The 144179-nt window shown below is 45.1% G+C and overlaps 2 protein-coding genes across 2 annotated transcripts; one reads left to right on the top strand and one right to left on the bottom strand.

Annotated features, from left to right (window-relative positions):
- Positions 1 to 26530: 26530 nt before the first annotated feature.
- LOC137562001 (olfactory receptor 10A4-like) lies at positions 26531 to 27692 on the bottom strand. Its single transcript, XM_068273344.1, has 2 exons — positions 27598 to 27692; positions 26531 to 27504 (listed from the first exon to the last, which is right to left on the bottom strand). The coding sequence occupies exons 1-2, from the start codon at positions 27605 to 27607 to the stop codon at positions 26531 to 26533; spliced, it is 984 nt and encodes a 327-aa protein (XP_068129445.1). The 5' UTR covers positions 27608 to 27692.
- Positions 27693 to 83085: 55393 nt separating this feature from the next.
- On the top strand, positions 83086 to 126667 carry LOC137562000 (olfactory receptor 10R2-like). Its single transcript, XM_068273343.1, has 4 exons — positions 83086 to 83471; positions 120988 to 121034; positions 125222 to 125308; positions 125708 to 126667. Exon 4 carries the CDS (start codon positions 125744 to 125746, stop codon positions 126665 to 126667), a length of 924 nt encoding a protein of 307 aa, XP_068129444.1. The 5' UTR covers positions 83086 to 83471; positions 120988 to 121034; positions 125222 to 125308; positions 125708 to 125743.
- Positions 126668 to 144179: the final 17512 nt, after the last annotated feature.

Below are 144179 nucleotides of genomic sequence, written 5' to 3'. Positions count from 1 at the left end.
CCACCCACCCGGCTACCTACCTAACCACCCACCCGGCTACCTACCGGGCTAGTTACCAACCCACCCACCAGGCTACCTACCCACCCACCAGGCTACCTACCTACCCACCCACCCACCAGGCTACCTACCCACCCACCAGGCTTCCTACCTACCCACCCGGCTACCTACCTAACCACCCACCCGGCTACCTACCTACCCACCCACCCGGCTACCCACCCACCAGGCTTCCTACCTACCTACCCACCCGGCTACCTACCTAACCACCCACCCGGCTACCTACCGGGCTAGTTACCAACCCACCCACCAGGCTACCTACCCACCCACCAGGCTACCCACCCACCCACCAGGCTACCTACCTAACCACCCACCCGGCTACCTACCTAACCACCCACCCGGCTACCTACCTAACCACCCACCCGGCTACCTACCGGGCTAGTTACCAACCCACCCACCAGGCTACCTACCTAACCACCCACCCGGCTACCTACCGGGCTAGTTACCAACCCACCCACCAGGCTACCTACCCACCCACCAGGCTACCCACCCACCCACCCACCAGGCTACCTACCTAACCACCCACCCACCAGGCTACCTACCTAACCACCCACCCGGCTACCTACCTAACCACCCACCCGGCTACCTACCGGGCTAGTTACCAACCCACCCACCAGGCTACCTACCTACCCACCCACCAGGCTACCTACCTAACCACCCACCCGGCTACCTACCGGGCTAGTTACCAACCCACCCACCAGGCTACCTACCTACCCACCCACCGGGCTACCTACCTACCTACCTAGTTACCCACCCACCCACCAGGCTACCTACCTACCTACCCACCCACCCACCCACTCACCCACCCACTAACCCACCCACTAGGCTACCTATCCACCCAACCACCCATGGGAGCTGCGCGCCGGATGGAGGCTGGGACAGGAGGTCTGCTGCTGCAGGTGAGTAAATGTTTTTGTTTTATTTATATTAGCAGGTGTATGTTCTGGGCAGGTCTGCCACATGATTGCATGTATTTTCTGGGCATATCTGCCGACATGATTGCACGTATTTTCTGGGCATATCTGCCGACTTGTTTGCACGTATTTTCTGGGCATATCTGCCGACTTGATTGCATGTATTTTCTGGGCATATCTGCCGACTTGTTTGCACGTATTTTCTGGGCATATCTGCCGACTTGATTGCATGTATTTTCTGGGCATATCTGCCGACTTGATTGCATGTATTTTCTGGGCATATCTGCCGACTTGTTTGCACGTATTTTCTGGGCATATCTGCCGACTTGATTGCATGTATTTTCTGGGCATATCTGCCGACTTGATTGCACGTATTTTCTGGGCATATCTGCCGACATGATTGCACGTATTTTCTGGGCATATCTGCCGACATGATTGCACGTATTTTCTGGGCATATATGTGTATTTTCTTGAGAAAACCTGCACAATTATGTGAATTTTCTGGGGAAAGGGTCACCAAAACTTGGGCCCACTGTCTTTGCGTTGCACTTTTCAAGGGAACCTGAGGTGAGAATAATATTGAGGCTGACATATTTCTCTCCTTTTAAGCAATCCCAGTTGCCTGGCTGCCGTGCTGGTCCTCTGCCTCTTATTCTTTCAACCATAGACCCTGAACGAGCATGCAGCAGGTCAGGGGTTTCTGACAATATTGTCAGAACTGAGAAGATTAGCTGCATGCTTGTTGCTGGTGTAATTCAGTTTATTACTGCAGCCAAATAGATAAGCAGGGCCGCCAGGCAACTAGTATTGTTTAAAAGGAAATAAACCCTCACCCCGGGTTCGCTTTAAGTTACAGTTAGCTCCGCCCTCATCCGGTCATTGCCACGCCCATTTTTTGCCGCGGCGCTACGCGCCGCAGGTTCTATCCACTATTTTTTGCTTTGTAGCCACGCCCATATTACGCGCGCCGCAGGTCATAGGGGGCCCACAATTACAATTTTGCACAGGGGACCACTGCTGGCTGTGTCCGCCACTGAGGACCACGGTCATGACATATCACTGTGGGAGGGGTTTCACCACAAAATCAACCACACAGACCCCGCTGATGATCTATTTGAGAAAAAGCAAAGATTTCTCATGGGAAAGGGGGTGTCGGCTACTGATTATGTTGAAATTCAATCCCGGGTTGAAGTTCTTCTTTATATGTTGAAGATTGTTTAGATGGTCCCAGCACAGCACAGAAGAATCAGAATAATTTACATCGCCAAGTACAATGGGAGTTGTACCTGGGATTATTCTTTGCACATACAGGGTCGAAGATGGTACGGTACAGTATCAGACATGCAGTGGATATACACTTGAGTGGCATACCACATACAGCGTAGTATACAAAAAGAGTAGGCATATACAGAGTAACAAAAACTAGAGGAGTCCTAGTGCTGTGTGAGCGGAGCTGCCACCCTCATTGGCGGTGCTCAACTACTCTGCAGCAACTCGGATGCCCGCGTAATGTCCGACAGTACATAGAGAAGGAGAGAGAAGAGAGAAGAAAGGGAGAAAGAAAGGAAGAGAGAGAGAGAATGAGAAGAAAGGGAGTTAAGCCAGAGAGAGACAGAGAGTTCAGAGAGTCCTGCTGTTGTCTAGCTGGTTGGTGGTTTGGCTGGTGGATCACCCTGGCTTGCGGCCTAGTTCAGCAAAGAATCTGGAGACTTGGAACCCCCTGGACCACGCAGCAGCTTCCCCCTACTTAGGTAAGGGTTTTTTTGTTTCTGCTTAAGGTTCCAGGTACATTTTAAGAAAGCAAATTCCATAACACATTTGACTATACTTTATTTTTAATGCACTCCCTTTTAGTGGAGATTTCTCAGCAGTGGCGGAACCACAATCACGGTCCCCTCAGCAAAACTTTGATAGGGGCCCCCAATAGTCATACGCCTTGCCTTGTCTCTCCTTGGTGTCTAGCACACACCATGCAATTTTCTGTTACATTTTCTGTAATTTTCTGCAATTAGATTATTTTCGGTAAAGCACTGGTAGACACTGGTCATTGTCTCTGGTGCATTGTCTTCTGGTGATCTCCTGCTGAGTAGAAGAATGCCTAATTGCTATGCAGATAGATGGTAAGATAGATACATTTCCAACATGTTGGAAATTATCTATCTGGCAGGTGAATCTAATGCTGGGAATGTACGTTACGTTTTTCACGTTCGATTCTCCACGCGATCTATTAGCCATTCGATTCTCTGCTCCATTCTCTTATCTTATCTTAGTTTTTCTTATCTTTTTTCCATTCATTTTTATGAGAAATCGAGCAGAACAGAATCGAGCGGAGAATTGGACATGCCGGAATTTTATCATCGAAGGTTTGTACCGGAATGATTCTTCGCGAAAAACGTAACGTGTATTTCCAGCATTACAGAAAATCTTAAAGAAAATTGTATGGTGTGTAGAGATGGCCCGAACTGTTTCCCGGCAAACGGTTCCCGGCGAACTTCTGTGGTTCGCAATCGTAGAGAACCACAAACTTTTGCTCATAGTGCATCATTAGGGTCAACTTTGACCCTCTACATCACAGTCAGTAGGCACATTGTAGCCAATCAGGCTACGCTCCCTCCTGGAGGCCCTCCCCCCTTATAAAAGGCAGGCAGCGTCAGGCATTGGACTCACTCGTGTGCCTGCATTAATTAGTGAAGGGATAGCTGCTGGCAGACTCTCATAGGGAAAGCTTAGTTAGGCTCTTGTAGGCTTGTTAGCTTGCTCCTTGCTGATTCTTATTGCTAACAAAGCACCCCTCAACAGCTCTTTTGAGAGCTAATCTTGTTCTTGTGATCTATTTTTTTTTTTGTGTGGCCCACTTGCATTATATACAGCCCAGTCAGTCAGTCGCAGCTGGCCTTTGGCACCTTAATTCCTACTGTGCCACTGCCAGGCCCAGCACATTTAGTGACTACCTGTGTGTGTGACAGGCAGCTGCACATTTGTAATCCCAATCACTGCACCTGTTCACTGTTCAGTGCACCTACCTACCTATACCTACATGAGTGCAGGCATTGTTAATACCACCAGTCATTGCACCTGTCATTGCAGTCCGTGCGTGTGTGTGACAGGCAGCTGCACATTTGTAATCCCAATCACTGCATCTGTTCACTGTTCAGTGCACATACTTACCTATACCTACGTGAGTGCAGGCATTGTTAATACCACCAGTCATTGCACCTGTTCAGGGTACCTGTGTGTGTGTGTGTGTGTGTGTGTGTGTGTGTGTGTGTGTGTGTGTGTGTGTGTGTGTGTGTGTGTGTGTGTGTGTGTGTGTGTGTGTGTGTGTGACAGGCAGCTGCACATTTGTAATACCAGTCACTGCAACCTGTTAACTGCACCTGTGTAACTGCACATTGTTGTACCAGCAGTCACTGCATACCTGTTCACTGCAACAGTGTAAACGTACATTGTATTAGTCAAGTCAGTCATACCTTTCACTTCCCCGCCAATATGGATAAAACAAAAGGCAGAGCCAGAGGCAGGCCACCTGGCAGGTCTGTTTGAGGTCACTCTGTCGTGATTTTGTGTGGCCCTCAGCCAAAGTACAGTGTTCAGAAGAAGGCACGTGCCATCAACCCCCAATATTTTCAGGACGTAGTTGACTATTTAACACAGAACACCTCATCTTTCTCAGCTTCCGCACGGAAGCGTGACATATCTTCCTCCTCCTGCTCTGATTCTGGCACCCCACTTAAAACTCAGTCGGCCGCTACCACCAAAGTGCCATCACCCGAGGGCTCAGCTGGGTGGAAATTTTTTGTGTGTCTGCCTCAGATGAGAGCAATGCCATCTGTACTCTCTGCCACCAAAAATTGAGCCGTGGAAAGACCAAGACCCGCGTAGGGACAACTTCCTTACGAAGGCACGATTACAAAGCACAAACTGCAATGGGCTGAGGAAAAGCAGCACGCAAAAGCAAAACCACACACCGCAGTGGAAGATACCAGGCTGCAATTTTTTCTCAAAAAAGGCTATACCTAAACTATACCGTGGTGTTGAAAGGCAAGTGGTGACATCTCTGGCACACAGCATTGGGTCAAGGGTCCATCTGATCACTGATGCCTGGTCTGCAAAGCACGCTCAGGCCTGCCTGAAGACTAAGTCAGTCCCCACACAGCATCTCTGCCTGCAAACCGTGTGACTGCCTGCCCCAAGACTAAGTCGGTCCCCACACATCATCTCTGCCTGCAGGCCGATTGACTGTCTTCTCCGCCACCACCAACAGGGTCCACCAGGATTACAGGCGGATTCCTGAATTTTTATTTCCTTTTCGTGATCATTACCTTGCCGCGGTGAAGGTGCTTGCGTATCACAATGAAGCAATGACCGCCGGCTATATGAGTGTCTCGGGAGGGGCATACCCAATATAATAAGGTCATTGCTTCATTGTGGACAGACCAAATTCGATCAGCTGGACAATCACTGTTGTTCTGTTATTGAGCTACCACAGCCCGGCAACCATATGGGCTTGAAAAACGCCACGGCCTGCACTCTGGCCACGGTGTGCACCAGTCCAGCACGGCCGTCACTACGCAAACAGCTGCTTGTGGTGCAGTGAGTTTGGTGTGTCAGTTTGAAGCAGTACACTAATTACACTACCTGATCGATGTATACACATGCAAGTTGTTTTAAAGCACTTTAGGCCTCCAATTTAGCATGCAATGTGATTTCTGCCCATAAAACGCTGCTTTTCGTCAAATCCAGATTTTCCCCGGGACTTTTGGCGTCTATCCCACTCCTCCATGCAAAAACTCAGATGTTAGACCCCTTGAAACATCTTTCCCATCACTTTTGTGGCCAGCATAAATGTTTCTAGTTTTCAAAGTTCGCCTCCCCAATTGAAGTCTATTGCGGTTCGTGAATGTACGCAAACGTTTGCGGAGGTTCGCGAAGGTCCGGGCCATCTCTAATGGTGTGTACTAGGCATAAGAATCAGGTGAAGACAATTAGGTTACATAAGTTGAGACTGGGAAGGATGGAGGCAAGGGTTAAAGAGCGATGAGCTTGGTTTGTAGGAGTTCAGATGAAAATAATGGAGTAAATAAGAAACCTGCAATAAAGAACTGATTAAAGTAATAGGGACTGGGAATCTCTGGAGGAGAGGAACCAGGAATGAAGACCATAAGGTTTATAGGAACGAGTGGCCAGTAGAGAGGAATGACTGATAGTTGAGGAAGCAGGAGTGTAGAAGGTCAGTTTCTGGGAGTTACTACTGGGGTGGGATGAGGCAGAGGTACCAGAAGTGAAGAAGAACAGAATCTAGAAGAACAGAATCTAGAAGTTAGCACTGGGGCAAGCTGGGGTAGAGGAACTTGAAGTGAAAAAGATCACGTTGTAGGTGTTAGCACTGGAGCAGATTAAAGTAGGGTAAGAGCAACCAGGAGTGAAGAAGGCCAGCTTGAAGATGTTAGCAGTGGAGCTGGAGCAGACTGAGGCACAGGAGCCAGGCGTAAAGAAGATCAAACTTTAACGGTCAGGGACTGGACAGGGAATGTTGCAGAATAAGTGCTAGGCTAGTAGGATTAAGCTACATACTCACGGGGGACAATTGTCCCCCGTAGCATGCGCGCATGCGAACAGGGAGCGACAGCTCCCTGCTGGCGACAGCTGTCCACACGTCTCGCCAGAAAGGCAGAGACACGGCGGAAGCTGTTTGCGAATAGAGCATTCGCTGGCCGGATGATCCATTCACTCGCGTAGGTCTCCTGTCGCCAGCCCGCGTACTCACGCGGGACTAGCGACAGTTCCGGCGACAGCTGTAGCCGGCGATTGAACATGTTCAATCGCCTGGCGACAGCTCCGACGGGCGACGGTTCGGGGTGCGTGCGTTATACACACGGGCGACCTGTCGCCGCAGCACGCGCGTGCCACGTGTTGCGGCGACGGCTGTACCCGGTGTGTATGGGTCTTTAGGCCTGGTACCAACTGAGATTGCAAACAGAGGTGAGGCAGTCATTAAATGACAACTATTGTTGTCTTTTTTTACTATTCAAAATTGTCAATTTTAAAATGCATACACATAAATGCACATTACTCTCAGAGTAAAACGCAGTGTAAATAGCATTTTTCCAATGTTGCTGTCACTCACAGTAGGTAGTGAAAATCTGACAGGTCTGCCAGGTTTTGGACAAGTCCATCTCCTCATGGGGGATTCTTAGTTATTCCCTTTATTTACTAAAGCTCTCACTGAACTGTAGTCCAACTACCAAAATCATGTGCATGCTAGTAGGAAGACTGGTCACCTGTATAGATCGCTTCCAGGGAGAGCTTTTGTAAGGAATACAGGCAATATTATGAATTCAAGAGATGGACTAGTCCAAAACCCATCAGAACTGTCAGCTTTTTACTACCTACCGTATGTGAAAGCAACACAGAAAAAAAATGGATTTATAGTACATTTTTCTCAGAAAGAAATGCATATAGTATATGTAAGTATTTTAATGTTTTTAACTTTTCATGATAGTGGTCCTTAAAGGACTTCCGAGGCCAAAATCCGGGCCCAAAACATAAAAAAAGTTAGCTACCTTCATGGCTTTGTAAGGCACGGAGGACGCCGTCCGCGCCCTCCGTGCCGTTCCGCCTGGTCCCCTCTGGTGAATAGCCCCCCGAAAGGCTGCGACCCCACGGTCCGGGTCGGCATCTTCTGCCCCTATAAAGATGGCCGCCGGAGCTGGCCACGGCTGCGCAGTCCGCATAGCCGCTACTGCGGCTGCGCAGCTCTAGGGCCAACCCTCCGATCCACGCTGCCTGTTACGTGGATCGGGGGGTTGGCCCTAGAGCTGCGCAGCCGCAGTAGCGGCTATGCGGACTGCGCAGCCGTGGCCAGCTCCGGCGGCCATCTTTATAGGGGCAGAAGATGCCGACCCGGACCGTGGGGTCGCAGCCTTTCGGGGGGCTATTCACCAGAGGGGACCAGGCGGAACGGCACGGAGGGCGCGGACGGCGTCCTCCGTGCCTTACAAAGCCATGAAGGTAGCTAACTTTTTTTATGTTTTGGGCCTGGATTTTGGCCTCGGAAGTCCTTTAAAATAATAATAGTAATAGTAATAGTTTCCTGTGCTTCATTGTAAAAATCACAGCATTGCTTTACAGTGTCAAATATTTTACAAAAATGTCATATGTGAGTCAGTGAAGGCTTCTTACAAGTTACCCAACAAACATGATAATAATCCATTTAGAAATAAAATAAAGATTGCCAAAAAAATAACAAAGAATGGGAAGGATTTTCTGTAACAAGGTGTGTTCACTGGTAACGCTGATTTCTTTCATAACAGAGACGTCAGGTAAATTTTTAAAGAACAATAAATGTTAGCATTGCCAGTAAAGCCGGTATATATTCAGCTTGTGTGACCAGGGGGATAAATTCCCTAGCTAGCTGCCTAGACTGGTTAATGATTGTCTATTATCAGTGGACTGATCACTGAAAACTGTTTTGTTTTTAAACTAGAATCTTAAAAAAATATGTTATTTTAGAAGTTTCAGAATTCGTGCTGTTGTATGTGAGTTCATGCTAAGTGCACCGGAGCTGATCTCATGCGCACCTTTCCAACTCTTCACATTTCCTTAAAATTTGATGATGATAATTTAATAAATATGATCTACTTTTTTCATAAACTGCCAGTCCAAAGGTCATCACTTGGATTTAAAGTGAACCTCCGGACTAAAAAATCTACTCAGCAGCACTGAAAAGGCTTTGTGTTTCTCTAACAGTTTCACAGCATCAGAACTTTGTTTCTCTTATCCAAGCCTCATTTTTAGCTGCACAGAAGAAAACTGCCCGGGCTTTTTTCCCCTGATGCTGTGCAAAGCATGATGGGATTTCTGATGTTGTTGCTCTCGTTCTGCTGTTTTGGTGCAATTTTTTTTTTTTTTACATTTTGAATTTGACATTTGAAGTCTAGAGCGTGCAGCTGGGAGGGGTGATCAGCACACAGGACAGTTGAACTGTGTCTCCTGCTCCTTGTCACCTCCTTTCAACCAAAAAGATGGCTGCCCCCATGACAAAGATGGCAGCCCCCATTAAAAGATGGCAGCCCCCATGAAATCACAAACATTTGCCTGTTCTTTTAAAACAGGGTGGGTAAGAGATTATATTACCTATCTATTCTTAACGTAACTAATGTAACTTAATGACAGTATGTTTGTTTAGGCTGTAGTTCCCCTTTAACAAAGCATACCTAGAGATACAGACTTAAAGTGACACTGAAGCGAAAAACAACTTATGCTATAATGAATTGTATGTGTAGTACGGATAATTAATAGAACATTAGTAGCAAAGAAATAGTCTCATATTTTTATTTTCAGTTATATAAAAACAAAAAAACACCTATATCCAGGCACATCGCCTCTAGTTAGGACATTAAATAAATTATTAAGGAAAAGGGAGGTGCTGAAGGGGGTGTGGCCAGATAACAGGAAAAATCTATTAACCCTTCGCACTCTCGCATGCAAATGTTCAAACAAATGCATTCACAGATTCACTCATCCAGGCACAACTGTTATCCCTACAGCTAAGTTAAAAGCCGGGGTCTTAGTTCACAGAAGAATGCATTCTTATGCTTAGTCACCTATACTGCGCAGAAGTACCCAGGTAAACATAGGTGTCCTAACTCTGGCCCTGTAACATGCATAGTGCAGACATGCAAACACATTCATTGCATCAAACCTATCAATGGATTAGGAGCACACACATCCTGACGTCCTCTCCTGGGACAGATAGTGCATCTTACCAATCGCACAAGGGAGCTAATGTAATGTATTATTATTATTATTATTATTTATTGTATTTATAAAGCGCCAACATATTACGCAGTGCTGCACAATAGATAAATGGGTTAACATACAGGTAGAACATACAGGAAACTCACAACAAAACAAGATCATGCAAATGATTTGATAACAATACAATGTCATAGGTCAAAATAGAGATTGTCCTAGTCCACAAGAGGGGTGGTTGTGAGTAAGATTGCATAATCAAGCTGGAAACACTAGGGAGGAGAGCCCTGTCAGAGGCTTACAATCTAAAGGGTGGGGGTGGAGACAATAGGTGTATCTGTTGAGAGGGTGTCTAACAGAACATATTAAGGTGCTGGTGTAGGGGGGTATGCGAGCATGAAAGGGTGAGTCTTGAGAGCTTGTGTGAAGGTATTAAAGGTGGGGGCGAGTCTGGTGGCTGGAGGGAGCGAGTTCCAGAGAGCAGCTTATTGTGGGTGGACCTGGCATTCCAGAGGCCACAGGAAACAGGGAGCGAATACCTAGGGGTAGGATGGATAGGAATAAGGTTATGCCGAGGGGGTGTGTGGGTAGAGTGTGTGTGGGGGGGGGAAGGGAGGTGCATGGGGGTTGAAGGCTAAAAGGGAGCCTATGGACAGAAGGGGAGAGGGTGCAGGGAAACAGAAGGGGGGCAAGGTGTAGAAGGAGGTGGAGGTACAGCATGGGGTGATGGGGGAGAGTGAGATGGGGAGGGAGATAGCTGGGAAATGGTGGAGGGGTCAGGGAGTGAATAGGAGGGAAGAGGTACATTTTTTACTGAAGGGATAAGGTAGGATGGGGTGTGGAGAGTGGAAGCATAAACAGGGGACAGCAGTTAGACCAAGATGAGATAAATGTCACCAATGATGTGGCTGAAGGGGTTCAGCAAAGTTGCATCAATAATCAATTTGGTAAGGAGCAGTCCACAGGAGATCAGCAGTGAAGTTGGCAGAACATCAATGATGGCAAAAAATCCAGCTGTGTGTGATTGGTAGATGGGGTGTCTGGTTGGTAATGACGTAACTTGTCTGGAAGTCGGCGATGGATCAGTTGGTGGGGAGTTCAGCAGTGGAGCAGCCAGCGAAGATCAGCAGTGGTGTGGTTGGTGAGGCACGGTGAAACCATCATCCATGTGAGGCACGGTGAAACCATGTATCCATGTGCACCATGCACATACACTAGCATAATTTGGGTACTTCTGCGCAGTATAGGTGACTAACCATAAGAATGCATTCTTCTGTGAACTAAAACCCCGGCTTTTAACTTAGCTGTAGGGATAACAGTTGTGCCTGGATGAGTGAATCTGTGAATGCATTTGTTGGAACATTTGCATGCGAGAGTGCGAAGGGTTATTATTTATTATTATTATTTAGTATTTATATAGCGCCGACATATTACGCAGCGCTGTACAGTGTATATATATATATATATCTTGTCACTAACTGTCCCTCAAAGGAGCTCACAATCTAATCCCTACCATTGCCATATGTGTATATTATGTAGTGTAAGTACTGTAGTCTAGGGCCAATTTTTTTAGAGGGAGTCAATTAACTTATCCGTATGTTTTTGGAATGTGGGAGGAAACCGGAGTGCCCGGAGGAAACCCACGCAGACACGGAGAGAACATACAAACTCTTTGCAGATAGTGCCCTGGCTGGGATTCGAACCAGGGACCCAGCGCTGCAAGGCGAGAGAGCTAACCACTATGCCACCGTGCTAGATTTTTGCAATCTGACATGATGTCTCACAATTGTACCCCCTTTTGAAATGTAAAAAAGACTCCCTCAGTCCAATGAACCCTGGCAGGATTTGTCACTACAGATAAACACACACAATAATCAACTTATCTCTCAGCCAGTTAGCTTGCAATAAACCATGTACAGTTAGTCATTAAAGGTATCACCGGAATCAACGTTTGTTGGGTGGATGTCTGCATTTCTGCTCCTCGACTAACACCGGACCACACTTCACTTGGGATCCACTGACTGATAGACTTGTTTTGAGTGTATGAGGACAACTATAAATACACTAGAAAACCATTCAAGCTACATGCTAATGGTATCTTTGGAAGCAATCTAGAACTTCAGTGCTGTTGAGCACTGCACCTAAATGCTCAGGTGAGAAGACAATTGCACAAAATGTGGATGTATTTAATGAGGGAACTTTTAATGTCTTGGTTCCTCAAGCTGTAGACTAGAGGGTTACATAACGGGGTTACCAAGATATATAACAAAGATAGGTACTTGTTAGTATCACCACCAGAACTATTCTTTGGAGAGAAAATGTAGATAGTCGCCAAGCTTCCAAAATAAAGGCAAACTACGGTGAGGTGGGAACTGCAGGTGGAGAAGGCCTTCTGTCGTCTGATGGTGGACGTCATCTTCAGGATGGTGTTGAAGATGGTAATGTAGGTGCTGGTGATGAACACAAAAGGACAGACAACGAGAGGGGTAGTCAGCATGGAACTAACCAATTTAGCAGAAGCAATATTGGAGCATGAGAGTTGTAAAACAGGATCAATGTCACAGTAGAAATGGTTGATAATATTTGGACCACAAAATTCCAGCCTACTGAAGAAAAAATACAGCACAAGTGATAGGGTAAATCCTGCTGTCCAACACAAGATGATAATTTGGAAATTGAGCTTGATTGTCATAATGAGAGCATAATGAAATGGTTTACAAATGGCTATATAACGATCAAAGGACATAGCGATTAACAGAAGACACTGAGCAACTGTGCTCACTGCTAGTAGATAGAACTGAGAGAAACATCGATTGATAGATATTTTCCCACCATCCAACAGGACCAGCCATAACATATTGGGCATAATATTGCTAGTAAACAGAATTTCCGACAGGGACATCTGGCTGAGAAAGAAGTACATTGGAGAATGAAGACTTGAGCTGACCACAACCAATACCGCCACAAGGCTATTTCCCATTAAAGCCATGATAAAAATGATCAGGAGGAGGACAAAAAGTAGAATTTTTAGATCACCAACCTCTCCAAATCCAACAAGAAGAAATTCTGTGATCAATGTGAGGTTTCCCCCAAACATCACTGTGAGATCTCAATAGAACAGATACATTTTAAGGTGACAAACACTGTGGCCACATTCAGACTTTTCTCCAACATCACCTTAAAAGCACAAGAGATCAGATGAAAAGTTACCAAAATGCATGTCAGGAGAACTACTTGCCTATTGCAAGTACACATCCACACTTTAGGCAAATAGGCTATGTGTAAGGGCTGGGTTAAAGAGAATCTGTATTGTTAAAATCGCACAAAAGTAAACATACCAGTGTGTTAGGGGCCATCTCCTATTACCCTCTGTCACAATTTCGCCGCTCCTCGCCGCATTAAAAGTGGTTAAAAACAGTTTTAAAAAGTTTGTTTATAAACAAACAAAATGGCCACCAAAACAGGAAGTAGGTTGATGTACAGTATGTCCACACATAGAAAATACATTCATACACAAGCAGGCTGTATACAGCCTTCCTTTTGAATCTCAAGAGATCATTTGTGTGTTTCTTTCCCCCTGCAGCTATCTTCCACTGAAGTGTCAGGCTGTTTCTTCCTGCAGAGTGCAGACAGCTCTGCCTGTATGTAATTCCTCAGTATGTGAAAGCCCAGCCAGCTCAGAGGAGGATTTATCCAGCTTGTAAAAGATGAGAGAAGAGAGAAGCTGCCCTAATCTAAATAATACACAGGCAGTGTGCAGAGAGGAGCCTGGAGGGGGGAGATGCATCACAGAACCACAACACTGAAGAAATTGGCAGCCTTCCAGACACAGGCTGACAAGTCTGACAAGAGAGAGATAAGTTGATTTATTACAGAGATGGTGATAGTATAAAGTGCTGCAGTAAGCCAGAACACATTAGAATAGCTCTTGGAACTTGTAGGATGATAAAAAACAGGATGCAATTTTTGTTACGGAGTCTCTTTAAGCCTGAGACGTGAAAGCCTGTATCCTCTTTTTGGTATTTGCATCAGAATCAGCTTTATCTGTCAAATATGACCAGTGGTGCACCTGGAATCATTTTTGGTAAACACAGCTTAGTATTGGACGTAGGGTCAGTAGTGCAAGATACACAACATAAATATCAATACACAATAATACAGATATGAGGTTGGGAAGGGGGCCAGGGAATCAGGCTGGGGGAGAGGTCCTGAGTTCAGGAGAAGGACAGCTTGGGGAAAGCAGCTCTTCCTATGGCTGGGAGTTTTGGAAGGGTTGGCTCTGTACTAGCTGCCTGGCTGGAGAAGGGAGAAGGTTGGGGTAACGATTTTGTTCATTATTTTGTGGGCCCTGGGTTTCAGCCTAATGTACTTGGAGAATTGGAGGAGCTTGTTTGCTGTGGATTCTTCACTAATTACTTTATTTTTTGGACTATAAGACTCACTTTTTATCCACCAAAAGTGGGGGGAAAAAAGCACTGCATCTTATAGTCCAAATGCAGGGAGTTCCTGACTTGTGACCGCCTTCCAATACAAACTTCCAACACGCTGCAATGTCGGGGATTCCCTATACTGTGTCCATGCACACAGGGGACAAACGGGGGACACGGACATAAAGGGGCATAGAGGAGGACACAAGGAGGACAGGCGGACACATGGGGGGCACAGGAGGACACAGGGACACAAGAGGTACATGGGGCATGAGGTACAAAGGGGGCATAATCCACAAGATGCCCTTTCACCATGGACGCACCAGGTTTAGTATAAATTTTTCCCCTGGTTTTTGCCCTCTAAACCTAGGTGTGTCTTATGATCAGGAGCGTCTTATAGTCCGAAAAATACGGTATGGTTACTAGCCAGGGACATAACTAGGGTGCATGGGCCCCCCTGCAAAAGCTTTGAGGGGCCCCATGTTTAGAAAAACTTGCCCTCCATAATTGTGGCCTGCCTCTGTGACCCCTGCCCCTCTTAACGAGAGTAGCACACATACTGTAGTCACCGCAGCACTACTACTCCCTCCTCCTCAATCTGCAGCACGGCAGCGTGAATCAGCGTTCTTCTGTAAGGCCCAGATGTCGCCTGGCACGCATTGGGGCCTTACAGAGGAACGCTTGTGCACGCCGACATAATGTAGAGTGAAGAGGAGAAATACATGCACACTGCACTGCTCTGCATAAAGGAGAGTGATGGACCCCCTTAGCGTGGACATTTTAAAAAGGTGCCTGTATAAAGGGGCACAGAATAGCAGTAGTAGAATACCTGTAAATTTCCACACATTCAACTTCATCTACAGTATATAGTAAAATTTCAGTAATATTTACTGATATTTTGCTATGACCTAACGTCTCCCTACTCTCATACCCAACCCTCCGCTGGGGTTGCTTAACCTTTAACCTCCCGCCTGATGGTGCCTATCTAACCCTTAATCCCACCCCCGGTGCCTAACCCTTAAATCCCCTGCTGGTTGGCTCCTAACCCTAAACTGATGAGATAAACAATTGTATGTATGCTCCTACTCCTAAAAATGAATTTTTTAGATATCCCACAGTTGTATTTAATATTTGAAAATGTACAAAGTAGATTGAATGTTTTGTTGTCTCTGCTCAATGGTAGCCTATTAAGTGTCCCAGAGTTAGAGAAAGGTCAGTAGTTCATGTATTTTCACTCCCTGCTTTCAGATGTTGTATTCTGCCAGGAAAACTTTCATGTTTACTACATTCTCAACAAGCTACTGACAAGACAGAGGCTGTCATTTCCATGCCTAGAAATGAACTATTTCAGGCAGCAAAATAAAACAAGTGAAACAGCCTGGTTATTAATATGTTTTGCACTGTACATACATATGTTTATTTCATTATGTCACCTCGGGTACACGTTAACCCCTTTAACCCCCAGCACCAAACCATAACACCTCCCTCCCCAACCTTAACCCTGACGTCTGCTCCAGCTATAACAGTGGGTGCCGGGGCCGCCTGCTGTGCGGATCGCGGCTACCAATAGCAGGCGCATGATCAGTCATAGGACATTAATTGTGATTACGGGGAATATTAAAAATAACTTTTTTGATGGATATACTTCAAACATCCTCAGATGAGTAGCGTACAAACTATGAACTATGAAACAAACCGTCACTTAAAGTGGCCTGAAACTCCGACATAACATTCAATACAAATGTGTTTTCCTACTTTTTATTACTCATAAAGTTGTCATATTTGGTTTTGTGTATAAATAATATTGTCTATTTACAAAATACAAGTTTCCAAAGTGTTGTTTATCGTACCCTGAAAGCTGGCATTGCATTTTATTCAAACTGCTTTTTATTATATAGTAACATCTTCTAATGAGCTTTTCTGAAGTGTGTGTGTGTGTGTGTGTGTGTGTGTGTGTGTGTGTCTGAAGCACAGAGAGCTCCTTATCACTTGTAAGGCTGTGTTTACATACATTGTAACAACATTGGAATGTAAACAAAGATACTGTTATCTACAGTTTGGATGCAGATTGAAGCTGAATAGCAGGACAACGTGCTTTTGTTTAACCATTTCATTGATGTTCTGCTAAAAGATTCTGGGATAGTAGCTTTCAAGCTGTGAGCTTTTAGAGCAAAGTAGAAATGCTGACTTTCAGACCACTTTAAGATATGCTTAGGATCCATGTAACATTACAGGCATCTTGAAGTTACTGCCAAGCAGCCTTACCACAGTTTTTTTTCCATTTTTATTTCACTATCATGGCTGTTTCCTGCTTTTCTTCTTGTCTGCACAGAAGCTATTATCTTACTGGTGATGTCAGCAATTTGCATAGTAAAGGGATAATTCGCTCAACTGTCGTCGCCCACTGCGTCACCTCAACCTGTCATGTGAAACAATTTCCAGTCAGGCAGAAGCAATTTCTTAATATTTATTTATCTGGGCAATGGAGGGATTTGTCTGTCCTATATTTGTCTTTTATTGAGGACAATCCAATGGTGACTTTAAAATAACTTTTCAGCAATTGAAAAAGTTCCAAAAAGTAGGTGAATAAGCAATCTCAAAATTATTCTGAGTATGTTCTTGCCTGCTGGTGGTTTAAAAGGCATTTTATTGGCAAGTTATGAAAATATCACCTGGGAGAAAACTCAGTAAAAGTGGAAGTAAATACTACTTACAAAATGGTGGTTCAAGGAGTGAACCATTATTTGACTCCTATGATTCCCACTAATAGGCCTTTCTTTCGGATGCCACTACATGGCAGAGCAAGCAACAGGTATGGAGGTGGAGCTTGGATGGCAGCTACTATCTGATAACTGATATGGGGGGGGGGGAGTCGTCTCGCCTTACTCTACAAATTGGCCTTAATTCACTAAGCAGTTTAGACTAGTCTACAGATGGTTCTTAGTCTACTGATGGTTTGGGCAGTTGCATCAAAGGGGAATTCACTATTACCAAATGTTTTAGACCTGTTTTTAGACCTGGTCTAAACCATTTGGTAATTAGGTGGGTAAAGCAGGGGAAATGATCAAAAGATGCAATTCACAAACGAGTAGCTATGACTGACATCCTTCTCCTTTGATGAGCTCTCCTCTGCATACAATTAAACTCCTGCATAATTAATTCAAAAGGTTCCATCCTCACATCTAAAATACCTCACAGAATTACTTTACCGTCAGAAATCATGATGTTAGACCAATCTGAATGTTAGACCAGGTCTAAAACATTACACCAAACCATCAGTAGACTAAAAACCATCTGTAGACTAGTCTAAACTGCTTAGTGAATTAAGGCCTTTGTGAATTGAGGCCTTTGTGGGGAAACACGAGACTGTTATTTTTTCTAATATAGCATTACAACAAAATAATGTTTCCTGAACGTAAAACTTTTTGGACAGAACAGCAGCTAAAGCTCCAGTGAGTGGAGAATTTGTGTAAAATATATTTTATTTTCTGCGTCCCACTTGGTGTTCCGGATTGTCTAAAGCTGTTGTCTAAAGCTGCGCACTCACCGCTCGATGGGTCCAGCGACATCCCCTTGACGATGGTCGCTAGCAATGCCTCTTCCTGTCGGCGGGTTAGGTGCAAGGTCATGCGATGTTCACGGCGGTGCGAGCGTGACTTCCACAGATCCCAGTACTTTGCGAGGTGTTGTCAGGGATCTTAAAGATCCGATCTGCAGTGTTGGTCTTTTGTCATTGCGCGATGCTAAGCGATGTTTGCAATCGTGCGCCTGTACCCACCTCGTGACGTTGTGTAAAATTCACTGGTCGTTGGGAAAATTGTTGGGAAAATCGCCAGGTGGGTACATAGCTTTAGATTGCTATGATTTATGTGTAATGTTGCAGGGCCTGGTTGACATCTCCTTGACCAATATCTTTCTATGGTTTCTCCACTTTCTTCTACTACTTTTCTTTTTCTCTTTTTCTTCTCTCTCTCTCGTCTATTTTCTCAGTCCGTTGAGAATGTAGAGTAATGATTGTTCCTGGATGTTTTTACTAGGGAGTTCGGGTGCATGAACCCAGTTGGGCCCCGACCTCTCTGTCCTGTTTTCGTGAATCTTGCCAGGATCAGTATGTATACATAACTATGGCTATCTTTAAAGGACCACTATTGCTAAAAAGTGTAAAATGTAAAGTACATGTAAACATATACAAATAAGAAGTACATTTTTCCCAGAGTAAACAGAGACATACTTTTCTCTTATGTTGCTGTCACTCACTTACAGTAGGTAGTAGAAATCTGACAGAACCAACAGGTTTTGGACCAGCTCATTTACTCATGGGGGATTCTCAGAATGGCTTTTATTCTTTATAAAGACACCCCCTGAAAAGGATTTATACAAATATGCTGGCTAGCCTCCCTGCTCGCTGCACACTTTTTTGGCAGTTAAATGGAGCAACTGCTATTTACTAAGTGCTTTTGAAAATAAAGAAAATCTTGAGAACCCCCATGAGGAGATAAGCTGGGCTAAAACTTGTCAGTTCCGTCAGATTTCTATTACCTACTGTAAGTGACAGCAACATAGTAGAAAAGTAATTTATGCCTCATTTTACTTTGGGAAAAATGTATGTCTAATTTGTATATGTTTACATGTATTTTAAATGTTACAATTTTCACGATAGTGCTCCTTTAAGCAGGATCTCCTGGACGCAGTTCTTACCTAACGATTCTTGGCGATTGTATAAACATAGAGGCAGTGCTGGCTTACTACTCCAAAGCTATAATGTAACACTTTTTGTATTTTCACCTTTTCTTACTGTAAACTGTTATTGAAAATACTCTTTGAAAATAAATCTGCAAAAATATATATATATTTTGTATTTTCCAGATCAATAGTCAATTAACCACCCTGGCGTTCTGATTAAATCGCCAGGCAGGCTGCGGGAGGGTTTTTTTTAAATAAAAAAAAAACTATTTCATGCAGCCAACTGAAAGTTGGCTGCATGAAAGCCCACTAGAGGGCGCTCCGGAGGCGTTCTTCCGATCGCCTCCGGCGCCCAGAATAAACAAGGAAGGCCGCAATGAGCGGCCTTCCTTGTTTTGCTTATATCGTCGCCATAGCGACGAGCGGAGTGACGTCATCGACGTCAGCCGACGTCCTGACGTCAGCCGCCTCCGATCCAGCCCTTAGCGCTGGCCGGAACTTTTTGTTCCGGCTGCGCAGGGCTCAGGCGGCTAGGGGGGCCCTCTTTCGCCGCTGCTCGCGGCGAATCGCCGCAGAGCGGCGGCGATCAGGCAGCACACGCGGCTGGCAAAGTGCCGGCTGCGTGTGCTGCTTTTTATTTCATTAAAATCGGCCCAGCAGGGCCTGAGCGGCAGCCGCTGGCGGTGTTGGACGAGCTGAGCTCGTCCAGACCGCTCAGCTGGTTAAAATACAAAATCTATGTTTGGCAGAAAGAATAAAGTAAATGTGAAAAAAACACAAAAAACAAAAACAAAACAAACAACTAAAGAACAAAAAAATACACTGGAGATTTGATGGACTTTTTTGTTAGATTTTTTTTATTTCAAGAAAAGATTTTAAAGCAGTTCTCGCCTTGTTAATAATATTTGCATGCAAAGGTGTGGTTCTCATTATTTTTCAGATATAATGAGATTTATCAGACTTTTTTTACACTCAAGTAAGTAGAAGGATGCAGAGAGGCACACTTTTCCACACTTATTTCGGGTGCATAACCTTGGACGCTAAGCAACATCCCCATAGAATCCAAGTAGTAGAGAAGATCGGGGAGCACACCAGCTTCTCAATGAGCATAGTTTATTCTCAAATCATACGTCAACACTATGGTTAACAATTGTGTCGGGGCCACTCAGGGGGGGACAAAAGTCTGCACTGTTCTGAAGAAGGGGACCCTGAGTGGCCCCGAAACAATTGTTAACTGTAGTGTTGACATATGATTTGAGAATAAACTACGCTCATTGAAAAGCTGGTGTGCTAGCCGATCTTTTCTATTTTTTTTTACACCCACCCTGACTGGAGTGGAATTGGTGCAGAATGAGGATGAATCGCTCCCGCCACAGGATGCGAGTGGAGATGATGTCCTGGATGATCCACCGAACACGGAGATGACATCTCTGGAAGATGACCTACAGCTGCTAGGAATCGGCTGATCCCGAACTGCGCCTAAAGCTGATCCTGGAACATCGGCAAGCAGAGAGGGAAATACAACAAGCCAAGAGGGAACAAGCTGAACGGCGACACCAGGCCGAGAGGGAAAGACATCAGGCCGAGAGGGAAAAGCACCAGGCCGAGAGGGAACAAGCCGCACAGCGACACCAGGCCGAGAGGGAAAGTGCTGAGCATCAACACCAGCTGGAGCTGGCTAAACTTCAGCAGCAGAACCGGTCTGCTGGACCCGCAGAGCGTGAAGGTGAGCGAGTCCACAGAATCCCCCTGGATAAGTTCCCCGCTATGGACAAGGACTCTGACATAGACACTTTCTTACAGGGGTTTGAAAGGACTTGTCCTCAGTATGGGGTGCCCCGAGAGCAGTGGGCAAGGTATCTCACACCAGGGCTGAGAGGCAAGGCCCTGGAGGCGTTTGTGAGTCTCCCCCAGGAGGAAGAAGCGGACTTTGAGACAATTAAGCAAGCCATCATTACGCGATACCACCTCACGCTAGAGGTGTAGCGCAAACGTTTCAGGACAGTGCAGCGAGGTCCTAATGACAGTTACCTGGATCATGTTTGCAACCTGCGCACTGCCTTCCAGCAGTGATTAAACGGACTGGCAGTCAAAACCTTTGATGCCCTGCAGGAGCTGATGAGCAAGCACCAGTTCCTACACACTTGTCCTGTTCTTTGTACTGGACCGAGAGCCAAAGACTGGGGATGAGGCCGCGAAAGTCGCTGATTCCTATACAGCCCATCGAGCATCCCAATCCCGGAGGACTACGGCATCCAGTTGGAGGGGAGAACAGATAGCTAAACCTGCTTCACCCGTCACCCAGAGGAAGCAAGCACCACCGTCTCCTGGATTCAAGCCACCAAACACTGACACCCGGAAATGCTTTGTATGTGACAAGGTGGGTCATATCAGTGTGACTTGCCCAGAGAGGAAGAGGGAGGCCCCAAAATCCAGTGAGGCCCCAAACCCCAGTGAAGTCCAAACTGTTTTGTGTGCTACCAGGAATGCCACTAGCTATGCAGAGAATCTGCAGCTTGTCACAGTTGGGGGTACAGTTGCCACTGGGCTGAGAGACACTGGAGCAGAAGTGACTCTCAAACATCCCTAGCTTGTGAACCCGGAGCAGTACATACCTGGGAAAATGATTGCTGTCAAAGGAGTTGGGGGTGCCACCCCAGCCATACCCACAGCATTGGTCCACCTGGATTGGGGGGCCGGCAGCGGAATGAAAGAAGTTGGGGTAACTGACAAAATCCCCACCAACGTTTTGCTGGGTACTGACCTGGGACGGTTAGTAGCCCGGTATGAGCCTAGTCCAACCGTTGTGGAGCCTGCCTCCCTACCAGAAGTCCAAGACTCATGCAAGGTACTGTTTGATAACTCTGTGCAAGTGGGGGGTGCTGGTGAGTCTCCAGGGGATAAGGACTGTGTACTAGGAGCCAGCCCTAGTAAATCTCCAGTGCCTAGGCCTGGAATGGGACATGCTGATACAGAGAAGGCAGCCTCTGATGATGTCATTTATGTCGCACGGACTATCGATATGATCGATGCAGGAACTGTTGATGTCACTTGTGCGGTGCTGAATAGCGAAGTGTGTAATACAGATAATGTTAATGTTGTATGTGATGTACCAGATGACAATATGTGTAAGGCAGATAATGCTGATGCCATATGTGATGTACTACACAATGCTATGTGTCATGTGGACACTCCATCAGCTGCAGGAGTAACCAGCAGTGTTCGCTGGTCTGCAGCAGATGAACTGCCCGCTGAAGGGGCAGATGGCACCAGGCCAGATCCTTCCCCTTCAGATGTTTTTGAGATCAAATGTATGAGCAATGATATATGCGATGCGGACACTCTTTCCACTGCAGTGGTAACCAGCAGAGCTAGCGGGTCTATGGCAGAGGGACTGTCCACCGAAGGGGCAGATGTTGCCAGGTCTGCAGCATCCGCTTCAGAACCTGGCCTTGAGGTTCCCAGGAGCCTCTCCGTCTGCAGCCTCCCTGGCGTGTGTGACAGGCAGCACTGAGCTCTCTGGGGCTGTTTGATTTGACAGCAGCCTGGAAGATCCCAGGGGTCTGGCCAGCAGGTCACCTGCTGGGAGGGGCAGGCAGAGAGAGTTCTGGGAAGTTATTCCCTCAAAGCCATCTGAAGTGGAGGAGGCGGACCGGCAGATAATGGTTCCACAAAGGGACAGAGATATAGCTCCTGCCCCTATAGAGAAAGTGCGTGTATTGACAGTCGGAACCATTCCCCAGCTGCAGCACTGTCTCTATGGTCACGAATTCACGGTCGTCATGGATCACCATCATCCCCCTGGTTGGTTCCGTCAGGTTGCCGGGGGCAACGACACATTGCAGCAGCCTGGCCTAGTTTTCCAGCCGTGTAGCTTGGAGCTAACTGCCAGGTGGGGAATCCTCATGAAGATGCTAAGGAGTTACCCCACCAGGCCAGACCAGCAGTGTCGGCGCTGGCAGGATGATCTGGGAAGATCATCTGCCCTGCGTCAATTTGAAGGGGGAGGTGTAAGGTTGTGTATAACATAGCAGCCATATTGTATCTCGTGGAAGCCATATTTTCCAATTTTCTGTCTGTTTTTTGTGTATTATGTCAGATGTCTATGTATGTTAAGAGCAGGGCTGCTCAAATCCGACCCGGGAGACATCCGGATAGTTGCTATCCACATATCTCCCAGGAAAGCTGTGCGGGGGGGGGGGGGGGTCAATCTTGCCACAATGATGTCTTCTTTGGCTCCGTACGCGTTGCCTCCCACCATGCATTCCAAGCGCCGCATTCGCCGGTCACGTGACACAAACACTTCCTCCTTCAACCCGGAAGGAGGAAGTGTTTGTAGTTACGTGACCGGCGCATGCGGCGCTTGGAACGCATGGTGGGAGGCGACACGTACAGAGCCGAAGAAGACCTCATTGTGGTAAGATTGTTCCCCCCCCCCCCCCCCCGCGCACAGCTTTCCTGGGAGATATCTGGATAGCAACTATCCGGATGTCTCCCGGGTTGGATTTGAGCAGCCCTTGTTAAGAGGCCAGGCTGGCAGCTGGCTTCAGGGTAATTGGTCACCTGGACGGAGGAAGCTGAATGCTAATGTGATTGTCTGTATGGCAGGGTGAAGTACATTAGCATTCAGGTCCTCTGGAAGCAGGGAGCTGCTAATTAGCAGCCATTTGGCGAAGGATAGGCTGTGTCTGCTTGGCTTTTGAACTCTGTGTATATGTAGCCCCATTGTCCCAATATACAAATCAGGACCAACTGAGTCTGGGAACTTCAAAGGCTAACAGGAAACCCTTAATCAGAAGTTTTTTGATGTGTGTGTTACCCTACAATTTTACCTGTGGAAATTAGATCTATGGGGAGATGGGCAATATCTGCAAAGATCAAAAGCGGGACAGGAAAGCTTTGAAGTTGCCTATCACAGCCAGAAAGGATATGACAAACGTTCTGTGCAAACAATCTGGGAAAATTCATTAGTTTTGGGACTGAACATTAAATGCCCCAGGCCACAAATCTGGCTATAAAACCTCAGCTAGGAGGGTTTAGAGTCGTAGTTCTCTGGAGATAGCAAAGACGCTTGGACTATCCTGGTTCCTGACCAGAACTGCGTTCTCCTGCAAACTATGTTTAGACCTCGTATTGGTAACCTTTATCCCCATTTATTTTTATGCAAACTGTCTTGTGTGTCTTTGTAACTTTTACTTTGTTTTTGTAAATCTTTTGTATATATTCTTGTCTGCCCTGTTCCACTTTTTTTCTGCTGTACTAAGCCAACGCTCATAGTCTAGAGAGAGTCTGCAGTGTAACTTGCGTTACAAGTTCAGTGCCTGATTGTTCCTTGCTACTGTGTGTGTGTGCATGGCGTTCCCGTATTTGGCCTAAAGCACAAAGCTGACTCAGATTCGGAAACGTGGACTGCATGCAGGTCACTCAACAGCAGAGTGGAAGTGTCTAGCAACAGCTAGTGGTGGCATTGAGAAGTGTTCTGAGGGGTCAAAGCCTTGTGTTAGCTCAAACTGGTCAAACCTGCAGTCGGGAACCGTATCTGCAGGCATGCCGTGGGGCTGGTTCCTGACAGTGGTCCTTTAGGAAGATTTTTGCTCATCACATATTAACTTAACAGTACATAGACTAGTTGGAACAGCAGTGAGATAGGTACTGGTCTGCTTCATGTGAGTATTTTATTGCTATTTCTGCTGGTTGTTGTTGTTGATTTTTCTTTGCTTTCCTGTGAAAAGAAGTTAAAGTACACTCCTAAGATTGAGATTGTTGGCGTTTTAAGATCAAAGTCAAATAAATAAACATACCAATTCAACCATCGCTGGTTTCTTGGTAAAAAAAAAAAGCAGCATTATTTTAATAAATAATAATTGCCTGGAAAAAAATAAAACAATAAATAAATGAAAATGACAAGCATAAATATTTCCTCAAACTGAATTCATACCTTATATGTTAATGTCACTGTGTGTATCATAGTAAATATTTACAATATCCATCACCGCTGTTTGTATTCCTACCTTATATGTTTATTCATGATTCTCACAATGGATTTGTACTCTCTATGGAAAGTGCTAATTAAGAGTTGTGAATTGTCAGTGGACTCTCAGAAACAATCACACGTTGAAAATAGGACATTAATGATCGTAATGTAGAAAAACAAAACAAAATGATGATTTAGCACCTAGGTAGGAAGCAATGGCACATATGAAAATAAGGATTTGTTTTTTTTTACTTTTTTGGGGGGGGGGAATCATTTCTGCACTTCGTCCAGTATAACCATTTTAGAGAATTCTTAGACCAAATATAAATAATTCAGGCATGCATCTACAGCTTAATGCACACGCTACACTTCTGTCACCCTAGAAGCCATCAGTCAATAGAAAAGGTTGCGTTTATAGAAAAGATCACCTAGAAGACATGGAGATGATCTACGCCTGAGCTGCATGCAAGGGAGTAACTAGAGGGGAGCAGTCCTGCAGGGAGGCCCAGAGCTGCCAACTACTAACCAGGCCCGGCGCTTCCATTCCCGGCCCGCGGTTTGTTAGCCAGGGAATCAGTGAATCAGGACATGGTGCCCGATCACTGATCCCTTTCCCCGGCAGAAAAGTGACGGCTTCTCTCGGAAGCCTTGCTCTTTCTGCCTCCTACGTCCCCCCTACATCCCTCTAAGCGTACATGTTACACTTAGAGTTACGTAATGTAAACAAACTCATGGCTGACATCTTTTGGCCAAATAGTAAAACTACATCTACATTTATAAAAAAAAAAAAAAAAACACATATTTACATTAAAAAATTACTATTTACTTCCCATCCTCCCAAAAATACCCCAAAAAATGTTTAACCACTTTACCCCCCACAGTATGGATTTCTCCGTCCCTTTCTCCATCCTTATAAAACCAAGGGACGGAGAAATCCCATTCATGCGCGCGCTCCTGCCGCTCGTGCATGCCGCTACCTGCTCGCCCGGAGATCAATGAGCGGGAAAATCCATTCCTGTTCATTGATCTAAGCCCCCGCAATGATTTGCTGCTTCTATGAGAAACAGCACGATCATTATGATTTTCCCAGCCTCATAGTGCTTCCTGTAAGCGTCCTTCTGAAGGGGTCTGATCGCCACCGGCTGCCTGTGATTTGCGGGGGGAGCTCCTCAAAGCCCCCCTCCACAGCGATTTCTGCCCTCTCTGCCCATACCTGATCTCCCGCAGGCTATGGGCTGCGCAGGACGGATATCCGTCCTGCGCCGGATAGGATAGGCTTCAGCCTATCAGATGGCAGCAATCCCCGGCCAATCAGAGGTCGGGGATCGCCGATCTCCTTTACGGAGCTGCTGCTGGATTTCTTCCCCGCGTGTTTACATTACGCGTGCGAGCTGCGATCGGCGGTTTGCAGTCTGTTCACTGAGACACCCTCCGTGAACTGACATGGAAAGTTTCCATGTAATACCACTTACGACCTACCGACGCCTATCGGCGTTAGGCGGTCGTTAAGTGGTTAATTGTTTTTACATTTCCTAGAACCAGTTTGTAATGCATGAATTTTCTGAATGATGCAGCAGATTTGTAAATAATTTTTTTTATTATATGACAGGGGTACTTTTTCTTTTTGGTATATTTTAGGGACACACACCGGCACCCAGCACGCCTCCTATAGCACACCATTAGCTACATGCTAATGGTATCTTCGGAAGCAATCCAGAACTTCATTATTGTTGTTCAATGCACGTGAGAAAACAATTGCATAAAATGTGGACATATTTAATGAGGGAACTTTTAATGTCTTTGTTCCTCAAGCTGTAGACTAGAGGGTTACATACCGGGGTTACCAAGATATATAACAAAGACAGGTACTTGTTAGTATCACCACCAGAACTGGTCTTTGGAGAGAAAATGTAGATAGTTGCCAAGCTTCCAAAATAAAGGCAAACTACCATGAGGTGGGAACTGCAGGTGGAGAAGGCCTTCTGTCGTCTGACGGTGGAAGTCATCTTCTGGATGGTGTGGATGATGGAAATATAGGTGCTGGTGATGAATAGAAATGGCCAGACAACAGCAGAGATAGACATAATGTAAGTGACCAGCTGCATGGAGGAGGTGTCAGAACATGAGAGTTGTAAAACAGGATCAATGTCACAGAAAAAATGATTTATGATATTTGGACCACAGAATTCCAGCTTGCTCAAGAACATGTACGGTAAAAGCGATAGGGTAAACCCTGCTGACCAACTCAAAACTACAATTTGAAGTTGGAGAGTGGCTGTCATAATCATGTTATAATGAAATGGTTTACAAATGGCTACATAACGATCAAAGGACATAACGATTAATAACTGACACTGGGCAACTGTGCTCACTGATAGTAGATAGAACTGTAAAAAGCATTGGTTGGTAGATACTTTCCCACCACCCACCAGGACCAGCCATAACATATGTGGCACAATATTACTAGTAAACAGAATTTCCGACAGTGACATCTGGCTGATAAAAAAGTACATAGGAGAATGAAGACTTGAGCTGACCACAACCAATACCGTGACAAGGCTATTCCCCATTAAAGCCATGATAAAAATGATCAGAAGGAAGACAAAAAGCAGAAATTTCAGATCCCCGACCTCTCCAAATCCAACAAGAAGAAATTCTGTGATCAATGTAAGGTTTCTTGCAAACATCACTGGGAGATCTAAAGAGAACAGATAAATCTCAAGATGACATATGGTATGAAAATGTTCAGATTTTCTTGATCATCAAAAGACATCAGATGAAAAGCAATTACCAGTAGGCATGTTTGGAAGATTGTTTCTCCATTGCAAGTGAACAAATTGGCCACAGCCAGGATTCAGACCCTAGTCCAAGGTTCGATTCCTACTCCAAAGGAAACACCTTTAACCAGTACACCATCCAACTGCCAGTTTAGGGCCTGAAACAGCCTATTTTTAGTACTTGCTTTAATAAAGTATTTGGAAGATTGGAGGAACATATTTGTTGGGGATTCTTCACTAAAGGTCCGTACACATGCTCCATGAGATTCATTGTGTGTACGGTAGCCCACAACCCCTCTCAAATGCTCGGCCAGCAATCCATCCTGGTGGATCATTTCAGCTGAGTGACGACCGAGATCATTGTTCTCCTCACTTACCCCACCTGCTGCATGATGTCACTGCCGTGCCGCTCTGTCCCCCAAATAGAACAGAACACTTCTCCACAGGCTTGGCCCTGCAATGTTGCCCGAGGGATCCGATCCCAATCACCATTAGGCGACATTGAACATGTGTATGGCCTGTAGTTTGCTCACTAGAAAAATAGCAAGTTTGTGTTTTTCCACACCACCAATTTTCCAGTATGGCGATGAGCAAAATTTTACACCAAAATTAATTTTCACATTGAAATTTGTGTTTTCAACTGGCTCATAAATTTTGCAAAAATGTGATGACATTTTTGAAAGATATCTATTTTTGTGAAAATTAGAACTTTCTTAAAAATGTGTTCTCTCATCCTCTTTGACTTGTGAAAATGTGTTTTGTGTCAATTCTCACAAATCTATTCTTATAAAAATACTTGCTGAAATCTGATTAAGTGGTTGCCCTTGGTAACCACCGTTCGGCACCAGCGATCCAATGACTGCAATTTGGTTTTCACCAACCATGGTTCAGCAGCTTGATACACGGATCTATAAGATTTATTGCATAAGTCCACAATACACAGTATTCAGCCTTGGTTACAACAGCGGCGTGGCAGAAAACACAGATAAGTAGAACGTACATCAGCTCTAAATAGCTAAGTCAAGCAAATACCATTTCCCTTCCTATAAACTATAGCTACATCTTATATACAGAAAATTCTCCAGCTTAAAGAGAACCTAAACTGAAAATTAAAATTCAAAATAATCATAAACACGTCATACTTACCTCCCGTGTAGTCTAATCATCAATCTCTTTCTCCTCTCCTGCATCCTGTTTGTCCACTGTGATCAATGGAATTCTCTGTCCTTCATTTTGAAAATGGCCATTACCTCATAACAGCTTCCTGGTCAACACACAACTGTTAAACTGTAATATCGCCCACTTGAGCCATAGGGAAACATGGACATTACCTTGCACATTCAGTTGTAACTGACAGCAGCTGATATATAACTGACAGCGACTGGTATATTTCAGTTCTGACAAAATATTGTCAGAACTGGATGGGATCACTGTAAGAAGAAAATGGTGAGCTTTTGAGAGGAACTGAGGTAAGTATGTAAAATTCATTTGCAGCTACATCATGTGTTTATTTTGATTAATTTTACTCACTTCAGGTTCCCTTTAACCAGTGTTAAGTAGGCCCACCCTACTATAGGTGGGCTGTGTGTGTGGCCCACCTGTCCATCACATTAGGAGCTTTCTATTGGCTTCCATGAGAAGGTGATGGACAACATACCCACTACGCAGGTCCAGGAACTCCAGGCCATATTTGGGTTCTTCCGGATTTCCGAATCAACTTATGTTGCTTTTCATGCTGTGATTGTTTAACCTTCTAGTCCAGTGATGGCTAACCTTGGCACTCCAGCTGTGACAAAACTACTAATCCCATCATGCCTCTGCCTCCCCAAGTTATACTTAGAGCTGTCAAGAGTATTGCAATGCCTCATGGGACTTGTAGTTCCACCACAGCTGGAGTGCCAAGGTTAGCCATCACTGTTCTAGTCCCTGTCAATGCCGGGCTGTCTGTATATTTGAACAGATAAAGCTCAATGGCATTCCACAAAGCATGATGTACCACTAAAAATGATCAGAATTATGTTTCTCTAGAATATGTCTTAAGGGAGAACTCTGAATATAGTCTTCTGTAAAAACAGTGGCTCTTTAAGTAAATGAAGGCTTTATATTGCAAATACCTAGCAGATTCTTACAATGCTCATCTGTATAAAATGGCTCGTACAGTTCCCTGGTGTTAGTGGTCACACGGATCGACAGGGACTCCCTGGCAGTGATGAGGGAATATTGTTATTTTTATTTCTTCATCATTTTCATGAACATGTTTCATTTTGTACAGTTGAGAATATTCACAAAAATATACAGACATAATATATAAGAAAACACATTTTCATGAGTATAAGCATGAAAATATAAAGTCTATGGGCACGAGAAAAAACACTTTCAAGAAGATTCTAATTTTCCCAAAAATATTTAACTAGCAAAAATGCATTAAAATCCAATGAAAATGCAAATTTTGATGTCTTAAAGAAAACCTGTAACAAAAAAAAGTTCCCCTGGGGGGTACTCACCTCGGTAGGGGGAAGCCTCAGGGTCCTAATGAGGCTTCCCCCTCTCCTGTAGCTGCAGGCAGTCCAGCGCTGGCTCCCCCGAAGTGTCCCGGAATCCTCCCTCGACAAGCCTGACAAGCGCTGATAAGCGCTGATTTATTTAACTTGCCTGGCTCCAGCGGGGGCACTGTTGCATCTCTGAGCATGGAGATAGGCGGAAATAGCCGATCTCCGTCGGGTCTGCTCTACTGCGCAGGAGACTTGCATCTGTGCAGTAACGCGGACCGACAGCGATCGGCTATATCCGCCTATCTCCGAGGCGTAGAGCCAATACTGCGCCTGCGCTGGACCCTGGAAGGTAAATATTTACATTCCCGCCATTCGGGGAGCTTTATCGCCACCGCCATTGGGAAAGAGGAGGATGGGGGAAGCCTCAATAGGATCCGGAGGCTTCCCCCGCCCAAGGTGAGTACCCCCCAGGGGAGGTTTTTTTTCGTCACAGGTTTTCTTTAAAGTGAACCTAAAGTCAAGTAAAAAAAATGAGATGAACTCACCTGGGGCTTCCCTCAGCCCCCTGCAGCCGATGGGTGCCCTCGCAGCCCCGCTCCAATGGCTGCAAAGGCACCGGTGCCCCATGCCTTGAGAAAGGCCGTGATAGGCTGAAACATGTGAGGACCTTCTTTGATTATTATTTACCAACAAAAAAACCTACAGCTTTTACATAGGAAAAACTTTGGGGGGGGGGGGGGGGGGAGGGGGTGTCAGGATTAGTGATGGTCATGTCTAGAAGTATTCATGAAGGAGCATGTGATTTGTTAACGGGATTTAGGACGAAGGCTGCACAGCTGAAAGCCTACTCTTATTCTTTTAAGTTTGCCAATAAATGGTATCATCCTGACTCAAAACCTCATGTTTGATTAGCTGATAGATTTGCAAAGCTCCGATTTGCTGACTGTGATCACACCCTGCTTCAGCACATGATCCTGGCTAGCAAATCAGGAACACAGGAGGCTATTTGATTTGTAACTTTGTCCAAGAATCTTTCTGTGATTTCTCCTATAGGACAAAGTGAATAGGACTAATCCAATGGCAGCATGTATGACTATGAATTATTATTTTTGTTGTTTGCTTTGATACTAGAGAGAGAAGTATCACTATATCGCTTGTACAGCAACTGGCTATACACTCATAGATTGCCACCCAATGTGGCAAAACAATCGATTACTCTCTTATTGGAATCAATTCAGAAAGGAATTAATTCCTACTTCACACAACACAATCATTATTAGTAGATTCCCAGTGTTTTCATTTACTGAACATTTTTGTAAAACTGTCATGTATTTTACTTTAAAATCTGCATTTAACATTTTTACGAATTAATTGGCAGATTTGGGGGCTAAATTGCAGTGAAGTCAATGGCGCCAACGTAAGCGGGTAATTGCAAAGCCCCCACACATGCTATCATCTCCACATTTTCTAGGTATAATTTTGCGGTATGGCATAGGCAAACGCAGGTGGGGATTGCAGCTGCCCAGAATCCCCCCTCACACCAAGGCCGTTGTGTCTTGGAACAAGCACAAGTTGGGACACCAGGCATCCTGCAGCTCACAGCACTGACCCTTCTTTCGCACCTCCAGTTGACTTTGGATGTAGCAGCAGCGTGTGAACAGAGCATGGAGCAGCAGCGTGTGTACAGAGCATGGAGCAGCAGCGTGTGTACAGAGCATGGAACAGCAGCGTGTGTACAGAGCATGGAACAGCAGCGTGTGTGTGTACAGAGCATGGAACAGCAGCGTGTGTACAGAGCATGGAGCAGCAGCGTGTGTACAGAGCATGGAGCAGCAGTGTGTGTACAGAGCATGGAGCAGCAGTGTGTGTACAGAGCATGGAGCAGCAGTGTGTGTACAGAGCATGGAGCAGCAGTGTGTGTTCAAAGCATGGAGCAGCAGTGTGTGTTCAGAGTATGGAGCAGCAGCGTGTGTACAGAGCATGGAGCAGCAGTGTGTGTGTACAGAGCATGGAGCAGCATTAGCGTGTGAACAGAGCATGGAGCAGCAGTGTGTGTACAGAGAATGGAGCAGCAGCGTGTGTACAGAGCATGGAGCAGCAGCCTGTGTACAGAGCATGGAGCAGCTCTGGTGTGTGATGCTTCACTTTCCCCTTCATTACCAATGTCGGTTGTCCTCATTATTATCTGTATCCAAACTGCTCTTGATCGATCCCATTGTCGATCAGTCGGATGAGAAATTGCATTGTGTGTACCCAGCATGACGTCCTACCATATTATTATATTGTATTGTGTGTGGTTGAGGGAGACCTTTCAGGAATCCTCCCCTTGAAAATCCTGGGTTTGCCCCTGGATGGTATAGCTCAGTGTGCAGAGCCGTACATGATCTGGGTCCTAAATTTTGGCTATACCAGACTGCATCCGTCTCAAGGGGTTAAAAAGGCTTTGGGGGGGTGGACCCCATGCTATTTTGTTTTTTTATCTATTTTTTTAATGCAAATAATAGGTATATTTACCAGGGATCCTTATCTATCCTGTATACTGTATACAATGTGCGGCGGCTGTACATTGATCCCCAGCAAAAGCATTGCAATTTGCCCTGGGGTTATCTTTTGGGCATTAGACTGAGCAACAGGAAACTCTGCATGAAACTTACAGCTTTTCCAGCTTATTTTATTTATTTATTTATATAGCGCTGACATATTACGCAGCGCTGTACAGATTGTATTGTCTTGTCACTAACTGTCCCTCAGAGGGGCTCACAATCTAGTCCCTACTATAGTTACATGTGTATGTATGTATAGTGTAGTGTATGTATCATTGTCTAAGGCCAATTTAGAGGGAAGCCAATTCACTTATCTGTTTGTTTTTTGGATGTGGGAGGAAACTGAAGTGCCCAGAGGAAACCCACACAGACACGGGGAGAATATACAAACTCCTCCTTGCAGATGTTGACCTGGCTGGGATTTAAACCGGGGACCCAGCACTGCAAGGCGAGAGCGCTATCCACTACGGCACCATGCTGCTGTTCCTAGGGAATAAGTACATTTTCAATACCCAAAGATAGATACATTATCTGTCATTTAACTGTATTTGAAAATCATTTTTCATATTATAAATTTAAAATGTATTTCTTTGAAAGTTACCAGGTCTATTTAAAAAATGCTGCTTCACCTTTTTTTCACTGTCCTTCTTAACATACATAGCAAATTTGGTGATTATAGCAGGGATGAGGGCTTTGCTATTTAAAGGGAAGATCTGCTCTGCACATAAAAAAAAAACTGCACTTACCTGGGGCTTCTTCCAGCTCCTGGCAGTCGATCGGTGCCCTCGGCGCAGCTCCTCTCCCTCCTGGTGTCCAGCGGTGAAGAAGTCGACCTCGCCAGGTCGGCTTCCAGGTCGGCTTCTGTGCGCTCCACGGCGGGGGGGTCACGTGATGTAGGGACGTCGTCAGGTCTCTACTGCGCAGTACACCACGTGACCCACGCTGTGGAGCGCACATGAAGCCGACCCGGAAGCCGAACTGGCGAGGTCGACTTCTTCACTGCTGGACGCCGGGAGGGAGAGGAGCTGCGGCAAGGGCACCGATCGACTGCCAGGAGCTGGAAGAAGCCACCGGTGAGTGCAGTTTTTTTTTATGTGCAGAGCAGATCTTCCCTTTAACTGCTAAAGTGTACGCCATTGACTTCAATGCAATTCACAAAAATGCTTCGGCAAAAATTTGTGGAAACACCTGAAGCTTGAGGAAATTCTCCCAAGACTGCCAGAGGTGTTCTTGTTCATCCCTCGTCAGTGGTAATATTGAGTTTTTCCTCATCACTACATACCGAGCAGTATGTAGAGCAGTTGGAACAGAGGTAGACACTGGTCTGCTAAAATCAACTGTGCATTTTAAATTTAATACCATTGCTGGGAGTTGCTTTTCGGTGAAAAATACACTTTTAATATTGTTGATTTCTTCAGATCAAAGGCAAATAATTAAGAAGCATATCAATTCAGCTTTAAAGGCTTTCGTGGTAAAATATATTATATAAATGAATACAATAAATAGATATAATTGTTGAAACATCAAACAAGCAGAAGTAATTATAATAATAATAATAATTGTCTGGAAAAATAAAAATAAATGAAAAATAAATATATTTCTTTGAAGTTCATTTATGCCTTATATTTTAATCTCACACTTTGTATCGTAGTAAATATTAACATTATCCAGCACAGCAGTTTATATTCCTACCTTATATATTCATTCATTATTCTCTTAAGGAATGAATACTCTCTATGGAAAGTGCTAGAATCTAATTAAGCAATGTGTATTGTCAATGGACTCTCCCACCTTGAGAATAGGACATTAATGAACAAAATCTACAAAAACAAGACAAAATAATGCTTTAGCTCCTAGGAAGCAATGGCACATATGACAATAAGGCCACTTTCACACATAACAGAATTCACATGCGATTTGCGTTGTTATGAATTTAAGCTTGATGCACATGTAACGCAAGTCAGTGTGCAATATTTCAAATGTGATTTTTCAGCCCAAAAATTATTTATTTTTTATTTATTTATTTTTTTTTGCAACGGACATGTGATTTGCTTATAATGTAAGTTGATGGAAATGTATAAAAATCTTATTTGTTTCAAGAAAACTGCATTCTGAAAAGTAACATAAAAAAAAAAACTTGAAAAACCACAAAAAGCAGAATCGCAAAAATAGAGAAACATAGAAAACACATCCAGAAATTGCACAGTTAAGTGTGAAAGCTGCCTTACTTGATTGTTCTCATTTGGGAATAATATCTGCACTTTATCTCTTAAAGGGAAGGTCCAAGCAAAATAAAAAAATGAGTTTCACTTACCTGGGGCTTCTACCAGCCCCATGCAGCCATCCTGTGCCCTCGTAGTCACTCACTGCTGCTCCAGTCCCCCGCTGGCAGCTTGCCGACCTCGGAGGTCGGCTGGCCGCATTGCGTACATTTTTACGCATTCCCGCTAGTGCAGGAACATTGACACATACATTTTTACGCATTAAACTAGTAATGCGTAAACATGTATGTGTCAATGTTCCTGCACTAGCGAGAATGCGTAAAAATGTGCACAATGCGGCCAGCCGACCTCCGAGGTCGGCAAGCTGCCAGCGGGGGACTGGAGCAGCAGTGAGTGACTACGAGGGCACAGGATGGCTGCATGGGGCTGGTAGAAGCCCCAGGTAAGTGAAACTCATTTTTTTTATCTTGCTTGAACCTTCCCTTTAAGTATAACCAATCACCCATTTAAAAAAATTGTTTGGCCCAGTATGAGTAAATTAGGCAAGAATTTAAAGCTTTATACACGCACTCAATTTAGAATTTTAAAGGAGAATACATGGCTGGGGTTTCCTGTTGATCAGTACTCTAGCGGTATAATGATCACTCAAGAAAAATGACCCCGCTCAGAGGTCGTATGAAAAAAAGGAGAAAAGTTACACATCACCAATTAGGCATATTTCAGACGGTTCCAAGTCAAGGGAAAGGTATTGATGAGATCCGATGTGAGGACCAATCTCTTTGTTCCAACCAACACGTCACATATGAAAAAAATAGAAAAAGGCACATAGCGTAATCAACTCCAATGTAGTTGCTCGTCACCACTCCAGTGCGAACCAAACACCTCCGCTATCACCTCTGTGTGTTTGACCCACACTCACTCTCAGAGGCCTCCACAAATCCATAGGTCGAGTTCAAAGACGTAGGGGGTAGACAGACCACTGTGTTTGTAAACCGCTTGCCTGTATGATCCTCCAGTATAACAGTGGTTGCAGTCAAGCAGTTTACCAGTGTACCCACACACAGAGGTGATAGCGGAGGTTTATGGTTCGCACTGGAGTGGTGACGGGCAACTATATAGGAGTTGATTATGCTATGTGCCCTTTTCTATTTTTTCATATGTGACGTGTTGGTTGGAACAAAGAGATTGGTCCTGACATCGGATCTCATGAATGCCTTTCCCTTGACTTGGAAACGTCTGGAATATGCCTAATTGGTGATGTGTAACTTTTCTCTTTTTTTCATACGACCTCTGAGCTATTGCTAGCTAAGAGGAAACAGAATCGATTGGATAGGCTGGGCAGGGAAATTGATACCATTAAGGGAAAGTTGGAACCATTTAAGGAAGATGAGGAATTTAAAACCAGTGCTTAGTAAGGTTGTGCAGAAATGTGAAAAAGAGGTGTGTGGCATTAGAGCAAATAGATTTCAAAATGACTGGCAAGAATACAAGAAAAAGACAGCATATAAATGGCAGTTAGAGCAGAGTAAGAGGAAAAAGAAAGAAGAAGAGACCCAGAGAGCTATTGAAACCCAGGTAGAAGACAGGGGTATGGAGTATAGAGATGGAGTTCAGACCCCCATACATGAGAGAGAGGATGCATATGGTGGATATGTCCCTCAATGGGAGAGGGGGGCAGTATCAAAAAGACCGATGAGAGGGGGTACACTGGCGAACTCAGGGGGCTGTTCCGGGTGTCTGGAACCTCCCCCCTGCACTGAGCTGTGTATTCAGCCAGGGAAGCCCGCATAATATAAACAGCCTCATTCTCCCTCCCTTCTTACTTCTGGTGCTTCCCTCCAGCTAATAGAATGAGAGAGGCAGCTGAGCTTCCCTCACAACCCTCACAAGAAGATGCAGCCTACAGTGAGAGAATGTTGATTATGGAGTCCTGGACTCTCCACAGCACAGAAGTGTCAGACATGATGAAATTAGAGTGCAGGCAAGCTGGTAAATATGCACAGCATGATGCAGAGCTTGCCTGGACTCAGGGTCTGTGTGCAAACATCTGTCTGGTCTCTCCCCATTGTTATAATGACTGCATGTGTGGATAAGGTGTGGAACTGTGGATAACAAGCTGAAAAGTTTTTGACAGTCCCTAGACTCCAGGAGGGCTTCTTTCTGACTTGTGTGAGAGACTGACAGGGACAGGAGTCCGATTACAGGCAAGTAGCCTGTGTGATGTGGGACTTCAATACAGATAAGTTCTCTGCTCCATCTCCGGGGCTATTCTCAATTTCTCCACTCCTCTCTCTGGGCTAGTGCACGCCAAAATGACAATAGCAATCGCTAGCAATTTGTGAGTGTGATTTTGTGAAGTGATTTTCAGAGCGATTTTTGAATGAATTGCTCAAAAACATGCTACATGCAGTACACCTGCGATTTTGAAAAAATCACAACGCTGCTGTGGGAACACCCACATAGGGTAACATTAGCCAAGCGCTTTTCAAATCACTGTTGATTTGAAAAACGCTCAGAAGCACTCTTGGTGTGCACCAGCCCTCCCTCATTCACCTTTGTTTCCCTCTTCCCCTAGTGCTGGCTGGCTGACTGTGTGTTCTTGTCTTACAGGAAAGCTAAATAAAAGTGCAATCCTGGTGAGGCAAAATAATATTATTTAGTATTTATGTAGCGCCGACATCTTCCGCAGATGCATATATCCCTGCATCATATGGGTATCGCTTGCGCTATGTGAAACTATGTAGCATATTCCACTGAATTGTCCAAACTAAGTCTATCTCCTGTTCCTCTCTTGGGGAGTTGTTCCAGCGCTGTCCCCCGTTCACATTTGCTGCTACCAGAAGCCCTCAGAAACACTCGTGTCCTTGAGTACTTCCAAAGATAGGCAGCTCCGTAATACGCCAGCGCACTTTTGTGCATGGGCAGTATGGAGCCACCTGTATTCGGAAGCACTCGGGACATACGTGCTTCTGGACCTTTCAGGAACCCCCCCCTTAAAAATCCTGCGTTTGCCCCTGGGGTAGAGGTATGTACAGCTCACCCGGCAGAAGGGACTTGAGACAAAATAGAGAGGAGAAATGGGAATTTCCCCGGTATGACAGAGGTAGAGGTTCCAGAGGAGCCAGAGGACCACACCCCAGTAGTTACACTGGGGAATATGCTAATAATGTGTTGCGGGATAAGCGCTCTAGCCCGTATAGGAGACCCCCGGCAAAGGGGAGTTGGGAGGAAAGGGAGAGAAGGGAGATGTTGCCCATTTACAATAGGTTTGAGCCCCTGGAACGGGAGGTGGATGAGACAGCACGCCATCATTTTTTAGGGAACAGAAGGGGGGAGGAGGACAGATGGGAAGAAATGGAATATCAAATAAGGAATATACGCAAAAGAGACATAGACGAGGAAACAGAGGGGGGAGATTCAAAAAGAAGGAAGTAACTGGGAAAGGTATTTTTAACATTAGTGGGATACCCTTGACGAAAGCAGAACTTAAAATCCTTGATAAAGGTTTGAAATATGCACCACAACAAGGGGTGAATAAGTTTAATGTTTTTGTAGACACTCACAAATTTATTCGTAAAATTAATATAAAGAAATATTTTCTGGCGAAAGAAGGACCCACCAGTAGGACCAATAGGGGTAGTATTGACTCACAGATTGTGCATTCTCACCTTAGGAATCGGTCCACATTCAACCCGCCGGATATGTCGAAGGACAGTACAATAGTGAATTTTAAAAACATGGTTCTAAAGGAGATTGAACTCTTACACCAGGATAAAAATAAGGGTGAAAATCAGGCAATAAAAACACTCAGTGAAAGGAAAGAGATTTTGGTGAGGCCAGCAGATAAGGGGGGAGGGGTGGTTGTCATGCACCATGAACAATACACACAAGAAGTAAGAAACATTTTGAGTGACAACGTAACCTACAGAAAATTAAAAGGAGACCCTACGACCGAATATATGGAAACACTTAGGAAAATCCTGAGAAGTGGTCTGGAAAAGGGTATCTTAAATGATGCCGAGTTTCGATATTTAATGGTGGATGCTCCACGCATCCTGGTTATGTACATTAACCCTAAAATTCATAAAAGTCAGACTCAGCCACCGGGACGACCTATTATTAGTGGCATTGGGTCACTTAATCAAAGAATAGGTGAGTATGTTGATATTTTCTTGCAGCCAGTGGTGGGTGCGTTGACATACCTTCTGAGGGACACTAAGGACTTCTTACGGACCATCAACGGGATAAAAATTGGGGAGGGAGATTTGTTAGTTACAGCGGACGTTACGTCATTGTATACCATCATCCCGCATGAGAAGGCACTTGAGGCTGTCAGAGAGGCACTAATTGAATTTGGCCAAGTGAAAAGATTGCTGTATAGGGAGGCATATTGGATCAAGAGATTGGATACTATGGAACCTCGCGGATTGAACCGCGAATTAGATTTGATACCTTTTATATAGATATGGATGTTTCTCTCTTGGTCCTCTGATGTCTCCCACTGCAGCAATCTATGTTGAAGGTCCTTGATTTATGTTTTGTTTATTTTGGCATTTTTTTCTACGTTGGTCTCACAAATATTCCTGTTGTTCCTCTGTGTTCCCTGTCTCTTGTTGCCACTATGATGTTGGTTATAATATAGCGTATGCTATGACGGCATAAATATGTCTAATATTACTACACAGCCCTATGCTGTGCGGCATTCCTCCTCCGCAATATCCACCAATTAGGTTTTAATGTTATGTTTACTTGTTGAGGAGACATGAGTGATGCCTTCTCCCATTGGCGGTGATGCGGGAGACACGCCCCCTGTATCATCTGCAGAGCAGAGCGGCGATACGTCGCCGCTTCTGCTTGCTGTTGTCCTGGCAACGCGCATAGCGGAGCTAAGCTCCGCCCAGTGCGCGTTACGTCGGCATGTTCCCCATCAGGTCCGCCGGAGCGGCGGCCTGCTGGGAGGTACAGCATGACGTGCCAGGACCAAGGGGCGTCCCTCCGCACTGCTGGCATTGGTGAGTGGGGGGATTGGGAGTAGACACATTTAAATGGACCTATTACAAACAACCATGATAGTTTCCCATCAGGTCCACTCAGAGGATGGACCATATGATTGGTGGTAATGGAGATATGCAGTGATTGGTTGTTTTTGACACATGTTGTGTATATAAACCTGTTGTATACCAGTATTCATTGACAACAGACAGCTAAGCTTGATAAAGGGGTGGTTACCCTGAAACGTCGCATTATGACAGCTGTCCATCTACAATAAAGAGCATATATTTACTTATCTGATGGTGCCGGTACGTTCTTTCCAATAAAATTAATATAAAGAAATATTTTCTGGCGAAAGAAGGACCCACCAGTAGGACCAATAGGGGTAGTATTGACTCACAGATTGTGCATTCTCACCTTAGGAATCGGTCCACATTCAACCCGCCGGATATGTCGAAGGACAGTACAATAGTGAATTTTAAAAACATGGTTCTAAAGGAGATTGAACTCTTACACCAGGATAAAAATAAGGGTGAAAATCAGGCAATAAAAACACTCAGTGAAAGGAAAGAGATTTTGGTGAGGCCAGCAGATAAGGGGGGAGGGGTGGTTGTCATGCACCATGAACAATACACACAAGAAGTAAGAAACATTTTGAGTGACAACGTAACCTACAGAAAATTAAAAGGAGACCCTACGACCGAATATATGGAAACACTTAGGAAAATCCTGAGAAGTGGTCTGGAAAAGGGTATCTTAAATGATGCCGAGTTTCGATATTTAATGGTGGATGCTCCACGCATCCTGGTTATGTACATTAACCCTAAAATTCATAAAAGTCAGACTCAGCCACCGGGACGACCTATTATTAGTGGCATTGGGTCACTTAATCAAAGAATAGGTGAGTATGTTGATATTTTCTTGCAGCCAGTGGTGGGTGCGTTGACATACCTTCTGAGGGACACTAAGGACTTCTTACGGACCATCAATGGGATAAAAATTGGGGAGGGAGATTTGTTAGTTACAGCGGACGTTACGTCATTGTATACCATCATCCCGCATGAGAAGGCACTTGAGGCTGTCAGAGAGGCACTAATTGAATTTGGCCAAGTGGGGGAGGATCAGATTGGGTTCATCCTGCAGTTACTGGAATTTCCTTTATCCCACAATTATTTTTGGTACGGCGGCACATTTTATGTGCAGGCTGTCGGCTGCGCCATGGGGGCAAAATTTGCACCCAGTGTGGCAAATATTTTTATGGATCAGTGGGAAAGAAGGGTTTTGAGGGCACAGGAAAGCAGTAGGGTCTCAAACTGGAAACGGTTCATTGATGACCTCTTCTGGATTTGGAGGGGTGATCAAAGTGAATTAGAACAATATATAGAGTGGACCAATGCCAATGATCTGGGTATTGAACTGACAATGAAATGTAGTGCTGATGAGATAGATTTCCTGGATGTGGTGGTTATGAAGAAGGAAAACACTGTGGGAACCAAAACTTTTTTTAAGAAAACTGACAGGAACTCATATATACCTGTGTATAGCTGCCATCACCCCAACTGGATGCGAAACATTCCTAAAGGTCAGCTGAGTAGGATACGGAGAAATTGTAGTACTGAAACTGATTATATCTTACAGTCTGAAATGCTTATTGATCGTTTTGTGGAAAAGGGGTACAATAGGGGATACCTTGATGGGATATCAGCTGAGGTGCTAAACACACAGAGAGAGCATTACCTATTGGATAGAAGAGAAGGGAACGGTAGATGGATTACAATGCACAATATAAGCAGATTGAGAGGATCTATAGGAAGCACTGGTGTCTTTTGAGAAATTACCCCATTTTAGGAAGGTGCTTGCCGGAACGATCAAAATTTATTTACAGACGAGCTAACAATTTACAGCAGAAGCTGGTCAAAACATATGTTGATGGTCCTGTAAGCAGAGATAGGACTGACATGTGGGGGAATGTAGGGTTTTTTCCTTGTCAGCAGTGTGGAACATGTGAGAGAGCACAGGGGATAAGAAAACGGGAGGTCACATCTTCACAAACTGGGAGGACTTATAAGATTAGGGAATTCATTCACTGTAGTAGTAAATATGTGGTTTACCTTTTATGGTGCCCGTGCGGCCTGCAATATGTAGGTCGCACAAAAAGGACATTAAAGAAACGGGTAGGGGAACACATCAATAATATTGCTAGGGGTTTTGGGGGGCATAGTGTGTCTAAACATTTTTTGGAAAAAGATAACAGAGACCCAGCGCTCTTAAGCTTCTGTGGAATACAAAAATTTACCTCAAAGTGGAGGGGTTGTCACAAAATTAGGGAAATATCTAAATATGAAACAAGGTGGATTTATGAACTTAAAACATCGGCACCCAGCGGATTGAATGTGGAACTTGATATTAATTGCTTTATAGCAGATGATTAAGGGACTTGGGACTATAGGAATGGGAAATGGGGAGGGGTTTGTGTTAAATATATAGGGGGGCACAGGTGTGCAATGTTTCATATGCTAACTGTTGTGGTAGGCTGTGACTAATGGCTGTGGCTGGATCTGTGAGCTGCACTTGGACTATCGATGTAAAATGGATTGTTGCCCTTGGGACTAAAGAGGTTCTTTTACCTTATGGCAACAGCTTATGTACTTTATTGGTACAATGGGGTTCTATACTGGAAGCTAAGGGTTAATTCCCCAGGTAATATGGTCAGCATATTAAAGGCTGGTTTTAAATATGAGAAATCTTAGTATGTTTTATATAGATATGTTTATTAAGGCTATGTGTACCATGGAGGAACCCCTTAAACAGTGGCTATGGGACATACTTGTTCCTGTAGTCCGCCTGAGCCAACAACATGGCCGACGCCAGCACCTTGAGGAGTCTGGGTAATGTAGTTCTGGACGGACACATTTTTCCTGTAGTCCGCCTGACTCCTTACCAATATGGCCGCAGCCAGAGCTTGAGGATTCTGGGTAATGTAGTTCTGAAGGGACGTGAATGAAATAAACAGTAGGGCCCATAACTGTACTGCAGAATGGGGGCGGGCTGAAACGCGGGCGCGTATGAGTCAGGGAATACGCTTAGGAATATGAATGGCTCCTTTTGAAATGATATTAGAAGTAGAGGCGCATTGCCTCGTATGAAAAGGTAGACCTTTGGAATTATGGGGGCTGTAGGCTAACCGAGCCAGCCAATAGAAGGAACTGCTGAATGGAATGGCAGCTATGGCGGCGAATGAGGAAAGCCTAAGCCACTGGTCACATGATGGAGGGGGAAAGTACATATAGCGTCTTTCAGCTCTGAATGGCCGAGCCCCTGATGAGTCATTTGACGAAACTAGTAGGGCGGAGCCTGAGGAGCTGACAAGACGCTGGAGGATCCTGTGATTGTTTTATATGCGCAAATTTTATCGGAACTGTTGTAAGTGCACTACTATTTTTATACTATTAAATTTGATGGAATAATGCTATGGTCGACTGTCTTTGAGCCCTAGGAGATTACACACTGAACTCTGGAGTTAGAGTGACAGAAAAACGCTGTTTTGCCGGTCTGTTGTGGGTTGGCCCGTATATCTGGTGAGCGCCCTGTATACCTGTGGTGGAGGCACGTTGGGTGTCGCTGTTGGATGCGGGGTGCACTGGTGATAATATATTAGCACATTGCTCAAACGGTATCACACTATTGCTGCCTTGTATTTGTATTTATACATGTACGGATCCGTGAGGAGGCCGGTGAGACATCCACAGACAGCTGGCTGGCAAGGCCAAAAGCGCTGAGTGCTGATCTGAGAGGATTGGCTGAATGTTCTGGTGAGCGTATAGGTTTATTACTCTGAGAGGATTTGGACATTTATTGGTTAAACGAGCCACAATGGAGGAGAAATGAACTGATGAACTTTTATGAACTTTAACAGGCGCAGCTTTAGGCTGAGCACAAGGGAACAATACCTATACATGTTGTGAACTGTAGGTGTATCTGTTTATAGAATCTGTTGAGCGCTCTGCTTTCTTTGACAGACCTCTGAGCGCGGCCATTTTTCTTGAGTGACTCTTTTTGCAATAAGATTTCAGCAAAGCTTGGTGTACAGAGGCGCCAGAGTACAATAAAAACGTTTAAAAACCGTCTAAAAGAGGGGGATGTTTAGGTGGACTTACCTCCCTCAAAAATATAAAACTCAATTGAGTCACAATAAATCAATATAAAAATGTTTTCTTATTTAACTCCACTTAGTGCAACGCGTTTCGCAGGTGTGGTCCCGCTTCATCAGGCAAACAGGAGTATAACTCAACGGGTCTAAATGCAGAAGTGAGCGCCTCTCTTTTTGCAATAATGACATTTGCTTTGATACGCGCACCATGGTTTTTGATATTTGAACTCTTTCCATTACTGCATATCATTGTATTTGTGAGTATAATGACCAACAGGAAACCTCATAGCATGTTGCAACTACTTTGTTGGGGATCACTGTACAGCCGCCTTCTGTATAATGTAAAGGCAGTCGCTCATGCCTCCTGGACTTAGGAGCTACATCCCAGAGAAACCCCCCCACCATGGACGATTGTGCACTCCCGCATGCCCAATCAGTGCCTCATTAACCCGCAATGATCACTGTTACAACACATCCCAGAGTTCTCCTTTAATGTTCCTAAGATAAAGGTTTAAGGTAATGCACCCAGGAAAATACAGACAGCAGTAATAGCCTGGAAAATGTACCCCTACTTAGAGCATGCCAGCCAAAATTTAAAAAATAAAGCATTGCGATTAGGGTTCAGCTTTCATTGGCTTTTACTGATAGATTGACTGTGTGAGGACAACTATAAATATACCACAAAACCATACACGCTACATGTTAATGGTATCTTCGGAAGCAATCCAGGAATTCAGTGCTGTTACCCACTGCATCCAAATGCTCACGTGAGAAGACAATTGCACAAAATGTGGATGTATTTAATGAGGGAACTTTTAATGTCTTGGTTCCTCAAGCTGTAGACTAGAGGGTTACATAACGGGGTTACCAAGATATATAACAAGGACAGGTACTTTTTTGTATCATCAGAACTGTTCTTTGGAGAGAAAATGTAGATAGTTGCCAAACTTCCAAAATAAAGGCAAACTACGGTGAGGTGGGAACTGCAGGTGGAGAAGGCCTTCTGTCGTCTGACAGTGGAACTCATCTTCAGGATGGCATGGAAGATAGAAATATAGGTGCTGGTGATGAACACAAATGGACACACAACGAGAGGGGTAGACAGCATGGAAGTAACCAGCTTGGCAGTAGCAATATTGGAACATGAGAGTTGTAAAACAGGATCAATGTCACAGTAGAAATGGTTGATAATATTTGGACCACAAAATGCCAGCCTACTTAAGAAAATATACAGCACAAGTGATAAGGTAAATCCTGCTACCCAACACAAGATGATAATTTGGAAATTGAGCTTGATTGTCATAATGAGAGCATAATGAAATGGTTTACAAATGGCTACATACCGATCAAAGGACATAGCAATTAACAGAAGACACTGGGCAACTGTGCTCACTGCTAGTAGATAGAACTGAGAGAAACATCGGTTGATAGATATTTTCCCACCACCCGCCAGGACCAGCCATAACATATTGGGCATAATATTGCTAGTAAACAGAATTTCCGACAGGGACATCTGGCTCAGAAAGAAGTACATTGGAGAATGAAGACTTGAGCTGACCACAACCAATACCGTAACAAGGCTATTTCCCATTAAAGCCATGATAAAAATAATCAGGAGGGAGGCAAAAAGTTGAATTTTTAGATCACCAACCTCTCCAAATCCAACGAGAAGAAATTCTGTGATTAATGTGAGGTTTCTTCCAAACATCACTGTGAGATCTCAGGAGAATAGATAAATTTCACGGTGACAAACACTGTGGCCACTTTCAGACTTTTCTTGCTCATCACATAAACGTCAACCTGAAAGCAGAACATTTTTAGAAAGCAGATACTTACCTAAATAGCATTTTAATAGCCCAGAGGCTTCCCCGATCCTTTCTAACCCCTCCGATGCTCTTCACCTTCATGGCTGTGCTTGGCTATACTGTGCGGGTACGGGTAGGGTTTGTGCCTGCGCAGTAGCGTGAGGCCGCTCATTCCAGAAAGAAAAATATGTGCATGAGCTTTTTCGCTTCTACACAGGCGCAAACACTACTGGTGCTTGTGCAGCATGTTCACACTTTTACTTAAACAAGATCACGGCAATGAGCGACCAATTCTACAGTTTGTAGATGTCCAGAGAATTCCTCTGTATCTAGTTTTTTTTTTTTTTTGGGGGGGGGGGGTGTTTTGTTTTATTTCTTCAGGTACACTTAAAAGACAAAATACAGCAGATGAATAAAAGTCACCAATATGCATGTTAGAAGATATTTGCTTAAAGTGAACCAGAGACAAGACACCCTCATGTATTTTACCATATATATCAGTGGGAACATTAGAGAAAATACCTACCATGCTTTCTGTTTCATTCTGCACTGCACAGCCTGCTTGTTATCAGCCCTGATAAAATCCCCGACTGAGCATTCAGTCTGGCTTTGCTATAAGGACTCAGCTATAATGATTCCTGAGCAGAGCCAGCAGGGGGCAGGCTTGGGCTTGAAAAGACACCAGAAAACACAGACTGAGCTATAAATATTCCTGAGCAAAGCCAGACTGAATGCTCAGTCGGGGATTTTATCAGGGCTGATTAGAAGCAAGCTGAGCAGTGAAGGATGAAACAAAGCATGGTAGGTGGTTTCTCTAATGTTCCCACTGATCTATATGGTAAAATACACGAGGGTGCTTCGTCTCTGGTTCACTTTAAGTACACATTTGCATCTAGGCTATGAGTAAGGTCAAGTTTAGGGCCTGAGACATTAAAGCCTGTCCCCAATATTTGGTACTTGCTTCAGTAAAGTATTTGGAAGATCGGAGGATCTTGTTTGTTGTGGATAGCATTGGATAAATACCTCTGTGCTAGATTCACTGTTCGTTTGAACAGGCTGATATTGTTCGGGTCGATCCAACGTCAAACAGTGGTGGAAGAACATCACAATGGTACCACAATCCCCATATACTTAAAGAGGAACTCCAGCCTAAACAAACATACTGTCATTAAGTTACATTAGTTATGTTAATTAAAATAGATAGGTAATATAATCTCTAACCCACCCTGTTTTAAAAGAACAGGCAAATGTTTGTGATTTCATGAGGGCAGCCATCTTTTTGGTTGAAAAGAGGTGACAGGGAGCATGAGACACAGTTCCAACTGTCCTGTGTCCTGAGCACCTCTCCCAGTTGCTAGGCAACGTGAACAACAACATAGGAAATCCCATCATGCTTTGCACAGCATCAGGGAAAAAAAGCCCAGGCTTTTTTTCTTTGATGGGTGGAGCTTAGATAAAAATGCAGCTAAAAATGATGCTTTGGCAAGAAAAACAAAGTTCCGATGCTGTTAAACTGTTAAAGAAACACCAAGCCTTTTCAGTTCTGCTGAGTAGATGTTTAGTCCGGTGGTTCACTTTAAATGGCAGGTGAACTTCTAAAACCTTCAGGGCATCTATTCAGTCACAATTTCTTTAAAAAAAGGTGTACAAAGTGTACAAAAAAACACGCACAGTTGCATGACGGAGGGGGATCAATGGCGGCAAAAAATATATATTTTACGCAAACGCTTTTGTAATTTTTTTTTTTTTTAATGTCCATGGCTGCCAACTATAGCAGCTAACAGCAAAGCCGTCATACATGCCAGAATCATCACATTTGCAGGGCATGTGAAGGAGAACAGTGGAAACAAGGGGTAACCCCCACTGATCAGGGTTAATGTTCTTAGTATAGCAAGTCCAGGGCTTGTTCATCAGTCATCAAGGCAGGGATACACGCATGCAGCATTCTCTGGCATTTGTCAGGCATTTTAAGTCTTTGTGGAAATGGGTAAGGTGTATATCAGTACAGTGTGGATATCTAGGGGCTCACTTCTTAAAGGGGACTCCCAGATGCCACCATGACCCCCCCCCCCCCCAGGGCATCGGTGCTCCCACCTCCCCCTGAGCACTAGAGTTGGGAAAGGGCTCTGGGGGAGAGGAGGAGGCTTGGCCACTCCTCTCTTCCAGAGCCTCCCCCATACCATGGATCAGGTGGTTCTGGTATAGCTCAGGCTGCGGCCCATGCTCCTCAATGTGGTTATCCCAGCCTGGGTGACAAAGAGTTAAAGAGGCTTAAGGAAGGGAAGTACATTATTATTTTTTTTTTAAATGTATTTTTTTAGTAGCCAAATCACAGCTAAATTTGTCAGGGATCCGTAATCAGCAATATTGCGGCTGTACAGCAATACCTGGCCAAAGTGTTGCTAGTTCCACCGGGTTTTCAGGGGGTCATTAGGCACTGCGGTGGTGGAGCTCCTCCTTACGCACATCACTTTCTGTAATGGAGCTCCTCTTCACTGCTGGGGGAGCCTAAAGTGTATATACAGGTAGTCCCCGGTTTACAAACGCCCGAGTTATGAACGACCCGCCGCAATGACGTCACGCCGCCGGGGACTACCTCTTCTGCTGCCGTTTTTAATGCAGAGTAGGTGCAGCGGAAGGTAATTAATTAAAAATGGGGGCAAAGGTGGATGTCCCGACTTAAGGACAGATTCAGGTTAAGAACGAGCCAACAGTGCCTATCTTGTTCGTTAACCAAGGACTACCTGTATATGTTTTCCTTTATGCATCATTTATTATAAAAAATGTTATTTTGAAGCATTTACACAGTAAATAAGATGTCTGTCAGTAAAACAGTATGAAGTCTTGTAGATTCTTTTGGGGTATATACAATTCCATACTACCTGTCTACCCAAGAAATCTATGTATCTATGTATTTATCTATCTATCTATCCATCTACGGCATACATGTCAAACTCCGTCCCGTGGGCCAAATCTGGCCATCGGAGTCATTACATTTGATCCTCAAGTGGTTTCCCCACGTTGCATTATGTTTGGCCCACTCTAGACCACCGGGAAGCTATATTGGAGGTGAAGCCCTAGATTACCAGGAAATCCATATGGGGAGGTGGAGGGAAAAGCCCTAAATACCAGGGAACTGTATAGGGGAGGGTGGGGGCCTCTAGACACCTTGGACCTGTATAGGGGAGGGAGGACCACTAGACACCAGAGAACTGTATAGGGGTTGGTAGGGGGGCCATTAGACACCTGGGAACTTTATAAGGGAGGAAGGTGGCCAGTAGACATTGAGGATGCCCTGCAACTATGTCCCAGTGCACAATGTTGGCCCACTTTGTATTTGAGTTTGACACCCCTGATCTACAGTATCTATCTATCTGGATAGATAGTGCAGCTCTTGAGTGCTTTGAGTCCAACAGGAGAAAAGCGCTACACAAATGTTAGAATTACTATTATTATGATTCTATCTCTCTCTCTCTCTCTCTATCTCTATCTATCTATCTATCTATCTATCTATCTATCTATCTATCTATCTATCTAGTAAATATTCAACAATGAATCTAGTAAATAATCAACAATGAAACTGCACTTTCTTTCTTTAACATTGATTTTAACTAAATAGTCTGCCAGCAGCTCAGAGGAGCAGTGTCTCACTAGCAGTCATGACTCACCAGTGCTGAATTGCAGCCAAATCCTGGCCTTATATAAAACTATGGCTGCTTTGGGTCATGTGGTTGCAGACAGCCAATCAAATTGCTGCCTACCACCACAAAGATGGAGAAGAGGATCCCTGTTTTGATTGGAGGGCTCTGGGTATTATAGAGGAGGAGGCGCTGGGCATCGTTGGTGCAGCAAATTTGTGATGACAAATTGCACTATTTCAGGTTGGCATTTGCCGAATGTGAACAGCCATATTTGAATATAGTTGAATATAAGGACAGCCCTAATTCAAACACCAACACTAGTTGCAGATTCTTCACTAGGTTTGGTTACTAGTAAAATAGCAAGTCTGCATTATAACACGCCATGCCAGGCAGTAGGGGTGAGCTTGAATTTTTTTGCCAAAGTCATTTGTGTATCAAAATTTGTCATTTCACCTCGCTCTTTATTTTTGTTAAAGCGATATAAAATCTTGACATAATATTCAATAAAACAAGTTTTCCTACTTTTTATATGCCATACGGTTATCATATTTGCTTTTGTTCATAAGTATTATTATTCATTTAGAAATGATAAGTTCCCAAAGTACACTTTTTTTGCCCTGAGAGCTGACTTTATTTATTTTTTTTGACATTTTATTTATAACTGCTTTATTCATGTTCTAACATAAGCAAAAATGCTTTCTGATTGTCTGACTTTGTTCAGCAGAGCCTGCAGTGTCAGAAAAGTAAAACTGTAACGATTGGTGTAGCACACAGGAGTCTGGTTATTGTGTGATCTGCAGTATCACCAACAATCCAGGCACTATACCTGATTATGTGGTGATCTGCAGAATCACCAATAATGCAAGTATAGCTAACAGGTAAATACAAACGTGAATAGTGCTTGGTGCAACTGTATAACTGATCAGTTTGACAACACCTCACCAGAGGAGCTGGTGGGTACTATCAGTAAGGAACCTCACCAGTGACAAGGGCTCACTGGTGAGTGGAGTGGTCAGACAGATAGGTTCGGCAACAGACAGGCAGATACAGTACAAAATCGGCAGGCAAGAGGATAGTGATTAATCAGGCAGAGTCAGCAACAGAATCAGATGGGCGAAAGTACAGAATCGATAAGCGATCCACTTTCTTTTACAACTTGCTTCTCCTGTATACCTCAAGCCTGAGCACGCTGTCTGCACCTAAGGGTAAGAAGGCTTGCTTCCTGCCATTTCCCTCATGCCACGCAGAGAGAGCTGTAGTGCCGACTCTCCCTATTGCTTCCCTGCCTGAGCCCCTTCCAACGTTATATAAATGGCCCCTAGGGGGCATACAACCTGATCTCAACTCAATGGGGCAGTCAAAACTAGAGTTGGGCCGAACGGTTCGCCTGCGAACGGTTCCATGCGAACTTCAGTGGTTCGCGTTCGCGTCCCGCAGGCGAACTTTTGCGGAAGTTCGGTTCGCCCCATAATGCACCCTGAGGGTCAACTTTGACCCTCTACATCACAGTCAGCAGGCCCAGTGTAGCCAATTAGGCTACACTAGCCCCTGGAGCCACTCCCCCCCCCCCCCAATACAAGGCAGGCAGCGGCGGCCATTACGCTCACTCGTGTGCCACTGCCTGCGTTAGTGAGAGTAGGGCGAGCTGCTGCAGACTGTCTCTCATAGGGAAAGATTAGTTAGGCTTAGCTTGTTCCTGGCTGCATACCTGTTCTGTTCAGTACCTGCATACCTGTTCTGTGAACCCACCACTGCATACCTGTTCAGTGAACCTGCCACTGCATACCTGTTCTGTGAACCCACCACTGCATACCTGTTCTGTGAACCCACCACTGCATACCTGTACTGTGAACTCACCACTGCATACCTGTTCAGTGAACCCACCACTGCATACCTGTTCAGTGAACCCACCACTGCATACCTGTTCAGTGAACCTGCCACTGCATACCTGTTCTGTGAACCCACCACTGCATACCTGTTCAGTGAACCCACCACTGCATACCTGTTCAGTGAACCCACCACTGCATACCTGCTCAGTGAACCTGCCACTGCATACCTGTTCAGTGAACCCACCACTGCATACCTGTTCAGTGAACCTGCCACTGCATACCTGTTCTGTGAACCCACCACTGCATACCTGTTCAGTGAACCCACCACTGCATACCTGTTCAGTGAACCTGCCACTGCATACCTGTTCTGTGAACCCACCACTGCATACCTGTTCTGTGAACCCACCACTGCATACCTGTACTGTGAACTCACCACTGCATACCTGTTCAGTGAACCCACCACTGCATACCTGTTCAGTGAACCCACCACTGCATACCTGTTCAGTGAACGTGCCACTGCATACCTGTTCTGTGAACCCGCCACTGTATACCTGTTCTGTTCAGTGAACCCGCCACTGCATACCTGTTCTGTTCAGTGAACCCGCCACTGCATACCTGTTCTCGCCATGGTGCGCACCAGTCCAGCACGGCCGTCACTACACAAACAGCTGTTTGCGGTGCGTTACACGGTGAGTTTGGTGTGTCAGTGTGAAGCAGTACCTTAATTACACTACCTCATTGATGTATACACATGCAAGATGTTTTAAAGCACTTTAGGCCTGTCATTTAGCATTCAATGTGATTTCTGCCCTTAAAACGCTGCTTTGCGTCAAATCCAGATTTTTCCCGGGGACTTTTGGCATGTATCCCACTCCTCCACCTGGGGGTCCAGGTGTTAGACCCCTTGAAACATCTTTTCCATCACTTTTGTGGCCAGCATAATTTTTTTTCTTTTTCAAAGTTCGCATCCCCATTGAAGTCTATGGTGGTTCGCGAACTTTAACGCAAACCGAACCTTCCGCGGAAGTTCGCGAACCCGGTTCGCGAACCTAAAATCGGAGGTTCGGCCCAACTCTAGTCAAAACTTCGATGAGGGGGAAGTTTGTCTGCCGTCTTGGGACAGAAGACATCAGCAAAGTCAGAATACTGAGTAGGCAACCCCTCCACTTGAACCTCGGTAGCACATACCGTGACTTTCTCCATAAAATGATGATGGCAAAAGGAGGACCAGCTTAACAATTGTCTGGAACCCCAGTTGATCTGAGGGGAGTGTTTTTGAAGCCACGGCATACCAAGGATCACAGTGGAGGTAGCCATCTTCAGTACAAAGAATTGTATTTGTTCTTTATGCAGAGCTCCCACCTGACATAACAATACAGGAGTCTGAGAGAGAGGTTGTTTCCCCTGCAGTGGCGAATCATCCACTGCAGTAACAACAATCTGACGTCCCAAAGAAAGAAGAGGAAAGCCAAACTTAACAGCAAAATCATAATCCATAAAATTGGCTGCAGAGCCCGAGTCTATAAAGGCATGGGTAGACTGGACTTGATCTTCCCAGGTAATCGAACACGGGAGGAGTAAGCGATTATTCTTTAGAGGTAGGACAGAATCGCTTTCTTGGGGCAATTTTGTACCACATGACCTTTCTCTGCACAGTACAGGCAGAGTTCTCTCAGTACGCCTCCTGTTTTTCTCTACCTCAGACAATTTGGAGTGTCCGATTGACATCGCTTTGTCCTGAGGAAGAGAAGGAGCTGGAGGAGAGAAAGTGATGGGGGGGGGGGGGATCTACCTCGAGTTTGCCTTTAATAGCGACCCCGACGATCTATCTTAACAGCTAATGAGACCGCATCGTCAACAGTCTTAGGTTCCGGGTGACTCAACATAAGATCAGCAACAACGTCAGACAATCCCGATAAAAAACAGTCTAACAAAGCAAACTGTCCCCATCTGGCCGACACAGCCCACCTTCTAAATTCTGCAGCATATGTCTCAACGGTGTTATGCCCTTGTCTGAGAGTTTTGAGTTCCCTTTCTGTGGTCCCTGCTAAATCAGGATCGTCATATATAATTGCCATAGTTTTAAAAAATTCTTGAACTGAGGTTAATGCCTGACGGTCAGTGGGGAGACTGTAGGCCCATGTCTGTGAATCCCCGGATAATAATGTTTTTATAAAAGTAACTCTCTGACTCTCAGAACCTGAAGAGGTAGGACGTAACTCAAAATACGAAAGATTTTTAAAATTCTGGAAATCAGACCTGTGCCCTGAAAACTTTTCAGGAGGAGGCATCTTAGGCTCTATGACATGAGTGGGAGGTAATGAAGATGTAGATTTCTTCACATTACACATAGCCTCAGACAACAAATCCAGTCTATCCTGCTGTAGACCAACTGAATGATTTAGTTGATCTATGGCTGTGTTTAAACACTGAATTAAACCCTCCATGTTTTGTGTGGTCTGCTGTTCTGTAACAATTGGTGTAGCACACGGGAGTCTGGTTATTGTGTGAACCGCAGTATCACCAATAATCCAGACACTATACCTGATTATGTGGTGATCTGCAGAATCACCAATAATGCAAGTATAGCTAACAGGTAAATACAAACGTGTATAGTGCTTGGTGCAACTGTATAACTGATCAGTTTGACAAAACCTCACCAGAGGAGCTGGTGGGTACTATCAGTAAGGAACCTCACCAGTGACAAGGGCTCACTGGTGAGTGGAGTGGTCAGACAGATAGGTTCGGCAACAGACAGGCAGATACAGTACAAAATCGGCAGGCAAGAGGATAGTGATTAATCAGGCAGAGTCAGCAACAGAATCAGATGGGCGAAAGTACAGAATCAATAAGCGAAAACAAAGTCAGAAGTGAGCCAGAGTCAAACACAGAATATCAAGCAATATAACAATAATAGAAATAATTCCTAGTCTTGTGTGAAATCCCCGGTTTCCTCCAGGATCAAAGCACACCGGATCTGTCTAAGGTCTGAGCGCTAACACGTAGTATTCGCAACAGCAGACGAGTTGCGAGTGACTCCAGAAGGCTTAAGAAGCGGAGGAGACCCCTCGGCCACGCCCACTCCCGTCAGCCAATCGGAAGCGCCGTGAGTCTCCTCTGACGTCAGCCGTTCAGATGCGTCCAGCTTTGCTGGCAGGGAACTTCTAAGTCCTGTGTGTAACCCTTTGAATGCTATTCTAGTAAAAAAAATGCTGGTTGTATATAATATGCTGTAAATAATCTAATAAAGCAAAGAAGAAATGCTGGGTTTCATTCCGCTTTAAAATATAATGGAATTTTATTCAAGATACCAATTTTTGTAAAAATTAAGAACACTCTTAAAAATATGTTCTCTCGCGTCCATTGACTTCAATGTATTTGTCAAAAATGTGTTTTTGCGCTCATCCCCATGACATTTTGCACAAATACTCAGATGTGCGCAAATTGCACAGAAAAGAATATTCACAAAAATATATGGACATAAGTAAACACATTTTCATTCAGATGAGTATAGGCACAAAAATGTATGGGGCATGCATACAAAAACATGGTGTGACCAATGTGTTGAAGTCTATGGGCTTGAGAAAAATAAGTAAAATTCTGCAAAAGTACGGTACATGTGATTTTATAGTTTATCTTTAATGCAGACAATAAAATGTTAGTTTTACCATTGAAGATGTGATGTGAGTCGTTCTCTGTTGTTGGATAAGAAAAACAAAAACAAAAACATGCAGGTACGATGACATTTTCAGTTAGGCAGGGGACACACTTATCTATCTTTGCATGCCTTTTCTGCACAGAAAAACTGATTTAAACCAAGAACTGTTCTTGAAAAAAAAAACCTGACATCCTGCGGCATAATTCTGCACATTGTGTGCGTTTTCTCTATCAATTACATTAGATGCTGTAAAAAAACGTGCATGTTTTTCTGCATACAAGCACGCATGATGTGCAGAAAACGCATGCAGAAGAAGGCGCAAAAAAAACTGACAAATGTGTCCCCTGTCATTATTATTTTTTTTTTCAAGAAAAGATTTAAAACTAGATCTTTGTTAATAATATAAACTTGAAAAGGTGTTATTTTAATACTTTTTTTTGGCTTTAAAGAGAACCCGAGGTGGGAATTACTTGTGCTAGTGGGGCACAGAGGCTGGTTGTGCACACTAAGACCAGCCTCCGTTGCCCCATGGTGTGCCTCCATGTCCCCCCTGTGCGCCGCTATAGACCCCGCAGTGCTGGACAATGTTTACCTAAGCGCTGTCTGTCAGCGCCGCTCCCCCGCCTCCTACGCATCGGCGCTACCCGCCTGTGTCCCTTCCCTCCCGCTGATAGGAGGGAAGTGACGCGGGCGGGTAGCGCCGATGCGGAGGAGGCGGGGGAGCGGCGCTGATTGACAGCGCTTAGGTAAACATTGTGCTGGCGACGCGCTGCGTGTCGCCAGCACTGCCATGGGTATAGCGGCGCGCAGGGGGGACATGGAGGCACACCATGGGGCAACAGAGGCTGGTCTTAGTGTGCACAACCAGCCTCTGTGCCCCAATAGCATAAGTAATTCCCACCTCGGGTTCTCTTTAATGAAATTTATTAGCCGGGTACTGGTTTGCTAAAATTAACAGTTTTTTATTACTATTGCTCCTGGTTGTCTTTCTGTTTTCCTGTTGAAAGCGCTTACACTTTGTTGGCTTTTCAAGATTAAAGTAAAATAACTAAACAATATATCAATTCAGCTTTCAGGGCCCGTTTCCACTATCGCGAATCTGCATGCGTTTCCTGCATGCGGATTTGCACAGCCAGTAAAAGTGGATGGGCCTGTTTCCACTTGTCAGTTTTACTGTGCGTTTTTCTGTGCAGGATTTTTCTGCATGGCAGAGCCCTCAGAATTCCCTCGCGTGTGGAATGCAGGTGAATCGCACGCAATGTATTGAATAGGGAAATCGCATGCGTTTTCCCCATGGGTTTTTACCGCGATTTCGCATAGGTACCCATGTTAATTCACACAGGCAGTGACATGGTTAAAATCGCATGACCCTAACCTATGCAAAATCGCGGCAAAAACGCATGCGGAATCGCACCCGCATGCGATTTCGCCTGCTGTGATTCGCCGCGATTCTGTAACGCACTAGTGGGAACGAGCCCTCACTGCTTACAAAATAAATAAATAAAAAAAATATATATTTATTGAAGCATCAAACAAGCAGCATGAATATAAAAATTATAATTGCTGAAAAAATAAATAGTTCCTTAAAGTTCATTATTACCTGATGTATTAAGGTCCCTCCATGTATTATATTAAATAATAAAAATATTGATCGCAGCAGTTTATACTCCTACCTTATATATCCGTTCATTATTCTCATAAGGGATTAATAGTCTCTATCAGAAGTGCTAGCATTTTCCGTAATTATCCATTGTGTATTATCAGTGGACTCTCTCTGTACAAAAACAAGACAAAATTATGCTTTAACACTCTGGAAACAATGGCACATCTGAAAATGAGAACTCTAACTTGATTGTTTCGTTTTTTTGGTAGTCATTTTTGCACTTCATCTTTCCAGTTTAACCATTTCAAAGAATACTTAAAGTTCTAAAGCCCATCAATCAATAGTTAATGTCAAAGTTATTAGGCTTTGTTAACACCTAAATTCGCAATCGCTGATTCCCGGGTTTGGCGATTTTGCGTGCAATTATTTTTAGCACCTCCCAGCACTTACCTGTGTGTTGCAATTTTTTGTAAAGCGCTTTCCTAAGCGCTTTTGTAAAGCAATTTATTTTTTTCACTTCCTGAAGAAAGTCAGGAAGTGAACTCTTTGACCCGGAAAATAATAAATACAATGTAATGTTTTTCAAGCGTTTTGCGATTTCCCTATACCTTCCATTGAGGCAAATCACCCCAAAAATGGTACAGGCAGCGCTTTGGTGAGCGGATCTTAATCGAACTGCTCATATGTGAACACTCTCATAGGGAATCATTGCACAAGAGCTTTTAGGGAGATTTTGAAAATTGCTGGCGCTTAAAAAAGCCAAAAGCGTCCTTAGTGTCACTTTGAAGACTTAAGGTCCGTACACACGCCTGATCAAAGGCAACGACGGGTCCGTCGTCACCTCCTGCTGGGCGTGTTTTTAGCAGACAGTACAGCGTGTGTACAGTCTGTTGGTGGACTGATAAGGCTGTTTCTGCCTTATCAGTCTACCGACAGACTGTACACACGCTGTACTGTCTGCTAAAAGCACGCCCAGTAGGAGGTGACGACGGACCCGTCTTGCCTTCCATCAGGTGTGTGTACGGAGCTATACAGTTGAGCTACACTTGAACAGCGTGTGCTGTTCTATAGAGAGGGGAGGAGGAGTGATGGACAGCAAATAAGCCAGTGCCACAGTGAACAAAATAGGACAATACGACACTTGCTTCTACCTAAGTGGATTACTAAATTAAATTATGGAAAAGCTGCACACACACATACGATTCTCAGCCAGGCCGAGGCAGAGGGAGGTTCTAGCTTCAGGGCGCAGTGTAGGAAAGGGGCGCACAACTCACTTAGCTATCATTCCCTTATTGTTTTTGAAGCAGCGAGAAATAAGAAAAGGGGATACATGGCAGTGATTGCAAGCTAGATAACTAGAGATTAAGGTGTTGGGGGCCCTGGGGCACCTCTTAGTCTAATAGCAATCAGTGTGTGACAGCTGGGGTGGGAGGGATGGGAGGGGCGCACTTTGTGGTCTCAGCCCTGGGTGGCGGAGGACCTTGTCCCAGCTCTGTTCTCAGCCAAGGTGACCTCAGTGATTTCCTTGGCTGAAGATTACCCAGCATGCACATGAAAACTATGTTTTCTGGCTACTTTAAAGAGACTCTGAAGTCTCTTAACCTCCCTGGCGTTCTATTAAAATCGCCAGGGAGGCTGCGGGAGGGTTTTTTTTAAATAAAAAAACAAATATTTCATGCAGCCAACTGAAAGTTGGCTGCATGAAAGCCCACTAGAGGGCGCTCCGGATGCGCACTTCCGATCGCCTCCGGCGATCAGAAGTAACAAGGAAGGCCGCAATGAGAGGCCTTCCTTGTTTCGCTTTCCTCGTTGCCATGGCGACGAGCGGAGTGACGTCATGGACGTCGGCCGACGTCCTGACGTCTGCCGCCTCCGATCCAGCCCTTAGCGCTTGCCGGAACTGTTTGTTCCGGCTGCGCTGGGCTCGGGCGGCTGGGGGGACCCTCTTTCGCCGCGCTGCGGCGGCGATCAGGTAGCACACGCGGCTGGCAAAGTGCCGGCTGCGTGTGCTGCTTTTTATTTCATAGAAATCGGCCCAGCGGGGCCTGAGAAATCCTCCTGCGCAGGTTACCCCGAGCTGAGCTCGGGATAACCGGCAAGGAGGTTAAAAATCTTTTTTTATTACAAAATCCTGTTTAACATGTTAGCCCTACCTAAACCGCCACATCCCCGCCGCTGTAATCTAACTAAATCCCCTCTAACTCCCCGGGGGGAAATCCGGGCAGCGCTTCCATGAGAGGCAGAGCTTTCAGCTGCAGCTCTGCCTCTCAGCGCGTCTGTCAGCCCGGATCGCCGCCTCTCCCCCGCCCCTCTCAGTCTTCCTTCACTCAGAGAGGCGGAGATACGCCGCTGATAGACGGGGCATGGAGGCAGAGCTGCGACTCATAGCTCTGCCTCCAACAGCAGGAAAAATCCATGACCAAGAAAGTCGTGGATTTTGCGGGGGAGAGGGAGGGGGAGTTAGGGGGGATGAGTTAGATTACAGCGGTGGGGATGCGGCGGTTTAGGTAGGGCTAACATGTTAAACAGGATTTTGTAATAAAAAGAGGATTTTAAAGAGACTTCAGAGTCTCTTTAAACTCATGTTGTCCAAAAAATGTAAAAAAATAAATATATCATCTGAAATTATTTTTTCTGTGTATTTTTAAATATTTTTTCCTCTTATTTTCTACAATTTTCAATTAACATTACAAACAAAAAACCTTGGTTGTGTACTTTTTAAAATCTTGTTCTATAATTCTTTATTTTTTATTTTTAGATTTCATTATCTCAGGAGCTTGAGAGAAGGTGTGTGTTTACTATTTTTGGAAAGGCAATGTTATATTATGTTTATTTTACAGTATTTTAGTACAGTATTTTAGTTCTTTTTCTCTAGCCTAAATCTTATGTTTAAATAGATGCAAAAAAATGTAAATTAATGAAATAAAACATACACCTGAAAAAATACACCTTTATTTCCAAATAAAATATTGTTACCATACATTGTACTAGCAACATAATTTAAATGTTGTAATGATTGAAACACATAGGCAAATAAAATGTGTGGGTTTTATCAAAAGTAGAACTTTTTATTTTTAAACTACAATGGCTGAAACCTGAGAAATGATAAATGTTTTCATTTTTTTTCTTCTTCCCTTTAAAATGCATGTAAAATAAGATAATTCCTAGGAAAAAGTACTGCCTAAAGAAAGCCTAGTTTGCCCTGCAAAAAACAATATATAGATCATTTCAGTGTGATAAGTAGCAATAAAGTTATTGGCGAATGAATGGGAGAATTGTGATGTGAAAATTGCTGTTGTTTTTTAGGGGAAATAACCTATAACCTTGCGCCTGACCCTAATGCAGCAAGACCCAAACAGATCAAATGGTAACCTGACAATGCCAACCAGAAATGTCCTCTTATAAATAAACGCCTTAGGGCGGAGCTACGTCAGACACTACTGGCCATACAAGGAGAGACAGGGAACTACAAGGTGGAGATGCTGGGATTCGAAGCGGCTAACATGCGAGTGGTCACCCGAGGACCCAACGGTGTATATATCGCTCTTACCCAAAGTCTACACTTGTGAGTGCAATCTATGTTCTTTTATTTGATTTTAATAAATGGTTTTACGCTATGTGCTGTACTTTTAGTACAGTGATTGATGAACCCTATTTGGATTGGTGGAGCCAATCCCCTGAAAAGCTGCCAATTTTGCCTCCAGAGAGTATAGGAGGATTACGAGGTGAGTGCGGACATTGAGGGGAGTGTCTAGGTGCTCACCCAGGGCCGCATTTACCATAAGGCACTGTAGGCACGTGCCTACAGGCGCCTGATCATGGAAGGGCGGCTCACTCCCATCCTCTCGTGCCTCCCTCCCTCCTTTCCTATGCAGAGTCTTGAGCAGAGCGTAAATGAGAGGTTACTCACCCAGCTTTCGGCATTCCACTGATGAGATCTCCCTTCAGTTGGGGGCACCATTAGCTACTTAATACTGAGGTTCATCTTGCTACCTAATGCTAAGGGACACCTATAGCTTTGACAGGCAAGGGAAGTAAGGGAGAAGTGACATCTGGGCCAGCCAGTACACTTGTGGTGCAGTTTGGTGGGGGTTTGTAGGTTCATGGAGGGCGGAGTCTAGGCTGCCAGGACAGATGTGCCTATAGGCTCCTGTGATGTAAATCCAGGCCTGTGCTCACCTAAGGTGTTTAATTTTAATAGCAACCCACGGTGACTGGCCATTATTGAAGAAGGTGGTGGGACCTGATTGTTATTTACAGAATCACACTATTGGTTTTTATTTGTGTTTTTACATGTGATGTGTTGGCCTGAAAGGAAGATAAACAGAGGAACCATGAGACCACGGATGTGTTGAAAGAGGACATTTATTTCTTGTGAACATTGTCAGGTTACCATTTGATCTGTGTGGGTCCTACTGCATTAGGGTCAGGAGCGCCAGTCATTGTTTATTTAACTTGTCAATTGTGTCATCAGATTGTAACAAGCGTGCTCCACATACATTGTAAGATCTAATTGACTTACAGGAAAGCAAGCTTCAGTTGATTGTCTTTTTGCTCCATATATTTGTCTGTCACTGAGCTGATACTCTTCATTAGAGATGTTGCAAACATAGAATCTGGTGAACCGCCATAGACTTCATTGGGCAGGCGAATTTTAAAAATTACAAAGACTGTTTCTGGCCACAAAAGTGATGAAAAAGTTGTTGTTTTTTTGGACTGTGGCATGCCGGAGGGGGATCCATGCCAAAAGTCCCCCAAAAAATTACAGAGTTGACGCAAAGTCGGGTTTTAATCCCTAAAGGGCAGGAATCACACTATGCACAGCTCTGGGTGTCAGTGGGCTGGGGAGCGTCACAAAGAGAGAAATGTAATAGTACTATCAGAATACAGTGAACTAATAATGCACTGGAGTGGTTCTGTGCCTGCAACTTAACCCTTTCGGGACCATCTGCCTAACCCCCCTTAAGGACCTGGTGATTTTGCATGGGGGGGGGGGGTGCATTTGGGGTGGTCAGGCAGCCAGATCCCCGATAGGGCTAGCTGGGCATGGTGTCCCTCCTTTAGCCAGGTGTCCCCCCCCCTGATGCCAGCAGCCTTCACATACCTCCCAGGCTCCATTGATGAGCAGCTGTGGATCCCTCCGCTCTGGCCAGCATCTCCGCTCATACTGCTGCTAAGTTCCGTGTTGCAGCTTGATGACGTCACCAAACCAGGACCTGACACTTACGTCAGAGCAAGCGGGGATGCTGGCCAGGGCGGAGGGGAGCGCCGTTCGCCAGGGGAACATCAGGAATGTGAGTGGATCGTCTTCTTCCTCCCTACCGCTGCAGCTCTTACGGTGATCACTACAATCCGCCCATGATCGTAGTGATCACGTGATCAGGAGTCAATCGCGATGGCTCCTGATCACTGAGGGGAGATGTCAGCTGTCATATGACAGCTTAATCTCCCCTCTCGGGTGCGCATGATCGCATCGGGAGCAGAAACAGCAGACCGCGTAAATGCTACGCTGCATCAGGCTTAGACAGCCACAAGTGCAGTTGTGAGAATCTGCTCAGCTGCCTGTGCAGACAGGCAGCTTTTTGACCACTGTTCAGGTCTGCATTCTGCAGGTCTCTTTAAGAGGGACTTTTTGTCAGTATTGCAGCTTGCTGCTGAGGAATTTGCATACATTCGTTATGCAAATCCCCTACCTGCCTCCTGTGATGACTGGCAGTATAAAGGTTGGGATTACCCACAGTCCTTGGCTGGTCATTCCTTCAGGGTTTGTAGTAAACACTCCTTGAGAGTGTCAGCCATGCTACTTCTTGTTGAAGTTATCTTGGAGTCATTCTGAGGACTGCACTAGGCAGTTTCTTTAGTGCCGTCAGGATTGCTTATCTGTTTGTTCGTCTGTTGCGACTGTCCTGTCCCAGCGGTGGTCGATAGGAAGTCGTTCTGTGTGTCTGGGTGCTAACCGGAACAGCGGTTGCTGCTGGTAGCCCCTTCTGATCTGTTTCCCTGGATCGTGCTAGCCTCTTTTCGCTAGTACTGTGGATCCTTCTGTTCTGTTTCCCTGGATCGTGCTAGCCTCTTTTCGCTAGTACTGTGGATCCTTCTGTCCTGCTACTCTGTACCTGGATCGCACTCGCCTTGTGCTAGTGCTGTGGATCCTTCTGTTCTGTCTTCCTGGATTGCGCTAGTCACTTTAGCTAGTGCTGTGGATCCTTCTGTTCTGTCTGTCTGAATCGCACTTGCCCTAGCGTTAGTGGCAGTGGATTCCTCTGGTCTGGATCTTGGAGCTAACCTCGGCTGTGGTCGCTGCTGGTTACTCCTTCTGTTTGTCGTGTGCTTGGATCACACTGCTCTGACAGCAAGAGCAGTGGATCTTTCTGATACCTGGTTCGCACTGGCTCTGACGGTAAGAGCAGTGGTTCCTGTTTGATCGATTCTCGTTGTCTGTCTGTTTGCGTGCGCTTGCTGGGGCCTGCGATAAGGCAACCGTGTAGTAAGCGCGTTTGTGTGGTGTCTGTCTTGTCTTGGTTAGTTAGGCGTGCTTGTGTCTATTGTGCTTATCACGTGGAGACCGCGCACAAACGCGTGCACTGTTGCGAATGTGTGCGGTGTTCGCATTCAGCTAGCGTTTGTTATTTTCCTTATCTTTCTCTTTGTATGATTTACTGTGCCTTTGCTACCCTGGTGCTCTGTCCTGCTCAGTCTTGTGTCGCTATTGGCAATCGCCATTCTTGCGATTGCGTTTCCTACTTCGTTTCCGCTGTTGTGTGTTCGCCGTTGCTGGGTGGCGACTAGTTTGGTGGGCACACATTGGTTCTGTCCCTTTGCTCTGTTCCCTGTGGGCTATCCAGCCCTGCCTGATTGTACCTTGTCCTGGATCTGTACAATTCCTATTTGGCATCTGTGGCTGTGCAGCGGCTGTGTTCGCCTGCACTCCACAGCGCCATCTGCCGGTGGGAATTGCCCTCTGCGGGTGCATAGCACCTAGCCTGGGTGTCCTCAATTATACGCTTGTGGAGGAAATCCGCCGCGTCAGCGCACGTCTGGTGCGCTGACCACGGAGACGATTCCACAATCGTTACAGCAGTGTAGGATTTACATGCGTCGGTCTGGAAAGGGTTAATGAGGTAACAGCAGTAGTGTGCATGCAGCTCTGGGTGTTAGTGGGCTGTGGAGTGTCACACAAAAAAAAACACAGGAGACCGATGTGCTAGCCCTCAAAATGGCTTTCACAGCAAGTGAGGAACAAGAACACAGGCCTAGCTAATGCTTTCCCTACCTATCTGCAGCAAGTCTGATCCTGCTCTCGCTAACTTGGCTGCCATGTGTCTGCTGACAGTGAGGTAAGGGGTCAAAGTTTAGCTTAATGATGATGTATAGGGGGAATTCGAACACGCCAAATGTTCACAGAATACTGCTTAGCGGCGAACAGTTCAGGCCATCTCTTCATCCATGTTTTTGAGCACACCATCATTATGTACTACATTGTTACTACACCCCCCCCCCCCACTTCCATCTTAGGTCTGCCAGAATAAATATAGTAGGACACCATTTTCACTTGCAATATCCCCACACCACCCTGCTCTTCAAACAGCACTCACATACTTACAGCTCTCTTCCCCATAGACTGCCTGTACTGTGCCCATCAGGCATGTACTGTATATACTCACATATAAGCTGACCTGTGTATAAGCCAGGGGACCTGCTTTTCCCCCAGAAAGCAGGAAAAAGTGATTGACTCACGTATAAGCCCCCTCCCCAATATAACCCTCTAAACAATAGCCAGATGTTCCCCCAGTGCATGTAAGCCCCCCTCCCCATAGCCAGATGTGCCCCAGGATTATACAGCTGTGTCTCAAGAAGCCACTAGATGGCATCATAGATATGAGACACAGCGATTCCCAATCTGGAAGAATCCCAGATCATTGCACTGCTGAAACGTTGCTGGCATGCTCTTCTCCACAAGCCAGGGGACACAGGTAGTCTTGAGCAGCACACTCTGCACACCATGTTGTAGGGGATGGGGGGCACGACAGTGCAGGGTGCAAGCTAACATCTGCAAGGAGTTTGTATGTTCTCCCCGTGTCTGTGTGGGTTTCTTCCGGGCACTCCGGTTTCCTCACACATTCCAAAAATATACAGATAAGTTAATTGGCTTCCTCCTAAGTGGCCCTAGACTAGGATACATGCACTACATGATACATACATAGGTATAGGACTATGGTAGGGACTAGATTGTGAGCTCCTCTGAGGGACAGTTAGTGGCAATACAATATACTCTGTACAGCGCTGCGTAATATGTCGGCGCTATATGAATACTTAAAATAAATAAATAAATTAAATAAATAAGTAAGAGCCGGACCACTAGTGCACAAGCCTTATGCTCCTTTGCCATTAACAGAACCAGTTCCACCATCTGTTTTGCTGCACTGACTCGCATATAAGCCGAGGGGGTCACTTTTCAGCACATTTTTTTTTGCTGAAAAATTAGGCTCATAAGTGAGTATATTTGCTAGTAGTACTAATAATAACCTTGCCTTTCAGTTGCAAGGACCAATTTTAAACACAAGAGACTGCCTAAGTGAACTATTAACACAACAAGACCATAGAAATAAGTCAGTTTAATTTCAAGGTTATGCAGTGGTTTCAGGAGTAGATTGGGTTTATTGTTTATCTTTTAAACACGTATTTAAAAAAAGGTTCAAAACAGGTTCCAATAAAACTCACACAAAGTTAATTGACAATTAACTTGTGAGCTACTGTTTCGAAGTTTGCACACTCTACTGACTATATTATACGTCTTGTAAAATGACTATTAGTGCTGTATGAACCTATTTATTATCCGGTTGCTATCTATTGGGTTGGGGGTACCCCTATCTCTCACTAGCTGCTGCTGCAAACATTCTATTCTGTGAAGGCGCAACACTAAAATTTACTATTTTTATAAGTATGACAAAAACAGCATTCAGAGATTAATAACAATAAAGACAGTTTTAAACTGGATTTTTGTAATGCAATGTGGGGCAGGCACCACATTGCACCACAGAAATGAGGCTTCATATGACTTTGCGCCACGGTGCGGGGGTGGGGTTATATGCATAGGCACGCCCCCTGGTTAGTGATGTACTACCTGCTGGGCCTGGGTTTTCCATTGGTCTGCACATGTGCATGCACCACACCACGGTCCTGTCGTACACACTTTTTGTATTGCCCATTGACTTGCATTACTGCATAAGCATGCGGTGGGCATTGCAGTGATTTGGGTACTTCCCTCATGCCGTGATGCATCGCATAAAGTGTGCAAGCCTCCATACACTTGCATGACCCTTGCAGCAGGAAAGAATACAGCGGTGTGACGCAGTGTGCCAATGTGCAAGGGGCTCAACTGATACAGTGGGGGTACTTTATTCCCAGAGTAACTGGGGATGGGAGTATTTTAATCCCAGAGTTCTCCTTTAATGCTACTGAGGTGACAATTGAAAGGAATTTACCCAGTGACATATACACAGCAGTAATAACCTAGAAGAGGTTCTCACAGCTCACTTAACCCAATATTTAACAATAACAAATTCAGGATTCATTACCTTCCATTGGAATCTATTAACTAATGGACTTGTTTTGACTGTATGACAACAAGTATAAAAATACCAGAAAGCCATACGAGCTACATACGAATGGTTCCCTTGGTGGCAATCCAGGCCTCAAACCTGTATGCCAAGGCACCTAAATGCTTACATTAGAAGACGTTGCACAACATGTGGGTATATTTCATGAAGGAACTTTTAATATCTTGGTTCCGCAAGCTGTAGACTAGAGGGTTGAATAACGGGGTTACAAAGATATATAACAAAGACAGGTACTTGTTTGTATCAACCGAATTGTTCTTTGGAGAGAATATATATATAGTCGCCAAGCTTCCAAAATAAAGGCAAACCACGGTGAGGTGGGAACTGCAGGTGGAGAAGGCCTTCTGTTGTCTGAGGGTGGAAGTCATCTTCAGGATGGTGTGAAAGATGGAAATATAGGTACTGGTGATATACAGAAATGGACAGACAACAAGAGGGGTAGACAGCATGACCGTCACCAACTTGACAGGGAAGATGTCAGAACATGAGAGCTGTAAAACAGGATCAACGTCACAGTAAAAATGATTGATGATATTTGGACCACAGAATTCCAGTTTGGTCAAGAAAGCATAGAGTACAAGTGACAGAATAAATCCTGCTGACCAACTCACAACAGCAGTTTGAAGTTGGAGACTGACTGTTATAATCATGTTATAATGAAATGGTTTACAAATGGCTACATAACGATCAAAGGACATAGCGGTTAACAGCAGACACTGGCAAATGGTGCTAACTGTAAGTAGATATAACTGGAAGAAACATCTTTTGATCAAGACTTTCCCACCACCCATCAGGACCAGCCATAGCATATTGGGGACAATATTACCAGTAAAGAAAATTTCACACAGGGAAATCTGGCTGATAAAGAAGTACATAGGAGAATGAAGACTTGAGGTGACCACAACCAATGCCATTACAAGGCTATTTCCCATTAAGGTCATGATAAAAATTAGCAGAAGGAAGACAAAAAGGAGAATTTTTGTATCCCCAAGGTCTCCAAATCCAACAAGAAGAAATTCTGTGATTAATGTGAGGTTCCCCTCAACCATCCCCGGGAGATCTCAAGAAGGCAGGTAAATGTAAAGATTTCTTAACAGTATAACAAATTTCAGACTTTTCCTGAGCATCACCTGGAGAGCAACAGCAGATAAAAAGTACTTACCAAAATCTGGATAAATTACAGCTAAAATATAATCTTTTAAAGGACAACTCTTATTTTTAGAAAGTTGAAGTGAATTGTTTTAAAAAACTGACCTCACAGAGATTAGCCAAAGGAAGAAAGTCACTAGCATTTGTCAGATGATCATCACATGATCATCTCCACCTACCAGGAAATTAATTAAATTCAGCCAATGAAATCTTCATAATTAACTTTTTCTTGGGTCTGTGGAAATCTATATTCTAGGACAGGGGTGATCAAAACTTTTTGACTTGGGGTCCGAAATGGGTTCTTAAATTGGACAGAGGAGCCAGACCTCCCCTCCCCCTCAAATTGTGCCTGCCCTAAAATATGGGTGTCAAAAGTGCCCTGAGTGTTTGGTAAATGACTCTCCTCAATATAGGTAGCCCTCCTCCCCAGATGTGTCGCCAGTATTAGGTAGGTCACCCCCAGTATAGATATCCAGTTAAGACTCCTGTATAATGTAGGTCTCCCCCGCCTGCCCAGTACTGATTGCCTGGTGTGCCTTGGTATTAGGTCGGTCTAGCCCCTGCCCAGTATAGATAGCCAGGTGCCCCCTCCCAGTATTAGGTAGGTCTCCCCCCGCCCAATATTGATAACCAGATGTGCCCCTGTATAAGGTAGTCCCTCCACTACTATAGATAGGTGACCCCACAGTATTAGGTTGATCCCCCCCCCCCCCATGCAGTTTGACAGACAGATAAGTCCCCAGTAGTAGGTAGGTAGGCTCTTTCCCAGTGTCATGTCAATTTATGCTAGTTAGAAACAGTATACACAAGTGTGACTCCATTACAATGCATACGAAGCTCTAAGCCAAAGGGAGGGGTGTGGATCATCAGATTTGGCTCCTTTTACTTTGCCCCATAACCCGCAGTGGTCACCATGTATGTAGAGCTGTCTACCTTCACGGAGGCACGGGTGCACATACTGTTTCTGACTCGGAGCATAAGTTGACTTAACACTATCAGGGAGAAGAGCATTCTACCCTATCGGCGGGCCGGATAGAAGTACGAAACTAAGTTTATCAGAATCATTTATTTTGCCAAGCATGACTGGGTCATGCCCGGAATTGGTTTTAGCATCACAGGGCAGCTTCACAGAAATAAGTTACAGCAGAGGCATGAACGTAAACAGTGATCAGACAATAAGTTACAGCAGAAACATACAGTGAACGTAACAGTAATCAAACAATAAGTTACAGCAGAAACATACGGTGCAGAAAACCCGCGAGGCAGGATCACATCAAGAAGCAAAGCAAAATACGTGGAAAGATCCCAGTGCAGTAGCCGCTCTTGTACCATGGGTAGCGGCAGCTAAGTAGGTGCTTCCGCATAGGATTTATAGGGCGTTCAAGAATCTCACCGCTGTGGGGAAGAAAGTGTCTCTATGCCTTGATGTCTTTGTGAGGATAGACCTGAACCTCCGTCCCGATGGGAGCCGTCGGAAGAAGCGATGACCTGGGTGTGATGGGTCATTGGCAATCTTTGCTGCTCTAGAGCACATCCTAGAGTTGTGGATGAGCTCCAGAGGGGGGAGGGGTTTCCCGATTATTTTCTCCGCTGATCTGATGACCCTCTGAATTTTGTGTCTGTCGCTGGCGCCAGCGTACCATACAAGTATAGAGGTGCAGAGGACAGACACTATGGTGGCCGAGTAGAAGGATTTAAGAAGTTCTTGGGCCATGCCGAACTTCTTTAGTTGACGCAGGAATAAAAGTCTCTGCTGGGCCTTCTTTTGGGTCGTGATGGTGTTCATCTTCCAGCTCAGGTCATCACATATGGTTGTACCCAGGAGTCGGGCGCTGGGAACGATTTCAACTTCAGCCCCGTCGATAAGAATTGGGCGTGGAGTAGAGCTCTGCCTTCTGAAGTCAATAACCATCTCCACAGTTTTGGTGGTATTTAGCACCAGTTTGTTCGCTCTACACCAGTGATAGATTCTGTCCACCTCCCCTCGATAAGCCTGCTCGTTGCCATTACTTACGAGGCCAACAATGGTGGTATCATCGGCAAATTTGATAACCTTAACAGAGTTGACCTCGGAGGAACAGTTGTTGGTATAGAGCGAGAACACGAAAGGTGACAGGACACACCCCTGAGGGACTCCGGTGTTGGAAACAGGACGTAGTTTGCCCACCTCTGAACTAGAAGAATATTTGCTCATCACTTATACACTTCTATGTCTGGCCTAGAATTAAGGGCCAGTTTAGGGCTAAAACATGTAATCAAGCATCCCATGTTTGGTACTTGCTTCAATAAAGATTTTGCAAGTCTGTATAATCCCGTACCAATAATATTCCATTATTGTGCCTGGGCAAGTTGAGCAGTGGTTTTGTCCTAGTGGACATTTTTAATATATAATGTATGTCAATGACAGGAACTATGGGGTGGGCTATTCCCATTGAGGAAATTGCCTCTGAAGTACCGTCCTCTATAGTATAGCCTAAGACTACGCTCAAAAACATTGCAACAGATTTCAGATTTAGTGTGTTCCAGTAACATGCACATTGCAACTCACAGTGCCAAATCACCATTCACTTACATAACATCAGGGTAATGTGCATAGTGTCAAGTAGCATTAAAGTGAACATTAAGTGTCCAAAAAAAATTGAGTTTTACTCAACTGGGGCTTACCTCAGCCCCCTGCAGCTGATCGGTGCCCACGACGAGTCGCTCTGATGCTCCGGGTCCCGCTGGCGGCCACTTCCGGTTTCGCCGTCAGGACCCGTCAGGCTGGGGAACGCGGCTGATACTACGCGTTCCCAGCCAAAATAGCACCCCTATGTGGCCATATGTCCGCATACGGGTGCCTATGCGGACATATGGCCGCATAGGGGTGCTATTTTGGCTGGGAACGCGTAGTATCAGCCGCGTTCCCCAGCCTGATGGGTCCTGACGGCGAAACCGGAAGTGGCCGCCAGCGGGACCCGGAGCATCAGAGCGACTCGTCGTGGGCACCGATCAGCTGCAGGGGGCTGAGGTAAGCCCCAGGTGAGTAAAACTCAATTTATTTTGGACACTTAAGGTTCACTTTAAGTTCTTACAATGGAACGGGATGTACCACGGATGCAAGTAAATGTGCCCATTGTGGAAACATTGCAGCCAGTGGGATAATGGGGGCCCACCAATGTTCATACACACCTTTGAAGATCCTCAAAGCCTGGGGGTCCATCTTTCAAGGTTCATAAAAGTGTAGCTATCATGATCTTCAGACCCATCCCCAAATGACAGCTCACCCTACTGATGCTCAAAATCCTGGTGGTATTAAATACTATTCACCCTCTGAGTTGTAGCAACTCCTTGGAGGGAGAAGTAATTTGGGGTCCAGCGATTGCCGGATCCCTCAATTACCCTTGCATGGGGCACATACTATAGCACTAGTGCTATAGCGGCACCCAGCTTTGGCGCTCAGTGCTAAGCTTCATGTGCCAAAACCAACTGCTTCATACACCAGAGCTCTAGGCCCCCTGTGGTTGCAGGGGCTGGTACTCTAGAGTAACACCCCTGAGTAGCAGCCCCTGATTTGTGGCATGTTGTACATTTTCTGTTATACCACAAAATGTCACATTGAGACCATGATGTCACAACCTTGGAACTTTTTTCATTATTATTAATATCGCTAAATCACTGAATAATCTGGGCCCTGGATACATGAAAGAAATGTTGCAGCTGCGTAGCAATCCCTGCAATCTCAGATCCACAGGCTCCAATAATCTAGTCATACCGAGAGTCCACCTGGAAACTTTTGGTCCCAGAGCCATCTGTCATGCTGCTCCTACGTTATAGAACTCCTTACCTCAGCAGATCAGGACAGCTCCATCTCTGGACATGTTTAAATCCAGACTGAAAACCCACCTGTTCAGCTTTGCATTTGCAGAAATATAATTTTGTTGTGTGAATATTTATTTATTTAAGTATTTATATTGCGCTGACATATTACGCAACGCTGTACAGAGTATATTGTCTTGTAACTAACTGTCCCTCAGAAGGGCTCACAATCTAGTCCCTACTTCATCCTACTACCAACTACTGAATCTGAGAGAGCCTAAGCGCTTTGAGTCCTATGGGAGAAAAGCGCTATAGAAATGTTATTGTTATTATTATTATTACTATTATTAATAATTGTATTTATAGAGGGCCAACATATTATGCAGCACTGGACAATACACAGGGATACATACAATGTCACCAATTGGTATTGAAAGAGGTAGCACAGAGTTATACAACATGCAACATAGCACATGGTTATACACGCAAACAGGGTATAAGATACACGATCATGTGATTTTACAGAGATACAGTAATTCAAGTCCAAATCAGTCCATGGGAAGGCTGTCAATGGTGAGGTGCCAAGATCAGGAAGGACACACTGGGAGAAGGGTGGACCCTGGCAAAGGCTTACAATCTGAAGTAGAGGGGGCTGTGGACTAGGTGCTTGGCTGAGAAAGTTAAGGTGTGGTAGATGGGGGGTTAGGCCATCTTAAAGATTTACTTAAAACTAGATGAAAAAAAATCAGTTTTACTCACCTGGGGCTTCTACCAACCCCCTGCAGCCACCTCGTGCCCTCGCAGTCAATCATGGATCCTCCGGTCCCCCGCCCCCAGATAGTTTTGTTTTGTCGACAGGCATGGCGATGCATAGTCTTCTTCGCAGTCCCATCTGCAATATCGCTATTGCGGATGGGAACGAGAAGAAGGAGAAGCGTAGCCAGGCTTGCGCAGATGCAGTGAGACTGTTGGCCGGTTGGAGGATCTGTGAGTGACTGCGAGGGCACGGGACAGCAGCAGGGGGCTGGTAGAAGCCCCAGGTGAGTAAAACTGAATTTTTCATCTAGGATTAAGTAACCCTTTAAAGGGGAGTGTTTTGACGGCTTGCTTGAAGGTGTTGAAGGAAGAGGAGAGTCTGAGGGTGGGAGGGGGCTTTGCATAGGGAAGACGTGGAAGTAGAGCGGTGGGAAGAATGGATGAGTCTACCTGCTGCATTCATGACTGCTTAAAGTGGGCAATGGGGTTCAAGAGGAAGCCTGACAGCAGGGCATTGCAAACGTGCAATAGTCAAAGTGGGAGATGATGGGCTTGGATGAGAAGCTTGGTAGTTGCCAGGGGTCAGGAAGGGGAGGGTCTTGGAGAGGTTGCGGAGGTGAAAGTGGCAGGCTCTGGATATGGCAGGTGAAGGAGAGAGCAGAGTCCAGGGTGACACCCAGGCAGGCAGCAGTGAATATCCGGGAGGGGTGGTGCAGGAAGGGGCAGGAAAATTAGGAGCCACTCTTAGTTTGCTGTGACCTGAGTGACAGTTGATAGTGATGAGTAGAAATTATCTCCTAACATGTGAAGATGAGCTGACTCTGGGAAGGCATTCAAATCAGCCAAAGACTTCATTTCCTGAAAATGGATTCGATTTCATTTCTTTCTCTTCCTGGGTCTGTGGAAATGTACATGTTAAAGGTACATACACACATCTGATTTTTCCAAATGACCGGTCATTCAGACCAGTCATTTGGACGTCAAGTCAGACGTGTGTACAAACGATCGTTATGCTGATAAGACTGGTTTTGACGGATCCGCTTGGCGGAACGATTGTTTGTACACACGTCTGACTTGACGTCCAAACGACCGGTCTAAGTGACCGGTCGTTTGGAAAAATCAGATGTGTTTACGCACCTTTAGAGAGTTTTTTTTCTCATCACTATGACCTGAGCATTTTGTATACAGATAGTGTAGGTACTGGTCTACATAATGAACAGTGCACCATATTACCATCACTGCTGAGGACATGGTTGTTTTTCTGCTTTCCTGTGAAAAGAAATCTGGGAATACATTTTCAAGGTTTTTGGCTTATCAAGAACAAGGTCAAATATTTCCACAAAGAAATATCTATTTAGTTTTTAGTGCTTTTATGGTAAATGAAAAATAAATATTTTCATGGAATAATTTTACGTGAAAAGAAAATTAAATATTTTCATCGAATAATTGTATGTTAAAAGGAAACTAAATAACATAATTAAACAGCATTAATATAAAACCGACTGCCTGGACAAAAATAAATGAAAATATTCCCTTGTAGTTGTGATGTATCTCTGATAGATTAATGTCGCTGTATGTATCATAGTAAGTAATAACAACATCCATTGCAGCGGTTTATATTCCTTCCTGATATATCCATTCATTATTCTCAGAAGGCGTTAATACCCCCTAGTGGTCGCATTTAATGAAGCATTGTGTATTGTCACTGGACTCTTCAAAAAATTCATACACAGCAATTAGGACTTTAATGAACTAAACATATAAAGGCAATTAAGAAATAACATCTCTGTTTTGGAAATTATTTCTGCACTTCATCTCTCCAGTATGACAATAACTAATAATCATATATTTTTTTAAAGAATTAGAACCAATTGGGCAAAAATGTAAAGCCTCATGTATAGACTCATTTTATTTTACCCTAAATTTAGTTAAACATTCTAATTTTATTACAAACTGGTGAACATTTTTTATTTCTATTGCTTACGCTTTATGTGTTGTTCTCAATGACAACTGGATACATCTGTAAGGCTGTGTTCCCATTTGAGCTGTGAGTTGACATTTTTTGTCCATTCTCCGCTCACCGCTATACTGACAGTGAATGGCTTCTATTTTATAAATAGGAGCCACTCACATTTGTCACTCTGCAATGGATCGAGTGCAATAAGCAGGCGTGTCTCCTGGTGTGCAATCCCTCCAGGGGACTGGGACCTTTCAGCCTGGGGGGAAAACACAAACTAGAGGCCCACGCTCATGGCAGCCTCAGCCCAAATGGCGTCACACACGCGTCCTACTTGCTATATGCCGGAAGTCGCCCATGGGGAAATACAGCAAGGACACTTGCAGGACAGCGTGACAGGTAAAGTATAAATGCACAGGCATCTGGGGAACATAATACATTTGGAGGGATGACAGCCAGGGGTTTCCGTCGTGTCCTTCGTTCGCGATTAGCACATGCTGTTCCGCTGCGCACTCGATCAACCACATCAGCCTGAGATTTCCCAGCATCTCAGATTCAACCAATTTCTGCCCAAAATCAGTCAAATTGTCGATTGGGCATGCTTGTGGTGGCACCTATTTTCATCCAATTCTATAGTAATTATCAAAACACTTGGTTGATCGCCGAGTTGACAGATAAATGGCCATCTTAGTTCCCCAAGGCTCACCCACCCAAACACACACACACACACACACACACACACACACACACACACACACACACACACACACACACACACACACACACACTTACGGTATGTCCAAAGAGGGACTGTCCCTCCGAAAAAGGGACAGTTGGGAGCTATGATGGTGAGAGAGCAGACAGAGTTTTATTTCTATGGACCCTGCAGGCAAGCCTCTGCTCTGCATCTTGCTGTGAACATTTACCAGCTTACCCGCCCTCTAATTGCTCTGTAATTGGGCATTTATTTTCCTCAGCCAGCCTAGTGCTTCACATTGCCTTATACAAAAAACTTAATGCAGCAGGTCCTGCACCAGTCCTAAATTATTAAATGAGAGGCGGCCTGGGGGGAAAATCTCCCCCCTCCCCCATGGCCAGTCCTCCCCCGGAATTCCTCTGTGGGTCACCAGTCCACAGACATTTTTCAAGATAAGAATGAAGGAGGCATTCCAATGGCATAATTAAACTTGCGTTTATATTTTAGACTAGCTGACCTAAGCTTGTTCAGGGCTCAAGTTCTGTAACTGCTGCAGCATTACAGCACACGTGCACACGCCCACTGCATGTGCACACACACGCCCGTATGGCCGGTCCGCCCCCTGGCCCATCCTGTACCCTGTGCCGGACATGCGCAGTAGCGCAAACGCACTGACACAGGGACATGCGATGCAGGGACACAGGGAAATTATATAAAGAGATTGCAAAAGTTATGATTTAACTGGTTGCATTGATACTGTATATAGCAAAAGATGAACCTCCCTGTATAGGCACCCACATCCAGTAAGGTAGGCAAAGTGTCCGCCTAGAATAGGTAGCCACCCCCAGCAGTGTTGCTCGGATACCTCATTATCCTATTCGAGTTTGGTCGAATTCGGATAGTAAACTATCCGAATTCACTCGAAGTTCAATATCCGAGTTAATCGAATATTCGATTCGACCTCGGATATCCGACGTCACTATCCGAGTCTGTATTCGAGTAAAATATTCGAGCTGGCCTTAAATAGCTTGTAAAACTTGTATTGGAGGTCAATGATGCATGAAACCACCTTTTTTATGAATAAAAACATCAAGTGATTATGTGGTGATGTAGTAGTTATAAAAAAGGTATCAAAAATAGTAAATTAACTTCATGAAAAGTGTTTGCATGAGAAGGTGTGTCCAAAATGGTTGTAAGTCTTCTTCTTCTTCTCCTTCTCCTTCTCCTTCTCCTTCATCTTCTTTTTCTTCTTCTTCTATATCTTCTTCTTCTTCTTCTTCTATATCTTCTTCATCTTCGTCTTCTATATCTTCTTCTTCTTCGTCTTCTATATCTTCTTCTTCTTCTATATCTTCTTCTTCTTCTTCTTCTCCTCGTTCTCCTTCTTCTTCTTCTATATCTTCTTCTTCTATATCTTCTTCTTCTTCTTTTTCTTCTTTATCTTCTTCTTCTTCTTCTTCTATATCTTCTTCATCTTCGTCTTCTATATCTTCTTCTTCTTCGTCTTCTATGTCTTCTTCTTCTTCTATATTTTCTTCTTCTTCTTCTTCTTCTTCTCCTCCTTCTCCTCCTTCTCCTTCTTCTTCTTCTATATCTTCTTCTTCTATATCTTCTTCTTCTTCTTCTTTATCTTCTTCTTCTTCTTCTTCTATATCTTCTTCATCTTCGTCTTCTATATCTTCTTCTTCTTCGTCTTCTATATCTTCTTCTTCTTCCTCTTCTTCTCTATCATTATATTATGTGTCTTGGTTTTCCTTTCTTTTGTAATATTTTTTTTTACTTCATTTGTGGAAATATTTTTTTTTAATAACAACACCATAGTTATATTTGTGTTGATGGCATAATAGGTAGTGGCACATTGCAAGCCACAGCGCCTTTTTCTGTGTACCCTGGCGGTGGTAAAACACAGACATCAGCAGGAGGAGGAAGTAGTTGCAGCTATTGTAGTGTGGTAATAGCTGCCGGTAGGAGAGTGGGTGGGCAGGTGGCAGCAGAAAATAGTTCTTCTTCTGTTCTCCCTGGCAGTGGTAGCAGCACACAGACAGCAGAAGCTCAATGCAGCTACAGGAGGAGGAGTAGTGTGTGTCAGGCAGTGTGATTTGACTGACATAATAGGCCCTGGTTCCTAGCGGTGGTACCAGGGCCATAAATAAACAGCATGAGGTTCCAGACAGCGGTCGTGAAGCCCACATTGTGTCCAATACACAATTGGGACAGCACAGTTTTCAACCCGGACACCTCTAAAATAATTTCAATTTTTTTTTTCAAAAATAATGCAGGCAGCTATTTTTGAGCGTAATAACTGTTGGAGCATGGGCAGTAGCACCTTGTAATGTGTTCCCTGGCAGTGGAGACACAGACAGCAGGAGGAAATACAACAGCAGGCAGCGTGAGGAGGATGAGTGTGTGTGGCAGACTGGCATTTGGCAGCAGGCAGCAGGAGGGCAGGCAGCGAGACATAATAGGCCCTGGTTCCTAGCGGTGGTTCCAGGGCCGTAAATACACAGCATGAGGTTCCAGACAGCGGTCGTGAAGCCCACATTGTGTCCAATGCACAATTGGGACAGCACAGTTTTCAACCCGGACACCTCTAAATTAATTACAATTTTTTTTCCCCCAAAATAATGCAGGCAGCTATTTTTGAGCGTAATAGCTGTTGGCGCATGGGCAGCAGCACCTTGTAATGTGTGTGTGGCAGACTGGCATATGGCAGCAGGCAGCAGGAGGGCAGGCAGCGAGACATAATAGGGCCCTGGTTCCTAGCGGTGGTTCCAGGGCCGTAAATACACAGCATGAGGTTCCAGACAGCGGTCGTGAAGCCCACATTGTGTCCAATACACAATTGGGACAGCACAGTTTTCAACCCGGACACCTCTAAATTAATTACAATTTTTTTTTTCTTCAAATTGATGCAGCTATTTTTGAGCGTAATAGCTGGTGGCGCATGGGCAGCAGCACCTTGTAATGTGTTCCCTGGCAGTGGAGACACAGACAGCAGGAGGAAATACAACAGCAGGCAGCGTGAGGAGGTTGAGTGTGTGGCAGACTGGCAGCAGGCAGGAGGGCAGGCAGCGAGACATAATAGGCCCTGGTTCCTAGCGGTGGTTCCAGGGCCGTAAATAAACACCATGAGGTTCCAGACAGCGGTCGTTAAGCCCACATTGTGTCCAATGCACAATAGGGACAGCACAGTTTTCAACCCGGACACCTCTAAAATAATTTAATTCTTTTTTTTTTTCAAAATAAATAATGCAGGGCAGGCAGGCAGCTATTTTTGAGCGTAATAGCTGGTGGCACATGGGCAGCAGCACCTTGTAATGTGTTCCCTGGCAGTGGAGACACAGACAGCAGGAGGAAATACAACAGCAGGCAGCGTGAGGAGGTTGAGTGTGTGGCAGACTGGCAGCAGGCAGGAGGGCAGGCAGCGAGACATAATAGGGCCCTGGTTCCTAGCGGTGGTTCCAAGGCCGTAAATAAACACCATGAGGTTCCAGACAGCGGTCGTGAAGCCCACATTGTGTCCAATACACAATTGGGACAGCACAGTTTTCAACCCGGACACCTCTAAAATAATTAATTTTTTTTTTTTCAAAATAAATAATGCAGGGCAGGCAGCTATTTTTGAGCGTAATAGCTGGTGGCGCATGGGCAGCAGCACCTTGTAATGTTTTCCCTGGCAGTGGAGACACAGACAGCAGGAAGAAATTTAAGCAGCAGCAGCAGGTGTAATGTGTGTGCGCCACTTCATGTCCCCCTCTCGCCGACAACAGGGGCCAGGAATTCGCCTTCCACCCAAGCCTGGTTCATTTTGAGAAACGTCAGTCTGTCCACAGACTTGTGAGACAGACGAGATCGCTTCTCAGTGACGACTCCACCGGCTGCACTGAAGCAACGCTCTGACAGTACGCTGGAAGGGGGGCAGGAAAGCACTTCCAGGGCGTACTGCGCAAACTCGCTCCAGATCGGCAGGTGCTTGACCCAATACTCCATGGGATCAACAGGGGCCACGCTGTCAAGCCCGCTGACGGACCCCATGTAGTCAGCCACCATGCGGGTCAAGCGCTGCCTGTGACTGGAGAAGGATGCTGCTGCAGGCACCTCCTCTCTAGTCCTTGGCAGCTCTACACTCATGTAGAGCTCTTGGGTCAGAGACAGCAGGTCTGTGGTGCGCGGGCGCTTGCTGCTGGTGGATGCAGGCACCTGCTGCTGGCTGGACAGTGGGGGTGGATGTCCCTCATTTGTTGCGCACGGTCTCCTCCTGCAGGCAGGAACTGGCTGAGCTTCCCCTTCAGACGTGGGTCCAGCATCATGCAGATCCAGATGTCCTCCCTCTGCTTCATCTGGATCACCCTTGGGTCCTTGCGCAGGCACCTCAGCATGTGCGCTGCCATTCGGAAGAGTCTAGCCACGTCTGTTGGCACATCATCGGCAGCCCCAGAGCCGACAGTGCTGTCCTCCTCTTCCTCTGCCTCCTCCACCTCATCCTCTCTCCACCCCCGCACCAGTCCAGCTGCACTCTGCTGCTCCCCCTCATCAGCAGCAAGGTCAGGGACCTCCACCAACTCCGAGCCCTCCTCCTCAGAGGTGGCCTGTGAAGCTGCCTGCAGCTCCTGCTGGTCCAAGGCTGCCGCTCCCTCTTCCAGCAGTGCATACAGGGCCCTGTCCAGCACACACACCAAGGGGACCCACTCGCACACCATTGCATGGTCCCTGCTTACCATGTTGGTGGCCTGCAGGAAGGGTGCCAGGACTGAGCACACCTGCTGCATGTGCCCCCAGTCCTCTGTGGAGATGATGGACGGGAGGTTGGTGGCAGCGCGCCCAGTTGCAGTGATGGAGGCAACTGTTGCTCGTGCAAGGTACTGACTCACAGCCTGCCTCTGTTCAACCAGACGCTCCAACATCGCCAGGGTGGAGTTCCAGTGAGTTGGAACATCGATCATGAGCTGGTGCTGTGGCAGGTGCAGCTCCTTCTGCACCTCTTCCAAGCTCGCTACGGCTGCAGGCGAGTGCCGGAAATGACGCACAACCTTCCTTGCCGCCTCAAGGAGTCGGTCCATCCCTTGGTAGGTCCGCAGGAACTTTTGGACTACCAGGTTCAGGACGTGCGCCAGGCAGGGGATGTGGGTCAGGTCTCCCCTGCTGATTGCAGCAACCAGGTTTGCCCCATTGTCGGACACCACCTCTCCAACTCTGAGGCCTCTGGGGGTCAGCCAATTCCTCTCCTGCTCTCGGAGTTTGGCCAGGACATGGTTCGCCGTTAGTTTGGTCTTCCCCAGGCTGACCAATTCCAGCAGCGCTTGGCAGTGGCGGGGCTTCACGCTGCTGCTGAGGCGGGGGGTTTGGGCTGGTGTGCCGGAGGATGGAAGCGGATCAGAGGAACCTGCTGCAATTCTGCTGACCCTGCATGGTGGCACCACCCACTGCGTTGTTGGTGCTGCTGCTGCTCTGACAGTGCCCGATGCTGCTCCCCCCTCCTCACCCCCTTCCACCAAGCTGACCCAATGCACGGTGAAGGACAGATAGCGGCCTGTCCCAAACCGGCTGCTCCACGAGTCCATGGTGACGTGGACCCGTTGACCCACCGCGTGCTCCAGCCCTCTCCCGACATTGGCCATCACAGAGCGGTGAAGTGCAGGGATGGCCGTGCGTGCGAAATAATGTCGGCTGGGGATTGGCCAATCGGGGGCTGCACACATCAGGAGCGCACGCATGTCGCTCCCCTCCTGCACAAGGGAATAAAGCAGGAGTTGGGAGCACATGGCCCGTGCCAGCAAGCCGTTCAGCTGACGCACGCGACGGCTGCTGGGAGGCAGAACCCTGACCACCCCCTGGAAGGTGTCGCTGAGCAGGGTCTGGCGACGCCTTTTGCTGGCATGGGAATCAGTGGAGGGAGCATAGGAGGCCACTGAGGACTGGCTGCCAGAACAGGCCTCAGTGTCGGCGGCAGGAGTTGCAAAGGGAGGAGGAACAGTGCGTTTCTGACGCACTCCTGCTGGTGCTGCTGGAGGAGGTGGAGGAGGGCGGGTGGCTGCTGCCGACGGCTTCGCAGTGGTGGCGGGTCTGCCACTGCCACTGCCAGCTTCCTTCAACTTCATGAACTCCTCATGCTCATGAAAGTGTTTCCCTGCAAGATGGTTGACCAGAGAGGTGGTGCCAAACGCAGAGGGCTCCTTCCCTCTGCTGAGCTGCTGGCAGCACTGGTTGCAGGTGGCATACTTGCACTCCACATATGGCAGGGTGAAAAAAATTCCATATTGGGGAGGGGAAGTTGCCCCTTCGGCTGGAAGGTGCTGCTGCCGCTGGTCTCCCTGTGGTGGTTGGGGGGGGGGGGGGTTCTTGGTTCGGCCGGTGGTGACACTGGCAGAACTCGTCTCCGGATCAGCACGCTGTGTGGCCTGCATACCACGCCCACTTGTGATCCTACCCATGCCTGCGATGCTGATCCTTCTAGCAAGGCCCACAGACGCATCCTCCTCCTCAGAGCTGATGACATCCCCACTCCCAGGACGTGGCACCCAGTCTCTCTCCTTCACCCTGTCATCATCATCCTCCCCCTCCGCAAACATGTCCTGCTGGGATCCCACAAACTCCCCTTCTGCATGCATGGGCGGATGGACAGTCACCACTGTCTGACTGTCCAAAGCATCATCCCCCAAAGTGCCCATGAGCATTCCTTCCTCCTCCAATTCTGCCGCAACAGCACTCCATAACCCAACTGGCTTGGGGATAAGAAGGTGCTGAGTGACAGGGTGCTGGTGTCGCCCGCTGGGGCTGGAGAACTGCACTCCTCCTCCTCCTCCCCAGGCAGTGCTGGTCGGCTGCTGCTGCTCTTGCGAACAGGAGTGGTGGCGGGGGTGGAGGACTCGGTTCCAGAGCTAATGGTGGCCTGCTCATCCACCATCAGTTCCACCACAGAGTCTGCGTCCTTCTCCTCAATAGGACGGCTACAACCTGGCGGTGGGAGGAACATCTGCGCCACACGCTGCTGCTGCTGTGTCTCTGCACGGCTAATGGCGGAATAGCCACTGGTGCAGACGCAGAACTGGTGGTGGTGGCGCGGCTGTCACGCTCACGACCTCCTCTCTTGGCGATGCCCTTGCTGCCCCTGCCCAAACCGCGGCTGCCAGTGCCAGACATCGTATATTTTTAATATTATACAAATTAAAAAAAAACTTATGTATGTAAAGGCGGGTGGGACACAGACAAAAAGCACTGGAGCAGTCTCTCAGTACAGTTAGTCAGTAAGTCGCAAGCAGGACGAGTGAGGCAAGATGGCGTCCGCTATTTATAGAGGGGGGCTTGGCCAGGCTCCCCCTCTGTGATTGGCTGCAGTCAGAGGGCTGGGAGCCCTCTGATTCGCTTGTGAGGACTCGAGATGACGTCAGACGTGACGCTATCCGAGCTGGTGACGCTATCCGAGCTCGTGACGCTATCCGAGCTCGGATAGCTAGGATATCTCCAGATATCTGCTTGCTATCCGAGTGCCCTCGGATAGCACAGCCCGGATAGCTAATACTATTCGAGCTCGGTATTCGAGCTCGAATAGTGAAAAAAGAGCTAGGATATCCGAGTATCTCAGATATCCTAGCTCAGATGAGCACCACTGACCCCCAGCATAGGTAGCTAATTGTAATGTCCCCCTCTCCCCCCAGGGATGTATATAGCTTCCTGCAGCCCCCCCCCCCTATCCCCAACACTCACACGCCTGCAGCGGCAACTGGAAGAGAGGAGAGCAGCACTTCTAATGCAAGAAATGAGCAACGACCTCACTTCTGCATCTGCAAAATGTCAGAAACATCTGATATGTTTATATTGTATAAGCACAATTATAAATTTACCAGTAAACCATACAAGCTACATACTGTCCAAATGGTATCCTTGGTGGCAATCTAGGACTTCAGAGCTGTAAGGCAATGTGCCTTAAAGCTCACACAAGAGGACAATTGCACACAATGTGGATGTATTTAATGGCTGAACTTTTAATGTCTTGATTCCTCAAGCTGTAGACTAGAGGGTTGCATAGCGGGGTCACTAAGATATATAACAAAGACAGGTACTTGTTTGTATCACCAGAACTGTTCTTTGGAGAGAAAATGTAGATAGTCGCCAAGCTTCCAAAATAAAGACAAACCACGGTGAGGTGGGAACTGCAGGTGGAGAAGGCCTTCTGTCATCTGAGGGTGGAAGTCATCTTCAGGATGGTGTGGAAGATGGCAATGTAGGTGCTGGTGATGAACACAAATGGCCAGACAACAACAGGGATGCACAGAATGTAAGTGACCAGCTGCACAGAAGAGATGTCCGAACACGAGAGTTGTAAAACAGGATCAATATCACAGTAAAAATGATTGATGATATTTGGACCACAGAATTCCAACTTGTTCAAGAAAATGTATGGTAGAAGTGATAAGGTACAAGCTGCCGACCAACTTAAAACAGCAATTTGAACTTGGAGACTGACTGTCATAATCATGGTATAATGAAATGGTTTACAAATGGCTACATAACGGTCAAAGGACATAGCGGTTAATAACTGACACTGGGCAAACGTGCTCACTGTTAGTAGATATAACTGGAAAAAACATCTGTCGGTAGATACTTTCCCACCACCCACTAGGACCATCCCTAACATATTTGGCACAATATTACTAGTAAACAGAATTTCGGACATGGACATCTGACTGATAAAGAAGTACATAGGGGAGTGAAGATTTGAACTGACTCCAACCAATACCGTTACAAGTATATTTGCCATTGAGGCTGTGATGAAAATAATCAGAAGGAAGACAAAAAGCAGAATTTTTACATCCCCGACCTCTCCGAATCCCACAAGGAAAAATTCTGTGACCAACGTGAGGTTTCTCCCAAACATCTTCAGGAGATCTCTACAGAAAAGACAAATTTCAAGATGACATACGGTGTGCCAATTTTGAGACTTTTCTTGAGAGTCCACCTCAAGAACAAAAGACACAGGTAAATAAGCAAATGAATACAATATTTATCATTAAAAAGCTGAAACATGATAATTGAAAGAACACATTTTTTAGATTCAGTAGGGGTAAAGAGGCATTCAGGGTGGAATTAAAACGAATAAGATCGAGAAAAGTAGCGACAGTCTCATAAGACAACAAAGTTATTTTGCACAGGAAATGCATTTCACAAGTCTGAGCCTGCTTCCTCGGGCCATTACAAGTGCCTAAAATTGTTAAATGCTCAATACTAAGTTCACATCATTGTCCACATCATTGTCTATATACCAACACATAAACAGACAACATGTCAAGCAAAGATAAAAAATGGTCATAACATCAAGTATAAAATATGAAGTTGTGATGACGGGTGTCCTATCATACCAATGTGTTCCATCATAAAAATATGCCTATTGGAGTTACCAGAAATAAAAGGGTAATATGTTATATTGGAAATATTGAAAAACAGCCCATGTAGATCCACATGGGTTTTATGAGCATTGGGCTTGATATAAATTAAAATCACACAGATGATTTTTTTTATGTATGTATTTATATAGCACTGACATACTATGCAGCGCTGTACAGAGTATATTGTCTTGTCACTAATTGTCCCTCAAAGGGGGACACACAATCTAGTCTAGATGCAAGGATTGTACATACAGACCATCAATTTAACGGATACCTTAGCGCAAAAAGAATTTAAACGGGGTGTGTAGTGGGCTCTCCTCATGCCCACTGCTCCCCCGTTCTTCTCTGTCCCCCTCCGGTACTGCCTACTGACCCCCCAAACTTACTTCCTGGTCGGGGTGGTTGCCACTGACTGCGCAGGCGATGCCCGGTGACATGTGTCCTTTGACCGCGTGCCTGTGGACTGTGGCCTGGATCTTTCTGTGCATGTGCAACTGAGTAGTTGTGATGTAGTGCGCATGTGCAGAGTGCTCCCGGCCGCGCAACCACCCCAACCAGGAAGTAAGTTCGAGGGAGTGGTAGGCAGTACCAGAGCGTGACATAGGAGAAGGAAATTTAACCAAAAATTAGTGCAGGCCCATTTGTATAATTGCATGGAGGTACCAGGGAAATAGGAAAATTGTATACTTACCTATTGACAATTTTCCTTTCCTGGTGCAACTCCACGACAGCATACGAACCCACCTTGGGCCGTCTTGGTGTTCAAAGTCAAGAATGCTGGGATATGGGAGGGGGATACATTTTAAAGTTTCAGGCAGGTCCTGTAGGGCAGATAGGAAGAGGAACTTCCCATTTGTATGCTGTCATGGAGTTGCATCAGGAAAGGAAAATTGCAGATTGGTAAGTATACTATTTTTATTATTCAATACAATTTAAAATTCACATGAAGTATCGGTAAGCTGAAAAAAAAAAAGGCTTAAAAAACTGTATTGAGGTAATTCAAGTTTCACAGATAAAAAAAATTGAATACAATTTAGATACAGCAAATATATAAAATTGTATTTTGATTTATAATTACTAGTATTTTTTATGTGAAACAAATTAAATATTACTTTGTTTTTTAATTAAACTGTTTAACAAGTTTGATCAGCAGAAAAAGTAACTTGCTTTTATTACATTACAAAATGAATTTCCTCATGTATCTGTTATTGTATTCAGCTTATCTATGAAACAATTTTAACACCCAACACACAGCAATAAAAAGTACTGAAAAAAAAGTAGTAATGTAATAGCAAAGCTAACTTAATCATGAACAATGTATTTTAAGTGAATGTTTTGCTATAGTTAAAACCCCTGTGTCCCTGCGTGTGCTGTCTCAGTGTAGCTGGGTCCGTGCTTTTTGCTACCACGCAAGTGCGCAGCACGGACCCAGCCTCACAGAGACAAGAAGACAGGGCCAGGGAGCCGGGCGGGCGTGTAAGCGGGCGGCCGGGTGTGCGGCGGGTGTGTGTGCGGCGAGTGCGCGCGCGTGCGCAGTAACATGCGGCGGGCGGTGGCGAGAAACAGACCATAGACGGGTCTAACGGGCTTGGGTCTACTAGTTTTATAAATAAGTTGATACAACTTATAAAAATGTTAAATGCATCAGGCCCCAAGTCTAGACTTATTTTTCCTTATAAAGATGCATACATGATAACATTAAAAACAAATCCTAAATGCAAAATGTATGAAACAGACTAGCAGATAAAGATCCATGAAATAAAGCATTCATTAAAAAAATCATATTTTCCATAATAGAAATAAATAGAATGGCAAATTTATTTTTGGCAGTATACAAGATGAAATAATTAAGTAACAAAATGTAAGAAAAAAATGCTCATTTGGTGAAGATTTTTTTTTTAAAATGTGTTCAAGAAAAGGCTTTAAAGTAGTCCCTGCTTAACCAACCATATGACGTAAAATAAGTTACTGCACTCTCCTCCCTACAAAATCCTAGATAACACTATTTATTTATCTCTGAGCTGATAAAAATGCTATACAGTTGAAAAGGAATGACAGCAAACCCCTCTCCTTCCCTCAGGGAATTTAATAGCAGGGCTAAGGAGTAAACAAGTGTAAAATAAACATTTCAGGAACAGACATATGTAACTATTGAGTTGGGTATACAATGTGTTACTAATACATTATAAAAACAAATGAACTATTTAAATAAACAGGAGTAAGGAGTTTTGAATCAGGATGATACCATTTATTGGCTAACTTAGAGATGGATAAACAGTGAGCTTTCAGCTTATAAAAAGCCTTCGTTGGACTAGTTCCTGACAAACACTGAAAAACACAGCTTATATGCACTGGCATACCCTGACAAACACTGCAATAAACAGGAGTGATAGACAAACAAAAATGTGTGAGTTTAATGTACAATAGAACTGTGTTCATTAAAGCTATAATGTATGAAAGTGGATAAATTGTGTATTTTTGCACTTTTTTCCTCAGTTTCCTTTTAAAATGCATAGAAAATAAGGTAATTACTAAAAACAAATATCAGCCACAAAAAGCCTAATTTGTCCTGAAAAAAACAATATATAGATAATTTAGTTGTGATAATTATTGATAAAGCTATTGCCAAAGACAAAGTAATCATAGCTGGGCTGAACTGTTAAAACTACCAGGGTAGGGAAGAGGTTAATAATATTTACATGTAAATGTATTGCATTCATGATTTTTCTTCTATAATGAGATTATCAGCACATACCTGTTTTTTACACGAAGACTGGAGTAGAATCAGTAGCTAGAAAGCTAGGATTTGCACTATGAACTGTGAGCTGACTGAGTTTCCTGTGAGCTGACTGGAGTTTCCTGTGAGCTGACTGGAGTTTCCTGTGAGCTGACTGAGTTTCCTGTGAGCTGACTGGAGTTTCCTGTGAGCTGACTAGAGCTTCCTGTGAGCTGACTGAGTTTCCTGTGAGCTGACTGAGTTTCCTGTGAGCTGACTGAGTTTCCTGTGAGCTGACTGGAGTTTCCTGTGAGCTGACTGATGAGCATATTTTTTCAATTGACATGTAAATGTGATCTGACCCAGGGGAGGAATGCAAGTGAGATAATAACAGCCTCTAGCTGCTGATTTACTAATCAGCTGCCTGAAAATCGATCAGCAGCTTCTGAATTTGATAGACTTGATTTAATTTCTTACTTGGATTGAGGATATGGTTACTTTTCTGCTTTTCTGCTTTCCTGTGAAAAGAGATTTGAAAGCACATTTCTAAGATGGATGGCTAATCAAGACCAAAGTTAAATAATAAAGAAACATGCCTATTTAGCTTTAAAATGCTTTCATATAAAAAATAAATAAATATATAATTATTGTTTTGTTTTTTTTAAAATGGCATTAACATAAAACCAGTAATTACCTGAAAAATAAAAATCAGAAAAAGTGCAAATATTAATAAACATTAATTCAAACCTGATGTATTGTCTCACCTCCTGTCCTAGAAAATATTCACAATAACCATCGCATGATTTTCTATTCCTTTTGTATATATTCATGTATTATTCTCCTAAGGGTACCCCTGTATGGAAAGAGCTTGCGTTTAATTACTGTAAGCATTGTGTATTGTCAGGGGACTTCCAGAATTAATTACACACTGCAAACAAGACATTAATTAACTTAAAGAGGAGCTGTCAGCCATACTATCTCAGAAAAAACAACAATGCATATATAAGTAGATAAATACAATATATACAAGTAGATAAATACGTGCTCTACTTACATAACACATGTATTGCACTGTCCAAGTTTTGATTTTAGTGATTTTCTGCCATAAAAAAATGAGAAAATCCATTTTAGCATTTCACATTTTAACTGTGGCTGTTTTGAAGCCAATCCTGATGTCATTTCCTCCCTCACTCTTCTCTGCCTGATTTACCCGCCCTTCACTATAGAAAGTGCATTGTCTCAGGATGAGAAATATTGGCCAATCAGAGAAGAACAGAGGTGTGGGAGGGGAAAACAGGATGGAAAGAGGCTTCAGCCAATCAGGCTGCATGAGTTAAGTCTGAGGGGAAGTAGAGAAGACAAGACAAGACAAATAACATTTATATCGCGCTTTTCTCCTGGCGGACTCAAAGCGCCAGAGCAGCCGCCACTAGGACGCGCTCTATAGGCAGTAGCGGTGTTAGGGAGACTTGCCTAAGGTCTCCTACTGAATAAGTGCTGGCTTACTGAACAGGCAGAGCCGAGATTCGAACCCAGGTCTCCTGTGTCAGAGGCAGAGCCCTTAACCATTACACCATCCAGCCACCACTAAGCAGAAGCAAAAAGGACAACCCAGCATGCCCTGCAACTTCGTTTTTGTGTACCAAATTTTGTGTGTACCAAATAAGAGTCAGGTAAACTGGGGAATGATCATTTATCAACAAGAAAAGTAATAGTGATTTTAACTTTTGGACTGCCCGGTTAGCATTGCATTGCTGATGCACCCCGCATCACCCAATCCCATGCACGCCTCCAGGACTTCTCAAGAGCTGCTCCAACACTATGGGAATCCCTAAATCCCCCCATTAGGGTTTCCCCCTCCTTCAACATCTTCAAGAAGGCCCTCAAAACTCTCCTTTTAACTCTAGACTACCCCCCTCACTAGTGCTCTAAACCCGCAGCTGAACTCTAGTCCCCTACCTTTCGTGTCCCTACTTCTCCCTCTAGATTGTAAGCCTTCGGGCAGGGTCCTCCTCCTTATGTCTCCTACCTGTTCACTCACCTCCATTACCGTACACCCATCCTATGGATCTGAGTGAACTCGACTTGCCTAATCTCCATGCTCCCATCCAGTGACTAAGCATTACCTTGTACGCATACCGTACTGCGTGATCTGGTTTGCACGTATTCCTGTATTGTCTTATTGCTATATGTCACCCCTAAATATTGTCTGTAACCTTAACTAATGGTCAGCGCTGCGCAATATGTTGCCGCTTTTTAAATACTATGAATAAATATGTAAAATAAAATTTTAATTGTTACTTTTTAGTATTGGTGGACCTTTAACTAAATGGTCCAAATACACTGCCATCACAAAATTTAGTGTGAGGGGTCAATTAACTACTTAACAGCCGCGTCACACCAATGGGCGTGAACGCGGCGGCAGCCCCCGGACCGCCTAACGCCAATTGGCGTCAGGTCCTGGAGCCGGCTACTGAAGGAGATTGCGCGCTCCGAGATCGAGCTCCGACTGTTAGAAGGCGTAATCGCCGTCTATTTACACAGTTCAGCGCGCTGTACTAGGGACAGCCGTGTGACACATCTGCCCCCCTGGGGGACAAGAGAGCGATCGGCTCTCATAGGTAGAAGCCTATGACAGCTGATCACTGTGATTGGCTGGAGGGGGGTGGGCAGTAGGGAGAGGGAAACAAATAAATAAAAAAATAGTAATTTTTAATAAAAAATAAATAGAAATAAATATTTGTTAAAAAACAACAACTGGGGGCGATCAGAGCTCTGTTGGTGGGGAGAAAAGGGGGGGAATCACTAGTGTGCTGTGTTGTGCAGCCCTGCAGCTTGGCCTTAAAGCTGCAGTGGCCATTTTAGTAAAAAAAAAAAGGCCTGGTCTTTAGGGGGTTTAGCACTGTGGTCCTCAAGTGGTTAAACTTGAAGGAATCTGTTTTTTTCTTTTGTGTGTCTTACTTGATACATCCTCAAAAGTGATAGTTCCACAAACAAAAAAGAATGAGAAGTGTCCCCCCCCCCCCCCCCCCCCACCAGCACCATCACTTAAAACTCCTTGAAAGATGCAGCCAGTAAACAGGTAGAGATCAACAACAGACAGAGAAGTTGTGCAGAAGGAGTCAATGACTGGAGCTAGAGATCAGGAGCAGAAGAAGCACAGGCAGCAGTAAAAATCTAAAATGTTAACACCGCTCAAATCTCTCCAAAGCTAAAGAAATCTGCTTCACCTGACATTCCATATTTAGCACAGACACAACACAAATCCATTATTTCAGAATCTTCCCCCTTTAGTGCTTATATAATCATTTATTTATTTTATGTGCAAAACCTTCCACTTATTTGTATAGTTCTGCAGGGCGTTAAACCGAGTAATTTATTCACTGAACTCTTCTGTTTTACCATTTAAAAGGAAATACCTAGTACACAAGTCTGTCTTCTGATAATATTCACTTTAAAGTTCTGGAAAAACAGTTTGAAAAGACCTCACATAGCTTTTAATATCTTATGATAGCTAAAAAGAGGGACTCGGAGACTCGGGTTGCCTCAGGTGCCAAACTTGAGATGGAAACAAGACTACACTTCCCAAAATCCCTAGGAGTAGCAGCTAAATCTAATCCTAACATACACTGGTTTCATGCAATGGAAACAGCAACTCAAAATAGCTCCCTAAGTGCTCTCACAATAATACAAGAAGTCTGGCCGTATTGGTGGTAATCAAAATTTCAAAATGCTAAGAACGGCTCAATTGGCTTGTAGATAAAGGTAGTCCCCGACTTTTGAACCCCCGACTTACGAACGACCCGCCGATATGAACGGCATGAATTCTCTGTTTCCATGGGAACAAGTAAAAAAAAAATTCAAATTGAACTTGTAGTTTTTGAGAAAATCGATTTTAAAAAAATCTAAGAAAAATGGCTTTTAAACTTGTATAGACAGGTACAAAGGGTCTGACACAGAGGGGGACACTGGAGGCACAGAGGAGGTACAGGGGACAGAGATGGCACAGTGTTCCGACTTAAGAACAGACTAACCAGCAAGCTCATGGTGACCCAGAACTCATTGGAGTGTGTAAGGGACTACAATGGTCCTAAAAGCCCCCTTACAATGGTTAATTTGCATATATTCAGCAGTGATGCCCTGGGAGATATCTCAAGCTCACTCCAACCTGAATTATCGCAAATTCTTTCTGTTTTAGGAAAGCGGACTTAAGAACAGATTCAGGTTAAGAACGAACCTATAGTCCCTATCTCGTTCGTTAACCGGAGACTACCTGTATATATATTTTTTTAAAATGGCAACAAATCCTACATGCAATATAATATTACATTATTAAAATGGGTCTAAAAGGGGTTTTAGTGGGGATAGAGTAATTACTAAAATATTTCAGAAATGTGTTATTTAAAAAACACTATTGCAACTGATTACGTCAGACAGAAGTAATGCTTACACAATTTTTTACTTTTTCTTAAGAGTCCATCTTTAGAATTAACAATACAAAATATAAAACATATAAAAATATTATGACTATTGTTAGTCAGGGACATCTAAAATATACAGGAAAATTAATACTTACCTATCAGAATTTTTCCTTTCCTGGTGCAATTTCATGGCAGCATACTATACTATGAGTTCCGGCTCCGCCCCCTAACCCTATTGGACACCATAACTATAAGTTTTTTGCCAGGACATAGACCCACCATTCTAATAACTATAGTACTCCCCGACATCGGTTGGGACCGTATGCTGCCATGGAATTGCACCAGGAAAGGAACATTTCCGATAGATAAGTATTAATTTTCCTGTTTCCCTGGTTCTTCCATGGCAGCATACTATACCATGGGATCTAACTAGACAAGAACAAGTCAGGGAGGGAATGCATAACACTATTTAAACAGGAGAAGCAGCATTAATAATAGAACGACCAACAACAGAAGTCAAAGAAAAACACTTATATCGCGCTTTTCTCCTGGCAGACTCAAAGAGCCAGAGCTGCCGCCACTAGGACGCGCTCCATAGGCAGTAGCAGTTATAGGGAGACTTGCCCAAGGTCTCCTGCTGAATAGGTGCTGGCTTACTGATCAGGCAGAGCCAAGCTTTGAACCCTGGTCTCCCGTGTCAGAGGCAGAGCCCTTAACCATTACACTACCCAGAAGAAGTAAGCAAGGATGGATCAATCCTATAGTGCTCAATGAAGGTATTAGATGAAGACCATCTTGCAGCTTTGTAAATGGTTGACATAGATACTCCTACATAAGATGCCCATGAAGAAGCCATGCTTCTAGTAGAGTGGGCGGAAGGGTGAGTGGGCAAAGTAAGCCCTTTTGCCTTGTATGCTTTAGAAATGACAGTTCAGATCCATGAAGCAATAGTCCTTGCCGAAGCTTCCTTACCTTTCCTGCCTCCTAAAGGAATAAGTAATAGATGTTCTGACTTTTTAAAGGTTTCTGAAATAGAAAGATACCTTCTTAACAAAGACACCAAGTCCAAAGGATGTTCTCCTGTAGGATAATCTTTATCTAGAAAGGCAGGAAGAGTCCACTCATTGTCAAGATGAAAAACCGTTACAACTTTTGGCAAGAATTTTGCTATAAGTCTTAGTGTTACTCGATCTTGATAGAACACGATTATTATTATTATTATTATTATTATTTAGTATTTATATAGCGCTGACATATTACGCAGCGCTGTACAGTGTATATATATATCTTGTCACTAACTGTCCCTCAAAGGAGCTCACAATCTAATCCCTACCATTGGCATATGTCTATATTATGTAATGTAAGTACTGTAGTCTAGGGCCAATTTAGGGGGAGCCAATTAACTTATCCGTATGTTTTTGGAATGTGGGATTAAACCGGAGTGCCCGGAGGAAACCCACGCAGACACAGAGAGAACATACAAACTCTTTGCAGATAGTGCCCTGGCTGGGATTCGAACCAGGGAATCAGCGCTGCAAGGCGAGTGAGCTAACCACTACACCACCGTGCTGTAAGGACCCTTGTATCCTAAAGCATACAGCTCCGACACCCTTCTCGCTGATGTTATGGCTAACAAAAAAAGCCAATTTGTAAGTCAGATTAGTAGTTGAACAAGTATCTAAAGGGCAAAAAGAGAAAGCACTGAAATAGTCTAACACTACTGGTAAGTCCCACTTTGGATAAATATTCTTTCTCGGTGGATTAATTTTCAGGGTAGCCTTCAGAAACTGCTGTACCAGCGGATTAAAAGTCCATTTTTGACCTGACAAGGAGGACAAGGCTGTCACAGGAACTTTAAGCGTGTTGTAGCATAAATTCCATATCTAAACCAGCTTGCAGAAAGTCCAGTATATTAGTCACTGAAGATGATAAAGGATCAAACGTACGTTTTTCAGCAAAATCTATAAACTTCATCCCAAATTTCTTATATGCAGTGTTTGTAGATGTTTTTCTTGATTTCAGTAGAGTCTGTACCACAGCATTTGAACATCCTAATTTCAAGAGCCCTTACCCTTCGATATCCATGCAGCTAAGTGTAACTTGTGCGGGGCAGGATGGAATATTGTTCCCTGAGACAAGAGGGTCGATGAATTCGGAAGAAATATTGTTTTTGTTTGCTCTAGTTGTAATAGCAGGGGGAACCAGATCCTGTTCGGCCAGTAGGGAAGTACTGCCAGTACTGTAGCACTCTCTCCCATTGTAACGATCGGTGAAGCGCAGAGAGGATCTGATTACCGGTGATCTGCAGTATCACCGATAATCCGATATACCAGCTAACCTCTGTTCACCTGAGTAGAGTGTAGTGTTTGGTGTAACAGTAACACTTCGAGGACTAGGCCTCAGTGCAGAGGGGAGTACTGCACGGATTCCTTCCGAAGACCTGGACTCTCCTAGACGGGAGGAGTCAGGCTGAGAGTAGGAAGGATAATCTGAGAGTGACACTCAGGAGGAAGTGTCACTAACAGGACGAGGAACCACCTCCAATAGTAAGGTCGGTTCTCTAGGTCGGACAAGCCAGGTCGTAAACACACGGACAGATAAAGTACAGATACAGTAGGCAGAGGCAAGTCTAGGTACAGGCAGGGTTCGGCAACAGGTATCAGAAATATCGAGGTACAAGATCAGGAGGCAGAAACAGAGTCTAAGGACGAGCCGGGGTTCGGCAACAGAGTATCAGAAAGGCAATGTACAAGATCAGAGTTCAGGAGGATAGTCAAACAGGCAAAGGGTCATAACAGATAATCACAAACTAGTACTTTAAGCTATCAACAGAATCTAGCTTAGTGTAGGATTACAGCTCCAGCTGGTCCCGGCACACTAACGGATCTGACTACAGGTCTGAGTTCTCCCACGTATGTGTTTGCAACGCCAGACAACCAGCAACTGAATAAGCAGCAGAATATATAGTTGCTGGACTCTGCTGCCCCGCCCGAACCATTCAGCCAATCATGAGTCCTGCAGGAATCAGCTGACCTTCCTGATCAGCTGACACTTCCTCTGCAGGTATAAAGGTCCTGAATTCAGGCCCGCGCGAGCATAGCTCTCCATCTGCCTAGGTGCACTCGCGCGTGTCACTCTGAATCTTGGTGGACTATCAGTCCCAGCCACACCAGTACTGTCTTGCAATGTATCCAGTTCCAATGCGGATTCCGCCGCTCCCAATGCGGATTCCGCCGCTCTGCCTATGCGGCATGCGGCGGTTTTTCCGCGTTGTGACGCCATGCTGGATGCAGAAACAGCCGCCTCACCTTGAGAGACGGCGGCTTTTCCGCGTTTCTTCACACCCATCAACTTGTGCAGGAACCGGAAAATCAACGGCACTGGAGGAAAGGCATAGAGGAGATGAGATGGCAACAGCTGGAGAAGAGCATCTACTGCCCATGCTGTAGGACACGGATTCCGTGAGAAGAATAGAGGGAGCTTGTGATTCTGAGCCGAAGCAAACAAGTCCACTGTTGGATTCCCCAACTTGTGTGTCAACTGAAGGAATACTTTCTGGTCTAGAGACCACTCGTTGTCTATTATATTCCTTGATAGATAATCCGCCTTCACATTGAGATCCCTCGGCACATACATTGCTCTGAGATATAACAGGTTCTTCTCTGCCCATGCAAGAAGAGATGCTACTTCGTGGGCTAAAATTGTGCTGTGCGTTCCCCCTTGGTTCTGAATATAGGCCACTGTCGTTGTGTTGTCCGACTTGACACACACGGCTTTCCCCCTCAGAAGATGAGCAAAGGCTTGCAAGGCTAGTCGAACTGCTCGCAATTCTAAGAGATTGGAACTTTGTGAGGCAGGCTGAGATGGCCAACGGGCTTGCACCATCTGGTCTTGGTACCATGCCCCCCAACCGAATAGGCTGGCATCTGTTGTCACAAATTCCCACTGTATTGGAAGTAAGGAGAAAGCTGTTAGAAGATGTTTCTCTTCCGACCACCAAAGGAGAGAATCTTTAATTGATGGGGATATCATAATTCTTTGCTGTAAGTTTTGTTTGTCCCACTGGAGTAGAAATGGTCAATGGAAACCTCTCATATGGCAATGCGCCCATCTGATCATCGGAAGTTGTGGCTGCCAATGTACCCAGAAGTTGCAAGCATTCTCTGGCCGACATGTGCTGGACTGAAAGGGTCTTCAATATCCACTGAGCAATAGAAGTAATCTTTGCATGGGGCAGTGACACCGTGTTGTTTAGTGTGTTGAAATATGCCCCTAAATACACCATCTGTCTGCACGGAATCAATTGAGTTTTCTGATGATTGATTTTCCAACCCATCTCTTCTAATACTTGTAAGGCAGTCTGAGTTTGCTGAAGCAGGGATCGACGAGAGTTTGATAGATTAAGATGTTGTCCAAATAATGAAATATTCTGATTTCCTTTTCTCTGAGTATTGCTATGGTCGCTTGAAGAACTTTGGAAAATGTTCTGGGAGAAGTTGAAAGCCCGAACGGAAGAGCTCTGAACTGCAGTTGTATATTTTGAAGAACAAACCTGAGGTAAGACTGATAGCGAGGATGTATTGGTATGTGAAAGTATGCGTCTTTCAAGTTCATTGACGTCATATACGGTAATCATTCGGCTGCACAGACAGAATGATGGACTGCAGGGACTCTATTTTGAACTTTGGAAGCAGAATGTTTTTGTTCAATTTCTTCAAGTCTATTACTGGCCGCCAATCGCCCGTCTTCTTGGCCACTAAAAATAGAGGCGAGTAGACACCTTTGCCTTTTTGAGAGCGAGGTACTTCCTGTACTGCATCTTGGCAGACCAGTAGTTTAATGTAGTCATTTAAACATTTTCTTTTCTCTTTTGAGTATGGTAGATGAGTAGGTAAGTACATGTTTCCTGGATGAGTCTTGAACCTCCAACGATGTCCTTTGCTGATGGTCGCCAAGACCCAAGGATTTTAAACCCTGTCTGCCCACACTCGAGCGAAAGCCATAAGCCTTGCTCCAACCGAAAGAGTGTGGACGGACGGGCTCAAAAGGACTTACCCTGGGGCGCATGCGCGGCGCTGGCGGGACTGCATGTGATCCTTAGCCGCTCCGCATCTCGGCCGAACACCATCACTAAAAAGAGCAACTAAAATTGAAACTGCAGCACCATTTTCTAGCACCGCACATTCCTAAGCATGCCAGGAAAAGGAAAAGAAGCAAACGGGCAGAAAATAACAACTTCCACCCCTGTAGCGAAAGCTTCTCCTCCAGGCACCGCCCGGCGAAACAAAAACAAGATGGCCGACGGCTCAACCCAGACTCCACCACGCAGTCCTTCCTCACCAGACAACCTACCACAAACAATGGCGGATTACAACCCAGACCTGGACCTGACTCCTCAGCTCCCACCACAGCATGAGGACCTCATCACACATATACAGCGAGTCTTCCGACTCGAGCTTAAAGAGGCGGTCAGGGATATTACCTGCCAAATAAGAGAACTAGGCCACAGAGTTGATGAGATTGAAAAACAGGTGGACGATATAACAGACGCACAAGAAGCTGATAAAACTCAGTTAGATCAGCAGGCTGAGAAGATAGAACTCCTGGAACTAAAACTGGAAGACGCTGAGAATCGGAGCAGGAGAGCAAATCTCCGCATCAGAGGCCTTCCGGAAACGTTCACCGACCTGAAACCGGTCGCACTGAACCTCTTCAGTTCACTTCTGCCACAAGTTGACCATGCCCAGTTTCGCATGGTCCGAATCCACAGGGCCCTAACTAAAATGCGAAACCCAGACTTGCCCCGCGATGTTGTTCTCAAATTCCAGTACGAGGAGGTCCGGGACATGGTCCTCGAGGCAGCACGGAATCTTTCAGCTTTACCAGGGGTACCAACCACAGTACAATTATACGCTGATCTGGCACTGACTACTATCCAGCGCAGAAGAAACCTACGACCGCTAACCCTATCCTTACAAAAAGCATCGGTGAAATACCGCTGGGGTTTTCCGTTTTCCCTATCATTTACCTACAATGGCACTCTCTACTCGTGCCGAACCCTCGAGGAAGGACGGAGACATCTTGAAGCTGCGGGCATCCAGATGGAACATATGCCACCTGCTCCTCTACCACAACGGCCTTCTCGCCCTTCGAGAGTCTGGTCGTCCAGGAAAAATCGCCAACGTACTTCACAGGATGTGTGAACCCCTGCCTCCCTACACTAATGCTACAAGATGCTAGGTCCTCACAGGTCGGCATGTTCATTCACTTATCTCCACACAGGTACTGCAGCTGCTATGCAGCCCTGAGCTAACCTCGTAGGACTCTGACCCCCACTTCAAGGCCTGAATGGCGTGAGTACTAAAACGTATCACAACTGTATAACTTTTCACCCTGTACTATGCACCAGAGCACACCAAGGAACACTGACTATATTATTTGCTCCATTATCCACCAGCATGCTCGCTCCACACTGACTCTCTAACGGCATAGTTTACAACATAGTTGCATAATGACATAGACCACAACATGAGTTGCGACCCATGCATCTCTGCATATTCCTTCACGCTCACCCTTGCTTAATATCTTCATTCTGGGAACTGTCATTCAGTTACTATCCCCCTTTAAAAATAAGGCAGAGGGTCCCTACGCTCAGCTGCAAAACTGATAAATATATCAAAGAAAAGTCCAAGATATCTGTGTTAGGAGATAACACCAGCATCTGGTTGGTGCCACACTCCGTATAGCAGCTCCATGGAACTAATACAGCCTCCCGAGCCAGATGATTATTGTGTTTAACAATGCCCGCCTCTTCATAACAGCAATGGGCAACATGCCATTCCTTTCCTTAAGTTTTCCCTTTCTTTCCTTTCCCTCATGCCATATTACCTGAAATGTTTATGTGGTTTCTCAGGATATACCACTAGATGGTGCAGTAAGACTACTTATTGTTTTAGAAAAAATGTTTATTAGAATACCATAGGAATGATGGTGATGGCCGAGATCTTTTCCAAGTGCTGTCCCCACGATAATGAATAGAGCTGATGGCGTTTTAATATTGCTCTCAGCCCTCTTCATTCAGTTGAGGTTTTTGTCCTCAATCACCTGTATTATCTTCCCATTACAATGTGACGGGCCATGTTGGCCCAGGTTTATGTACAGTTATAAATGTTCAATGCAAGACTCTATAAAAATGTTCTCATGGATGTCCCCCTGGAGGAGGGAGGCACAGTGTCGCCCAGTGATTGATCCATCTTTACAACAGCCTATTCTCTTACCATATTATGACGCAACTTAATATTATTTCACATAACACCAAAGGCCTCAACTCTCCTTTCAAACGCCGTAAGGCCTTCTTAGATTACCAGAAGTGTTCCCCAGACGTCATATGTCTACAGGAGACGCACTTCACCAAAACCTCCCACCCCAAATATTTTCACTCCCACTATAAGCGACACTTTGCCTCCTCCGCCAACTCTAAACATAGAGGGGTACTTACACTCTTAAAAAACTCCTTTCCTTTTGTCCTGGAAAGAGATATACTAGACGATGAAGGACGATTCATAATTTTAGCCGGCTCAATTCAGTCACAAAACATCTGCATAGATGCTCAAATACCCCTTTTTAAAATTCGAGTTTGGTCGAATTCGAATAGTAAATTATTCGAGGTCAGTCGAATATTCGAGTCGAATAATTTTTACTATTCGATTCGACCTCGGACTTCGAGCTCACTATTTGAGTCGGTATTCGAGCTAACTATTCGAGCTGACTATTCGAATTGGCCTTAAATAGCTTCCCAACACTTGTTTTGAGGGTTAATGATGCAAGAAACATATTTTTTTCCAAGTGACAACAGCAAGTGATTATGTGGGGATGTTCCTTTAAAAAAAAAAAAAGGTGAAAAGAGAAGTTGTGTCCAGAATTTTGTTCAGTACTGTATATACTTCTTCTTCTTCTTCTTCTTTATCTTCTATATCTTCTTCTTCTTCTTCTATATCTTCTTCTTCTTCTTCATCTTCTTCTTCTTCTTCTTCATCTTCTTCATCTTCATCTTCTTCATCTTCATCTTCTTCATCTTCTTCATCTTCATCTTCTTCATCTTCTTCTTCATCTTCTTCATCTTCTTCATCTTCATCTTCTTCATCTTCTTCTTCATCTTCTTCATCTTCATCTTCTTCATCTTCTTCTTCTTCTTCTTCTTCATCTTCTTCTTCATCTTCTTCATCTTCTTCTTCATCTTCTTCATCTTCATCTTCTTCATCTTCTTCTTCATCTTCTTCATCTTCTTCATCTTCATCTTCTTCATCTTCTTCTTCATCTTCTTCATCTTCATCTTCTTCTTCTTCTTCTTCTTCTTCTTCTTCATCTTCTTCTTCATCTTCTTCTTCATCTTCTTCATCTTCTTCTTCATCTTCTTCATCTTCATCTTCTTCATCTTCTTCTTCATCTTCTTCATCTTCTTCATCTTCATCTTCTTCATCTTCTTCTTCATCTTCTTCATCTTCATCTTCTTCATCTTCTTCTTCTTCTTCTTCTTCTTCTTCTTCTTCATCTTCTTCTTCATCTTCTTCATCTTCTTCTTCATCTTCTTCATCTTCATCTTCTTCATCTTCATCTTCATCTTCATCTTCTTCATCTTCTTCTTCATCTTCTTCTTCTTCTTCTTCTTCTTCTTCTTCTTCTTCATCTTCTTCTTCATCTTCTTCATCTTCTTCTTCATCTTCTTCATCTTCATCTTCATCTTCATCTTCTTCATCTTCTTCTTCATCTTCTTCATCTTCTTCATCTTCATCTTCTTCATCTTCTTCTTCATCTTCTTCATCTTCATCTTCTTCATCTTCTTCTTCTTCTTCTTCTTCTTCTTCTTCTTCATCTTCTTCTTCATCTTCTTCATCTTCTTCTTCATCTTCTTCTTCATCTTCTTCATCTTCTTCTTCATCTTCTTCATCTTCTTCTTCATCTTCTTCTTCTTCTTCATCTTCTTCTATATCGTCTTCTTCGTCACTTATTTCTCTTTTCATTTTTTTTTTTTTAAAGAAATGCAGCTATTTTTGAGCGTAACAACAAATAGCTGGTGGCGCACGCATGTTGGAAGCGCCATTGTATGTGCTCCCTGGCAGTGGAAACACACAGACAGCAGGAGGTAAATTTAGCAGCAGGAGGAGGAGGATGAGTGTGTGGCAGCATGCAGTCAATGAGGCAGGCAGCGTGACATAATAGCCCTGGTACCTAGCGGTGATACCATGGCTGTAAATAAACACAACAGGAGGTCCCAGACAGCGGTCGTGCAGCCCACATTGTGTCCAATACACAACTGGGACAACACAGTTTTCAACCCGGGCACCTCAGAAAAATTAAACCTTTTTTTGTAATGGTTTTGTAGTTTTGGTTTTACAACCAATTTAGCTATTTTTGGACGTAATAGCTGGTGGCAGAGTGGCAGCAGAAGAAGGTAATTTTGTGTACCCTGGCAGTGGGAAACACAGACAGACAGCAGCAGCAGGAGGAGGAATGGAGGAGTAGGCGAGCAGCTATTGTTTGACGTAATAGCTGGTGGCAGAGTGGCAGCAGAAGGTAAATCATCTGTGTACCCTGGCAGTGGGAAACACAGACAGACAGCAGCAGCAGCAGCAGGAGGAGGTATGGAGGAGCAGTGTGAGTGTGGCAGCAGGTAGGCAGCGTGACATAATAGCCCTGGTACCTAGCGGTGATACCAGGGCCGTAAATAAACACAACAGGAGGTCCCAGACAGCGGTCGTGCAGCCCACATTGTGTCCAATACACAACTGGGACAACACAGTTTTCAACCCGGGCACCTCAGAAAAATTAAACCTTTTTTTTTTTTTAATGGTTTTTTGGTTTTTGGTTTTACAACCAATTTAGCTATTTTTGGACGTAATAGCTGGTGGCAGAGTGGCAGCAGAAGAAGGTAATTTTGTGTACCCTGGCAGTGGGAAACACAGACAGACAGCAGCAGCAGGAGGAGGAATGGAGGAGTAGGCGAGCAGCTATTGTTTGACGTAATAGCTGGTGGCAGAGTGGCAGCAGAAGGTAAATCATCTGTGTACCCTGGCAGTGGGAAACACAGACAGACAGCAGCAGCAGCAGCAGGAGGAGGTATGGAGGAGCAGTGTGAGTGTGGCAGCAGGTAGGCAGCGTGACATAATAGCCCTGGTACCTAGCGGTGATACCAGGGCCGTAAATAAACACAACAGGAGGTCCCAGACAGCGGTCGTGCAGCCCACATTGTGTCCAATACACAACTGGGACAACACAGTTTTCAACCCGGGCACCTCAGAAAAATTAAACCTTTTTTTTTTTTTAATGGTTTTTTGGTTTTTGGTTTTACAACCAATTTAGCTATTTTTGGACGTAATAGCTGGTGGCAGAGTGGCAGCAGAAGAAGGTAATTTTGTGTACCCTGGCAGTGGGAAACACAGACAGACAGCAGCAGCAGGAGGAGGAATGGAGGAGTAGGCGAGCAGCTATTGTTTGACGTAATAGCTGGTGGCATAGTGGCAGCAGAAGGTAAATCATCTGTGTACCCTGGCAGTGGGAAACACAGACAGACAGCAGCAGCAGCAGCAGGAGGAGGTATGGAGGAGCAGTGTGAGTGTGGCAGCAGGTAGGCAGCGTGACATAATAGCCCTGGTACCTAGCGGTGATACCAGGGCCGTAAATAAACACAACAGGAGGTCCCAGACAGCGGTCGTGCAGCCCACATTGTGTCCAATACACAACTGGGACAACACAGTTTTCAACCCGGGCACCTCAGAAAAATTAAACCTTTTTTTGTAATGGTTTTGTAGTTTTGGTTTTACAACCAATTACACAGATATATAGCTATTTTTTGACGTAATAGCTGGTGGCAGAGTGGCAGCAGAAGGTAAATCTGTGTACCCTGGCGGTGGGAAACACAGACAGACAGCAGCAGCAGCAGGAGGAGGAATGGAGGAGAGTAATTATGTGAGCAGCTATTGTTTGACGTAATAGCTGGTGGCAGTGTGGCAGCAGAAGGTAATTCTGTGTACCCTGGCAGTGGGAAACACAGACAGACAGCAGCAGCAGGAGGAATGGAGGAGTAGTGTGAGTGTGGCAGCAGGTAGGCAGCGTGACATAATAGCCCTGGTACCTAGCGGTGATACCAGGGCCGTAAATAAACACAACAGGAGGTCCCAGACAGCGGTCGTGCAGCCCACATTGTGTCCAATACACAACTGGGACAACACAGTTTTCAACCCGGGCACCTCAGAAAAATTAAACCTTTTTTTTTTTTAATGGTTTGTTTGGTTTCGGTTTTGCAACCAATATAGCTATTGTTTGACGTAATAGCTGGTGGCAGAGTGGCAGCAGAAGAAGGTCATTCTGTGTACCCTGGCAGTGGGAAACACAGACAGACAGCAGAAGGGCAGTACACAGCAGCCCACTGTAGGTGTAAAATGTGTGGCTGCAGGCGACGTAATAGTCAAAGTGAACCAGGCTGGCTTAGTGAGCAGGAGCCAGGAGGTGGTAAAGGGTGGTAAGGCACATTAACGATGGTTCCGGCAGCCAGTTCATGTCCCCCTCTCGCCGACAACAGGGGCCAGGAACTCGCCTTCCACCCACGCCTGGTTCATCTTGAGAAACGTCAGTCTGTCCACAGACTTGTGAGACAGACGTGAGCGTTTCTCGGTGACCACGCCACCAGCTGCACTGAAGCAGCGCTCGGACAGCACGCTGGAAGGGGGGCAGGACAGCACTTCCAGGGCGTACTGCGCTAGCTCGCTCCAGATCTCCATGCGCTTGACCCAATACTCCATGGGATCAACAGGGGCATCGCTGTCAAGCCCGCTGTACGACCCCATGTAGTCAGCCACCATGCGGGTCAGGCGCTGGCTGTGACCGGAGGAGGATGCTGCTGCATGCATCTCCTCTCTAGTCACTGCTGCCGGAGCCTCTACAGTCCTGTAGAGCTCGTGGCTGAGAGACAGCAGGTCTGTGGGGCGCTTGCTGCTGCTGGATGCAGGCACCTGCTGCTGCCTCTGTGCTGGCTGCTGGACAGTGGGGGTGGAAGGCTGGGGGAAGGCTTCCTCCAAGCGCTCAACAAGGGCCTGCTGCAAGCTCCTTATTTGTTGCGCTGGGTCTCCTCCTGCAGGCGGCAGGAACTGGCTCAACTTCCCCTTGAGGCGTGGGTCCAACATCATGCTGATCCAGATGTCCTCCCTCTGCTTCATCTGGATCACCCTGGGGTCCCTGCGCAGGCACGCCAGCATGTGCGCTGCCATTGGGAAGAGGCGGGCCACGTCTGCTGGCACATCGACGTCAGTGCTGTCCTCATCCTCCTCCTCTGCCGCCTCATCCTCTCTCCACCCCCGCACCAACTCAGCTGCGCTGTGCTGATCCCCCTCATCAGCAGCCAGGTCAGGGACCTCCACCAAGTCCTCCTCCTCCTCCCCCTCAGAGGTGGACTGCGCAGCTGGTTGCCGCTCCTGCTGGTCCAAGGCTGCCGCTCCCTGTTCCAGCAAACCATCGAGGGCCCTGTTCAGCAGAGAAACCAGGGGCACCCACTCGCAGACCATAGCATGGTCCCTGCTCACCATGTTTGTGGCCTGCAGGAAGGGAGCCAGCACAAAGCACACCTGCTGCATGTGCCTCCAGTCATCATCGGGGACGATGGACGGGATGTTGCTGGTCTTGTCCCTTCTCCGAGCTGCGGAAACAGTGGCCAGGGCAAGGTACTGGTTGACAGCGTGCCTCTGTTCAACCATACGCTCCAACATCGCCAGGGTGGAGTTCCAGCGAGTCGGAACGTCAATGATCAGCCGATGGCGTGGCAGATCCAGCTCCTTTTGCACGTCTTCCAGGCTCGCACAGGCTGCAGCCGAGCGCCGGAAGTGACGCACAACATTCCTTGCCGTTTCCAGCAGTTCGCCCATCCCCTGGTAGGTGCGCAGGAACTTCTGCACCACCAGGTTCAGCACGTGGGCAAGACAGGGGATGTGGGTCAGGTTTCCCCTGTCTATGGCAGCAACCAGATTGGCCCCATTGTCGGACACCACCTCTCCGACTCTGAGGCCTCTGGGGGTCAGCCAAATCCTCTCCTGCTCCTGGAGTTTGGCCAACACGTGGGCTGCCGTCAGCTTGGTCTTGCCAAGGCTGACCAAGTGCAGCAGCGCTTGGCAGTGGCGGGCCTTCACGCTGCTGCTGAGGCGGGGGGTTTGGCCAGGTGTGGCGGAGGATGGCAGAGGATCGGAGGAACCCGCTGCAGTTCCCCTGACCCTGCGGGGTGGCACCACCCACTGTGTTGCTGCTGCTGCTGCTGCTGTGCCCGCTGCTGCTCTCCCATCCTCACCCCCTTCCACCAAGCTGACCCAGTGGACCGTGAAGGACAGGTAGCGGCCTGTCCCGAAGCGGCTGCTCCAGGAGTCCATGGTGACGTGGACCCTTTCACCAACCGCGTGCTCCAGCCCTCGCTCCACATTGGCCATCACAAAGCGGTGCAGTGCTGGAATGGCCTTGCGGGAGAAAAAGTGTCTGCTGGGGAGCTGCCAGTCTGGGGCTGCACAAGCAAGCAGCGCCCGCATGTCGCTCCCCTCCTGCACGAGCGTGTACGGCAGGAGTTGGGAGCACATGGCCCGTGCCAGCAAGCCGTTCAGCTGCCGCACGCGACGGCTGCTGGGAGGCAGAGCCCTAACCACCCCCTGGAAGGACTCGCTCAAAAGGCTCTGGCGTGGCCTTTTGCTGACACGGGAATCACCAGACACAGCGGAGGAGGCCACTGAGGACTGGCTGCCAGAACAGGCCTCAGTGTCGGCGGCAGGAGTTGCAGAGGGGGGAGGAGCAGTGCGTTTCCGCACTCCTGCTGGTGCTGCTGGAGGAGCAGGAGGGCGGGTGGCTGCTGTTGCTGCTGCTGAAGGCTGTGCAGTGATGGGTGTGGTGCCACTGCCAGCACCAGATGCCTTCAGCCTCTGGAACTCCTCATGCTGGTGGAAATGTTTAGCCGCAAGGTGGTTGATCAGCGAGCTGGTGCTGAACTTTAAGGGGTCTGCACCTCTGCTCAACTTCCGCTGACAGTGGTTGCAAGTGGCGTACTTGCTGTACACAGTGGGCATGGTGAAAAAGCGCCAGATTGGTGACAGAAACATCCCCCTACGGCATGGAAGCGCTGCTGCCTGTCTCCCTGTGGTGGTTGGGGGGGGGGCTTGGGTGCGGCTGGTGGTGGTACTGGCTGATGCTGCTGCTGCTGCTGCTGAGCCTGAGACACCAGCAGGCTGTGGGTCGCTGCCAATGCTTGCAATGATGCGCCTCCTTGCAAGGCCCACAAGCGCATCCTCCTCCTCCTCCGAGCTGCTGAGGACGACATCCCCTGGAGGTGGTGGCACCCAGTCTCTGTCTGTCACCGGGTCATCAACATCATCCTCCCCCTCCTCAAACATGTCCTGCTGGGATGATGACCCCCCAAACTCCTCTCCTGATGCATGGATGGGCTGCTTGACTGTCGCCACAGTCTTGCTGTCCAATCCCTCATCCCCCAAAGTGCCCATCAGCATCTCCTCCTCAAAATCGCCAACAACAGCAGACAATTGACTCATCATGCCTGGGGTCAAAAGAGTGCTGAATGAGAGGTCGGCGACTGACGGTGAACTGGCCTCCTCCCCAGACCCTGCTGGGCGGCTGCTGCGAACAGGGGTGGTGGTGGTGGTGGTGGTGAGGGTGGAGGCCTCGGATGCAGAGCTGATGGCGGGCTGCTCATCCTCCGTCATGAGTTGCACCACAGTGTCTGCATCCTTTTCCTCAATGGGACGTTTCCGACCCGGCTGGAGGAAAATCGGAGCAGGTGCTACACGCTGCTGCTGCTGTGTCTCTGCAGCGTGAGTTGCAGATGCTCCTGCTGGGCGGCGCCCAAGGCGTCCACGGCCAGTGGCTATGGGAGGAATGTTAGCCACTGACGCTGCTGCTGCTGCTGCGGAACTGTGCATGGTGGCGCGCCCGCGGCCGCGGCTTGCCACAATGCTGCTCCCTCTCCTCCTGATTCCCTTGCTGCCCTTCCCCTTGCCCAAACCGCGCTGGCTGCCACTTCCAGACATCTTAAATGTTTTGGGCGTATAGACAAAAGTTTTGTAAAAGGGCGGGTGAAAAGTGGGGTACTTTAATGGAGTGGGTTGGTTGGTGAGGTGACTGAGTGAGTGTCCCCTAGTACAGTAAGTAAGTAGTAACAGTCAGGAAGTACAACTAGCAGTTACAATAATCAGTAGTAATCACAAGTAAATTTAGTGTGTGTACACTCAGACAGTGAGTGCACGCACGCAGGAGCTAGTAGCCTATGAACACAGTGACTGAGTGTCCTAGACTCCTAGTACAGTAAGAGTAAGTAGTAACAGTAAGTAGAACTAACTAATTACAATAATCAATCAGCGATCAGAAGGAAATGGAGTGTGGGTGGTGTGTGTACACTCAGACAGTGAGTGACCGCACGCAGGAGCTAGTAGCCTATGAACACAGTGACTGAGTGTCCTAGACTCCTAGTACAGTAAGAGTAAGTAGTAACAGTAAGTAGAACTAACTAATTACAATAATCAATCAGCGATCAGAAGGAAATGGAGTGTGGGTGGTGTGTGTACACTCAGACAGTGAGTGACCGCACGCAGGAGCTAGTAGCCTATGAACACAGTGACTGAGTGTCCTAGACTCCTAGTACAGTAAGAGTAAGTAGTAACAGTAAGTACAACTAACTAATTACAATAATCAATCAGCGATCAGAAGGAAATGGAGTGTGGGTGGTGTGTGTACACTCAGACAGTGAGTGCACGCACGCAGGAGCTAGTAGCCTATGAACACAGTGACTGAGTGTCCTAGACTCCTAGTACAGTAAGAGTAAGTAGTAACAGTAAGTAGAACTAACTAATTACAATAATCAATCAGCGATCAGAAGGAAATGGAGTGTGGGTGGTGTGTGTACACTCAGACAGTGAGTGACCGCACGCAGGAGCTAGTAGCCTATGAACACAGTGACTGAGTGTCCTAGACTCCTAGTACAGTAAGAGTAAGTAGTAACAGTAAGTAGAACTAACTAATTACAATAATCAATCAGCGATCAGAAGGAAATGGAGTGTGGGTGGTGTGTGTACACTCAGACAGTGAGTGACCGCACGCAGGAGCTAGTAGCCTATGAACACAGTGACTGAGTGTCCTAGACTCCTAGTACAGTAAGAGTAAGTAGTAACAGTAAGTACAACTAACTAATTACAATAATCAATCAGCGATCAGAAGGAAATGGAGTGTGGGTGGTGTGTGTACACTCAGACAGTGAGTGACCGCACGCAGGAGCTAGTAGCCTATGAACACAGTGACTGAGTGTCCTAGACTCCTAGTACAGTAAGAGTAAGTAGTAACAGTAAGTAGAACTAACTAATTACAATAATCAATCAGCGATCAGAAGGAAATGGAGTGTGGGTGGTGTGTGTACACTCAGACAGTGAGTGACCGCACGCAGGAGCTAGTAGCCTATGAACACAGTGACTGTCTGACTGAGTGTCCTAGACTCCTAGTACAGTAAGAGTAAGTAGTAACAGTAAGTACAACTAACTAACAATAATCTATCAGTAATCAGAAGGAAATAGAGTGTGTGTACACACAGACAGTGAGTGAGTGCACACACGCAGGAGCTAGCTAGTAGCCTATAAACAGTGACAGTCAGTGAGTGTCCTACTCCTAGTACAGTATAACTACAATACTATTAGTAAAGGACAGCAGAAATACTGGTATAGATGAGAGAAATAAACAGAGGACAGCTGCCCACAGAGGCAAGGCCCCCCTGAGGCCTAAACCTGTAAGCTTGCAGCAGCTGCCTGTCTCTAATGTAACACACAAGCTACTAACTAAAATACAATGTCTATCTAACTAACAACAATATAGGTGTATATGGCAGGTGTAGGTGAGCAAAAACGCTAGGTAAATGATCACAATAGAGCACTTGCTAAGCCAAAGCACAAAGGAGCAACTCTCTCTCTGTACAAGTCTCAGGCAAGCATGGAGAAACGTAACATGGCGGCCGCTATTTATAGGGTAGGGGCTGGCCAGGGTCCCCCTCTGTGATTGGCTGCCGTCAGAGGGCCTGGGAGCCCTCTGATTGGCTCTAAGGACATCAATCTGGGCTATGACGCTATTCGAGCTCGGTACCGAGCTCGAATAGCGCCGAGTTGCTCGAATAGCTCGAATAGTGAATGGGCTATTCGAGTGTACTCGGATAGCCCATTCGAATAGCTCCAGCTATTCGGAGCTCGAATACCGAGCTCGAATAGCTGAAAAAGAGCTCGAATATTCGAGCTACTCGAATATTCGAGCTCTGCTGAGCACCACTGCTGATTCTAAAACACTTAGAAAATTTCTCCAACTATAAAATTATTTGGGCAGGTGACTTCAACATCGCCCCCAATGCAACTCTTGACAGGTCACAACAACCCCCATCATCTAGACAGCGGCAACTTTCCAACTCTCTTATGAAAGTCTAAACGAAGCCCATCTAGTGGACACCTGGAGAGAACATAATCCTAATTCCCGCAACTATACCTTCTTTTCAGCAGCTCACCATACGTACTCTAGGATTGACGCAATTTTCCTATCTTCCACACTAATACCAAACTTGACTTTCACTAGACATGTCATTAGCGCATGGTCAGACCATGACATTGTCTGGACCGCTTGTTCATCTCTAACAACCCCAATAGCGCGCCCACCCTGGAGACTGAACGAAAGTCTGCTGTCAGATGGGGAAGTGGTCCTAGAGCTAGAAGAACACCTTACAAACTATTTTCGACACAATGACGTAGAACATACTAAACCCGATATATTATGGCTGGCTCATAAGCCTACCATCAGAGGCCAAATCATTAAAATAGCCACTCAAAAGAAAAAAGCAAAAACCACCAATCAACTCAACCTCGAATATAAGCTATCACAACTGCAGAGAGCTCACTCCACATCCCCCTCTAGATACCTATATAAGCAGATCCAAGATATCCAAAGTCAGATAGATATACTTCTCTCAGCTAGAACAGAAAAAGCCATAAGATGGTCCAAATCAAAAGTGTACCTACAATATAATAAACCTAATACTTGGCTAGCCAGGAAACTCAAGCAAGTACACTCTAACAATAGGATCCTTCAGATAAAAACGAAATCTGGCACTATTACATCTGACCCATTAAAAATACACAACGAATTTGCAGACTACTACAAAGCATTATACAAAGCCAAAACGCAAGAAGCTACAAGCTCTAGCGAGGCCTCATTCTATCACAATCTACAAACACCAAAACTGCGCCCTGAAAAAGCCTCTACACTTAATATCCCAGTCACTGACTTAGAAATATTCTTAGCTATTAAAAAATTAAAAACCGGCAAGGCTCCTGGCCCAGACGGCTTCTCCGCCATCTATTATAAAAAATTTAAGAAGATACTAATTCCCTACCTGAAAAAGCTATATAACTCAATTCTAGATGGTAAAACCCCGGCTCCTGAATTTCTACAATCAACAATTGCAGTCATCCCCAAACCCAAACGCGACCCCTTAGATATAAAAAATTATAGACCTATATCCCTTCTAAATTTAGATTATAAATTACTCACAACTATACTAGTAGCTAGACTTAATAAACTAATAGGGCCACTCACACATAGGGACCAAGTCGGGTTCATTCCACTCAGACAAGCCCCAGACAATGTTAGAAAAGTGATTAACCTCCTCCACATAATTAAAACACATAAAATCCCTACCGCCCTCTTATCCCTCGACATGGAAAAAGCATTCGATACTATAGACTGGACCTTCATGCACACAACCCTACATAGAGCAGGAATATTTGGCTCTTTCCTACAAGCTGTCAATTGCTTATATTCTAAACCAATGGCTTACCTTAAATTACCTACTAATAATCCTATCCCTATTCCGATACAAAGGGGAACCAGGCAAGGCTGCCCCCTCTCCCCCGCTATCTTCGCTTTAACAATAGAGCCCCTAGCCAATAAAATTCGATCTTCCCTAGACGTACAGGGCATTAAGCTTAAAAGCTCGGAATATAAAGCAAACCTTTTTGCTGACGATTTATTGCTAACCCTCTCCTCACCACACACCTCGATCCCTAACTTGCTCCACCTAGTCAAAACATTTGGCAAACTGTCAGGCCTAATATTAAATATCAACAAATCAGAGGTACTGTTTACGAACCTCACCAAACAAAGCGCAGAAGCTCTGGCTAATAAACTGGGTCTCTCCCATCAAACTAAATATATCACCTACCTTGGCATAAAAATATCGGCCAACCCAAACGAACTATTTGAACTAAACTATAAACCGATGCTTAACCAGCTCAAACAGGATATGATAAGGTGGAACACACCAACGGTATCCTGGACTGGCCGGATTCATTCTGTAAGAATGAACTTACTCCCTCGACTGCTGTACCTTTTCAGGACATTACCTATCCAAGTGACCAAAGCATCCCTTAAAGACCTACAAATCTCCATTTTTAAATTTATCACAAATAACAAAAAAAGCCGAATCAACCAGCATATTATGTATCTTAATAGAACGAGAGGTGGACTTGGCGTCCCAGACCTATATAGCTATTATAGAGCTTCCCAGATTGCCCAATTAGCCCAACTCCATTCAGAACACAACCACCCCATATGGACAGATATTGAAAACGACCTCCTAGCACAGGTAACACTAGCGGCTCTCCAATGGTCTAGACTTGCACCACGAACTAAGTACAAGCATCAATCTCCCATAACAGTACACTCTCTTAATATATGGGCTAAACTGAGATACCTCAAAAACCTCCAATCCCAAACTCCCCTTCAAATACCAATATTCAATAACCCTGACTTTATACCAGGCTGGGACACACAGGCCTTCCGATGGTGGATAACTCAAGGCTTTACAACCTTATCTAAATTTATTGTAGCTGACAGGTTGCCATCCTGGCCTCACTTTAGGGAAATTACCTCTTTTCCGCCGAAAGAATATTTTAGAGCAATTCAAATATATCATTATATCAAAACAACTATAGGATCTAACACGGCGCCTCTCACGCATACTACGTACGAAAACTGGTGCCTTCACAGACCCCTGGAAGGAGGACTCATTTCATACCTATACTCCGTTATCTCACAACCTTTAGAGCATACTAAAACTAAAACAATGACTCTATGGGAGGAAGACTTGGGACAGACAATGTCCATCAAACAATGGACCAACTGTTGTCTTACAATAGCAAAGGGAAGTAGCTACTTCTCCCATATAGAGACAAATTATAAAATACTACACCGAACTTACATTACCCCCAAGAAAATGCACGACATCTCCAAACATAACTCCCCTAACTGTTTTAGAGGATGCGGCCAAATAGGAGATGTGTCCCACGTCTGGTGGTTTTGCCCAATAGCCAAACAATTCTGGGCCCAAGTTGCTTCTGTCATAGGCACAGCTCTGGAGATATCCGTCTCCCCAGACCCACTTCAACTATTACTAGGTCACAAACCAGTGAAATGGAAATACCCACAGCACAGGCTGGCCCAGCACATTGCTAAAGCAGCGCGCCTCCATATTGCCAGACAGTGGTTAAAGCCTAACCTCTCACTAGAACTTACCGACCTTATAATCACAGACATCCTAATCTCGGAAAGAATGTTGGCCATAGTCAATGATACCACCCTACCATTCATCAGAACCTGGCAACCTTGGTTAACAGCGTCAGCCTCGCTGGGATTACGCTCCTGTGCCCTCTCCTTCTAGGGACCATGAATACTCTACAATATTTACCTTTATATAAAAACTAAACATGTCTTGCATACTTTTCTATGTAAATGTTTGTTATCTATGCAAAAGATTGTTATGCCCTATGTTTTGGGCTAATGTAAAAGCTATTATACTTTTTCAAAAAACTTAATAAAAAGTTTTGAAACTAAAAGGACTTACCCTGAGCCGGACGGCCAGCAGAATCGTTTTTTTAACCAGAGAGCTCTCCTGGTGGTAATAGAAGACAACATTGCTCTCGATGATGCTCTGACCCCATCGATAGCCACCTCGCCAACAAAATCCAAAGCTATTTTCAGATCTTCTAAAGCGGAAACTATTTGATCTATCTCTGCTCCCAATTTTACTGCCTCTTCTATATTGTTCATCCAAATTCTCATGGCCCTTGAAAGTGAAGTAAGTGCAATTGAAGTTTTGCATGCTGCTCCTGAAGCTAAATACATCTTCTTTAACTCACTCTCCATTTTACGGTCAAGAACATCCTGGAACGACACAGAGTTCTCCATGGGGAGCGTCACATGCTTTGCTAAACTCACTATGGAAGCGTCAACTAAGGGAGCTGTCTGAAGGGATTCTGTATCAAGTTCTTTAAACGGATAGAGTTTTGCCCATCTATTCGTGAAGGAAGACTTGTTTTCAATTTTACTCCATTCATCTTCAATTACGCCTTTGATCTCAATAATGGAAAAGACGGTCCCGATTTTGTAAGATGAGGATAATATTTTCCTATTGATATACGATAACAGAGGCGCCAAGCAGAATAAAATTAGTTAAAATTGTTAAAAAGGGGGAAGTGGGTGGACTCTGAAAAAAAGGCCGGACAATGGACAGGTTACTTACAGTCTAAAGTAACATTTATTAGTAACTTCAAAAGTGCAACGTGTTTCACGGGTAACAGTCCCGCTTCTTCAGACAAACGATTTTTGGAGGGTGCAAAATCAGGTCATGAACCAGGTAGAGCGCCTCTGTGTTTTTCCTACATCTTTAACAGATTCTTGGGGATCCGACCACTGCAAAGCTTCCTTAATTGCGTTTACCAAAGGCTCCACTAACGAGAATTGAAAATTAATTGGTGCCTCAGAATCAGAGGCTGAGTCCACAGGAGGATTTTGTTGACCGGAAGAATCCTCTAGTACATGCTCCACGGGAAGGAGCGTATCATCCTGAGTAGATGTAGAAGGTAGAACAGGAAGTTATGAGGATAGCTCTTCTCTTACTGCTTGCTCCAAGATCCAAGACTCTAGCAGAATCTTCAGTCTTAGACGATGATTTTTGTTCGAAACATTGTTCACAAACGATTTTATTTGGAAGAGATCTTCTTCCACACATCCAGCAATATCCGTTTTTAGGTCCTGGTGGTGAAGGATTCCAATAGCGAGGAGAAGGACTTCTTCTTGATCCTGATCTAGATCTGTAGTAGGATCTGTACGATGGTGATCGTACAGATTTCATTCCATCTCCTTGATTTACTTCTGCTTCTTCTTGATGAACGGTGCTGCGAAGATCGCCGATCTTCAATGCGATTAGGTCTAGAAGGGCTAAAGGGGAATACTAATTAGTACCCACAAAGCTACAAGACCCTCCTTTTTTTTTTTTTAATGCTCACACTTTTACCTGTGAGCTTTCACTTGGCCCGATTTACGATCCATAGCGCATGAATAGTCAGGCTGCAAGAAAGAAAAGATATAATTAAGAGATAGAAAAAACATAAAGAAAACTAATTCCCCCTTTTTTCTTAAACTTTTTTTTTTAAATAAATTTTTTTTATATATTAAAAAACATTTGCTTTCTTTCCATTAATCTTTTTTTTTTTTAAATAAATACATACCTTCCAACAGAAGGTAATAACTTATCCAGTATTTCCAGGCTTTCCTAGGCAGCAGAGCTCAATAAAAAGCAGCCACTCGCCCAGAAAGCGCTGTTTAAATATTGACTGGGGAGTTTGGGCATGCTCAGTACGCATTTGCCCAAATCCAAGATGGCCATCACTGTTTCTGAGGGCGGAACAGGGGCGGAGCTAAGGCGGACCTCTGGAAGGGTAGAAGAACCCACCTAGTCAGTATCCGGCTCGATCAGGAAAACAACTGTTTTCCCCTCTCCGCAGCATGCGCCGCCTTATGAGACGCCACACCACGCCAGGGACCCAGAGCAACCCCAGACCAGTGGTGATAATCTCACTGATACTCAGTTCAGAGCATTACAGGAAGTGTCCCAGATGTCGCAGATCACGATTAAACCCTCCGTGGTGATAATCTCACTGATACTCAGTTCAGAGCATTACAGGAATTGTCCCAGATGTCGCAGATCACGATTAAACCCTCTGATAAAGGGGGCAACGTCGTTGTCATGGACAATGAACAATATGAAAATATGTGTTTGCGTATATTGAAAAATCGTGAATGGTATTCAAGGGCCTCGGCATCCAGTGTGCTGAGGGACCAGGCGGTGCTCTTTTCCATCATTGACCAAGCAGCAAATCGTGGAGTTATTTCTTCGCAAATAAATGCCTTTCTTAAAGTTCAACATCCCATAATTCTATGCGCTGCCCAAGATTCATAAATCTATGACTTATCCTCCTGGAAGGCCGATTATATCGGCATGTGGTTCCCTAACGGAAAATGTCAGCAAGTATTTAGATTTTCACTTGCAGAAACATGTACAATCATTACCTTCCTATGTACAGGATACATCTCATATGCTGCGGGTCCTTGATGGGGTGTGTGCACTGCCTGGGGCCCTTTTGGTCGCACTGGACGTGGAGGCCCTATATTCGAGTATACCACATGATGGAGGTCTCCGCACAGTGGCTAGATATTAGAATACCTTGACATGCACGGAAACAGATCATTCAGTGTTTCTTCTTCGGCTTTTGGAATTTTTAGTTGACACACAATCATTTTGTTTTCGGTACTACCCATTACCTCTAGGTGCAGGGGACGGTGATGGGAACAACTTGTGCCCCGTCGTACGCCAACCTGTACCTGGGGGGCTGGGAGGCTGACATTTTTTCAAATGATGACATCATCGAGTACCTGTGTCACATCGAGGTGTGGCACAGGTACATTGACCACATTTTTATGCTATGGACGGGAGGGGAGGAGCTACTATTAGAATTTGTTCAGCTACTAAATACAAAAACCTTGAATCTGAAGTTAACTTGCTCATATGATATGTCATCATTGCCATTTCTTGATCTCCTAGTGGAGATGGGAAAGCAGGGGAATATTACTACCAAACTTTATCGCAAGCCTACATCACCAATACAATATTACATGCGGGTAGCTTTCATCCCGCCCACTTAATAAATAGTATACCTACAGGTCAATACTTAAGAGCTAGACGAAACTGCTCTACAGTTGATGATTTCAAGCTGGAAGCTGCAGAATTGAACTCAAGATTTAAAGCAAGAGGATACTCTGGATCAAGTATCAAAAAGGCATATCGTAGAGCAAGAGATTCGGATCGAGATACATTGATTGCTAGAAAAAGTTTGACAAGGGGTAACAGTTTCTCCGATATTGTCCCACTTGTCACAAAATATAACAAACAACAGTATCAATTCTACAGAATTCTAAAAAGACACTGGCTTGTCCTCACAGATGATGTGAGAATTCGCCAGTGCATTCCCGATAAACCTTAAGTGGTTTTTTGTAAAGCCCCCACTATTTCAAATAAACTTGTCAGAAGCCTCTATCAGAGTGGTGGACGTGGTGACCTTGTACCAACTGGGGAGTTTATAAATGTGGCTCCTGCAACCAGTGTCCTTATATTAAAGTGGGTCGACAAAATGCTTTTCCCAATGTAAATAGAACAGTTCAGATTAGACATTTCATCAACTGTTCCACTGAGGGCGTCATATATGTACTTTGGTGCAAATGTGGCGCCTTCTATATAGGCAAAACTACTAGAAATTTACGACGACGCATCTATGAGCATGTAAACGACGTGGACAGCCATAATTTTGGCTCTCCTGTCGCAAGGCATGTCATAGCTTGCAAATCTAACCCTTCAAACTATATATGCTTCAGTGCGGTGGATAGAATACATCCACCCCTGAGAGGCGGTGATTTTGACAAGATTTTAACACAACGTGAGTGTCGTTGGATCTTCAATCTTAAAGCTACAACCCCTCCGGGCTTAAATGATAATCTTAAGTATGCCCCATTCCTATAGGAAGTCTTGGTTGGCATGGTCCCCCTCCCTCTTCCTGTGTGTGGTCTTGTGGGTGTATTTTGGTGCATCTGTGGCTCCGGTGGGGTAGGGGGATTGGATGCAGTTTGTCCCCACTTTTGTGTTGGGTGCTCTTCTTTGGGGTGTGGGTCCACAGGCGGTGCCTCCAATATAGTCTGCACAAATTTTTGTATTAGGCAGGCTTTGTATACTTATATATTTTTGATAATACCTTATTATTTTTATTTTTTGTTATTTGTATCATCATCATTTTTTCTATTTTTTCTATATTTGGATAGAATATATCCTTTGATATTAAATACTTGGAAAACAGAATAATGAATTATTGTAATGGGAAAAAAATGTTTTTGTCTTTTCCTCTTTTACAGTGTTGGTTCTCCTTTAAGAGTTCGTTGTGCTGTGCGGGGTTATGCGCGGGGCATGCCGTGCTCTATGTTACTCTTTCCCTGTCCATTGTCCCTCCCCTTTCCCCTTTTCCCCTCTCTTTTTCCCCTCCCATTCACGGTGTGCCCTGCGCTGTCCTACTGTACGGACACTTAGCCTGGCAAGGGGCGGGACACGGCCGACACATCTAGGCCGGCCCTGGTCTCTGCCCCACTTTGGTATTGCCAGGCTACCAGCCGAAACAGCGGAGATGCAGTGGGCATGCGCCCTTTGCAAGTTCCGGCTGGACGAACCACGATGGAGTGCAGGAGCCGCGCCCACGGAAGTGATGTGGCTCCGGGCTTTTCGGCGTAAGCGCCATTTAAGGCGCATGGAGACCAAACACTGGCATACAAACCTGGCGGTCTGTGTCCTGATGAGCCGATAATCGGTGAAACCGGTAGACATTAGCTGTGGCAGCTGCTGGAACCTCCTTGGACATCTTATCATCATACTGGGCATTTGAGGTATCCCACCTTGGTGGGACTCCGGCTTATCTATACACCAAGGCTCTGGCCTATCTTCATATGGACACGTAAGCTTGCTTTTTTTCTTCTGAGGCCTGCAAGTTTGCCTCACATTGGGACTTTATACACCAGCTCACATTGAGTTTTATTGCTCCTATGGACGCTGTCATGATGCCACTTGTGATACATTCTAAGTTTTGTGGATTTACATGCTGCTGCTAAACTGCACAATACTCATAGACAGCCTTTCGCTGTTATACCTTATACCTTCATTGTGGATGTCTCCAAACGGAACATGTATGTATACATGCTGCCTTGCCACTGCATCATGTTCTCATGCTTTAAGGTGCACAAAATTGCTTGCTTCTAATCAACAAGAAAGCTACAGGTCAGCCTTTCACTGACATCACAGCATATTTCAACTCCGCAACAGGAACTTTGCTGGAGATCAGCCTTTCGCTGATAGCCCTTTTCATCTATCATAGAGGCACCATTTTTGGGAAGTGTGCTATCCATATGTGGATTGTGACTTTGCGTATACATGACAGGAATTGTGGTGTGGCTCTGGTCAGCCAGTCCTAGTGGATAACATCTGGCCCTCATTTCATAAGGAAATACTCTCTGTGGAACTGTATCTCTCATAGTTTTTCTTTTTTGCAGGCTTGCTTCTACAAATGCTATTATGCCATACAAGATATATATGTTCTTTATTTTTTCCAAATGTTGTAATACTTTTCCTCCAGCTGCCCAGCTATCCGGATCTCCAGATAATGTTTTTTAATGTGTGAAATACATTTTTAAGAGCATTAATAAATTTGTTACATTTTATAATTATAGACTATGACTCATTGAGATATATTTGGGTGCAGTTGGGTTCTGCGTATTTTTTCCTTTTAACCCCAGACCATCCCCAGACTTCCTGGCAACTACAGCACAACGTGGGCATGACAGAACGCCACACCGCTATGATATTAAAGGTAGACAGACTATTAGATTAAGAAGAAGGGAGACAGAATGTATAGACAGTTGCAGCATAAAGAACCTGTATTTAACAAGTTATTAAACCACCGGGACTATTAACCGGGATCTCAAGAGGAGCATTTAGCACCTATTTGAGACTTCTCCAGGGAAAGGGATAAACCCTGCAGGCATTAAGAAAGGAAAAAAGGGATAGTAAAAATAGTGTCCAAGAGGAGGGGAGGACAAAGGAAAAAGAATGGTGGGTCTATGTCCTGGCAAAAAACGTATAGTTATGGTGTCCAATGGGGTCAGGGGGCGGGGCTGGCACCCATAGTATAGTATGCTGCCATGGAAGCACCAGGGAAATATATATGTATATATATATATATATATATATATATATATATATATATATATATATACTGCATATAACAAAGTTTCAGTGTTTTTGAAGTATTAATCACAGGCTTGACTGCTTAGAGTAATAACCAGATTTATTTTATTTTTTTGCTGTGCTATAAAGATCATATAATTCTACAGTATGTGGAATAAGGATTAACAATTAAGCATGAGAACTGGATTTTGAAGCATTACATACTTGTTTACCACAGAAAAAAAGGCATTTTTTTTACTTACAACAAAGCATGCAAATAAAAAAAAAGAAAACAAATATTAAGATTTAATAAAAATTATTGAAAAATTATTGAAATGAATCATTTTGTAATTTTACATGGTTTCATTTAAATCAATCTTTAGCACCAAACTTAAGTAAATAAAATAATTATACATAAAACATTATACATTTTTTTAACAACAATTATCTTATTGGTCTACTGACAATACATGGTGTTCATTTGTCTTTGTTCAGATCCTGGTGGATTTTACTCTCTTGACTATACTCCTGGAATAAAAGCATCCTAGATGAAACCACCATTTATTATGATCCTAAATGTGTTTAATGATGGCAGGCATTTGGCACAGTCTATTTAAACATTCTTGCAAAAACAATCTACATAGAATCTTGAGAAAATACAAACTGGAAAACACTAAATGCTGCAGGTGATTAAAGTATGACCAACACAAGAAAGAACCTGTGTGATATATCTCACATAAGTCATATAATATTACATGGTAAGGTATTAAATACAACTTTAAAATACATGTATTACCAATTAAATTTAAAGCTATTAAATATTTACATTCAGAGGATAAATATATTTTGAGTGGGTCTTTTTGATTTTATTTGTAACAAAAGTCCTTGTTTTGCCACTAACATGTTGAAGGTAATGTGCAAGGTAATTTCAAGGTTTTTCCTTGCGATTTCAATATAATAGTAAGTAATGTAAGCCTTCTACCATTTGATGAAAATGATTATTAAGTTATTTAGTAAGTTATTCACATGAAAAAAATAAACACTAGAAATAAAGATCCAGATCATGATATCGTTGCTATGCTTTGTAACTTTCTTGGCCCTTGTGTTAAAATACACTGCGAAGTTCCATCAGGTTGTTTTGTAATAAACCTGATAAATTATTAAATTGTCCACATCAATTGTAGCAACATGTCCTGTTTAGTGATACACTTCCTTTTCACTGAAGTCAAATTTTCAGACAATAACCTCAGAAGAAGAAACAATGCAATACATAGTAAGGTCTGTTTTGGAATGGATGATTATAGGCTCCACCGCCCAATAAAAAAAGCCTCCTGTGGTACTTTGAGTGGGTCACCATCATTTACCTTGGCACACTCACCTGGTTCTCTGGCTGTCCAGACCCGCAGACTGCTATATTTGCCTGTTAGTACCACTCACTGGTCATCAACAAGATTAAATCAGTAGCGTCTTTAATATACATCAGAAGAGTAAGGAAAAAATAATTGTACAACTATGTCCTTATCCTCTAGAACAGTGTTTCTCAACATTTTATTGGTATGTACCCCTTATAAAACCCTGTACTCACCAAGTACCCCCTGGCATAGTAAATATTATCACAAGTACCCCTTAACAAATACATATTTAATCGTAGTACATAGTAATTGGTTCTAAACAATTTCCAAGCATTTACTGTTGCTTTTAATTAGAAAAAAATACTAATTTGGTGTTTATATAGGATTATCATTTTCTAAAAAAAACTCTAAATGTGTTACTCTTGGTCAAATATATCAAGCCTGAGTACCCCCTGGAACCATCAGAAGTACCCCCTGGGGTACGCGTACCGCATGTTGAGAAACTAGGCTCTAGAAGACCACACAACTAGCTTCTTGGCTAGCACTATACCCATCACATCCACACTGAAAGTGTCTCCTACTCATCCTTTTTACATGCTGCCCATCCTCACAGACCGCTGTATTCGGTTAGACACTTTGTGTGGTCATCAAACACTGAATGCTTGCAATAAATTATACCAGATTCCCCTCTTCCACTCTCCAATCCCCTGCTTTCCCGTAACATTTATTCATAAAACATAAGGATCTTATGACATAAGAATCACATACATTAGGAGAAAAGTGCTTTGATGAGTCTGATGATAACAATAACATTTCTATAGCACATTTCTCCCACAACACTCAAAGCGCTTAGGCTCTCTCTGATTCAGTAATTGGTAGTATTAACACAACAAAAACTATACTTCTGCAAATACCAAACTGAACAGGTGGGTTTTCAGTCTGGATTTAAAGAGACACTGAAGCGGAAAAAAAAATATGATATAATGAATTGGTTGTGTACTATGAATAATTACTAGAAGATTAGCAGCAAGGAAAATATTCTCATACTTTTATTTTCAGGTATATAGTGTTTTTTCTAACATTGCATGATTCTATAATATGTGCAGATTACACAACACTCAGAATTCAAAATGAGTCTTTCAGAGCAGTCTGTGACATAATGAACTCTCCTCTGGCAGAGGAAAAGTAAACATTTCAATTACAGTTGAGATAATAAAAGTCAGATAACAGCCCTCTCCACGACTAACTTGGTCGGAGAGCTTAATAGCTTTTTTGCATAGAGATAACAACTGGAGTTTCTCAACTCTTCCTGTACTGGAAACAATTAGACTGATGTATCTGATCTTAATGTTTAATTTCTTAGCTGTACTACACATACAAATCATAATATCATAATTTTTTTTTCGCTTCAGTGTCTCTTTAAACATGTCCAGAGATGGAGCTGTCCTGATCTGCTGAGGTAAGGAGTTCCATAATGTAGGAGTGGCATGACAGAAGGCCTCGTGACCAAAAGTTTTTAGGTGGACTCTAGGTATGACTAGATTATTGGAACCTGGGGATCTTAGATTGCTACGCAGCTGCAACATTTCTTCCATGTACCCAGGGCCCAGATTATGTAGAGATGTACAGTGGCATGCGAAAGTTTGGGCAACGTTGTTAATCGTCATGATTTTCCCGTAGAAATCGTTGGTTGTTACAATAAAAAATGTCAGTTAAATTTACCATATAGGAGACACACACAGTGATATTTGAGAAGTGAAATGAAGTTTATTGGATTTAAAGAAAGTGCACAATAAATGTTTAAACAAAATTAGGCAGGTGCATAGATTTGGGCAGCACAAAAAATAAATGAAATCAATATTTAGTGGATCCTCCTTTTGCAGAAATTACAGCCTCTAAACACTTCCTGTGGGTTCCAATGAGAGTCTGGATTCTGGTTGAAGGTATTTTGGACCATTCCTCTTTACAAAACATCTCTAGTTCATTCAGGTTTGATGGCTTCCGAGCATGGACAGCTCTCTTTAACTCATACCACAGATTTTCAATTATATTCAGGTCTGGGGACTGAGATGGCCATTCCAGAACGTTGTACTTGTTCCTCTGCATGAATGCCTTAGTGGATTTTGAGCCGTGTTTAGGGTTATTGTCTTGTTGAAAGCTCCAGCCCCGGCGCAGCTTCAGCTTTGTCAACGATTCCTTAACATTGATCTCCAGAATCTGCTGATACTGAGTGGAATCTATGTGTCCCTCAACTTTGACAAGATGCCCAGTCCCTGCACTGGCCACACAGCCCCATAGCATGATGGATCCACCACCATATTTTACTGTAGGTTGCAGGTGTTTTTCTTGAAATGCTGTGTTATTTTTCCTCCATGCGTAACACCCCTTGTTATGCCCAAATAACTCAATTTTAGTTTCAGCAATCCACAGTGTAATGATCTGCTCTGCTGTCTGCACAGGCAGACAGCTTTTTGACCATTTCTTAGGTCTGAGTGCTGCAGGTCCCTGGAAAAGAGACCTGTCTCCACTCTGCAAGTTGGAGAGTTGCTGTTCTGGTGAGGAATTTGCATCCACTTGTCATGCAAATTGCTTAGCTGCTTCCTTTGATGGCTCACAGTATAAATACCATTTCCTCCCAGAATTTCCTGCTGGTCATGATGGTTTGTTCCTGTTAACTTACCTGTAGTCTCAGCCCTTTGCTTGTTGTTTGCTAATATTTCTATCTTAGAGTAGTTCCTTGGGAGTGCCCTAGCATTCCTGCTAGCATAGTCAGGTTGTTTGTTACCTGTATTGCTTTGTACTGTCTATCTGTTGCGATTGTCTTGTCGCCAGAGGCGGTCGACAGGAAATCGCTCTGTCTGTTGGGATCGCATTCGCCCTAGCGGTAGAGGCGGTGGTTCCTTCTGTACTCTGTCTGGGAGTGTAGCCAGAGCAGCGCTTGTTACTAGTTGCTCCATCTGTCTGTCTGTTTGGAACGCATTCGCCCTAGCGGTAGAGGCGGTGGTTCCTTCTGTAATCTGCCTTGGGAGTGTAGCCAGAGCAGCGGTTGCTACTGGTTGCTCCATCTGTCTGTCTGTTTGGATCGCATTCGCCCTAGCGGTAGAGGCGGTGGTTCCTTCTGTATTCTGCCTTGGGAGTGTAGCCAGAGCAGTGGTTGCTACTGGTTGCTCCATCTGTCTGTCTGTTTGGATCGCATTCGCCCTAGCGGTAGAGGCGGTGGTTCCTTCTGTACTCTGTCTGGGAGTGTAGCCAGAGCAGCGCTTGTTACTAGTTGCTCCATCTGTTTGTCTGTTTGGAACGCATTCGCCCTAGCGGTAGAGGCGGTGGTTCCTTCTGTACTCTGTCTGGGAGTGTAGCCAGAGCAGCGCTTGTTACTAGTTGCTCCATCTGTCTGTCTGTTTGGATCGCATTCGCCCTAGCGGTAGAGGCGGTGGTTCCTTCTGTACTCTGTCTGGGAGTGTAGCCAGAGCAGCGCTTGTTACTAGTTGCTCCATCTGTTTGTCTGTTTGGAACGCATTCGCCCTAGCGGTAGAGGCGGTGGTTCCTTCTGTAATCTGCCTTGGGAGTGTAGCCAGAGCAGCGGTTGCTACTGGTTGCTCCATCTGTCTGTCTGTTGGGATCGCATTCGCCCTAGCGGTAGAGGCGGTGGTTCCTTCTGTATTCTGCCTTAGGTGTGTAGCCAGAGCAGCGGTTGCTACTGGTTGCTCCATCTGTCTGTCTGTCTGGAATGAACGCTTGCTGTCGTCTCGGTGAGGTAACCGTTTAGCAAGCGTTCGCGTTCTCTTTTGTTTTCGTGCTTCTTTGGTTAGTCAGGGTTGGTACGCTTTGTCGCTATTGCGCTTCTCGTGTGGCGACCGTGCCGCGCACGCGCTTTGTCGCTATTGCGCTTAACGTGTGGTGACCACGTGTAGTTAGTCCTGTCTGCTCCTGTGTGTTGGATTGCAGTTTGTTATCAGTTTTGTCTTTATTCTGTTCCTTTGCTCTGTCTTACTCAGTCTGGTGTCGCTATTAGCAATCGCCATTCTTGCGATTGCGTTCCCACTTGGTTATCGCTGTAGTGTGTTCACCGTCGCCGGGTGGCGACTAGATTGGTGGACACACATACATTCTGTCTCTGTGCTCACTCTCTCTCTCCAAGGGCTATCTTGCCCTGTATTGCTTCACCTCGTACAATTCCCATCTGGCATCTGTGGCAGTGCACAGGGTTTATTCCTCTGCACTCCACAGCTCCATCTGCCGGTGGGAATTTCCCTCTACAGGTGCATTGCACCATAGCTGGGTTCTGTTATTTTATATGCTTGTGGAGGATTTCCGTAGTGTCAGCGCGCATCTTGTGCGCTGACCACGGAAATAATTCCCCAATCGTTACACACAGCACTTTATTCCAAAATGAAACTGGCTTGTCCAAATGTGCTTTTGCATACCTCAAGCGGCTCTGTTTGTGCTGTGGGCGGGGAAAAGGCTTCCTCTGCATACAGCATCTCCTTGTGTAAAGTGCGCCGAATGGTTGAACAATGCACAGTGACTCCATCTGCAGCAAGATGATGTTGTAGGTCTTTGGTGCTGGTCTGTGGGTTGACTCTTATTGTTCTCACCATTCGTTGCTTCTGTTTATCTGAGATTTTTCTTGGTCTACCACTTCGAGCCTTGACTTGAACTGAGCCTGTGGTCTTCCATTTCCTCAATATGTTCCTAACTGTGGAACCAGACAGCTGAAATCTCTGAGAAAACTTTCTGTATCCTTCCCCCTAAGCCATGATGGTGAACAATCTTTGTCTTCATGTCATTTGAGAGTTGTTTTGAGACCCCATGTTGCTACTCTTCAGAGAAATGTAAAATATTAGGGAAACTTACAATTGACCCCATTAAATACTCTTTCTTTTAATTGGCTTTACCTGTGTATGTAGGTCAGGGGTCACCGAGCTTACCAAGCCAATTTGAGTTCCAATAATTAGTTCTAAAGGTTTTGGAATCAATAAAATGACAACAGTGCCCACATTTATGCACCTGCCTGATTTTATTTAAACAACTTTTGCGCACTTTCTGTAAATGCAATAAACTTCATTTCACTTCTCAAATATCACTGTGTGTGTCTCCTATAGGATATATTTAACTGACATTTTTTATCGTAATAACCAACGATTTTTACAGGAAAATTATGACGATTAACAATGTTGCCCAAACTTTCGCATCCCACTGTAAATGTCAGTAGTCTGATCTTGAATAGGATCCTCCATTTTATAGGTAGACAATAGACAGCGTGCAGGACTGGTGTTATGTGGCAGTGACGGGGTTAGTTAGTTAACAGACTGGCAGCAGTGTTCTGCATCAGCTGTAGGTGGTACAAGTCCTTTTTTGGAATGCCAATGTAGAGAGCATTACAATAGTCCAGCCGGGATGTGATGAAGGCATGAACTAACTTCTGGGGGGATGAGGTGTTTGATTTTTGCCATGTTCTTCAGATGAAACTTCATGATGAACTGCATTGGGAGGAGCTAAAAGCAGGATGTGACCAGAGTGGTGCATGAGGAGACGTCCTGTTTTTATCAAAGCACTTTTCTGCTGTTTGTGAGATGGAAAATGGAGTACCACAAAGTTTATTTTAATCTATTTACCTTATTTATATTTCTTATACATTTTATAAAGGTTGGATTTCAAAGTACTGTCCGCATTTGCACAAGACACAAAAGTTTGAAAGTAATACAATCCACTGTTGCCTTCTGGAATTTAGAGGTAATTTTACGTAGAGCCCCAGATGTATTTTGTTTTATGTAGAGTCAAAAAGGGATAGAACTTATACTAACAGATGTAGGCCCACCTTGGTCTTCCCCATAGCATCCCATGAGGGTTGATAGACTGGTAACACTTGTGGTCATCAGATTCCTTGTTGCTAGAATACCCAAGAGGTTGAACAGAGCAAATGATTCTAAAGTTTGTCGACAGTCCTGGAATAAAGATAAACTTTTGACATATTTTGCAGCACTTTAAAGATTATAGAGAACCATTAATCTTCACATTCACATATATTTGTCAACATTTTTAGAAGAAAAAAAACAAAAAACTTTAAACATAATGTATTCATGTGACATTTCTTGCAAATTTTTTACCATGTTTTATTATTTTTTGTCCTAGCATCTTTCCAGCAACTTCATTTATGGTCTCCAAACGATGAACGAGAGAAACCAAACCTTGGTCACGGAATTTCTCCTCCTGGGATTTGGAGAACTTTATTATTTGAAAATCCTGCTTTTCTCCATCGTTTTGATCATTTATGTCATGGCTTTAGCTAGCAATGTACTAGTGGTTGTTCTGTGTGTGGTGATCCAGAGTCTTCATTGTCCCATGTACTTCTTTCTCAGCCAGTTGTCTTTGTCTGAAATCCTCTTCACCAGTAATATTGTGCCCAACATGCTATGGCTGATTCTGGTGGGTGCCGGCAAAGTCTCTGTTTCCAGATGTATTTTCCAATTCTTCCTTCTGGCCTTTCCAACAGTCTTCCAATGCTTAATGTTGGCTTCCATGTCCTTTGACCGATATGTGGCCATATGTAAACCTTTGCATTATGCCATCATCATGGCCTTTCGACCACAAGTTCAAATTGTTACATCATGCTGGTTGATAGGTTTCATGGTATCCTTGGTACTGTATTTTTTATTAAATAGTTTAGAATTCTGTGGTCTGAACACTATCAACCATTACTACTGTGACATATCTCCCGTCGTTGCACTTTCGTGTTCAGAAAACTCTTCTGTTGGGTTGGTCACTTCTGTGTTAGCTTTTCCTGTTGTCGTTTGTCCATTTATGTTTATTTCATCAACCTACATCTCCATCATTCATACCATCCTGAAGATCCCATCCACCAATGGAAGACAGAAGGCCTTCTCCACCTGTAGCTCCCACTTGACAGTTGTGGGTCTTTACTATGGAAGCTTAGGGTCCAAATATATTTTTCCATCAAACAGCAGTTCTGTTAACATGAACAAAGGTCTCTCCTTGCTCTACACTCTGGTGACACCTTTAGTCAATCCTCTAATCTACAGTTTGCGGAACCAAGAGATTAGGAGTGCCATTGGTAAATTAATTCACCTTTAGAACAATTATCCTTCTACAGCACTTACATATACAAAAAAAAAAGTATACCTAAAAGTCATCTAAAGCACTATTAAATATATTATGGAGTCTAGGTTCTTGTTAATGACTTATTTGAAATGTTGTAGTTTTTTAAAGCTTTTAGCACACATTATACAGTGGTGTGAAAAACTATTTGCCCCCTTCCTGATTTCTTATTCTTTTGCATGTTTGTCACACTTAAATGTTTCTGCTCATCAAAAACCGTTAACTATTAGTCAAAGATAACATAATTGAACACAAAATGCAGTTTTAAATGATGTTTTTTATTATTTAGTGAGAAAAATAACTCAAAATCTACATGGCCCTGCGTGAAAAAGAAATTGCCCCCTGAACCTAATAACTGGTTGGGCCACCCTTAGCAGCAATAACTGCAATCAAGCGTTTGCAATAACTTGCAACGAGTCTTTTACAGTGCTCTGGAGGAATTTTGGCCCACTCATCTTTGCAGAATTGTTGTAATTCAGCTTTATTTGAGGGTTTTCTAGCATGAACCACCTTTTTGAGGTCATGCCACAACATCTCAATAGGATTCAGGTCAGGCCACTCCAAAGTCTTCATTTTGTTTTTCTTCAGCCATTCAGAGGTGGATTTTCTGGTGTGTTTTGGGTCATTGTCCTGCTGCAGCACCCAAGATCGCTTCAGCTTGAGTTGACAAACAGATGGCCGGACATTCTCCTTCGGGATTTTTTGGTAGACAGTAGAATTCATGGTTCCATCTATCACAGCAAGCCTTCCAGGTCCTGAAGCAGCAAAACAACCCCAGACCATCACACTACAACCACCATATTTTACTGTTGGTATGATGTTCTTTTGCTGAAATGCTGTGTTACTTCTACGCCAGATGTAACGGGACACGCACCTTCCAAAAAGTTCAACTTTTGTCTCGTCGGTCCACAAGGTATTTTCCCAAAAGTCTTGCCAATCATTGAGATGTTTTTTTAGCAAAATTGAGACGAGCCTTAATGTTCTTTTTGCTTAAAAGTGGTTTGCGCCTTGGATATCTGCCATGCAGACCGTTTTTTGCCCAGTCTCTTTCTTATGGTGGAGTCATGAACAGTGACCTTAATTGAGGCAAGTGAGGCCTGCAGTTCTTTAGATGTTGTCCTGGGGTCTTTTGTGGCCTCTCGGATGAGTTTTCTCTGCGCTCTTGGGGTAATTTTGGTCGGCCAGCCACTCCTGGGAAGGTTCATCACTGTTCCATGTTTTTGCCATTTGTGGATAATGGCTCTCACTGTGGTTCGCTGGAGTCAGAAAGCTATAGAAATGGCTTTATAACCTTTACCAGACTGATAGATCTCAATTACAGTACTTTGTTCTCATTTGTTCCTGAATTTCTTTGGATCTTGGCATGATGTCTAGCTTTTGAGGTGCTTTTGGTCTACTTCTCTGTGTCAGATAGCTCCTATTTAAGTGATTTCTTGATTGAAACAGGTGTGGCAGTAATCAGGCCTGGGGGTGACTACAGAAATTGAACTTATTTTTTAACACGGGGGGCAATCACTTTTTCACACAGGGCCATGTAGATTTGGAGTTTTTTTTTCTCACTAAATAATAAAAACCATCATTTAAAACTGCATTTTGTGTTCAATTATGTTATCTTTGACTAATAGTTAACGGTTTTTGATGAGCAGAAACATTTAAGTGTGACAAACATGCAAAAGAATAAGAAATCAGGAAGGGGCAAATAGTTTTTCACACCACTGTAAATGATTAAGAAAAAGTGGGGGAAAGGCTGTGCATACCTAAACACATGCTGCAATTGACTGGTTAATCGCACAGGCATACACCGCCTCTATTAGACTGAAAAATGCATTCCCTGCATCCAAAACAAGTGCTAACATTTATTACACTAGGAGGGACTTTAGCTTCCAATATGGTTTGCATGCAAAGTATAATGTACTAGACACTTGCGCCACGTTGAGGCAAACCTCCGGGCAAGTGACCTAACCTAAATTTAAAACCTTGGGAGCAGCTAAGCAGAAAAAAATGTGTAACTTACATTTTGTTGGACAGCGAGGAGAGCCCCAGCGCATACCACTAAGGCTGCATCTGAAATGACAACTCATGTGTGCAGCACCTCTAATAGGCTTTCGGCACACTTCGCATTCAATTCAGTAATAAATGTTAGCACTTGTTTTGGATGCAGGGAATGCATTTTTCAGTCTAATAGAGGCAGTGTATGCCTATGCGATTAACCAGTCAATTGCAGCTGGTTGTCATTTCAGATGCAGCCTTAGTGGTATGCGCTGGCGCTCTCCTCGCTGTCCAATAAATGATTATGAGTTGACAATAAATCCATTGTTTCACTTTCTTGGCTTAATAGATATTTGTGTGAAATGCTCATAGATGTAATAGTCAACAATCATAGTATGAACTAGACAATTGGACTAGACAAATAATAGAGGAGTGTTACCCACATCAGTATGGGACGTGAATGTTTAAGGCAGATATCAAGGACATGCTAACCAAACACTGACCTGACATAGTGTGGCTTTTGTACAGTAGTTTTATAAAGTACTTTTCTCAAGACAGTAAATGATCTTTAAAAAAAACGGTAGCAGGAAAAAAGGGCGCCGGCGGCTAATGGATGATTTGGGCACCTCCATAGACTCATAATGCATTCATCGTTATTACATTGCCCAAAGCAGAGAAAATGGCACGGGATAAATATTGTTTTCAACATTAGAACATTAACTACTAAACAACCGCCTCATGCAAATGGGCGTGAGCGCGGCGGCAGCCCTAGGCATGCCTAACGCCAATGCGCCAATTTGCGCATCTCCGCTTGAATGACGATGCTCCGTCATCAGTCTCCCAGCGGCGATCTCCGCTAGGAGACTGTTAGACGGCAAAACTGTCATCTATTTACACTGTACAACGCTGCGATCTACAGCAGCGATGTACTGGGGACAGCCGTGTGACGCGGCTGTACTCTCTGGAGGCAGGGAAGCTGAAGCCTATGACAGCCGATCCCGCTGATTGGCTGGTGGGGGGAAGAGGGCGGGATTTAAAAAAATAAATAAATAGTAAAAATTATTGATAAATAAAAAAGGAAACAAATATTTATTAAAAAATAAAATAAACATCCTGGTAGGATCAAAGCCCACCAACAGAAGGTCTGTTGGTGGGCAGAAAAGAGGGGGGATCACTTGTGTGCTGAGTTGTACAACCCTGCAGCGAGGCCTTAGGGCTATTTTCACTCGCTCTTGCTATTTTAGTGTGTTAGATGCTAGAGACAGGGGCCCATATGCAATTACATTTTTCTCCTGACCTCTCTCTTTGGAGATAATTTTTAAGCTTCTCTTTAAATAACTTTTCAACACTTTGCAATTGAAAAAGTACCAAAAAGTATGTAAAAAAGTACTATCAAAATTATTTTGAGAATTTGTTTGCTTGCTGGTGGTTTGAAGGGCATTTTATTGACAAGAAAATTTCACCTAGGAGAAAACTCAGGTAAAAAAGGGAATTGCATATGGGCCAGTGAGAGAACTGTATGCTTCAGGGTCAGATAGCTGGTAGTTTGGGCCCTTATTCAATTCACTTTTTCTCCTTGTAGATAATTTTCATGTTCTCTTTAAAATAACTGTTCAACATTCTACAGCTGGAAAAATACCAAAATTATTCTGAGTATTTCCTTGCTTGCTGGTGACTTTAAAGGGGAACTGAAGAGAGAGGTATATGGAGGCTGTCATGTTTATTTCCTTTTAGACAATACCAGTTGCCTGGCAGCCCTGCTGATCCTCTGCCTCTAATACTATTAGCCATAGCCCCTGAACAAGCATGCAGCAGATCAGGTGTTTCAGTGGTTCAGACTTATAAGTCTGATCTGACAAGACTAGCTGCATGCTTGTTTCTGGTTTTAATCAGATACTACTGCAGAGAAATAGACCAGCAGGGCTGCCAGGCAACTGGTATTGATTAAAAGGAAATAAACATGACAGCCTCCATATACCTCTCTCTTCAGTTCCCCTTTAAAGGTGTTATTTCTAAGGTAAGGAAAATATCACTTAGGAGAAGACTTTAAGGAAAAAAGGTTAATAGCATATGTCCCATTGTGTGCTGATTTCATACTTATTTCATTAGTGTACAAGCCCTGAAAGCAATTGTGTTATACTGTGTCCGTTGCCCACCCCAATGAAATCAGCTTAATTTTATTCCAAGTGACATTTTCATTGAGGGTGACTGTTACATATTGTGGATTTTAACTACTTAAGGACCAAGCTGATTGAAATCTACGCCCTGTTTTGGTGGTTGCCTGGCTGGCAGGGCTTAGATTTCAATCAGCCGCCGCTGCACGCATCCGCCGCTTCCGTCGCTCCCGCTGATCTCGCCGCTGAATTCCGACGTCTCTTGCCGCAGCTCACTTGTTCTGCCTGTCTCTATGACGGCAGAGCCCTGTGAGCGGGTCAGGAGCCGATTTCATTGGCTCCTGGCCCTGTCTTTCAATGTAAGCAACTCCCATTGGCTTATATTGAAAGACAGGGTCAGGGGCCAATGAAAGCGGTTCCTGAACAGTTCACAGGAACTCTGCCATCATAGAGACGGCAGAGTGGGTGGCCCAGGATCTCGACGTGCGGCGGTGATGGCGATTGTGGTGGGTATGTGCGCCTATTCCGACGTTTCTGTACCAGCGGTCTCTGGTCCTTAAGGGGGCAGAGACCGCTGGTACTTAAGTAGTTAAGGTTTCACAGAGTTGCACTCCAAGCATTACACCACTGCCAAAGGTTATAAAAAAATTTCACTTATTTAACAGTTTAAAGTGTTTTGAAACTCAGCATTTCATCTTTGCTCTAACATTATTTAAAGCATAAAATCTCCTACTACAAAAAAAGTAACAGAACAGCATTCAGATTGTTAAACACAGCACTTTGTTCTTTAGTGGAAAGCTCCTTGCTTCAGTGGAAAGCTTCTGGCTGTAACCGAAGAGGTGATATCATTATCTTTTGTTTACATTCTTTTGTATTCTTTTTGATACAATTAGTAAATATTAACAAACTGAGGAGACTGAGCTGTACTGAGCTGAGAAGCAGAAAGAGCAGAGGAATGATCACTAGATAGATTGCAAGATATAAATGCAGCAGCTATGCAATACAATGCAATGGCAGCTTTCAGAGCAGATAAACTGTACTTTGGGAATTTGTACTTTGTAAACAGACAATACTACGTATGCACAAAAGGAAATAGGATGACTGTGTGAGTGATAAAAAGTAGAAAAATGTTATGTCAGAGTTTTATCCCACTTTAAACCACTGACCTGTTGCACAGTTGTGCCACAAACATCGCACCTGATAGGTGATAGGATAAAAAAAGTGTTGTCACAGTTTAAGTCACTAATCAGTTTTATAGCACCAGCAAAGACTACACCTGATAGGTGATAAAAAATAAAACTGCAGCACACGTTCTCAAACAGGTCTGAGAGGTGTGCAAAATGGAGGGCAGAATAAGACCATACAGCCAAAGCATGAGGAGAAGATTGTGGACTGGGCCTCTGGGGTAACAAGTGCAGCAGGCTTTTCTTTTGCAGGAGCCAGCAAAGCAGTGCCAGGAGTAAAAACCTACCCAACAGTCAGCAATGCAAAATTATTTCACCTCCCAGTTTTTTCATTATAATTTTTAGACACACTTATTTAGGAAGAAACCTAACATTTGGTGATGTTCATGAGTTAAAGACCTCAGGCTGTCATTGTGCGAGGCCTGGTAGATCTCTCGCTTTCTTTCAGCCTCTATAAGCCAATCTATTACCACTCTCTTAAACTAAACAAGCCCCCCCCCCCACCACATACACAGGAGACAAGTACACCTACCTAACTACGGTTACCCTGCAGGACTTGGCCAAATGCAAAATTGGTCAAATGTGTCATTCGAGCAAGCTGGAAGATCTCAGTCCGATATTGTCGATTGGGTGCACAGCGGTAACCGTGTGCGTTATCGTGATGACCAACAAACAGGATGGACCGGGGATGTATGGGCAAACAATATATGGTTTCACACAGTTGCAGCTCCTTCATGCCCGGCTGGTAGGCATTCTTGTGAAAAAACACAAAAGGTGAGCATTCGCCGAAACGCGTTGTGATGCTGCCAGCACGCTCAAGTCCCCAGGGCCAGCCACCCCCATCCCTTCCATCTGGAACACCGCAGGCCACGGAGGTCATAGAAGGCGGCTTCCCAGGGTTTCAGGACAGGGCTTTGCCCTTATCTGCTATGCTTGTATGCATCTACTTTCTAGTAAGTGCAATTGTTTTATGCACATTTTAATTTATTATAATTGGTTTTACACTATGGAGCGCTCCTGAGCTGCCATGACTCCCAGTCTCCTCCGCTGTCTCCCTTGTGTGGCACCTGGCATATCTGTGTGACATCACTCACATACCTGGTGCCACACAGGGAAGACAGTGTGGCACATTTTCATGCCAGCTTCTGATAAGAATCAATGCAGTGTATGGATGGATCTCTCTCCAATCATATTCAATCAGAGAGAGATCTGATCTGCCCAATCATTGCTAGATATATGGGCACTTTTAGAAAGAATATTACTTATGGGGAAATAGGCAAGCAGGCAGGGTTACTGCAGAAAGGCAGCACTCTATCGATTGGAACAGCAATAAACCAGGAAGTGCAGCACAGAACCTAGTAGCATTGAGTCTCCCGCTCTGCTCTCTGCCCCTCCCCACAGTGTCAGAGCAGAGGGGAGGGGCAGAGAGCAGACATGCACAAGAACGACTACAGTACCTCACAGACAGGTAATTATGGAACAGCTGATTGGCTGCCAGCTGCAACACTGTGCCATCCCTCATGCCACCCTAGTCCTGGGCCTCTGTGGCTTGCCCACAAATGTAGCTATGCCATCAAGTGAATCTCCAATGAAAATAAAAACACAGTTCTGGTATTTTTTTTTTTGGGGGGGGGGGGGGTCTTAAAAAATATTGTTATGTATGTGATGTATTTTTTTTTTAGTAATACACATAAATAAATTGCACTTTAAAAAACAATAATCATTTACTATGAACAAAATAATTTCCCCATTGATCGATTTCATAAAAAATTTTTTTTTCTTTACACATGCAGTAAACTCTACACACAAGGCAAAGCAGCAAAGAATTTTCTTCTCCATTGTTGGCAGGCCATCCTCACACATTTCTATGATGCTTAAAGGGAAGCTTACGTGACATGTGACATGATGAGATAGACATGTACAGTGCCTAGGACACTAATGTATACTCTGTGATGCTTTTCTTCTTTCTCTGCCTGAAAGAGTTAATATTCAACTATGCAAATTACTTTTAATTGCAAATGTTTTTCTCCATTTGGGAGCCAGTCGGTCTAGTGGCTGGATGGTGTAATGGTTAAGGGCTCTGCCTCTGACGTGGGAGACCAGGGTTCGAATCTCGGCTCTGCCTGTTCAGTAAGCCAGCACCTATTCAGTAGGAGACCTTAGGCAAGTCTCCCTAACACTGCTACTGCCTATAGAGCGCGTCCTAGTGGCTGCAGCTCTGGCGCTTTGAGTCCGCCAGGAGAAAAGCACAATATAAATGTTATTTGTCTTGTCTACTGATAAGGAATTAAAGAGATAACATACTTTCCTCTAGGAAGCCCAGTTCTCTTTCAGGAGAGGCTAGATAAAAAGGTCAATAATTCATATGCTGTATATGAGCACTAGAGATGGCCCTAACCTCAGATTTTTGGGTTCGCGAACTTCCGCGAAAGTTCGGTTCGCGCGAACTTTCACGAACCGCCATAGACTTCAATGGGGAGGCGAACTTTGAAAACTAGAAAAAATTATGCTGGCCACAAAATTAATGTAAAAGATGTTTCAAGGGGTCTAACACCTGGAGGGGGGCATGGCGGAGTGGGATACATGCCAAAAGTCCCGGGGAAAAATCTGGATTTGACGCACAGCAGCGTTTTAAGGGCAGAAATCACATTGAATGCTAAATTGCAGGCCTAACGTGCTTTCAAACAACTTGCATGTGATTACATCAATCAGGGAGTGTAATTAGAGTACTGCTTCACACTGACACACCAAACTCACTGTGCAAAACACCCCCTACAGCTGTTTTGCATAGTGACGGCTGTGCTGGACTGGTGCGCACCATGGCGAGAGTGGAGGCCGTGGCGGTTTTCAAGCCCATATGGCCGCCGGGCTGTTGTAGCTCAGTGATAGAACAACAGTGACTGTCCAGCTGATCAAATTTGGTCTGACCACAATGAAGCAACGACCTTATTATCTTTGGTGTGCCACCCCCCGAGACACTCATATACCCGGCGGTCATTGCTTCATCGTGATACGCAAGCCCCTTCACCGTGGCAAGGTAATGATCACGAAGGGGAATGGGCACATGTACATGCCTTTTGTTTTGTTGTTGCAGCTGCAGTGCAGCCAGAAAAATTAGGCAGGCATGTACAGCAGCTAGCAGCGCCCTTAAAAATTCAGGAATCCACCTGGAGTCCTGGATCCTGTTGGTGGTGGCGGAGAAGGCAGTCAAGCGGCCTGCGGGCAGATATGCTGTGTGGGGAGCAGGCAGTCACACGGCGTGCAGGCAAAGATGCGGTGTGTGGGGACTGACTGGGTACCTTTGTTTGATGTTCCAGTTGCATACGTTTGAAGAGGAACATGAGTCAATAATAAGTTCTGTCACAGACCTGCGACAAACATGCTGATCATGGTTTTCTAATGATATTGCACTGTTTTATGTGAGCTGCATGCTTGTAGAAGGGTTATGATAGACACAATACAGCTCCATCTTGTGATGTGTGGCCTAGAAGTATCACATTATAGTACTACATATTAACCTTTTGATGGGACAGACAAGTCACGCCGATGGGCGTGGCCGCTGCGGCACACCCACGACCATCTAACGCCAATTGGCCTAAAGTCGTGGCTCTCTGTTTAGCAGAAGATGGCGTGCATGCTGCGCAGGCATCTCCTGCTTGGGGGGGGGGGGGAGGGGGAATTCCGTCTCGCAATCAGTTTGCAAGCAGCTATTTTTATAATGGAGACTGTTAGACGACAATATCGCCATCTAGTTACATGCTGTAGCACTGCAATCAGCAGCAGCACTGCACTGGATACAGCCCTCTGCCATGGCTGTCCCCCTGGGGGACAAGAGAGCAATTGACTCTCATAGACTGAAGCCCATGACAGCCGATCCCCATAATTGGCTGCATGTATGGAGGGAGGGATTTTAAGAAATGGAGAAAATTTTGGTCACAACATTTAACTAATAACATTTGAAATAAAGGTCACATTAAATGTTGGGAGCAATCCAACACCACCAAAAGAGAGATCTGTTGGTGGTGAGAAAAGGGAGGGGGGGGGGGGGGAACAGCCCTGCAGAGTTAAATGTGAGGAGGTAATATGGTGGGAACTAAAAATGTTATGCATGTACAGACCGGGGAACCTCTGATATGCAGTATAATAATCAAAAAGTTGACACACGTAACACAGAAACACACATACACTATACTTAAATAATGGGAAAGAACAATAACAGTAAAGTTGAGTCAATTATAACACTATATCTTTACTCCAGATACAGGTAATCACATGTCCAAATATTAGGAAAAATTAAAAACTAAACAGAACCAATGGTATTAAAATATTCGCAATACATATCCCTGCCGATTTTGGCCTCAGCTGTTGCATTGCGGGGTGCTGCTATTTGTAGGGCAGTCAGGACATTGGCATTGTCCCTCCACTCCCCTGGTACTATACGTCCTGCATCACTGTCCTCGCGATCCACTGCCTGATGAGGTAAGTAGTTCACACCATATTGCTTACGCAAAAAATTATGGAGAATACAGCATGAAAATACTACTTGGTCGATTTTGTCAATTCTCAGGTGTATGGCAGTGTGGAGAATTCTAAACCGGTTAGCCAGGATTCCAAATGCATTTTCCACCAATCGCCGGGCACGAGATAGACGGTGGTTGTAGACTTCACGTTGTCTATTTAGAGTTTTCTGAGGGTATGGCTTCAAAATGTGTTGGTGTAAAGGGAATGCCTCATCGGCAACAAATACAAAATTTAAACCAAATTTGGTGTCAGCAGTAGTAGGCAAATGAAGGTTGTTGTTCTTTAACCTTTTCATAAATGATGTTTGGTCCACCACTCCACCATCTGACATTCGGCCATTTTTACCAATATCTACATAAATGAATTCATATCTGGCATTAACAATTGCCATTAAACTTATACTTCTTGAATGTAGAATCGGGGAAGGACGTAGAACCGGAGAGAGATGAGTTACGGGCGATAAAGCAATTGCGGGACAATTTAGAAACTTATGTCTAGAGGGATTACGACTCTTTATATTGCTGTGTTGTTAGTAAGGAGGTCATTAAAGAAGCAAATACCTTACTCCCTGTTGTGTTATTGTTTGTTTTTTCCTCTCTTAAGTGTTACTTGCTGAGCGCGAAATGTAAAATTGGGTGCGGCACAGCTGTTTAGTAGTTATAGTAACAGCTACCACTATCGGGTTTTTAATATCCAACGCTGTGGCTGCACGTTTTTGGGGGAAAGATTGAAGTTGCGATTTTCTTTTTCTCTCGGCGATTCCAATTTTTTTTTCTTCCCCAAATTCATATATATATATATATGTATGTATGAGGGGAGGGCGGGGTCAGGGTCTGTCGGGTTGTTGGCAGGGGTCTGAACATTCAACAGGGAATGTGTGATGGTGGTGAGGGGGGGTGGAGCCCAGCTGTGGTGGGCTCTGTCAGACCATTTACCTGTGTGTGCATTACCCTGGGCGGGGGGTGGTCATGTGGGGGCGGAGGGAGGGCGGTTCGTGTTGGGACGATCTGGTGTTTGCAGTTTTCATAGTGCCCGCACTGCCTGGTCCGCTGTCTGTGCACTTGTGTATAGCCCCGCTGTGTGCGGGTTGGCCGGGAGCGGTGGGGGTGTGTTGGTGGGCGGGGGGGGTCCGCGCGGCTTGCCGGCTGCTGGGTGGCGGTGGGGCGGCGGGGGGGCGGGGCTGTACAGAGTGTGCGGCTCCGCCTGCCGTCGTTCCGTCGCTGTCTGGCGGTTTGGGGGGGCTGTGTGTGCCCGGCCGCTCGCTCAGGTGGGTCCGCCCCCCGCTCATTGGCACTAGTGCATGTTCGCTGCTTCTGGCCGGGTGCGGGCGGCGAGCCGGGCAAGGGCCGAGGATGTTGGCGATTGCTGGGTCGTCTTGTCGCGAACCGCGGTTTGGGTTTTAAACCGAAAAACTGTGCAGCCCTATCTAAGGCTTATATCACAATGGTGTTAATTACAAAGGAGAAGAGAAGGGAAAAAGAAAGGGGAAAGGAGGTACTCACAGTGCAGCATTGATATTTTAGAGCTGTTGTAGTAGCGGCTGCAGTGTGGGCAGAGGCGGGACAAGGTCCTCCAGCACCCAAGGCTGAGACACCAAAGTGCGCCCCTCCATCCATGCCACCCCAGCCGTCACACACTGATTGCTATTAGACTAAGAGGTGCCACAGGGCCCACAACCTCCCCAACACCTTAATATCTAGGTATCTGGCTTGCAGTCACTGCTATGTATCCCCTTTTCTTATTTATTTCTGCTTAAAACACAATTAGGAATGACAGCTGAATGAATTGTGCGCCCCCTGCTATACTGCGCCCTGAGGCTGGAGCCTCTCCAGCCTATGCCTCGGCCCAGCCCTGAGTGTGGGGTTCCCCTGCACACTGCAGATCCGGTTTCCGATTCTGATTCCGATTTATGGTTCCGATTTTCCCTGCAAATATTGTGAGATACTATAAGTGGTGTAATGCATCAATCTTTCAGGGATTCACACTCAGCGGCTGGATTTGCACCCATTCCTAGTAGCTTTTCCTCTCATATACCTATAAGACCGGTGAGGGCATTCTTTTTTTTTTTTTTTTTTTTTTTGGTGGTTGTTGTTTTTTTTTTTTGTTTGTTTTTTTTTATTTATTTTTATTTTATTCTATTCTACTATAATATTTTTCCTCGTGTGATTTTTCTTCTTTTTGTTGTTGTTGTTGTTGTTGCTGTTGTGTTATGTCTATATAAGTGGATTCAGACTATGATGTGAAGATGCGCCCAGGGACACAGGAGCACGGCTGTGAAGTCATGTTGATGGAAGTCCGGGCATGATAATACGCTGAGTCTAAAATTTTTTTTAAAAAAAACAGAAAAAGAAAAAAAAAAAAAAAAAGAAAAAAAAAAAATTATACTAAAAAAACCTTTATAGTTATAATAGTACGATCCAGATTTTGCTGGTGGCCGAATCCGAATGTGCTTGCCATCGATTGCTCCCCCACAGTTGGGAAAATCCCATAAGGTAAAGAAATCTTCGGCAATTGCCATCCACTCTTCTGATGATTGTGGAAACTAGGAGCAGAGGAAACAGTTACATTAACCACCCTGGCGTTCTATTAAGATCGCAGGGGCGGCTGCGGGAGGGTTTTTTTTTAATAAAAAAAAAACTATTTCATGCAGCCAACTGAAAGTTGGCTGCATGAAAGCCCACTAGATGGCGCTCCGGAGGCGTTCTTCTGATCGCCTCCGGCGGCCAAAAGTAACACGGAAGGCCGCAATGAGCGGCCTTCCGTGTTTTGCTTACTTCGTCGCCATGGCGACGAGCGGAGTGACGTCATGGACGTCAGCCGCCTCCGATCCAGCCCTTAGCGCTGGCCGGAACTATTTGTTCCGGCTGCGCAGGGCTCAGGCGGCTGGGGGGACCCTCTTTCGCCGCTGCTCGCGGCGGATCGCCGCAGAGCGGCGGCGATCAGGCAGCACACGCGGCTGGCAAAGTGCCGGCTGCGTGTGCTGCTTTTTATTTCGTAAAAATCGGCCCAGCAGGGCCTGAGCGGCAGCCATCGGCGGGGATGGACGAGCTGAGCTCGTCCATACCGCTAAGATGGTTTGTTAGCATATGCACTGAAATGATGATGCCACTAAATATGATGGCATTTATACAAATTACTCTAAAAATACATATTACATGTAACTAAACATTAAAAAGTTTGATACTGACCTTAAGATATTCCTCTCTTAATCCATCTATTAACGCCTGGCAAGTTTCTGGGATAATAATTCCGAGAGATTGGGCGGAAATGCCAACAGTAAACTTGAGATCCTGTAACGATCTTCCCGTTGCTAAATAGCGCAGAGTGGCACACAAGCGCTGATCAGTGGTGCTCAGCAGAGCTCGAATATTCGAGTAGCTCGAATATTCGAGCTCTTTTTCAGCTATTCGAGCTCGGTATTCGAGCTCGGAATAGCTGTAGCTATTCGAATGGGCTATTCGAGTACACTCGAATAGCCCATTCACTATTCGAGCTATTCGAGCAAACCGGCGCTATTCGAGCTCGGTACCGAGCTCGAATAGCGTCATAGCCCAGATTGATGTCCTTAGAGCCAATCAGAGGGCTCCCAGGCCCTCTGACGGCAGCCAATCACAGAGGGGGACCCTGGCCAGCCCCTACCCTATAAATAGCGGCCGCCATGTTAGGTTTCTCCGTGCTTGCCTGAGACTTGTACAGAGAGAGAGTTGCTCCTTTGTGCTTTGGCTTAGCAAGAGCTCTATTGTGGTCATTTACCTAGCGTTTTTGCTCACATACACCTCCTATACACACCTATATTGTTGTTAGTTAGTTAGACATTGTATTTTAGTTAGTAGCTTTTGTGTTACATAGAGAGAGACTCAGACAGCTGCTGCACGCTTACAGCTTTAGGCCTCAGGGCCTGCCTGTGTGGGCAGCTGTTCTCTCCTGTCCTCTGTTTATTTCTCTCATCTATACCAGTATTTCTGCTGTCCTTTACTACTGATTGTATTAGTATTGTAGTTATATACTGTAACTGTACTAGGACACTCACTGTCACTGTTCATAGGCTACTAGCTGCTCCTGCGTGTGTGCACTCACTGTCTGTGTAGTGTGTACACACTACACACACTCTATTTCCTTCTGATAACTGATTGCTTATTGTAATTAGTTAGTTGTACTTACTGTTACTACTTACTGTACTAGGAGTCTAGGACACTCAGTCACTGTTCATAGGCTACTAGCTCCTGCGTGTGTGCACTCACTGTCTGTGTACACACACTACACACACTCTATTTCCTTCTGATAACTGATTGATTATTGTAATTAGTTAGTTGTACTTACTGTTACTACTTACTCTTACTGTACTAGGAGTCTAGGACACTCAGTCACTGTTCATAGGCTACTAGCTCCTGCGTGTGTGCACTCACTGTCTGTGTACACACACTACACACACTCTATTTCCTTCTGATAACTGATTGATTATTGTAATTAGTTAGTTGTACTTACTGTTACTACTTACTCTTACTGTACTAGGAGTCTAGGACACTCAGTCACTGTTCATAGGCTACTAGCTCCTGCGTGTGTGCACTCACTGTCTGTGTACACACACTACACACACTCTATTTCCTTCTGATAACTGATTGATTATTGTAATTAGTTAGTTGTACTTACTGTTACTACTTACTCTTACTGTACTAGGAGTCTAGGACCCTCAGTCACTGTTCATAGGCTACTAGCTCCTGCGTGTGTGCACTCACTGTCTGTGTACACACACTACACACACTATTTCCTTCTGATAACTGATTGATTATTGTAATTAGTTAGTTGTACTTACTGTTACTACTTACTCTTACTGTACTAGGAGTCTAGGACACTCAGTCACTGTTCATAGGCTACTAGCTCCTGCGTGTGTGCACTCACTGTCTGTGTACACACACTACACACACTCTATTTCCTTCTGATAACTGATTGATTATTGTAATTAGTTAGTTGTACTTACTGACTGTTACTACTTACTTACTGTACTAGGGACACTCACTCAGTCACTGTTCATAGGCTAGCTCCTGCGCGTGTTTGCGCGTGCGTGCACTCACTGTCTGTAGTGTACACACACTAAATTTACTTGTGATTACTACTGATTATTGTAACTGCTAGTTGTACTTCCTGACTGTTACTACTTACTTACTGTACTAGGGACACTCACTCAGTCACCTCACCCACCAACCCACTCCATTAAAGTACCCCACTTTTCACCCGCCCTTTTAAAAAACTTTTGTCTATACGCCCAAAACATCGAAGATGTCTGGAAGTGGCAGCCAGCGCGGTTTGAGCAAGGGGAAGGGCAGCATGGGAATCAGGAGGAGAGGGAGCAGCATTGTGGCAGGCCGCGGCCGCGCCACCATGCACAGTTCCGCAGCAGCAGCAGCAGCGTCAGTGGCTAACATTCCTCCCATAGCCACTGGCCGTGGGGGCCTTGGGCGCCGCCCAGCAGGAGCATCTGCAACTCACGCTGCAGAGACACAGCAGCAGCAGCGTGTAGCACCTGCTCCGATTTTCCTCCAGCCGGGTCGGAAACGTCCCATTGAGGAAAAGCATGCAGACACTGTGGTGCAACTGATGACGGAGGATGAGCAGCCCGCCATCAGCTCTGCATCCGAGGCCTCCACCCTCACCACCACCACCACCACCACCACCACCCCTGTTCGCAGCAGCCGCCCAGCAGGGCCTGGGGAGGAGGCCAGTTCACCGTCAGTCACCGACCTGTCACTCAGCAGTCTTTTTACCCCAGGCACCATCAGGGTATTGTCTGCTGTTGTTGGCGATTTTGAGGAGGAGATGCTGATGGGCACTTTGGGGGATGAGGGATTGGACAGCAAGACTGTGGCGACAGTCAAGCAGCCCATCCATGCATCAGGAGAGGAGTTTGGGGGGTCATCATCCCAGCAGGACATGTTTCAGGAGGGGGAGAATGATGATGACCCGGTGACAGACAGAGACTGGGTGCCACCACCTCCAGGGGATGTCGTCCTCAGCAGCTCTGAGGAGGAGGAGGAGGATGCTCTTGTGGGCCTTGCAAGGAGGCGCATCATTGCAAGCATTGGCAGCAGTAGGCAGGTCCCACAGCCTGCTGGTGTCTCAGGCTCAGCAGCAGCAGCAGCAGCATCTGCCAGTACCACCACCAGCCGCACCCAAGCCCCCCTCCCCAACCACCACAGGAAGACAGGCAGCAGCGCTTCCATGCCGTAGGGGGATGTTTCTGTCACCAATCTGGCGATATTTCACCATGCCCACTGTGTACAGCAAGTACGCCACTTGCAACCACTGTCAGCGGAAGTTGAGCAGAGGTGCAGACCCCTTAAAGTTCAGCACCAGCTCGCTCATCAACCACCTTGCTGCGAAACATTTCCACCAGCATGAGGAGTTCCAGAGGCTGAAGGCATCTGGTGCTGGCAGTGGCACCACACCCATCACTGCACAGCCTTCAGCAGCAGCAGCAGCAGCAACAGCAGCCAACCGCCCTCCTGCTCCTCCAGCAGCACCAGCAGGAGTGCGGAAACGCACTGCTCCTCCCCCCTCTGCAACTCCTCCCGCCGACACTGAGGCCTGTTCTGGCAGCCAGTCCTCAGTGGCCTCCTCCGCTGTGTCTGCTGATTCCCGTGCCAGCAAAAGGCCACGCCAGAGCCTTTTGAGCGAGTCCTTCCAGGGGGTGGTTAGGGCTCTGCCTCCCAGCAGCCGTTGCGTGCTGGCACGGGCCATGTGCTCCCAACTCCTGCCGTACACGCTCGTGCAGGAGGGGAGCGACATTCGTGCGCTGCTTGCTTGCGCAGCCCCAGACTGGCAGCTCCCCAGCAGACACTTTTTCTCCCGCAAGGCCATTCCTGCACTGCACCGCTTTGTGATGGAAAATGTGGAGCGAGGGCTGGAGCACGTGGTTGGTGAAAGGGTCCACGTCACCATGGACTCCTGGAGCAGCCGCTTCGGGACAGGCCGCTACCTGTCCTTCACTGTCCACTGGGTCAGCTTGGTGGAAGGGGGTGAGGATGGGAGAGCAGCAGCGGGCACAGCAGCAGCAGCAACACAGTGGGTGGTGCCACCCCGCAGGGTCAGGGGAACTGCAGCAGGTTCCTCCGATCCTCTGCCATCCTCCGGCACACCTGGCCAAACCCCCCGCCTCAGCAGCAGCGTGAAGGCCCGCCACTGCCAAGCGCTGCTGCACTTGGTCAGCCTTGGGAAGACCAAGCTGACGGCAACCCATGTGTTGGCCAAACTCCAGGAGCAGGAGAGGATTTGGCTGACCCCCAGAGGCCTCAGAGTCGGAGAGGTGGTGGACAACAATGGGGCCAATCTGGTTGCCGCAATAGACAGGGGAAACCTGACCCACATCCCCTGTCTTGCCCACGTGCTGAACCTGGTGGTGCAAAAGTTCTTGCGCACCTACCAGGGGATGGGCGAACTGCTGGAAATGGCAAGGAACGTTGTGCGTCACTTCCGGCGCTCGGCTGCAGCCTGTGCGAGCCTGGAAGACGTGCAAAAGGAGCTGGAGCTGCCACGCCATCGGCTGATCCTTGACGTTCCGACTCGCTGGAACTCCACCCTGGCGATGTTGGAGCGTCTGGTTGAACAGAAGCACGCTGTCAACCAGTACCTTGCCCTGGCCACTGTTTCCGCCGCTCAGAGAAGGAACAAGACCAGCAACATCCC

The sequence above is a fragment of the Hyperolius riggenbachi genome, chromosome 3, assembly GCF_040937935.1.
Source record: "Hyperolius riggenbachi isolate aHypRig1 chromosome 3, aHypRig1.pri, whole genome shotgun sequence".
Classification (NCBI taxonomy): domain Eukaryota; kingdom Metazoa; phylum Chordata; class Amphibia; order Anura; family Hyperoliidae; genus Hyperolius; species Hyperolius riggenbachi.
The sequence above is the reverse complement of the archived record's forward strand: the minus strand, read 5'-3'. Positions and strand labels throughout refer to the sequence as shown.

Bases quoted from the DNA above. Each gene is read 5' to 3' on its own strand.
- LOC137562000 (XM_068273343.1), top strand. From the start codon at position 125,744: ATGAACGAGAGAAACCAAACCTTGGTCACGGAATTTCTCCTCCTGGGA.